General features: G+C 38.3%; 6 protein-coding genes and 1 long non-coding RNA gene across 8 annotated transcripts; 5 read left to right on the forward strand and 2 right to left on the reverse strand.

Annotated features, from left to right (window-relative positions):
• Window positions 1-7,013: 7,013 nt before the first annotated feature.
• Window positions 7,014-16,962, forward strand: LOC145772657 (uncharacterized). Its single transcript, XM_082584526.1, has 10 exons — window positions 7,014-7,152; window positions 7,451-7,573; window positions 8,220-8,311; window positions 8,805-8,877; window positions 10,586-10,771; window positions 11,117-11,208; window positions 11,639-11,720; window positions 12,393-12,602; window positions 15,654-15,751; window positions 16,114-16,962. Exons 1-10 carry the CDS (start codon window positions 7,050-7,052, stop codon window positions 16,165-16,167), a joined length of 1,113 nt encoding a protein of 370 aa, XP_082440652.1. The 5' UTR covers window positions 7,014-7,049; the 3' UTR covers window positions 16,168-16,962.
• Window positions 16,963-27,831: 10,869 nt separating this feature from the next.
• On the forward strand, window positions 27,832-28,420 carry LOC145771676 (uncharacterized). Its single transcript, XR_014289251.1, has 3 exons — window positions 27,832-27,969; window positions 28,077-28,145; window positions 28,323-28,420. It is a non-coding gene; the product is annotated as an uncharacterized LOC145771676 (long non-coding RNA).
• Window positions 28,421-28,440: 20 nt separating this feature from the next.
• On the forward strand, window positions 28,441-32,442 carry LOC145772447 (uncharacterized). Its single transcript, XM_082584325.1, has 10 exons — window positions 28,441-28,458; window positions 28,545-28,601; window positions 28,772-28,868; window positions 29,002-29,147; window positions 29,430-29,540; window positions 29,655-29,807; window positions 29,917-30,604; window positions 30,730-30,971; window positions 31,056-31,228; window positions 31,575-32,442. The coding sequence occupies exons 1-10, from the start codon at window positions 28,441-28,443 to the stop codon at window positions 32,440-32,442; spliced, it is 2,553 nt and encodes an 850-aa protein (XP_082440451.1).
• Window positions 32,443-35,706: 3,264 nt separating this feature from the next.
• Window positions 35,707-37,891, forward strand: LOC145772793 (uncharacterized). 2 transcript variants are annotated; one of them, XM_082584671.1, is made up of 3 exons: window positions 35,707-36,018; window positions 36,477-36,641; window positions 37,094-37,891. In XM_082584671.1, exons 2-3 carry the CDS (start codon window positions 36,561-36,563, stop codon window positions 37,328-37,330), a joined length of 318 nt encoding a protein of 105 aa, XP_082440797.1. In that variant the 5' UTR covers window positions 35,707-36,018; window positions 36,477-36,560; the 3' UTR covers window positions 37,331-37,891. The 2 variants fall into 2 exon arrangements, with proteins under 2 accessions (XP_082440797.1, XP_082440798.1); XM_082584672.1 differs by lacking the exon at window positions 35,707-36,018 and having other exon boundaries at window positions 36,472-36,641.
• Window positions 37,892-40,605: 2,714 nt separating this feature from the next.
• Window positions 40,606-55,331, reverse strand: LOC145772343 (prostasin-like). Its single transcript, XM_082584220.1, has 13 exons — window positions 55,261-55,331; window positions 53,149-53,207; window positions 52,685-52,792; window positions 51,582-51,698; window positions 47,573-47,731; window positions 46,223-46,338; window positions 45,867-45,952; window positions 45,436-45,538; window positions 44,864-45,026; window positions 44,411-44,569; window positions 43,304-43,480; window positions 41,709-41,846; window positions 40,606-41,398 (listed from the first exon to the last, which is right to left on the reverse strand). The coding sequence occupies exons 1-13, from the start codon at window positions 55,266-55,268 to the stop codon at window positions 41,280-41,282; spliced, it is 1,512 nt and encodes a 503-aa protein (XP_082440346.1). The 5' UTR covers window positions 55,269-55,331; the 3' UTR covers window positions 40,606-41,279.
• Window positions 55,332-62,224: 6,893 nt separating this feature from the next.
• On the reverse strand, window positions 62,225-91,013 carry LOC145772119 (bone morphogenetic protein 1-like). The gene is made up of 10 exons (XM_082583956.1): window positions 90,958-91,013; window positions 90,128-90,360; window positions 89,035-89,191; window positions 81,195-81,385; window positions 68,226-68,385; window positions 67,461-67,508; window positions 66,731-66,909; window positions 65,918-66,089; window positions 64,731-64,927; window positions 62,225-63,016 (listed from the first exon to the last, which is right to left on the reverse strand). Exons 1-10 carry the CDS (start codon window positions 91,004-91,006, stop codon window positions 62,798-62,800), a joined length of 1,605 nt encoding a protein of 534 aa, XP_082440082.1. The 5' UTR covers window positions 91,007-91,013; the 3' UTR covers window positions 62,225-62,797.
• A 26,058-nt stretch (window positions 91,014-117,071) lies between these two features.
• LOC145772448 (uncharacterized) lies at window positions 117,072-117,890 on the forward strand. The gene has a single exon (XM_082584326.1). It carries the CDS (start codon window positions 117,072-117,074, stop codon window positions 117,888-117,890), a length of 819 nt encoding a protein of 272 aa, XP_082440452.1.
• The last annotated feature ends 26,289 nt before the right edge of the window (window positions 117,891-144,179 follow it).

A 144,179-nucleotide genomic window follows, 5' to 3' on the forward strand; every position in this document is an offset into this window, starting at 1 on the left:
TGACATGGTTTGATCTTTTCAGTTAACTCTAACCCTTTTAAAATGTTTGCGGAAACTGCAATCTGCGACTTCGGCTTTTTTTAATTTTTTCTCTCATCTTTTACTAACCCTAACCCTTTTAGAATGTTTGCAAAAACTGTGATCAGCGATTTCGGCAAACTCTTAGGATCACTACTACCAGAAATTTTTAAATGTTTGCGGAAACTACGGAAAAACGGAAACTGCGATCAGCGTCTTCGGCTTTTTCCACCGATCTTTTCAGTTTGTTTGTTTGCGGACACTCCGAACAGCAACTTCGGCTTTTTTGAATTTTTTCTCTCGATCTTTTCAGGGTACGAACTGAGGGTATGAACTAGGTTGCACCCACGTTGGCCTAAGTCCCCCAAAATTAAATCTGACCCCTTAAAAATTAATAAAGCAGTTTGAAGCAATTTAATTTTTTTGAAGGTTGAAGCAATTAGCAATTTAATAACAAATAAAAAACACATAAAAAATGTTAACATTAACATTGGTAACACAAGCATTCAACAAAAAGATCAAATAAAATACCTTGGCGTTCACATAGATAACAAATTAACATGGAAATATCACATAGATAAAATGTGCGGAAAAGTAGCAAAAGGCTCATGGGCGTTGCTTAAACTCAGAAATTATGTCAACACAGACACTTTAAAAGATGTGTATCACGCTTTGATTTACTGTCATTTGCAATATTGTATTTCAAGCTGGGGAAAGGCCTGTGACAGTGCACTGGATCCATTAATAAAAGGCAGTGGCTATTTGACCGGCTCCGGTCTTTGAATCTGAAACACTATTTGACCGGTCATGACGTCATTACATAAGTACTTTTTTCTTTTTCTCTTTCAAAGCAAAAGACGTGAAGCGCCGATATAAAGTTCTAAATTCAACACGTTCTCTTCAACTCAGTCCGTAGCGCATACGTTGCGTCTCGGGTTGCCATTCTAGAGGGGATGAGTTCGATACTATCCGGACGCATTGACTTTTTTTTCATTTTTTTTTTTTTTTGTTTAAACTTTGAACCGAAGCGCATTTTTGTGATCAATTTTGAATTTGAGTAGCCTACAGCCCATTTTTTTATGTCTTCAAATTAAGAAATAAAGTTAGAGTTTTTTTAATTTGCTGGAATTTGAGAATTTCTCTTGGTAATTTTCCGATCGTGATAAGTGGTCCAATTTTCCAATCGTCCATTTTTTTTAAAAGAAAATTACATTTTTGCTCTCAAGTTAGTTATAGCCTATACAATACTTCTTTAAAAAATATAACTAACTTGAGAGCAAATATGTAGGGTCGTTCAGCAAACACGGTCACTTATGACGATCGGAAAATTACCCAGGCTGTAGGCTACTCAAAATAAAAATTGATCACAAAAATGCGCTTCGGTTCAAAGTTTAAACAAAAAAAAAAAATGAAAAAAAAGTCAATGCGTCCGGATAGTATCGAACTCATCCCCTCTAGAATGACAACCCGAGACGCAACGTATGCGCCACGGACTCAGTTGAAGAAGACGTGTTGAATTTAGAACTTTATATCGGCGCTTCACGTCTTTTGCTTTGAAAGAGAAAAAGAAAAAAGTACTTATGTAATGACGTCATGACCGGTCAAATAGTGTTTCAGATTCAAAGACCGGAGCCGGTCAAATAGCCACTGCCTTAATAAAATTACAAAAAAAGGTTATAAGAATAATTACGAAACAAAATTACTATGCTCACACTAATTTTTTATTTTTCAAAATGAACATCTTGAAACTAAAAGACATACATAACATTGAAATAAAAAAACATATGTACAAAGTTCATATGAATGAGTATCCGTCTACGTATTGTGATTTATTTACAAATGCTTCATCTATTCATCAGCATAACACAAGATATCAAACAAGCAACAATTATTTTATAAACAGATCAAACACAGAATTTGGCAAGAAGTCCATGCAGGTATTGGGACCAATGCTCTGGTCAGAGGTTCCAAGTAGGCTAAAAAACTTATCATTTCATTGTTTCAAAAAAGAGATCAAAACGTTAATTTTACAAAGCTACAGTGCATCGTAAAGTGATATGTTATGGAAACCAACTTGTCTGTTGCTTCGGTAACTTTATTATTCTCTGCTTGCTTCATGGAATTTTGTGTTTTGGCTTACGTTATCATCAATATGTTTTTTTTTTTTTTTTGTGCGTATGCTGTTGTTGAAGCGCGGGAACGTTTCAATGATTATTTTTCACTTGTAAGCTTATTTTAAATGGCAAAATCGTAATATCCGTAGGGTGGCAATTGACTAGTAGACCGTATGGTCGTCTCGTTGTCTCCCTGTCGGTATGGGAACTTGTGTAACTTTTGTACTGTGTATATTGCATATTTCAAACATGTACCTATGTTCCTGTTACTGACAAATAAAACATTGATTGATTGATTGAATTTTGGCAGTGGCTATTTGACCGGCTCCGGTCTTTGAATCTGAAACACAATTTGACCGGTCATGACGTCACTACATAAGCACTTTTTTCTTTTTCTCTTTCAAAGCAAAAGACGATACGCGCCTTAAGTTTTAAATTCAATACGTTTTTTCAACTGAATCCGTGGCGCATACGTAACGTATCGGGCTGCCATTGTAGAGGGAATGAGTTCGATTCTATCCGGAAGCGTTCTTTTTTTTTTTTTTTTTTAATTAAATTTTTGAAAGTGGAAAGTTGTCTTGAAGGGTTGGTTGAGATGATGATTTGAAACTTGACTGATTGTTGTGCGACAATGAGACTGGATTTAATTTTTAACTTCGGACTTTAGCGAAACGTAATCTTACAGCTTATTAGAAGGTGTGATTTTTTCAGAGAATTTGTGCTAAGAAATGAAAGGAATTTGTTAAAAATAAAGACTAGAAAAAACTTTTTTAATTCGTTTTGAAACTTTTTTATTCACTTGTTGATTCATTCATATCAGTTTGTATCCTTTTGTAATTAAAAAAAAAAAAAAAAAAAACGCTTCCGGATAGTATCGAACTCATTCCCTTTAAAATGGCAGCCTGAGACGTTACGTATGCGCCACGGACTCAGTTGAAGAAAACGTGTTGAATTTAAAACTTAACGCGCTTATCGTCTTTTGCTTTGAAAGAAAAAAGTGCTTATGTAGTGACGTCATGACCGGTCAAATAGTGTTTCAGATTCAAAGACCGGAGCCGGTCAAAATAGCCACTGCCTTTAATTTTTGCAGCCTTATAATGTAACCGCTGCCATTTGTACTGTGGTTTACCTAACTCAGGGGTCCCAACCGGGGAGGAATTCCTCATTAAGGGGAAATTTTGCAATTTTCATTGAGAGTTTGGTTTTAGGATTGTAAAGCTTTTTGAGCCTAGTAAGTTGGCTCGACTAGAGCTCTAGAATTAGAGCATGTTCAAATCATTTTTGAATTAACATGTTTTCACACACTAAGTAAACTTTTGCGACTTCATATCACTCAAAAGTTGAGAGTATTAATAGCAGGTAATGAAAAGACTAAACAAAGCTTCACACTGACTGTTAAATGCATTGACTCTTACATTTTGAATAAAATATTTTTCAGCAAAGTTCATCATTACCCTAATTATTCTACTACATATGAAGAGGAATAGCCAAAAAAGATCTTATCACTAAATTGAGAGTTTAGTATCTTTTCTAAGACTTAGATTATAATATTAATGTAAACGAGTTTTTAACAGACTAAATTTGTAGAGGTGAAGTTTAGATTTGATTTTGAATATTGACTAAAAAGGTCTTCAGGATAGAAAAAGGTTGGGAACCACTGACCAAACTTCTCAATCCCAGACAACTATTCAGAAGTGAAAATTGGGAGAGGGCAAACTTTTTCAAACAAGCAGTAGCCTATTTCCATTGGCATAATTTAAATATGAGTTTAGTATCTACGTTATGGGGTCTTTTTTTTATTGGATTGTCCAGGCATTTGAAAGATTTTGCTCGAAAGATGGGGAAAGGTTTACAATATTATTTAGATTTGCAATAAAGTCATCATTTCATATCTTGTCATAATGGAACATTGCTGCTTTTTAATATTATATATATGTATACAGTACACTACATGAGCTACATTCAGAGGCGTAGCCAAAAAAAATTTGTGGTGAAGCAGATAAATATTATTCAACATGTAAGTGAGTTCGGTAATGAGTTGGCAAAAGCAAACACCCAGAGATGGTTTGGCGGACGCCCAAAACCCATCAAAAAAATGTGAAAAAATTGCTGTAAAATCGCCTTTATTCTTAGCACAATTTCAGCCTACATCAGTAGCTCTGTCAAGTGATGCTGTGACAAAAGGTGAAATGTTTATTTTAAATACTATAGGGAGGCAATTGCCCCCTTGACTACGCCTCTGGATGAAACTCAATCGCTTGCGAGCGGCTTGTACAAATAGGGGACAGGGGTTTGTACAAGTGCCTACCCCTACATATTTGCATTTCATAATATTTTACCTGAGCCCTTAAATTTTCTTTTCTGATTTGAATGCATGTCAGCACTCAGCACAACATCACCTTCGAGTATCTTATGAGTCATTCCATTATAATTGAACAAATGGTGATTTCTCTTAGATTTTCTTCATTTTTACATATTTGGTACATATTTTAGAATAATATTCATATCTGTTGGAATTTTTTTTTATACCTTGTGTCGTTTTCAAGTTATCGCAATTTAAAATTTGACATTTTTGCCACTAGTGGCGCCATTGTGTGTGGGAATATTTTGGGAAAATGCTCTAAAGTCACCATTTCTTGTCCAATTACGATGAACGAAGTGTTTATTCCCATGTTCTCATGGGTGAGGAATTCAATTATGCTATTAAAATATCAAAAAAACAATTGCTTGATATGAAAATCTTCATGTTATTTTTTAAAAGTTCCTCAAACTTTAAGGCCCCCCCCACTCCCCCATGATTGCATAAGTTTTTTTCTGATTGGCTCCATTTTGTAAAGTGATTGTTTATTTACCAAGAAATGAAAAATCTTTCACTGAACTTTTCTCTAAGTGCTTTTATCACATTAACTGTTAGCATACCCATTGCAAGCTAATAATTATATTTAGGCTATTGTGAAGTTAGGGATAACAATTATGACTTCACAAAGACATAAAAATGATGTGGTTAACAGGCCTCGAAATTCACGGCGGACATGTCCGCCGTCACAGCATGTGATGTCCGCGGGAAGTACCATCTAGATCGGTCATATTTGTCCGCCGAGAAATAACACAGGAACTACGGATACAAATCGTCATTGCATAGCACAAACAATTGTTGCAAGAATATAATTTCCCGCGCATCTAGAAAATGTGAATACTGTATCTCCTAGCTTCCATTCAAGAAGGAAAACTTTCGAGTTTTACATTGCTTCAACGATTGATAACATTGAATCAGCGTAACAAAGGCGAATTCTTCGCTAAGAATCGATGGGAATACCAGTACTTCTACACTACACCAATCACACGCAACTTAGTTCAAGTCTTACGTCACAATGTCTGGCTTTGATCGAGTAATATTGATAACACGCAAGGTTGGTTACAAAATTAGATTATACGAGTAGGCTATATTACAGCAAGATGCAGCAAAATTTGTTAAGTTTTGGTATTACAGTAACAAAGAAAACGCCCAAGGAAAAGTAAATTTCGCTCACAAGACACGCAAAAATAAACCTAAAGAAAAAATCCCAATGAAACTTTGCACAGCAAAAAATAGTGACATTAGTGTAGAAGTTTTCCGACTCGTGCCCAGAGCATTGTGACGCAAGAAGCCACACGACCTCGTTCGGTGAAAGTTAGTCAGTTATGCGTCGTATTAAGCATCTACACGGCGCTTTGACTCTTCGAGCGCACATCGTTGGTCTGATGACATGACGATCAACACTAAAACTGGTGTGTCCGCCGTGAGACTTAATTTGTCCGCCGAGATAGCTGCTCAGACCGGACACGTTTGTCCGCCGTCAACAAAAACGAATTTCGAGGCCTGGGTTAACCTTAATTTAAAATAAGTAATATCACACCACATCAGAAAAATCAATTATTAAAATATAGAGCTTTTACTACACAAGTGTGGCACTGTGGCTTCTTCAGTATAATCATATTCAAATAGAATTATATTTGAATATTTTCAATCTTATTCAAATAGAATTCTATTTGAATATTTTCAATAGTTTCTATTCGAATAACCGTATGATTATACGGTACTGAAGAAGCCACACTTGTGTGGCAAAAGCTCTATATATATTTTAATAAATTGATTTTTCTGATTTGGTGTACCGTAATATTGTTTATTTTAAATTGAGGTTAACCATATCATTTTTATGTCTTTGTGAAGTCATAATGGCTCTGAAGTCATAATTGTTATTCCTAACTTCACAATAGCTTAAATATAATTATTAGCTTGCAATGGGTATGCTAACAGTTAATGTGATAAAAGCACTTAGAGAAAAGTTCAGTGAAAGATTTTTCATTTCTTGGTAAATAAACAATCACTTTACAAAATAGAGCCAATCAGAAAAAAATTTATGCAATCATGGTGAAGTGGGGGGGGCCTTAAAGTTTGAGGAACTTTTAAAAAATAACATGAAGATTTTCATATCAAGCAATTGTTTTTTTGATATTTTAATAGCATAATTGAATTCCTCACCCATGAGAACATGGGAATAAACACTTCGTTCATCGTAATTGGACAAGAAATGGTGACTTTAGAGCATTTTCCCAAAATATTCCCACGCACAATGGCGCCACTAGTGGCAAAAATGTCAAATTTTAAATTGCGATAACTTGAAAACGACACTAGGTATCAAAAAAATTCCAACAGTTATGAATATTATTCTAAAATATGTACCAAATATGTAAAAATAAAGAAAATCTAAGAGATGGTGGTGTAAAATTTCTTCAAAATTTGTTGAATTATAATGGAATGGCTCTTATTGAAGGTTGGAGTGGTTGCAATAGCCTAGCAGAAATCAACAGTTCTAATTTTTTACACAATATTATCAGGTTTTAAGTCAAAGCAATAGGTGATATCAATTTTTCAAGATGGGTTCACTGATGTTGTTAGTTACTGTCAGTGGCTTATTGGCATGCTCACAATCAGCCAGTGTGAAAATTATGAAAAAGGAAAGCGTTTCCTTTGGAAAAAGTGGGTTCAACAAGTAGCCTAAATTTGGAAGCTAAAAAGTCAACTTTTCCAATTTTATTGTATTTTTTAACTTTAGATATAAATTATGTCATTTTCCAAAATGTATAGTCACACACATTCTAAAGGATATCTTCAGCTCTTTTCACTTTTTACTTTGATGATTAAATTTACATTTAAGATCAATCTTAAATGTTGAAAACCATAATGTTTTGTTCAGTTTAAGAATGAGTAGCCTATTGTGTGCATTGAGTCGAGTGGTATCATATATACTGATTGGACAATTAATCCTTCATTTTAGGACTCAACCCCTTAAACTCAGAGTCTTGCTACAATACTCAAACGAGTGGGCAAGTGGTACCAGTTGTCTGTCCTCAACCTGATGCAACTGAATGTGCTGTTCTTAGCTTTTATGGCAATTCTCGTAAGTTCAGTTATCTATGCCGTTTAATGTTGCAAGCTAGTGATACTCAACTTTATCAGTCTTTAACAAATTTTGAGCAGCCAGAAGGTTTGTGGACTTAAATTAAATATTGAAATAGGAACTTTATAGCAACACTAACATTTTTACACATGCACATTTAGTTGTCTAACAATAAAATCGATTTTTGACTGACCAGAAATTAAAAATCTGCTTTTATTGCAAAATTTTGTGCTTGTTCATGGAGCTACTGCACTTAGTACTTTTGTGGGCTACTTGAAGTTCTTACACCAAAACAAGACTAATAGACTATTTAAGGCTGACAGAAAATGCAGTGAAGTTTATAGTGCATCTTTTGACTTGTAGAACTCTATTAAAGGCTACTGTATATATATATATAATACAATAAAACTAGGCTATGCAATTTTAAAGTTCTATCTTATAAATAATTAAACTTTAGTTCATGGTTTTCTTAGATTATTAGTTTTTTGTACCCAGCTGCGCTGTTCATGAATAAGACTTTTAATTCAGTACAAGTATGAAACAGGTCTGGATTTAATGAAACTTACAGTTTTAATGTCAATTGATGAAAATATTTTAATTTGTCATCTCATTATTACTTGATAATTAATATGACATGTTTTTGTAGAACATTTTCTTGAGTATGCATGTGCAACAGAGGGTGCCTGCAAGGACCCAGCTGATATTTGCATGCAAGTTTCCCAACAAGTACCTTTCCCAGTGAGTATTGCCTGTAGAAAACCAAAGAAGTTATTTATTATACAAGTGCATCAATTCAATTAATTCGTCTTAATCAAAATTTGTTTATTTCTATTGAATTTATAATATTTCTAATATTTATTACTATTGAGTATTGATATTTTCTATTGAATTATATTATATTTCTATCTTAGCGTCTCATCTCTCCTTAGTCAAATTATAAAATTTTCTTCTAAATGCACTTATTAAATTTTCACTGGCCTCCTCTAGTCTTACAAAATGTTCAACTAACATCACTCTTCAATTTGCCATCTTTCATATTGCGCCCAGTCAGTTCTACTCATCCATTCAACTCTGCGAGCACTCTTTCTTGCTTGCACGTCACTAATTCTGTTGAATGTAAAATGCTTTTTCTGTTAGCGACCGTCGCATTGTTCATCTTCTATTTTTGGTGCCACCACTTTGTGATTGCGCTAATTAGGCTACAAAAGTTAAAAAGTATGTTCTTGTTCAGATTAGCAATTGCACGTTGAAATGCTGCAAGGGAACTAACTGCAACAAGCCACAAATCGTCATGACAGTCGGAGGTAACTGACCAACCAATCGCAAATATTATACTGTACTTTCAAGTCTTTCCATCATTCTTTTCACTCACAGACATATACAACCAAGCAACCACACGGCATTTAACATAATCGATTAAAATTGAACATAAACTATAAGCTACAAACGTTTTCGGCCATACACACGTTAGCCCTTATCAAGTAACAAAAAATAACTGCTTATCATATCTACAAAGAAAATGAATAACTGATCTAAACACTGAATTGAAAAACGAAATTCAAAATGAAACGGCAGAACATAGGAGAAAGGCACATCACATGGCGTTTGAATTACACCAGGCAAAGACGCATCATATGACGTATCAAGAAAAGACGTTGAGTAAATAAGAAGCACCTGAGGCAAACAACTGTGTATTGAGGCGAGGATTGTATGATTTTATTAGCAAAGCCTCGTGGATTTTAGTGTCGAATTCGGTGAAACATTTACGCATAATTCTAAAGGACTCCAAGGATGGTTTGTTATTTGAACATGTTTGACAATCGAATATGTGATCTTTAATGGCACTTTGCTTGTTCAAATTAGTTAAATCTAAGTGCTCCCTCACTCTCGTGGCCATAATGCCGCGTAGACATATCGGTATGTCTACGCGGCATTTGGCCACGAGAGTGAGGGAGCACTTAGATTTAACTAATTTGAACAAGCAAAGTGCCATTAAAGATCACATATTCGATTGTCAAACATGTTCAAATAACAAACCATCCTTGGAGTCCTTTAGAATTATGCGTAAATGTTTCACCGAATTCGACACTAAAATCCACGAGGCTTTGCTAATAAAATCATACAATCCTCGCCTCAATACACAGTTGTTTGCCTCAGGTGCTTCTTATTTACTCAACGTCTTTTCTTGATACGTCATATGATGCGTCTTTGCCTGGTGTAATTTAAACGTCATGTGATGTGCCTTTCTCCTATGTTCTGCCGTTTCATTTTGCATTTCGTTTTTCAATTCAGTATTTAGATCAGTTATTCATTTTCTTTGTAGATATGATAAGCAGTTATTTTTTGTTACTTGATAAGGGCTAACGTGTGTATGGCCGAAAACGTTTGTAGCTTATAGTTTATGTTCAATTTTAATCGATTATGTTAAATGCCGTGTGGTTGCTTGGTTGTATATGTCTGTGGTTGAAGAAAGTGACCTCTTTACCAAAATTGTATTCTTTTCACTCTTTGCTAAAATTGTTTTGTTTGATATGCTCAGCCGAGGTCGGCCGAGTCAGTAGCGACAAAGAAACATCCACAATTCCTGAACTGTCTAGACTGGGTCTACATAAACTATACATACATTAATAAATATTCAGTCATGCATAGAATGGCCTAACCGACCTGCTGGAAGATGGGACTACTAGCCTGTCCGATGATCGAGCTTGAAAAAAGTTCTCAAAGTTTTGGTTAGCAAGTTGGACTGTAGAAACTGTATATACATCTACGTCTTGTTTGTGAGAAACTAATGTTAGTGTTTTTGTTAGTTCTTCAAAAGCATTTAAAGTTAAACACTTTGATCAACTTTGAAAATTAACACAAGTTGCAAGGCATCAAATCTCACAACGCTTTTGAAAATTCACCTTTAAAGTGTATGGAAAAATTGGAAATCCAAAAGATACAACGATGTCGTATTTCATCGCTTTTATTGTCATCGTGAGCGTGCATGGAGCGTGACGATTCTTTTCGCAGCGCCCAAGATCCAAATTCCCTCTGTCCATGGATTGACGATGAACAAAGCGATGGCGTCAACGAAGCAACCCATGTCATGCTACACTACGCAGCCGGACCAAACGGTGATCGCCATAAGATGTGATGACCCTTCGGCTGATCGTTGCGCCACCCTCCAGTTTGATATGGCAATCCAAAAGATAAAGCGTGAGAGATTTTCAGAGATTTCCTGCTAGCTAGTACACATTTTATTTCGGTTTTATTTTATCTTCTCTTAAACTGTTGTAATTATTCGATGAATACCAAACCTTGTTACCAAATGAGAATATTGAGAAGTATATCATGCTATTTCGCCGATTGATTTGGAATTATTCATAAGCTACTGTAAACTTCAATCTCAAATTGTATGATATGAGATGTAACTTCCAAGTCTTCTGCGGTCGTAATGGTTTTATTTTGCACACTTTTGAACTCACCTGCTTAACTATACAGTATAATCAGTTAATTATCTTTTGGTGTTGATAAAGCTTTCCTTTTGCATTTGATTACTAGTTCATGAAAAGGCCTACGCCTGTTCCAACGAGCAGTTGTGCAATACACCGAAACTCATCTGCGATGAGATTGCTAAAGAAGTACCTTATCCAGTAAGTTTATTGCAAACGTTATACAAACAAAAAGCTTGTACATTATTCTTTGCCCCATTTTTGTTTTGCTCTGTAGTCTAGGTCCATTTTCTACCTCTCCAGAACAAGATACCCCGCTGGCGCTCTCTACAAAGTTGTGCTGGACGATCATTCTTTCGTCTCGTCATCTTCCTGTCTAAATGCAGTTTTCGCGGAGATTTTTAGCGATAACCAGCTAAAGTTGAGACTCCTGTGCGAAAGGAAGTGCAAGTTCTACCCCAGACAGCAAATCAGTTACTTTTTAGAGTTTTTTTATTAAAAGTGCATGGAGAATCAGCAGAGCCCTATTTATGTCATATGCGTCTGCAGACGTTGAATCAATGTAAAAACGACTGATTTGCTGTCTGGGATCTTTCTGCCATGACTTTGACACTTCTCATTATTTGATCAGATAAGCAACTGTGTGATGAAATGCTGCTCCGACATCAATTGCAACAAGCCAACAACTCACTCGATAGGAATCGGTGGACAAAGTATGGATCACACTTATATACATACAGAAATTCAATATTTGTTCAGTGTAGTATTTTTGCTTCGTACAATCAGAGTCATGCAACCTAGGTTAATCTTGCAGCTAGCAATCTATTGCAAACAGAGAAATGAAGCAATAATAATAATGTTATTGTTTTATTTATTGTCGCCCTACAACTACAAAGGTCTTTAGATTTACGTTGTCATGACATTATTACCCGACTTATCCTCACTGCGTTATGCAAGAAAGAACACAATTGATATCATTTTTTAAAGTCTTTGGTATGACCCGACCTGGAATCGAACTCAGAAGTAAAGCGGAACACGGTAACCACTTGGTCACTGAGCTAATTTCCGAGAAGTGAAGAATTTTACTTCTTATTGTTATTATTATTATTCTTCCTGTTTTACGTCTCATTTCCTAGAATCAGGGTAGGACGGAGTCTGGCAAGGCACATCCTCAGTTTCCATTCATCACGATCTAGGGGGCTAGTGTTGGTCATCTGCCACCGCTTCCTGTCATCATTTGTGGTATCACTTCATGTCTTCCTGGGACATCCAGGCTTCTTTGTACTAGCTACTGGCACATCTCGGCATTGATCCATACTATGACCAACAACGCATATAAGGTCTTTTTGCTACTGCTATTTAATTGCAAGCACTTTCGCCGTTAGGTGGATCTCTTGCTCCTGTGGTTGGCAGCGTGATGCAGAGTCAAGGAGCGATGCAAATGGGCTACAGACGTCTCTTTTCGCCAAAAAATGCCATGTCATGTTACGTTACCGATCCCCAAACCCTCCAAGTGACGTCACAACAATGCCCCGGATTTGACAACCGATGCGGCACGGTGGTTGTCGACTTTGTCGGGCCTTCAGGGAGGCGAAGTAAGATTAATTAAACTATCATTATAACTTCACTAGAAAAAATCAATGAAATAGCGAAATTGTACAATAGTGGACATGCATTGAGAGGGTGAGTGTGCATTGAGAGGGTGGGTGTGCAATTGCATTGAGAGGTTGGTGTGCATTGAGAGGTTGAGTGCATTGAGAGAGTGGGTGTACATTGAGAGGGTGGGTGTGCATTGAGAGGTTGGTGTGCATTGAGAGGGTGGGTGTGCATTGAGAGGGTGAGTGTGCATTGAGAGGGTGGATGTGCATTGAGAGGGTGGGTGTGCATTGAGAGGGTGGGTGTGCATTGAGAGGGTGGGTGTGCATTGAGAGGGTGGGTGTGCATTGAGAGGGTGGGTGTGCATTGAGAGGGTGGGTGGCATTGAGAGGGTGAATATGAATTGGTGAAATTAGCTTTGATTGTCGTTAAAGCTACTCAAAGCGATTTTTTTAATCGAAGCAAAATTCACTTCTACATCTTCTGTATATTGAAACCGACGTTTGTAGAAATAGTTGGAACTGATCTATCTCAATATCACATTTGTCTGATACAATTTTCTTGTTGTTTTGTCGTCTCGCGCATGATGCTTGTCGTCAATCCTTTAAGAATTCTTGCAAGACATATTTTGATGTTTTACATTATAGACCTTATAGAACTAATGTTTCACTGAACTGATGGAAGTATGTCACTCTTGTCTACTGGGCATCTACTTGTAACACCAAAGCATCAGTCTATAATAAAATTTACAATCGCACAAAACGTTGCAATCACCATTCACCAGTCTGTAAAGTTCAGACTATAATTACACGGTACACTGTTCCGAAAGCTAGTCAATTACCACAGCGAACTCGCAGCATTAGGCTCAAACATTCTTAATATCTACATTGTGAAGTAAGCAACGATCATGCTGCTAAAAGCGAAACTCAATCTACTGTGTAATTGCTAATTACACTACTTAGCGCAAGATCACGCAAGCACTCAATTACAAAAAGTAAAACAAATTCATTTGGATTTCGACTCAAAAACATTCTTCGCCAGGTAGCATAATTTAAAAGAAAAAAAATTTTTTTTCGAGACGTTAAAATTTTTGTTTTGAAATTGTAACGAGTTTAGCCGCACACAAACAACTACTTGTTAACATTTGATGGCGATGCAACAACGCGTTCATGCTGCAACCGCATAGAGTTTAAACTGCAACCGTCGTAGTGTCACATGGCATTGAGATTCATTCTCATCGAAGATGGATATTCGCCACTTTTTAATTAAAGTAGCCTTCACTATCTCTACAATATGCCAAGTGAGAGCGCTGCTTGCTACAAGTCCAATGGAAAGTAACGTGAAAGTTGAAGATAACGAAATACTGAATAATGCAGTTTCTGAGTTGATATTTTTGAACCATGGGCGAACAAAATCTAACCACCACACGCCATTTAACATAATATAATAACTTGAAAATAAACTAAAAGTTACAAACGTTTTCGACCATTCTCATGTTAGCCCTTTTCAAGTAAATAACTGACTGATGTCATACATAAATTGAAATTATAAAACTGATCTACATCCACAAAATCAAAAAATGAAATAAACGCGAATGAAACGGCAAGGCAGACGAGAGGCAAAATCATATGACGCTTAATTGCACAAGGAAAAAAACACACATCACATGATACAAAATTGCGTGAAAACATTTAGCAGATAGGAGGCCATTTAGCAGATAGTGAAGCATTTACGCACAATTCTAAAAGATTCCAGGGGTGGTTTATTGTTTAAACAAGTTTGGCAATAGAGTATCAGATATTTAATGGTACTTTTTCTGTTGAGCAGTTAAATTCAAGTGCTCCCTCACTCTAGTGGCCAAATGTCGCATGGACATACCAATACATGCACAATTGTACATTGTAGCCTCCAGTTCACGTAGTGCGTCATGAATATAAGGCAAAACTTGAATATTCTTACTTTCTGTGAAAAAACATGTTTGATTTGTCTGCTCGCACAACAGTTTAAAAGATTAGCGACTGAAACCATCAAGATGCACCAGCGAAAGCTTACCAACCTGTGGAGAAGTACGAACTGAAAGACTGGAAGAAGATGTCTTCAGATTTGTCGACTTCAACCATCACATTTTTCCAAAGAAGATTGATTTGAGTAACCTAAAAAGGCTAACTTAGATGTACTCTTTAAAACAGAATGATGATATTTTAATAGATTCTGAAACTAAAGACGAAATTAAATTGATGGTGAGACGTTTCATGAGCAGCTCTAAACATATGCGCGTCCAAAAGAAATCAGGCCATTCACAAAGCACTTAATTCTCTGTCTTCAAACAAGGACATACAGACAAGGACATTAAAATCTGCAAGTTCGACAAGGGAAAAAGAACAACGATTTTCGACTCTTCCAATTATTTCTCTAAATTTGGCACTATTACAAACTAATAGCAACAAATAAAGTAAACAATATCACACCAAATCAGAAGAAGATAAATCACACCAAATCAGAAGATTAATAATAGCAACAACTTTGATATTTTTGGTTTGGCGAAAACCAACCAATACTAACTTCCTTCTGAATTTCAACGCTGCCCGACGGCGTGTTCGCCTAAAACGACACCCAGCGGCGGGGCCTGGGGGGCCTCCCCCAGAAAAGTTTGAAAAATTACTTTGAATTTGGTGCATTCTGAGAGCATTTTCAACAAGAATGTGGGTATGAATATTCCTGTAAAATGGTGCTGTCTGGTGGCATAGCAAAAGGATAAGATCATGTTTTTTCTGCATTTTTCGGAAATAAAGCTAAGTCTCTATGTTTTCTTGTTGCTAATTCCTGGCTAAGATATTTGAATGTTTGGTATTGGCGAAACTCGCTCTTTTAATTTCGTTTAGAATTAGGCAAACTTTGTTTTAGAAACATAAAGAGACTGAAAGCATCATTTTCGATATCGTGACGTCACACGCGTGCCAAACGGGGGTTGAACCCCCCCCCCCTTGGCTATGCCACTGGTCGGTACCAATGTTGCATTATACCAAGCGATGATATAATTGTGTTTGCAGTTCATGATGTTGTGTATGCGTGCTCTGTTGACGTGCTATGCCAGAATCCCACTGTCCTGTGCCAACAGATTGCCAAAAGTTTGCCATCTGGATTCAAGGTCAGTTTGAATTAGTTGGTTTCATAGACTTTCTTCACTTTAAAGAGATTACGTTGTTGTTTACACGACAAACCATAGGGCAAAATGGTTGCAACAAGCTGTCCTTCTCAGTTACAAACTTCATTAAAAATCTTTGTAATGCATTGAATGACACTTCAACACTGAAGAAACTATCGTACTGTACCTATATTGCCATCAAGCCGTCAATTTGTTTTTCTTAATTTGTTACTCGACAAATTCCAAATGCCTCCCATGGAGAAACGCTTTACCACAGGTAAGGTATAGGCCTAACAGTGTCAAAGTATTTCAAGTGTTCTTACTAGTGATATTGTTTGAAATTTGAAAATCATTATTTTCTACAGATTATCGACTGCACATTGACATGCTGCAGTGGTGACAATTGCAATCACCCATAAATCTGATCCCAGCATGCTCTTCGATTTCCAACCTTCAGTTGGTGCCAGTCTTTATATGATGACGTTTATATCAGCCCCGACCCAGCTGCAGTTGTTCTTATATCAAGCATTAAAATCTCCGCGTGTTTTTAATTGTCAGCGATTGTTATAATTTTATTTCTAATCAATTTTTTTCCAAGTAGACAAGCTTGGTGACTTAATTTTGTTGATAAGAAATCCTCATGTCATCATTGATGCTCCTATCTCATCCGAACCTATTTCGGTGAAATCGTTCATCTTGTAGTCGCACTGAAGGGGAAATATTGTCAATGAAATCCCAAATTGTCGTTTTCTATTTGTTATATTTTCAAAGCTGACAAAGGAAAGCGGGTCAAATTTCCGGCCACTGGGATCAACAGCAGTAGTTCTCTGTACGATTGGTTAGATATCCTACTTGCAAACTTGTAATGCCCATTAAATTGCAGTGCAATTTAATTAAAATAGTGCAATTTAATGGGCAGTACAAGTTTGAAAGAGTTGATTTAATACTTTAATTTTTCAGTTTGCTTAGCAGCGAATGTTGCAAACCTATTCAGCATTATACAATATCTCACAAAGTTGTTTTGGTTCGAATCGACACCACGTCCGGTTAAATTATCTTTTATTATGATTCGATTTTCGTTTCCATCTGGGCACTTACACGTAATTTTGTGCAAGCAGCGCGACTTGATGGTTTTATGCCCCCCGATAGAGCAAAGCTTGTATTCCTTTTTCTCATGCTACGGAAAAAATACAACAATCGACTGACGAAATTGATCGGTAAAGTTTGCTTCACACGTTAGCAGACTTAAGCTAAGCTGTGATTTGACAATTGTTTTGCAGGAAAGAGTTTTATAACAGTTTGTGTTCCAAGTGGCCTGGTCTCGTTTGGTTCTGAAGCTTTACTTTCGGATTGACAAAGCCTTTGATAGGTTATTCCTGGCAGTTTTGCATACTTTTAGAGGCTTTGAACCACTGACGATAGGGGAGGGGTTAATTTTAACTTTAGCCCTGATTTTAGGATACATCAGGGTATTCTGAATCTGAGACCTCTGGAATTTTTTTTAATTTCGTCCAAACCCTCCCCACCCCTACCCTGAAAATTATTTTTGCGTCAAATAGCCTCGTATTGCATTGACATCACTTTTTGTTTATGGCATTTAAAGTTCAAATATTATTTGCTACCGTACAGTACTAAAACACGTTAGTAATGTTGCAAGACAATCTCTTCCATCTTCACATTTTGTGATCGCTGCGTTGAATGACGGAATATGCCACAAATAAACCTTGAAACCATAGGCTCCAAAAATCAATGGACCAAAATTAAAAAAAAAATTCCAGAGGTCTTGGAATGTTCTGTTGTGTTTTAAGGCTAAAGTTGGATATAAAAAAGCCGATTAGCCTAATTTCCCCTCCCCCCTGTACTGACACGAGGCCGGTTACCGAGATTGACAGAGTGAAATAAGTTTCCACTTGTTGAAGTGTTTTTGTAAACTACTGTATTCCATCCATTAGGTGCCGTTGAATGGAAAGCACTTCTGAAATGCGCAAACCCCGAGAGCCGAACCAACGCCACTTGATCTGGAGTCGGGCGATTAACCACTGAGCTAACCAGGCGGATTGTTTCACATTTAACCCCCACACATCGTTTGGGCCATAGGTCTATCCTTCCACCACCCTTAATTGACAGATTGTAGGCTACCGGAAGGCTGCATTTGAGCATCTACTAATTATTGCCATCATCCATAACACCCCTTTTTCTGCATTTTGTTGACAGAGGAATAGAGGATGGTAGGCTATAATAGAATGCAAATCATTGATGGTAGGATCTGCGGTCTTTTTCAGCACCACGCTTATAGGAAAGAGGAAGACATCACACCCTATTGACAAACGTCGCAGAGAAGGGCGATTTCCCCCGCTCCCGAAATATTTTAAATAAAACTTTTACAGCATTATTTAACAAAGTTTTACTTTTGGTTTAAGCTGAAAGTACACACAGAATGCGCAATTTTACAGAATTGTATTCAAAATTTGTCTGAGCTTCTCTTGTGGGTGCTTCGTCTTCAGTGACTCATTGCCGGTGTAGCAGTCCAAGAGTTACTGCATGCCAAAAGTTACAAGAGTTGCCAAATATTTCATTTAAATTTTATTTAATTTTGTTTTAAAAAATAATTAAATTTTTAACCTCTCAAAAGGTCAGATTAATAATTATAAGTATTTTGTAATGTTAACTGAAAAGCTTGCATTAGTTTTAGAGCAATGAATTCATTACACTTAGGGAACGTTCAAATATTACGTAACGCCTTTTTTCCGAATTTTTGACCCCCCCCCCTCCCCCATGTAACGCCAACGTAACGCTTTTTTCAATCCCCCCCTCCCCCATGTAACGCTTTTTCACTACGAATTCAGCACAAAAAACTACCATTCCGTACTCAAAAGCGTTACGTAACGTTTTGCTTGAACCCCTCCCCCCCGATGTGACGCTAACGTAACGTTTTGCATAAACTCCCCCTCGAAGGCGTTACGTAATATTTGAACGTTCCCTTAATTAAAACAATTTTCGCTTTTCTATCGATTGTGAAAACGCCGGGCACCGTTGGTAACTTTTGGACTGACAGTAACTTCCAGACTGCAACGCCGCAGAAGCAGTCCAAAAGTTACTGCTATTGTAAGGGAACGTTCAAATATTACGTAACGCTTTTTTTCCGAATTTTTGACCCCCCCCCCTCCCCCATGTAACGCTTTTTCACTACGAATTCAGCACAAAAAACTACCATTTCGTACTCGAAAGCGTTACGTAACGCTTTGCTTGAACCCCCTCCCCCCCGATGTGACGCTAACGTAACGCTTTGCATAAACCCCCCTTCCCCTCGAAGGCGTTACGTAATATTTGAACGTTCCCTAAGTGGATGTGCTTTTTCGAAATTCTTTTGGGAAAACTTGTAAATGGACTGAAACTTCACTTGGTCAGTAGATTAAACCCTCTGCAAGTAGGCCTATGCGAAAGATGAATCCCAAGGATAAATATTCTCACCACGAAACCATAATTCTTGACTTTAAGTTTAGTGCCACGTGTTTTACAGTAGATGCTAGTCCAACGGAAATTCATTGGAATCTCAAAGTGTTCAACACTTTTGTAAAAGCTAAAGCCTTCCCCGCGTGTGAGACTGTGATAGCCTACTCACTGATGAAGGTTGATGGCGTTTTGACTACCGGTTGGCCTACATGTAGCCTAAGTTACTTTATATTTCTTCAAAACGGTAGTTATGAAAAACCAGACCAAAAATAGGCTCAGTGCTTCATTCACTAGAAAACTTTGGTTTTAACTTATGAAATAGGCCTACATAAAATATAGTCAAAGACTGTTCGTCAACTACAACTCAAGACCAGCGGCTAACAAGTCAGCCTTCAAATGCAAACTTTGCACGATATATTAAGGTCTGTAGCTTATTAAATGCCACCGATTTACGTATAGCCACGATTTAAACTTTGAAATGTTTGGAGCGATGATCAATTAAGTTACCGTGTTTGTTTCAACAGCGCCATATAGGGGAAGGTCTAGTTAGTTGAGCCAGAAATCGATTTTTCTGCAATAAAAATTTAACGACAAACTTTACCAAAAATCCGAATCCATCATGATAAATTTCAGTCTTATCAATCAATCAATGTTTTATTTGTCAGTAACAGGAACATAGGTAGATGTTTGAAATATGCAATTAATGTACACAATGCAAAGTTACACAAGTTCCCATACCGACTGGGAGACAACGAAACGACCATACGGTCTACAAGTCAATTGCCACCCCACGGAAATGACGATTTTGCCATTTAAACTAAGCTTACAAGAGAGAGAGAGAGAGAGAGAAACCTTTTTTTTGTCTGTTGCGACAATTGCGATAATACGAATAAAATAGCTATCTAAATACCACAACAGACAGGAAGCAGCGAAAGACTATATCAGTCATCGAGTCAGCTGCTTCCCAGTTCTTAATGTGACAAATGTCAAGCATCGGCAAATTACGTTGAAACAAGATAGGCTGATGTTGAGTAATATTAATGAAAGAAAAAAAATCATGTGCTGCTGCGATCCTCAAGTGAAGTCCTGTAGTTTTTTATTCAAATATAAACTTTATTCCGGGTGATTAAAAATAGAACACCTCCCCTACTGCGCCGAACCCACCTACCTCGGCGTAACCCTGGACAGGTCACTCACGTACCGACGACACCTGGAGTCACTGCGCAAAAAACTATCGGCGCGCGTTGCACTTTTGAGGCGGCTGGCGGGTTCCGGCTGGGGAGCTGATGCGAAAACCCTTCGCACAGCTACCTTGGCCCTCGTCCATTCTACCGCTGAGTACTGCGCACCAGTGTGGTGCCGCAGCTCTCACACCCGCCACATTGACACCGCCATCAATGACGCACTACGCACTGTGACTGGATGCCTGCGTCCCACTCCAACGGACTGCCTTCCCATCCTTGCAGGCATCCAACCTGCTGAGCTTCGCCGTAAAGGAGCCATGATTTCCCTTGCTCGTCGCGCACTGGACCCCGACCACCTCCTCCACAGTGCACTCCAGCGCCTACCTGGAGGACAGCAGCGACTGAAATCAAGACGCCCATTTGTGCCCGCCGCACAACAGCTTCTGAACAACGTTGAAGATCTTGGAATAAGTGCGGCACACTGGACGAACTACACATGGAACATGGAGTGGCAAAACAACACCTCCCGACTCCATGATTTCTTACCCGACGTCGATCCCCACCCTCCGGGAATGTCCCTCGCAAGACTTGCGTGGGTCCGGCTTAACCGCCTACGAACCGGCGTCGGTCGCTTTCGTTCAGACATGTGCAGATGGGGCCTGGCTTCCTCACCGGGATGCGAGTGTGGCGCCACAGACCAGACAGTAGATCATGTCGTCCATGACTGCCCAATCCATCAACCACCACATGGAACGCTTGGACTGAAGACCCTGGATGACGAGACTGTAGAGTGGCTGATGACATCATGCCCAAACATATAGTCCCGAAGAACAGCTCATACGACGAAGAAGATTAAAAATAGGAAAAACTTTTAAAATCAATAAACTCTTGTAGCAAGGGCGTTTAAACTTCAGTGCAACAGAGAAAAGTTCAAGCCAATAAATAGTACAAGACTATACGAGTAAAAACATTTTTAGTAACAGTATTACAATACAAAAATAATCAAAATTTAAAAAAAGGTATAGGCCTATTGTTCTGTCATAAAAGAAATGGCTGAGTGACTCTCAGTGTGACCTGTTAGGCTGCATGAAACTAGCGAACAATCCTGAAACTAGTAAATGAGAAATATTTGAGTGTAACCGAACAACACAATAGGTCAATAATGTTTTCTTCAGACGAAATTTAACAAATCAAATCCAGGCGACGTATCATTACAAAGTTTGAGCCCAAAATAACAATTTATGACAATTTTTGTCACTTTTCCACTGACATAAAGCAACAAAATTTAAAATCAATTAAAAAAAAAATCAAACACTTCGCATTCAAATAAAAACAAGAAAAAAAAACACTTTTGTCGATTTAGGCTATGTGCGATTGATCCAAACTTGTCTGGCAGCCCTGCTTAAAAAACTGACTAGGCTTGATTGCTGGCCAACGTTCGATTTTTATGTCAAAAACTAAGTGATTTATCATTAAAAACTCTTGCGCTGGTTTAATTAAATTGATTTATACTGATACAACACACACTAATACAGAAAAGTTTAAAAAACAACTGAATTTAAAACAAAAAATTTTAGGACAAACTTTGAACGGATTTGATAATGGGCAGCAAACAAGATGTTACACAATAGAATGTAAAACAATTAATCCTTATGCGGTTCTTGTGAACATGTTTGCGACTGACCCCGATTTATATCATTTTATAATTTAAATTCAGCCCGCTCAAATGATCAGTGGCGTACCGTGACCACTTTGACAGGGTGTTCAGTGACGGCAAAGCAACAGCGGGGGGTCTGGGGGGCCTCCCCCAGAAATTTTTTAAAATTAACATTGAATTTGGTGCGTTCAGAGAGCATTTTCAGCACAAATTCTGAACATGAACAGAACTGACAAAAATAATGTTGTCGGAATGGAGAAGAATACAAAATAGGTATTTATTTGACAGCGCATTGAATGAAAGACTTAATAATATCAAACATTAAGTCGCATTTCTAAAGTCACATACTTCAGTTCACTTTTTATTTCCGACCATCAAAACGAACAATATTACTTGCCATAACACAGCAGAAGTTTGAAAAAACGCGAAAGTTAAAGCGTGCTCGAGATGGAAATGATTTACTTCATGCAAGGATTAGGCACGGTCGCAACACCTTGAGAAATGTACAAGCGAATTAAAAACAAACAGGTGAAAGTTAAAACAAAAAACAATAGCAAAGCAACTCGATAATAAACAAGAAAAGAAAGTCGATTGCTATGTTGGTCGGCTGTACTTTTATCCGCGTACTACTTAGTAAAAACGAAAATGTTTAACACCTCGACTACAGAAGGAAAATTCATCTATAGCATAATTCAATTCTTCTTGTTTGTGCAATAAATTTTTGAATTACATCGTCGTAGAAAGCTTGCTTTTGCTTCAGTTCTAGCAAAAGTTGTTTCCAACGCTGATCACCTCAAACTCTAATCCAACAAGCTTCTTCTCTCGTGTTGTCGCTATATGTCAGGGCATCCGTTGGTTAGCCACTGCCTGGTGTCGTCATCGATGGAAATTAGGCCTTCCATACCATGGGGTGGTCTGTATAGCCGGCAATCCTTGTTAATGTGGGCTGCCGTCTGCATTTCGCCACACTCACAAGCAGCACTCTCTGCCAAGTCCCAGCGCAACATGTCTGCACCATAGCGTACAACACCAGTGAGCAAACAGTTACGCCTTGATGAGGCAAGTCTAGAGAGGCCATGTCCCAGCTGGTTTTTGGACGGGGATCTGAATACTTGGTGAAGTGGGGACGTGCTGCTTGACCATTGTTCACACCACGCCGCGTGGCACCACTGTTTGCTAGGGCTTCCACCAGAGGCTGCCAGAAGGTCTTGTGCAGCGCGTACAAATGGCTTTCTTGATTTTAGCCGCTGCTTTGGTGGATATCTCAGCGTGGTTGTGTGTAGCGGATGGCCAGGGTTTAGGGCTTTACGGCTCAGGAAAAGAACAGCACGTTGGCGCCGTAGTGCAGCACTGCAGCTGGCTCAATGCTTGCAAGGACAGGCAAACAGTCAGTTGGAGTTGGGCGGAGGCAACCTGTGACAGTTCGCAGGCAGTTGTTGATTGGTACATCGACAAGGTCAGTATGGGCACTTCTGCACCAAGTAGCAGCACAGTATTCAGCAGGGGCGTAGACTAAGGCTAAACCACTTGTTCTCAGCACTGAGGGGCTAGCACCCCACCTTGTACCAGCAAGACGTTTCATGAGAGCAGTGCGAGCTGTCACTTTTCCGCGTAAGTGTTCTAGGTGTTTGCGGTATGTCAGGGACCGATCAAGTCGAACTCCAAGGTATGTGGGTGTGGCTTCGAAAGGAAGTGTTCGGCCGTTATTTTTGATGTTAATTTTCCTGTTTGACTCTCTATTACATAGGTGGAAGACAGAAGTCACGGTCTTTGCTTCACTCAGCTTGAGGCGCCATTGGTGCAGATAGGAAGATAGAATGTCCATATCCTTAGTCAAGGTGTTCTGCACTGTTTCCCATTTGCGGTGAGAATAAAGAATAGCCAGGTCATCTGCGTATGCGTATTTATTAGAGGATCCAACAAGCTAAAACTTGCTATTGCCTGGGATTCCCCCAATGACGCACCAAGGTGTGCACTGTGCAGATCGGTAAGCACTTTAACGGCAAAATTTCATTAACTGTCGAGAAAACCTCAGCCAATCAGAAGCTACGTTGTCTGTGACCTGAAATCATAAAAAACGCGCGAAAACCCAAATGGAAGACATTTGCAAAATTGCATTAGTTTCATAGCTGGCGGTGTGACGACATTTGCATTATTAGCTTCATAGCAGGCAGCTTAGTGCAGGAAAACGCAAGTAGCCCACATCATGAATGATCATCCTGAAACTCAGGTAAGGTTTGTTGCAATTTGATTTAGATCTTACAGTATGAGTACTGAGTAGGCTATATATTTTTACTAAAGTAGTGGTATTTGAAGTTCAACAGTTGTCTGCTACATGGCATGTGGTTGCACTGTGTTTATTTGCCAGCGCATACAATTATTGTTGTTGTAGTGGTTCACTTCTGTGGAAGATGGCATGAAGTTCATTGAAGAGTATGCAGAGACAACAGCAACAAAACTTCTTGTTGCACAGAAACGAGCATATGGTGTGTATGTTGTTTGTTACATAACATCCTACAAAATTCATACTGAACTGTAGAGGTTTACCTTTGTTGACAGTAGAAATTTTGGGTGCAACCTAGTTCGTACCCTAAAAAGATCGAGAGAAAAAATAAAAAAGCTGAAGCCAGTGATCGCAAAGATCAAGAGAAAAATTACCACAAAGCCGAAGTTGCTGATCGGAGTTTTCTTTTTTCCGCAAACATTTTAAAATTTCCGGTAATGATCCTTAGAGTTTGCCGAAGTCGCTAATCGCAGTTTCAGCAAACATTTTAAAAGGGTTAGGGTTAGGAAAAGATCAAGAAGAAAAAATTAAAAATAGATGAAGTCGCTGATCGGAGTTTCCGCAAACATTTTAAAAGGGTTATGGTTAATCGGAGTTTTCGCAAACATTTTAAAATTTCCGGTAAGGATCCTAAGAGTTTTTGTTTGTTTGCAGAAACTGCGATCAGCAACTTCGGCTTTGTGCTATTTTTTTTTTGATTTTTTCAGGGTACGAACTAGGTTGCATCCAAAATTTTAAAGTTTATTTAGCCAGGCTATAATGTTATCATAACTTGTGTAAATGTTATCTTTTTACGGCAATTCGATGTATTGATTTTGAAGTAACGTTTTTAGAAGTACTCAATTTTTTCAAAAAGTGGTATCTTCACTTTCAAGTGGCATAAAAATGTAGGCTAAAATGTCAACGAGAAGTGCTTTTATCAGGATTTGAGTGTTGCTACTATCACCGCATTATGTATATACCACGAGTTTTTTGCAGATTGTTTTATGAAGTAGATTGTGCAGCATCCACTAGGTTCTGCTGAATGGACAGTTGTCCTTTCGATGTGTTGCTCAAGAACACATCTCAATAGTCGAATCAGCGCCGCTTGGTCTTAGTAGGGTGCTTAACCACTGAGCAAATGGGGCGGACAGATTTTTGTGGCCACTGGCCATGTCACCTTTTCATTTACATACTGGGGTATTGACTATGGTACCTCAACTAATGGTATCGTTTTCATTCCGGATGCATTAATGACAAAAAATAAATTGATATGATAATTAAAAAAGCACTACCGGGTGTATTGATAAGCAACATTTTGATGTTGCATATTGTTTAACATGCCAAACACACATGTGTGGACTTTTTGCCGAAAGGACTAATTGCCGAAAGAACTGATCTGTTTGCGAATGATATTTATGTGTTAATGATAATACATTTGTATAATTTCAGCAATTTGTCTTTTCGGCAAAATGAGTTTCGGCAAAATGTCCTGGTACCCAAACACATTACTACAATTATTGCAGAAATCTCAAACAGCATGATTTATTGGCGAAAGGATACACCATATATTAAGCTGGAATATGTCCAGTTCAAATGTCGACCAAAAGAAGCTTTACAGCAAAGTACTCAGGTATGTAGCAAAATTATGTAGTGCCTCACGCTTACATTACTTCAGGTAAAATCAACTTATCGTATGGATTTTATAACGATTCATGACAGATTGTTTAACAGGTTATGGTGACGGATCAGTGCAATGCCAAAGTTAAACTTCTGAAAATTGCTGAATTTCCCGAATATAAGGTAACTTATACTATTGTGTGATTTCACCAGTAGGCCTATCTTTAAATTCTTACATTTTTTGTATCATTGCAAAGTGTCTTCAACTTATACACTCAATGATATTGGTTTCCTACAGCTTAAATGATCATGTTAACACGAAGGAATTTTTTTTTTAAATTTTACCATCCAGTTTTTCTAGTGTGTTTTACCTTCTTTACTTTTTTAAGGTATCCACACAAACTTCCACAACCAAAAAGGACTTAAACAAACAACTCCGAGTGGCTTTAAAAACAAACAAAGCAAGTTTAAGTACGACTAGATGTTGCATCACCTTTCCTAAACTAGATGCACAGAGCCATCCCTGTCAGGTGAATGTCCATAGTAAGATTAAAAAAGAGCATAATTAAAAAGTTTAAAAAGATATTGTGTCATTACAAATGTTCTTTGTGATTTTCAGAGCTCTGCAGAAGTAGAGGAAAGTGATGACACTGAAAGTCATGGACTGGTACAGGTTTGTAATGTAGTTGCTGCAATATACTAGGGCCCAACAAGACCTTCAACAGTTCACCAACCAATATTCAACTATTTTGCTGTTTCCAACTTCACACAATTGGTAGCCTATACGTTGAACTCTTCTATAATAGTAAATGGTGGTACAGAACTTGAAAATAGCAAGTAAAAGGTAGCTCGAAGTTGCAGTTTTTTTTTACTGACTCATCAGGAGCTGTCATCAGAATAAAACAAACCTAAATGTGGTGAAATAGTCTATTTATAGTAGAAGGAAAGAAGAAAAACTGGAGCTTCAAACTATCAGCTACCTTATACTCGCTAAATCCAGATTTGTTGCATGTGTGCAGTATTTGCATTTCTTCACTGTTAGGCTATGGCATAAATGCTTTGATTGCTTATAAAAAATAAATTATTTTTTGTTGTAGTGGTTGCCTTCAGTGGAAGATGCCATGAGATCCATTGAAGAGTACGAAGCAAAAGCAGGAACAAAACTTCTTGTTGTTCAGAAACAAGCATACGGTGCCATGTTAATGTTGATTTTTAATGTCTTGTTGATATTCATACTACAATAATAAGCCTTTTCCTTGTTGACAAAGATTCTAAAAAGGTTTCTGCAAAGCACAGTGTTTTCACCAAAGTGGAGGTTAGGCATCACAAAAGAGGAAACGGTTTACTAACTGCAATAAAAAGAAAGCTATATAAAGATTTGCAAATGTGTTCTGTTTCATAAACTTTTCATCTTGTTTCTCAAAGACACGCGATTTTCAGGTGTAAAAGCTTTTCCGTTGATGCAAAGTAGCCTAGCCTACTTCACTGACCTCTTTTGTATTTTTTCCATCTAGTGTGCCAAATCCATACGCCTATGTGGTGTTATTGATTGGACCAAGTGACATGTCCAGCGGTAACCAAAGGCAGGGTTTGGGTCACAACCAATCTATGTTTTGAGATACTTTATTTTTTAACATATTCACGTAGTAGGCTTGGTGGTTTTCAGTGTTACATACAGTATCGTATATTATTTTTGTAGGCTACTATCAGAAAATGAAAATGTAGTTGATTGCAACTCTTCTTAGATCCAGAGAATAGGCCTATATTGTACACCATGTTAGTTTGATACAGGTTATTGTTTGTTTGGGTTTTCGAGGTTAGACATCACAAAAGAGGGAACGGTTTACTGAGTGCAATAAAAAGAATGCTATAAAGATATGCCCAATGTGTTTATTTTGTATGCTGTTTTAACTGTTAAACATGTTGCTATGCAGAAGTGCCAAATAGTGTCATTTATTGGCGAGAGCACACACCATACATCAAGTTGGAATATGTCCAATTCAAATGTCGACCAAAAGAGGCTGCTTCACAGCAAAGCACTCAGGTGAATGCCATAAAGTTTGTATCTCAACCTGCCATGGAATACACATTGTATCTCACACCTAGAAATGTTTTGACTAAAATCAACTTATCCTATGAATTTCATGACAGGTCATAGTGACGGATCAGTGCAATGCCACAATTAAACTTTGGAAAATTGCTGAATTTCCAGAATATAAGGTAACTTATCACATATATATTGAGTTTCGGTTTTAGCATGATCACTTATCATAATGTTCGTAGTGCCCTATTACTCTGTCCATGATTTTTCGTTTTAAGGTAATTGCAATTTTTTAAGTATTTCTATATCATTCTCGGTTTTGATGATATGCCACATTTACCTCTGTTTTTGTTAAGGTGTCTACACCAACTTCCATGACCAAATGGGACATGAGCAAACAACTGCAAATAGTATTGAAAGGAAATACAGCAAGGCTAAGCACGACTGGATGCTGTGTTACTTTTCCCAATCTAAATGAACACAACCATCCATGTCAGGTGAATGTCCACAGTGAGGTTGAAAAGGAGCGTATCGGGAGATTACTTTGTGTCATAACAAATGTTCTTTGTAACTTTTAGAACTCTGCAGAAGTTGACGGAGGCTACGATACTCCTGAACGTGATACGTTTGTTCGGGTTTGTATTTACAATGATGTATCGTGTACATAAAACTCAGTGATTCAATGTGATTGGTTTTGTATATGATTTTGTATTGTTCCTCACGTAGCTACTTTAATTGTGTATTATGTTGTGTCGGTGTGTCTACTGTAGGTTAGCATTGTCAATTCCTATTAAATATCTTCCAGCAGAACTTACCTTCATTTGATGAGGTTCAATCTTCAGTGCTGCAGTTTGAAACTTCCACATCCACCAAGTTCATCACATACAGCAAAACTACTTGTGGTAAAACTTGACATGACTGTGTAGTTTTTTAGTTTATTTTTGGCAGAAAGAAAGCAGTACAATTTACACCACTTTTTCCATATTTTATTACAACAAATTCTTTAAATGTTGTGTATGTACTATGTATTGATAGATTTTGCAAAGAGTCGTATTCATTGGGATCTTTCATCTGATACACCGTACATCAATTCCAGAAGTGTTGCATTGATGTGTCAGCATGGGAAAGACTACAACAAAGTGCGGAATGATAGAAAACGAGAGTTGGCTGTTTCCCGAGCAGTACGTTACTTTTCTGGATACTTGTGTTCAATAATTCACTTCAGATATGGCTTTGCATTAATTTAAGAGAATAAAGCACCGTAGCGTTATTTCCTTATTCCATATCATTTATTACTCACCTGTCAAGCTTTATTGTGATTCCTTTATGTATTGTGTGAGTTGTTCAACTTAGCTGTGAAAGTAATAACAATTGAGTGGAGAGTTCTTTAAATGTCGTATAAAGAAGTGAGAACTATAAGTTTCGTTGAAATGAGAACACTTATGCGACTCATGTTTTCACAGCTATCAGATCACAACATTTCCCGTAGGAACCTGTGCCCGCAAGGTTCAAAGAAGTTTAATTGCTCAGCACGCATTCATGCTAAGGAAGTTACAAAGTTTCCTGAGTTTGCAGTAAGTGACATCATACAGTAGGCTCATCGCTAATGTTGGCGATGCTTATTCTTCACATTTTGTTAGGCTTATAACAATCATTGTTTATGTTTAAAGATTTCATTTTTACTTCAGATTTCTTCATTTCCTGTCTCTGCATCACGCCGTGACATTTGTGAACGTCTCAAACATGCGTTAGCCAGTGATGCTCAAAATGTCAAAAAAGAGGTTTACTGGAATGTCAAATTTCCTAATCGCCATGACCACAGCGGCCATGTTGTCGGAGAGGTTGGTTCGCATAATTGCATAGCAATATTGGCTTTTTGGTTGCAGTGATGTCCTAACCGTGATGTAACAGGTACTTCGTGCGTTAACCATCAAACTGTGTTTGTTGCAGAATGCAGGGCCTCTTCAAAGAATCGATGGGAGGCTAATTGCAAAAATACAGGAAATGGTGGCGGACGGAATATGTAGCATCCCAGAACTTCAACGTGGCCTGAAGTCGTATGTTCAACATGTACTGTTCAAAGGTCTTGAAATGCCCCTTGAAACCAATCGGCGGTATAATCCCACCAAAAAGGATATCCAGAATCACTTCTTTGGTGCGTATACGAAGCAAAAGGTGTCCAAAATGGATCTGGAAAATTTACACGTTTTAGTTGAAGAGTGGAAGAAAACGTGCGGGCCTCATGACAATATATTGTTTCGACCCTACGTTGCAGGGGGTTCACAGTCGATTAGCACAAATTCTGATGGACTTCCTGTGATGCAATGCGCCCAGAGTTTGCTATTTGTTCACCAAATGGGTTGGCAAAGACGATTGTTGCATCGTTACGGCCAAGGCATTTGCCTCTTGGATGCAACTTACAAGACGTCCAAGTATTCCCTTCCCCTATTTTTTCTTTGCGTCAAAACGAATGTTGGTTACCAGGTTGTTGCTACGTTTATTATCCAAAATGAACAAGCTTCGGACATAGCAGAAGCACTTTCTGTCATAAAAGGGTGGTCGGAAGACTGGAGTCCTCCGTTTTTCATGACCGATAAATGTGAGGCGGAAATCAAGGCCATCGAAAGCGTTTTTTCAAGTTAGTGAATTGCATTCACATTTTCGTTACTTGTGTGCTGTCTTCATTGCTCATGCATTTGTATCGTCACTGCTAAGTTGATACTACACTTCACCACTTGGTGCCCACAACTTCTTGTTCCGCAGATTGCTCCGTTTTACTCTGTGCCTTTCATCGCGAACAAGCCTGGGAAAGGTGGATGAGGAAAAGTGACAATGGCGTTCGTGATGATAAAGCAATTGTACTATCATACTTGCGAGCACTAGCAAGAGCCGAGAGCGAACAGTCTTTCGAAGAAACATTAATCGAGTTGAAGGACAGCAATAGTTGGATCAGCAATCCGAAACTCCGGAATTATATTGAGAATGTTTGGCTTACAGAAAAGAAGGTTTGTGTGCAATATAAACTACCCTAAATGCAAATAAATCGTAGGCTAGTTCAATAAAATAATAAACTTGTTGGTGGGTTTCAGCGTTGGGTGTGGTTTTACCGTTCTGACAAGGTTAGCATCACGTTTCACACCAACAATGGAGTGGAGCGGCAGAACAGGACTCTGAAGGAATACATCAGCATGAGAAGGGATAAATCGTTATCTGCTCTTGTAACGCTTCTCCACAAGGAATTTCTCCCTGACAACAAACGTCGGTTAGTGACTTTCCAGAATAATCGTTGAATGTTGCCACTTTCTGCATGTTTGTCTGCTACTAATAACCATAAAACTAAGCAACCGCACGGCATTTAACATAATGCATTAAACTGGACATAAATTATAAAGTAAAAACGTTTTCGACCATACCCAATACACATGTTAGCCCTTTTGAAGCAACGAAAATTAACTAATTTTACACCATCCACATTGAAAATGAATAACTGGTCTACACAATGAATTGAAAAAATGAAATACATAAGAAGGAAACGGCAAAGCAGGGGAGAAAGGCACATCACATGGCTAATTAATTACTAATAATTCTGTTATCTTTGCAATGTTTAGGTACGAACAAGAAAACATGTTCTCGTCGGAATTTTATCGGAATTATAACTCTTCGATTCCTAATTACTTGAAAAATCGGCCCAAACATTTCATTCACGAATGTTTGAATCGTATCATTTCATCCCAAGACGTCACCGCAAGCTCCATTGTTCAAGATGGAGATACGTTTGTTGTGAAAAGCACTTCATCAGAATTACGTTACAGAACAACCTTTGGCAGTTGCAACTGTGCGCCAAACTGCACATGCCAAGATTTCCAACTCAATTTTCTTCCTTGCAAACATATGTTTGCCATTATTCATAATGTGGCAAATGTTCGTTGGGAATCTTTTCCAACGTGGTACACCAAATCTGTGTTGATTGTGCTCGATCCCGACGTGGTTGGTAAGCTAGCGGTGCCTTGCCCATCACATTCTCCACAAAGTGTTGTGCAACCGTCTTTCGATTTTGCCACCAATGTTGAACCCATAAACCACGACGCCCCTGGACCGAGCAATGCATCACCTACCACACCTATGACATCTATGAGGGATGTTCATGCATCTGTAGATCGATTGTGTAATGTTCTGTATCGTGTTAACGATCACACATTGATAAATGATACAGTCACTCGGATAGATGCAATGACAGCTGATGTTCTATCAATCTGCCAAGACGCTGGATTAACAATCGCAAGGGAGGATACTCGGCCTAAATCTCTGAAGGCAAAACGAAAGCGCGGATCGGATAGAAAAGTTGCGTGTGATGCACTGCCACAAAAACGTGCGAAACCAAACCCCTACACTCACCGTTATGGAGAACATGCGGATGCAATGAGGGCTGCTTATGGTGCAACAACTTTGGACGCGATGAGGAAAGCAACTACATAGAATTGACTTGTTTGCAATCAAACCAGGCGACAATGAGCGATTGGCAAACGCGATACCCCCCAATTCAGGGATAATATGCGTGTCTGTGACCGCAGGGGACCTGGAGCCGAGTTGTTTTGCACGTTGATAACACCGTGCAGTTGCAAGCACAGTTCTGTGATCTTCACACCAAGGTTTTTTTCAGTTGCTAACACGGTCACAAATCGCAGCACATATGCGTGCTTAACTTAACGTGCTAGTGTTAAATAACAGCCTAATGGAAAGTGTTGTGGACTGAATTTGTTAGTTCAAATATATTGATTTCGATGACCAAAGCCTCAAATGAATTCACAAATCTCGCAATTGTTAACGACGACATATAATTGAGGATGTTAATGCACACACAAACTAGGGAAAGTATTGCTTGAAGAGTTAATTCCTGGGACAAAATTGAAAACTGTAGGCTATGTTGAGCAGAAGCTGGTTTAGTGTGTTAAGGTGGTCAAAACTGTTAGCATGCGTCTACTTACATCCAACAAATAACGAAACTCTAAACTTCTCAGTTTGGTCGGGAAAAAAAGGGTTGCGAGGACAAATGGCAGGTCTCATCTAGGCAAGGGGAGGAGAGACACATGGATGATGATCTGGCCTAACAATAGTGGAAGTGCCATAGTGCATTGGCTATTTACAAAAAGTTAATACCGCACATGTTAAACAAAAATTGTATATTTTGGGTACCGCAGCGGCAGAAAAAGTTGAGAAAAGATTTAGACAAAGGCAGTTGGAGCTAATTGAGCTAAACTTTTAAATGTGGCAGAATGCAGACTTACACATTTCAGCTAGAAGTATGTTTGATTAAAGTAATTTCAAAAAGTTATTGGGATTCATAGTACCGAAGATGAAGAGCAGTTTTTTTGTCGTATCCAGGCTCACGCCAGGTGGTTGAAGATTTAGATCAGAGGTGACGAACCTGCGGCCCTTCAGCTAGAAGTATGTTTGATTAAAGTAATTTCAAAAAGTTATTGGGATTCATAGTACCGAAGATGAAGAGCAGTTTTTTTGTCGGATCCAGGCTCACGCCAGGTGGTTGAAGATTTAGATCAGAGGTGACGAACCTGCGGCCCGTCAAAAAGTTTTGTGAGGCCCGCAAAACTCTTTAACAATCGCTCATGCATTAAAGACATCTCAAAGCTGTTTTATGCATTCACTGGTACACCTTTCCTTTGCTATTTTCTTGCCCTAAACACTAACTTTCAAGGTATAAAGTTAGAAAAAGGAAAGCTATAAAGCAAAGTTGTTAAAACACTATTCACCAACTTCACCTTGTATTTTTGGTCGATTCCAATATGTGACGTCATAGAATTTTGACAAGCGCTAAGTTGTGTGGCCCGATAACCATGTGTAATTGACAAAGTGGCCCGCGACCGCAAAAAGGTTCGTCACCCCTGATTTAGATTAAGTGAACGGGAAGACTTATACGACCATATGCTCGTTTCTGTGCAACAAGAAGTTTTGTTGCTGTTTTCTCTGCATAGTCTTAAGTGGACTTCATGCCATCTTTCACAGAAGTGAACCACTACAACAACAATAATAATAATTGTATGCGCTGGCAAGTAAACACAGTGCAACCACACGCCATGTAGCTGACAAAACAAGTAGGCTAAATTATTGAGTTTCATGATGATCATTCATGATTTTGACGTTCTTACGTCACAGTTAACGTAGCTTCTGATTGGCTGAGGTTTTCTCGACAGTTAATGAAATTTTGCCGTTAAAGTGCTTACCGTGCAGATCAGCGAGTGCACAGCCTGGCTGACCTAAAACCATTGCTGTTTTCGCTGCCTTGTGACGTCATTTTTCTTAATTGTTTATTTTAAATAGCACTCGCAAAGCTGTCAGTGCACGGTAGCCACTTTAACAAGTAGAAATTCTGCCACTGAAATTGATTAGAATGCAACCGCCAACCAATCACAACATGTTATAAGAGGCTACCGTCCAATTGTGATCCTTCTCGCACTCATCTAGAGAGTTAATGCTTGTTTTGAACTTTATTTGGTAATTACAGAAGAAAAAGAGCAATAGAAGAGAGAGAGAGAGAGAGAGAGAAGAGAGAGAAACCTTTTATTTCGTCTGTTGCGACAATAGTACGGTACAATTATAAACAATACGAATAAGATAGTACCATAGCTATCTAAATACCACAACAGACAGGAAGCAGCGAAAGACTATATCAGTCATCGAGTCAGCTGCTTCCCAGTTCTTAATGTGACAAATGTCAAGCATCGGCAAATTACGTTGAAACAAGATAGGCTGATGTTCAGTAATATTAATGAAAGAAAAAAAAATCATGTGCTGCTGCGATCCGTAAGTGAAGTCCTGTGGTTTTATTCAAATATAAACTTTATTCCGGGTGATTAAAAATAGGAAAAACTTTTGAAATCAATAAACTCTTGTAGCAAGGGCGTTTAAACTTCAGTGCAACCAGGAAAAGTTCAAGCCAATAAATAGTTCAAGGCTACGAGTAAAAACATTTTCAGTAACAGTATTACAATACAAAAATAATCACAATTTAAAAAAAAGGTATAGCCTAGGCCTATTGTTCTGTCATAAAAGAAATGGCTGAGGTACTCTCAGTGGTACCTGTTAGGCTGCATGAAACTAGCGCAATGTGACCATATAATTTGACAAACAAATTGAATAGAATGTAAATGAGAAATAATTGAGTGTAACCGAATAACACAATAGGTCAATAATGTTTTCTTCAGACGAAGTTTAACAAAAAACAAATCCAGACGACGTATCATTACAAAGTTTGAGCCCAAAATAACAATTTATGACAATTTTTGTCACTTTTCCACTGACATAAAGCAACAAAATTTAAATTCAATTAAAAAAATCAAACACTTCGCATTCAAATAAAAGCAAAAAAAAAAGCATTTTTGTCGATTTAGGCTAAGTGCGATTGATCCAAACTTGTCTGGCAGCCCTGCTTAAAAACTGACTAGGCTTGATTGCTGGCCAACGTTCGATTTTTATGTCAAAAACTAAGTAAATTATCATTAAAACTCTTGCGCTGGTTTAATTAAATTGATTTATACCGATACAAACACACACTAATCCAGAAAAGTTTAAAAAACAACTGAATTTAAAACAAAAAATTTTAGGACAAACTTTGAACCGATTTGATAATGGGCAGCAAAAGTAGTGGGAATTAAGAATTAATTAAGCTAGCAGTGGGAATTAAGCAGCAGAAGTAGTGGGAATCGAACCCGCGTCAATGAAATGACTATTTTCTACCCCTAACCCTAACCCCTAAGCCAACCAGCTGACAAAAAATCCATGACTTAACCCCGCAGAACCCATTGTGACATATATGTAACATAACCTTTGATAGGCTATTATTTCTGAGTTTCGCCTTTTTTTTGTTCAATTCTTCCATTAATGTCCAATGTGACATCAGTGTAACATTTTCTAGCCAGTTTTGATTGGCTGGTTGCAGTCATGTTACTTCAGTGCTTTTACAAAGACAGCTACTTCCAGGCTTCCAGTTGCAGCTCTGGGGTAGTGAAAGTTAGCTATCCATCTAATGCTGTAAAGGTAAGTTTATCAGTTTTTAGTTTGATATTACTGTTCTACAACTATTAGTGTTTTGTTTGATCTAATTTTTGTTGAAATATGCGTTCTCTTAGCATTTTTTCATCAACAAATGTTTTACTGTTACACCGGTGTCACTCTGGCTTTCTTGCATTACAGTGTTAGTAGGCTAGACAAGCATGTGATAATTTAGACACAGTATTTTAGTTAGTATTTATAGTATATTTTGTACTGAAAATGAGATATAGTATTTATGCATGATGACATTGCTAACAAGTGGACTATAATAAATTTTTTTTTTGTTAAATCTAGGCCTACATGCTGTAAATTAGAACATAAGTAGTCAAAATAGGTTCTTGTTCAAAAAATGGATTGTAGGGCTAGTTTTGAGTTGTTTATTTAGGCTATACATTGGAAAATAATTGGCCAAATGAGTTGAAAAGAAACCTTTTTTCTTACAGGAACATCCTGAAAGCATTTGCAATTTCCAATAGCCAACATTATGTCTTCTCGGAATCATGTGATCATGGAGTATTATATTGGAAATGATAAATGGAGATGACAGTGAGGTTGAAGAATTTGCAGAAGATAGTGACTCCGATGACGACGGTTGTCAAGATTCTCAGGTATTGAGTTACAACTTAGTCACTTTAAAATTTAATGTACTTATTTTTAAACTTCAAGATTATTGGACACCTGGAGTTGGACTTAGATTAGGGGTCGGCAACTATCGGGCCATGCATCACTAATGCCAAATTACTACAAAACTTGCAAACTTTTTTGATCAACCGGGCTAGTGCTAAAATATGAATTTTATTTTAAAAAATCAGTAAATGTTTGCTGTAAAAAATACTCAAACACCTCACATAATTAAATAGCAGCGTTATTGATAGAATCCATTCAAGGTGTTGTTGCTTGTGTATGTTGGCCTGTGTTTCATTGCTTTGTGTACATGCTCAGACAGTAAAATCCATCATTTTTACATAGATTCAATGTTTGCAGACATTCCATCAATGTAATAATGATAGATTTTACAGGTATCTTACTGAAAAACAAGTTATTTTTGAAACTATTGCAGACTGTTGGGTTGGTAAAGATCAAAGTGACTCTAGTGATGATGATTGATGATCAACCTCTGTCCCACTTGATTCCACAAACAGCCAGCAGCTCATCCTACAGATCAAGTGCATCCTATCAGTGGAGAAAGAAAGATTTCGTTCCACCCAATACTACTTCTACTGGCACTACAATCCAAACTCCTGATGATGAACTGTTTATCTCCATTTGTATATTTTCAGCAATTTATAACTTCTAACCTTCCATGCACAAATGTCAGAAAAAAGAACATTTCGCACTAGCCCACAAAAGTTGATAAGAGAGGACAGTGTAGATTATGTGAAAAAAAACAAAAACAATATAAACACTTTATGCCCTAAATGTAATGTAAGATTGTGTTTTGTAGAAGAAATTCTTTTGTTGATTTTCATGCCTGAAATGTGTGCAGGCATTGCTAAATTTACAAGATTGTTCAATCAGTTTCACTGTTCAAAATTGAGATGTGTGTAAAATCGTATATTCGTTTTTCTTTTTTTGCTAAATTGTATTTTATTGCCCAATATTACGTAAATCTCCCAGACAACAAAATCTGTCATTTTTGCATTGGTTCCATGTCTGCAGACGTTGAATCAATGTAAAAATGGCTGATTTGTTAGCTGGGGTCACAAAGTCAAAATGTACTGTAAATACCCGTTGTGACATATATGTCACAAGGTAAAAATCCCCCTAAAAATAATCAAATGTGTTTTTTTGTACTAATTGTTTGATGTACAAGATGTAATCAGCTAAATAACTGAAAATAAATTTTTTTCAGCTTGTTTATGTTGGTCTGGGTTCTGCGGGGTTTGCTTTCTATCATCTTCTTTTCGCCATTTTTTACGTCACTTAAACCGTAGCTTGTGATTGGTTAGCGGTTTCATCCTAATCAATTTCAGTGGCAGAATTTCGACTTGTTAAAGTGGCTACCTCAGTGCACACCCAGCTTAAAGGTAATGACCGAAAAAAATTAAAGGCAATGACCTCAAACGTTGGAGTATTAAAATTAGAAGGGGAAGAGTTTTGCAATTGAAAAAAAAGCAATCAGCATGCAGCAAGATGTTAGAATATCATGAAAGTAAAGAACATCGACAACCGATGGAAATTTTCTTTTTTTCTGGATTTCTTGGGGTGTGCAGTGCACACCTTGAACACCCTGAATATACGCCACTGCAAATGATACCCTAAATTTCACGGTTGAGCCACCCGTTGTTCACGGTTAATCCACCATTATTTCACTTCCAAAAGATATCCCAAAAGAGAGCTCAATCTGCATCAAACACAATAAACTCTTCTCTTGAACATCTTGCAAATAAACAATCAAAAAGTGTTTAAGCTGTGTATTGTGTCTAGTGTCTTAAAATGAAAGAACAGTGAACACTGAACGAACAGAAATTTATATTTCTGAAAACACTGAGAATCATTGAATAGGAAACTTTGCACGAAGGTGCTTTTACCTTTCTGAAACGATTTCGCAAGGTTTGTGAAGAAAACGAACATTAGCAACCAGTGGCGTTGCTATCGAGAAAAATATAAGGGGGGAGTGCTAAAAAAATTACCCTCACACTGGCGCATTACAGAAAAAACTACTCTTATGGAAGTTTAAGGGGGGCAGTGGACCGTCTCCGGCTAAGACACCAGTTCTACCCATCAATTACAGTACGGTACAACAAAATTAGGGCAGTACGTAAGGACCATCGGCTCAAAACTACATTCCTTATGATAAAGGCATGGCTCAACTGTGAACATTGCAAGTAGCTCAACTGTTAACATCGCCGCCATTTTCAAAATGCATGAAAAATTGCCAAGAACCAACTGGCTAATCAAGCAACGAGAACTACTAAAACAAAGAGTAAGTTACCCTCACCTATCCCAGTATTTCCATTAAGACAACGATGAAACATCGTAGGAAAAAATAACGCATTTCTTATTTTTCTCAAAATTACTTTTACTATACCATTTTACATTTAACTGCTTCACAATGTTTCTGCTTGTAGAAAATCCCTAAAACTACATGTGCTGATGGACTTCAAGTTTTTCCATATTTTCGTTATGAAACGGTTGACTAATCATGCACGACGTTGCAATAAAACCGGATAGATCAACCGTTACCCGGCTCAACTAACCAAACCTTCCCCTAGCCTACAACGAGTCAATAAAACACTCATAACACTACATTGTGAATCGTAGGTTGCATCATAGCACAATCAGGATGACAGCAAAAGACTATAGGCTAAGTGGTCATCTAGTCAATCACCTCCCCATGCAAATTTATTTGCCAACGCACGTAAGGCACGGACACAACTTCAAATGGTATCATACAAACAAATCAGGTTAAAATGATAGCCTACGTAAATTGTTAGGTTACAAATTCAAATTTCATTCCAAAACAGCAACAATTTCTGGTACAAAGCTCATCTTTTAACTTTCATCTTATTTTCGCTTCATTCCCAATTACGTTTCTGCTGTAAATCATGTTGTTAAGATGCAATGGTGGATAAGTCTTCAAGTTCAACATGTTTCCAATGTTGAAATCAGCGTCAAATCTGAAAACCCTGTTTTAGTGACTTCTGGACTGGCAGTAACTTTCAGACCGCGTATACGCGGACCAGAAGTTACGGTAACTTTCAGACCGCAGTAACTCCTGGACCGTTACAGGCCTCAATCATATGAAAAAATACTTTTTTCACCCCAAAAAAATTTTGTGCTGATTACCCCCTGTACGGAGATGGATAATACGTTACCCACCAATGCCTGTCTCGGTATGGCCGAGTATTTCGTCTGCGTGCAATTACCCGCAAAGATGTTTCTGCTTGTCAGCTTCACTAGGCCTATCTCAAAGTTGAGTGCCCGAAAAACAGAATATGATATATTTGCATAGAAGTTTATCTGTTGCGTGTAAGAACAGAAAGATTGAAATTTACCCAAGTTTTGTTAGTAGCTCTTTATCACCTCTTGCTGTCACCTTTCAGGCGCTTAGGTTTTTAATCTTGAAGATATCAAACTGCTTTGAGGAGTAATGAGCGCGGGGAAGAGTTAAAGCTGTAATACCAACTTTCATTTACAAAACTTTATATCAGTTTGTAAAACTTGGTTACTTTTCTGCCAAATGCCGAAAATTCAAATTGCTAACTGTTGCAAACGAACTGTTAGTTTGGTTGGTTTTGAATCTTTATCCTCGAACTGGTAAAGCCTTGATAGGTTATTCTTGGTAGTTTATTATAGCATACTTGTAAAGGCTTTTGACGCAAGGCCGGTTACCGAGATTGGCAGAGTGAAGTTTTCCGATTGTTGAAATGTTGTTGCCGGGAAGATATTTTATTCTCTCGGTACCGCTGAATGGAGTGCAGTCCGAAATGCGTTGCTTAAGTGCACACCCTGAGAAGCCGAACCAGCGTCGCTTGATCTTGAGTCGAGCATATAATCACCGAGTTAACGGAGCTGGTTCAATGTTTAAATCCGATACATTGTGAGTGTGACGTAGCTTTTTGGAGTTGATTGTCTGTTTTATTTCTAATGTTTATTTGATCGTGATGTGAACCATTTACTGTAGAGTCGAATACAAAATACAAATAAAAAATAAATGAATAAATGGCATGTGTCACGATACACAAGTAGCCTACCAGCTTTGCCATATTTAGCACTTCAATAAATGGTGAATATTTTCAAAGTTGGAATAAAAGCATAAAAAATGTTTTGGTAGTAGGCTAAAGTACGTGTTTGAGCAGTCCTTTCTTCCTTCCGACCTACCTACCACAACTGAAAACTCTATGAAACAAACAACTATAAAAAATATCACACTATTAACAAAGTAATAAAAAAGACAATAAATACAAGATAAAAATGTAAGTTTTTATGTAACGCAATGTAGCACAACAGTTATGCGTTGCTGTCATCGCTTTTGCACAGTAGACGCTTTTAGAGCAGCCGTGTAAAATATCCAGCTAAAACATTGTTCTCCAAAATCAATTTCTCCTCATTGAAGCTATGATATAGTGGGCGTGAACTTTCACTCGTATTTGCAAGGTGGAGCAAGCGTTGCGTCAACTGTGAATCACGAATACGTTGATTTTGTTAGTCTCAATTGCATCTGCAGAAGTGTTTATTGAACCGCGATAGAAGGTTTTTTTTAGAGCCAAAATGAAAAACTGGTCTCTCTTGCGGAACTGTCCTCAGCAAGCGTTGCATGTCTTCTTGCAGTTGGCTTCCAGAAACGGCTTAAAAATTGGATTGTGGCAGTGGTCTGAATAAAGTTTGCAAATGGAAATATTGTCGTAACAATTCGTAATTTCTGAAAAAAAATCGTTTATTCAGATTTTGTAATATCTTTTGCAAGCTACTTTTCTTGTCTGCTGCTTTCCTCAAGAGATCGTCAAGCACCAATGTAGGCCTAAATGTTGCAAATGGAGTTTGGTGAATTGAGGTGCTGAGGTGGGCTCATCATCGCAAGTAGATAATTTATCAACCCCAAAAACCAGGCCAAAATGACAATTGGTCGATTGCCGATTTTTTTCGTGTATCATAATATTTAACCATAATAGCAACGGGCCAGTTTTTACTATATGGTTATGCAAGGTGTGCATCGATAACACAAAACTCGCCTTTGTTTTGTAGCTGACAACACGCAAGCGCACATTTTGACTCCATGTAGTAGGGAAAGGCAGCACAGTCATCCAGCTTGCTGTAACAGTCGTAGTCTATGTTATGTTTACCACGGCATGGGTTGTACAATTTTCTGCCTGCAAACAGATTAGTTTTTATACCTTCTCTAAAACTTCATATCTTTTTCTAATGTTTATCACTTGATCAAGCTGTGTGAACAATTTTACGCGCATGCAATGTTTGCTCCTTTACAGGATATATCGGTATCGGGGGTAAAAGCAAAACTGAAATGTAATAGTAGGCCTAATGTGTTTTATTTTTATAGCATCGTATTCATCGCGGGTGTGCGTTGCTTCCAGCAATTTACAAAGCAAATGGAGTCGTCATAGTGTTGTCTATTCCATCCACTGAAGAAGCTGCAACCATTAAACTAAACGATGAAACTCTTTTTGTTTCTATTTTGTTTTCTTTCTTTGTTTTTATTTTTAGAGCTCATAAAGTCGCAAAGTTTTTATGCTAAAGGTCAAACACATGTCACGTTATTAGAAACGGCACCAAATGGATGGACGATCGCATTTCCTAGCCTAAGCAAAGCACTCGTTTGTCAAACGCGTTTGTAAAGTCCTTCTCAAACCATTTAACTCGCCATGCGAGACAATGTCACAATACTAATCTAAGACGCAAGAAGACCTTTTTGAGCAAGATTGACCTAAGTGCAGTATCGTACCCCGGTGACGTTGATCGATGTCAAGAATACGTGAGCACACCAATTTGCAAGGGAAATCAATCCAGATATGAGATTAAAAGTGACAACGATGGTAAATTACCAGATTTAATGTTGCTCTGGATAACTTTGCTGACCTCGCATTGTGTTAAATTGTTTAACGCAAACCTCAGATACAAACTGCTACAAGACCGAAAATTGCTGGAAAAACCCAAGTTAAGGATCAGGAGATAATAATTTTGTTTAACTTTATACACTCCTGACATTTGCACTGAATTCCTTGCCGTAGTTTACTCGCGGAAGGCAACAATATTGTAGGTTAGAATTATTAACAATGTCAACAACAATTTAACTTCATGCGATGTAAAAATGATGCAAAACAGACGCCTTAAAATGAAACATCAAACATTTCTGAAGTTTGTTTCTTTTCATTTGAAGATTTTCCAAGAAAATTAGCGGCGACATATGCACTAGACCGAGAGATGTCACCAGCAGTGACAGCACAGTACATTGTTACTTCACATTAACTGCCAAAACTACAACAAGCATCATTGTTAAGTTGCAGCGTCAACAAACATGCCATTGTTACCCCAGACCATTATCTCACGACTTGCTGCAAAGCCGAGGCTGGTTGTGGCGACAACTAAATTGCCTGGAAAAAACCGCACCCTATTAAAGATAAATAACCACAATGAAAGTTACAAAAAATGTTGACTCTCTGCTTAACCCCTAAAAAAAACTTGTAAAAATGCACATCAATGCATCGCCAAAAGATTGAGAAAACAAACAAACTCTGAACATTCGATCCTCATCACAAACAAGGTTTACCACAAACGTTGATCACGTTCTTGTGGTATTATTGTGACTTACATAATCCGGTTGCGTTCTCTCCGATGGTTTCCCTGATCCAGCTTTCATAGTTGACCACGTTGCTATAGACACCGTAGTAGCCAGGCAACCCGCAGCCCTTGCCGAATGACGTCACACCGGAAAGGTACCACTCGCACGAATCATTCCGTTGGCATGCCAACGGCCCTCCCGAATCACCTTGAAAATAGAGCATAAAACTTTGCTCTCAAAACTTCCCAAACCCGAAAAAACGTCTTTATCAAACTTCTTCCTTGAAAAATGGATTTGTCCTCCTCGTAAGTTCAGTGGTTACGCGCCCTGCTCAAGGTCACGCGACGCAAGTTCGACTCTCGGGGTGTGTGCTTGAGCAATGCATTTCAGGACTGCTCTCCATTCAACGGCACTTAGTGAATGAAATAATTTCCCGGCAACAACACTTCAACAATCGGAAAACTTCACTCTGCCAATTTCGGTAACAGGCCCTGCGCCAAGAGCCTCTACAAGTATGGGAAACTACCAGGAATAACCAATCAAGGCTTTGTCAGTTTGAGGATAAAGATTCAAAACCAACCAACCAAAAATCTTACGACGTGAATCTTTGTTAATATATTTCTTGCCTGTTTGCTTAAAGTAAATATCTTGAATTAATTTGGTTATGTAGCTTGGCTTTATATTTTTATGGTGCAAAAATAAGAATGCTCCACCAAAGATATAATACTCTGTCTGTTCTTCAAATAATTTAAATGAGAGTCAAGGTATGAAAAAGTGAACGATTCCTTTCTATATTGGCTCCGATTGTCAACGAAAATTGGCAACCCAAATAATTCTTTAGTAAACTGAAGGGCGGTTGATCTTTTCAGGCATCAAATTGCAGACTGCAGCAAAGGCTTAGTTGCTAATCACTGGTCACTTTTATCATAGATTTATCATCATCATTAAGTTCCTTCCTCTCGTCAAGGGTTGGAGTCAAAAAAGCACCAAGTTTCTCTGTTGTGAAGTGTCATATCATGTACTCGTTGTTGCATCTTCGGTTGCCAAAACCACCACTCATAAACGCAAAGCCTTTTTTAGTACAAAATAAAGCTCAAATTAGTTGTAATTCTAAAATTTTTATTTTTACATCCTCACCGACGCATGCATCTTTCCTTCCCCCGGAATATCCAGCGCAGATCATTTGCGTCTCGTTTATGTGGTAGATGCCTTTGTACGATTTCATGCATTCTTTGTTGCTGACAATGGGAACATCAACTTCTCGCAAGAAGTCCGAAGAACGTATCCCGCTAACCTCTGATGAAGCAATTGAACTTTGGCAAAGTGATCGCAGGGAAATATATTTAAATGCATTTTCGTAGAAATTAGAGATGGTTAAGATTTGTGTGTTCCGCCACAGTAAGGACAAACTGTTTTTACAGTTTAGTTTTAGCCTACATACCGAATGCATTCCAACTACCAAAAGCTGCATTTTGCACCGTTTTTACGTCTTGCGATGTCAAGGTGATGTAAAAGCGGCAACATTTTTGCTGAGATATGATCGTGATGTGCATGAAATCTATGAACGTCGCTACACAAAAAAAGAAATACCTGTTCGTCCAAATCCGGTAACCCAACACTTTTCTCCTAACTGGGGTTCTTCTCCGCAAGGCAAACAGATTGGCATTATGAGCTCATTGAACTCGACAGGGCGGGAAAGACGAATGAGAGCGATATCATTGTTATAGAGATTGTAGGAACGTGGTGTATAAACCTAACACACAAAATATTTTCATTTAATAGACGAAATGAAGAATGAAATTGTGCTTCATTTGAGAGTGCTGGCTGCTTTTCATGATGATCTTGAACTGCTAACTTTGCAGGTTCTCCTGACTGTCAGTGTTGTTATTTCAGTTTGCAGCAATATATTTTACAATACAAATATATCATGCTTTGGTTTATTGATATTCCGTCACATTACAACAATTTAGTAATGATCCGGTTTTGCACTCGTCATCGTCGTCGTGTGAGCCTCTGGGGCCGAGGGTCTATCCATTTACCACCCCAGATTTACAATGTTCTCGGACTACACTGGACTGGTTTTGCACTCAAGGCCTCTTTAATTATCTTGCTAATTTTGTGTAAAAGTAATTCCCAATATCCATAAAAACTAAGAGTATTACCTCCGCTATTCGACGCTGTTCGTGCGTGGATCGCGCCAACCTACTGACGTGAGCTCCATTGACCAGCCCGAGATAAACGAGCATGCTGCGGTGGCTGTACTTTCTGCAAACATACAACTTTCTGTCATCTAAATGTAAAAAATAACTTGGAAACAATTTTGACAGGTCATCAGTAAGGAGAGAGTGAGAGAGTAAGTGAATTTTCTTACCAATCAGATTCTATAGTAGTACACAATGAGCTTACATCACAATAGCATACGATTCACAAATATAGCGAAACGCTTGAGTACAAACCAGTTGTTGAACAACGGCTTAACTCTCAGCATCTATGGGATAGTTTATGGGCAGCAACACTTTGACTGTAAACAAAAACTTCAAACTTTCAACGCCAGAACTTGTACAATGGGCTATAAGCAAAATATTTTACTCACGCAAAGCAGTGAGCTGCCCCGACCAGCCATTCGTTAGCGATAAGCGATGCACCGCAATGGTGGAATCCGCGAAGTAAAATTTGTGCCTGAAGAAAGGGCAAAAGTATTACAATTTAAAAAATAAGAAAAAACGATGAAGGCAATTTAAAAGATTTCTTTTTATAATTGTTCTGTCTGCAGACGTAAAATCAACAAAAATAAAATTATTTTCTACCAACCACTGCGAAAAAATACCTTTTTATCCTCTGTTTTATAACAAATTTATAATTTATATTTTATAACAATTATTATGCTATATGTACAGTATGTAGTAAATGTTTGAATTTATAATTATGTAGCCTACATTTATGCCGCACCTGCCATGGCCAGGATGACATGGCTGCCGCTCTTCCGCCGAACACTCTACTTCTCGGACTTCTTTCACTTGACTCCATAAGTCGCTCTTGAATGGTTGCAGTCAAGCCGCACGAACCTGCAACGTTGTTATACTGTATATGGGATATTGTGGCAGGGTTTGGATCAACATTTTATCACACATAGGTCTCAGTCTCATTGTAGTATTACAAGACAAAACTAGCTTTGTTTTCAATTTAAAATAAGAAAAACATTTTGGTTGTTCAGGCTTTATGGCTGAGTTCAGTTGATTCTAATTTTCAAACTCCAAAGAAAATCCGCTCCGATACGATAGCTCAATTGGTTAGCGCGTCACTTCTGGAACGAAGAAGCTTCAAGATCAAGGTGCGCTGGTTCGACTCTCGGGGTGTGCGCTTGAGCAACGCACGTTAAGGACTGCTCTCCATTCAGCGGCATTTAATGGATGGAATAGTTCCCTGGCAACAAGACTTCAACAATCGGAAACTTCACTCTGTCAATCTCGGTGACCGGGCCTGCGTCAGTGATTCAAAGCCTCTACAAGTATGCGAAACTGCCAGGATTAAGCTCTGCAAGAAGCTTTCCCAGTCCGAGGATAAAGATTCAATCAATCAATCAATCAATCTGCAGAAAGACCGGCTGTTTGATATATAAATGTACAAGGGGTTTTTAACTTAGGCCTATACAATCCGAGTTTTGCGTCTGTTTACGATAGGTGCACTTTTTGGGTAGTATTGTTTCAACAAGATATCTTTCAGCTGTCTGTGGCGTTTTTCATTTTTGTTTCTGCTCATAGCCTTTCTATAGCTAATACTTCTTTTATCATAAAACAAAAACATTTCTTTAAATTTGGATTGCTGTAAAATAAATGATGCCACAGCTGTAATAATTTATAATGGTCAAACCGTGACTTAGATTTTTATCATCAGTTCAACCCAAAGCTGGACTCTTATCATCTTCAGCGTGGCTGAAATTCTCCTTTAAGCACCGTCAGTTTAAAATGACTATAAGAGGATGTGAGTTGGAGTGTTTTACACTTTTATTTGACACAAAAATTATCCATTGCTGTCATAGCGCAATAACTTGAACAAAAAAGTTCAATATTTTACATTCGCTGCTTGCTTTCAAATAAACATGAATTTTAAACTTGGCTGTGATATTTGTGTTTTATAATAATTAAAAGTGTTCACAGATTTTGGTTTGTTTATTGTTTGAACAGTTCATGCACACTGAGTTTAACCTTATCAGTGAGACACAAAGATAATTCAATTAACAAACGCTGTCTTTTTGCATCGCTTCAACGGTACAAAACTTTAGAATGATGAATGACTCACTATTTGTCACTTGGCAGCATTTCCCACTTCTGTAATAGTTCAAAAACCCGGCTTTGTCACATTGGTGGGTCTGACAGGAGTATGACCCGACAGTATTGATGCAGTAGGTCGCTGAGTTTGAAAAGCAAGGGTTGGGACCTTGCGTACACTCATCGATATCTGAAATAACAATGATTTGTCAGTAATAGTTTTGAAAAATAAATGAATGATGAAGAACTCTGTCCAATTTTAACGCATGCAAATTGCGCAGATTTTTGGATAAAATGCAAAAACCGTTTTTCGAAGCTGTAGGACAGGGGTGTCCAACCTTTTTGGCCAAAGGGCCACTTAGAGTGGTTCAAAAAAATACAATTTTCTCAGAATCTTCCTCCACAAGGCTTAAAATGTGCCATTTCCCCATAGAAGTGCCCTTGCAAAAAATTAGACTGATTGGAAGTCGTTTAAAGGTCAATCAGATTTTCACTTTTTTACCACATTCTGCCTATGTCAAACCCTATAGCACACAGGCCGATATTGTGTACAAGAATTATAGAGGGGGAAATGCCCGCTATCATCTTGAAAACCACAGAAGAGAATGAGCTAGACTTCTAAATGATGCAGAATTAAACTTCGTGTGTATGTAAACAGATTTATTAACTTAACACCCAACAAAGCAAAAATCTTATTTCCATACTAAACTATCGGCAATTCGGCATCTACCATTATTATTGAAAAACACTCGAAACCGGCATTAGTCTCATCAGTCATCACTTCAATCATTTTCATGAGACTCAGAAACAGTACCAGTACCCAGGGCCTCCAAGAGCCTTGCCGGGCCCCGGTGCAGATGTTGCTGCCGGGCCCCCCAGCGCGACATGTCGCGTGATATCTCACCAATCACAAGCAAAATTTGCGGTGCGCGTTCTTACAAAGGATAAATTAGGTTAAAGTATTAACACTCTATTATTTCACAAACAATGCACTACATATTGTAAATATAAGTTTAAATTCACAGATACACACTAGTTATACACAAAGATAAAATGCTGTAAAATGCTAAAACACTACATAGTGTAAATATAGCCTCAACAGCCTTGTCAGATATGGAATTCTGCCCTAATTTGAGGAAAAGTTTATAGTTGTTGAAAACAAAAACTTGTATTTTGGATATTTTTTTTAGTCCTGGGCAAAGATTGAAACCCTAACCTTTCCTAAGCTAACTCTAACCCTTCCTAACTCTGGCAACACCTGATTGTAACCATGGCAAACAAGTGGGTAAAACCAGCCATTTCGAAGATAAAAATTGCAATACTATCCGACATGGCTGACATAGCATTGCATATGTGTGCTTACAGCTTTACATTAACATACAATACCATTTCTGACCTTGAAATCTGCAGAGAATATAGGGCAGCAAACTTAGGATGAATGCATTGATATTGTTCATGACATTAAGAAATATCAACTTCAAAATATTAAAAAAAATTTATTCAAAATTGACCTTAACACGCAAATTTAAACATTTTATTGGCCGCCTGAACGCAAAAAAAATGAAAATATTGTTGTTCTAAAAAAGGACATACCCATGAGGGGGCCCATTCAAAATACAAAACTAATATTCTCATAAAAAAACAATATTTTATGCAAAATGGACCTGAGCACGCAAATTTAAACATTTTGTCGGCCCCCCCTTAACTCACAAAATTGAAAATTCTGTGATTTTAAAGGGCATAGCCTAGGCTACCCATAAGGGGGCCCCATTCAACATACGGAACTAATATAAAAACAATATTTTATGCAAAATCGTTGAAATCAGTCTTTTTATCGCGTGAGGTTAGATATTTTGTCGGGCCCCCTTAAACTCACCGGGCCCCGGTGCAATGCACCGGTTGTCCCCCTCTCTTGTGGGCCCTGCCAGTACCTACTGCAGTTAGTAAGCATCTACAGGAAAAGGTTTCCGGTGCCAACCAAAGCAACCCTTAATCTCAACAAAGCCTGAAATGAGACTGTGACGAAAACAGTGGCCGAATGTCATATCTGATTTAACACCACAGTCCTTGATGCTAACATTGTATTTTAATTCATTTATCGTGATATGGATGTCTCTTTGTGATAAAAGGAAAATTGTATTATGTTTAAACTTATTTAACCTATCAAAATAATTGAAGTGATGACTGATGAGACTACTGCTGGTTTCGAGTGTTTTTCAATAAAAATGGTAGATGCCGAATTGCCGATAGTTTAGTATGAAAATAAGATTTTTGCTTTGTTGGGTGTTAAGTTAATAAATCTGTTTACATACACACGAAGTTTAATTATGCATCATATAGAAGTCTAGCTCATTCTCTTCTGTGGTTTTCAAAACAATAGGGGGCATTCCCTCTCTGTAAGTCTTGCACACAATATCGGCCTGTGTGCGATAGGGTTTGGCATAGGGAGAATGTGGTAAAAAAGTAAAAATCTGATTGACCTCTAAACGACTTCCAATCAGTCTAATTTTTTGCAAGGGCACTTCTATGGGAAAATGGCACATTTTAAGCCTTGTGGAGGAAGATTCCGAGAAAATTGTGTTTTTTTGAACCACTCTAGGCCACATGCAGTTTACGAATGATCGCGCGGCCACTTAAGTATTTACTGCTAATTTGTAATAACAATGACTGTCTTATAATTTCTAATTAAAGCCCTCACACCAAAATTCTAATCTTAGAAATGTCTATTATTTTTATTTTACAGTTATAAGAACAATAGACAAACCAAGATATAGTAAAGTCAACAAAGTTTTTACTACACGTCGACATTTCCATGTGAAGTTTGGCACTGTTTTTCTCTAACAAGTTAGGCCAAATGCGGTGAAATGAACGATTTAGCAATGCAAAGCGAGTTTTCCATATGGCTGTCTGAAATTAGTGATCACTCAGGGGATTTAACATGGTTCATCTGCTAAAAAACTTACTCGAACAAGTATGTGCTGCCGAATTATGATGTCACGAAAACTGCCAATCTGTGGATTCTCTGATATTTTTCTTAAGAGACAATTTTTTGTAAAATTCTAGAAATAGAAAGTTTTGAACTTCTCCATTAAAACAAGAAATATTACTGATTGACTGACTCTTGAACCAAAAGAACGATTGTGTGGAAAAAGGTATACGTAACAGTGTGGAAAATGTGATGCGTAACAATGTGCATCGTGATGCAATAAAATTAACTTGAACAGTTGCGCACCTCTGCACTAGGGACTATAGAATAATAGACAAAGAAAGCAAACAATAAATGCCAATTTCTCGAAATGTAAGTTCGCCATAAATTAGGTAGGGTAGGCGATTGAATTGATTATACTGTATATGTCATTTCGAAAAATATCACGCGGGCCACTCAGAACCTTCTCGCGGACCACATGTGGCCCGCGGGCCACGGATTGGACACCTCTGCTGTAGGAGAACGTGAATCTATTGTTATTGGCGTTTCCCATCGATTAAAGTCGCCTCGATATAAACGTACCTGGGAGAAATGCAATGTGGCTAAAGCTGACTAGTTTACATACAACTTCCTTTCACCAGTTTTGCAGCAAAACACCACGCGCAAAGCTCGCAATTAGATTGGATGTGTTGCTATTTTTAGTAGATAGAGTTTGTTTGTTGTATTTCATGCTACATTCAAAAGATATGGTTGATCCTATAAAACGTGCAATTATGTACAAAATAAACATACACAAATTTATTGGGACAGTTTTGTAAAAAAAGGTGTTTTTTTACGTTGGCATATTTTTAAAGTTGATGTAATGACCATGAGGGATTTTTGAAAAACCTCCAACTCGAGATCACATGTTTGTTTGGCAGGTATAAAAAATAATTTCCTGTTTTAGGAGTTGTTCAATCCTAGGGCAAACCTAAAGATAGTGAGTCAAAAGCATCGAAAAGTGTGTGCAAGTTGTATTCTTGGTTTATTTATAAAATGAATTTATTGTTGCCAATCTCCTCATAATTTATCAGTTATATAAGCATCTGACCAATAAAAATTGTTTAGTACAAACCTTCACAGGAATGATTGTCCTGGGCCAGCCGAAATCCTGGCAAGCAACTGCAGATTTTTTCCCCACTGGACCAGCTGCACAAGTGACTGCATCCACCGTTCAAGGGATTGCAAGGGTCTGGAAACAATTTAAATTAGCTATTTTAGTCACCCGGAAAACTATAAATATCTAAGAGCACCGTGGATATGACCTTGAAAGTTGTCAAAATAACAACAACCCAAAAAGATAACGGTTTTAAACGGAATAGACGTTTTGCGTTTATGTCATTATCCAGACGAATTTAACGTGATGTATTGGTCTGATGGAAGCGACACCCTGCTGATGCAAGTATGTGGTTTATCAATTTTGGCAACAGACCACCTGTCGCTTAGCACATAAAAGTTTGAAGTAGTCAACCGATTCTGAGTTAGTTCACTAATCGTCTATGAAACTCAAATTACATCTTATAAGTTCAGTTTAACTTTCAATTGATGCAACGCATCATGAGTCATAACCAGGTCCTGTTGCTTATCAAGTATACAATCGTTCGTCATTTTTGCGTAATAACACATCAAAGTGAGATAATTACACATCATGCACACTTATTGCTTGTTCTTGTCATTCTCGTTCATGTTGCCACCAGTTTGTGACATCATAATAAAAACAAATTAAAAATACGAAACATCAGAAAGAAATTTTGCGTTTACAATGCAGTATTGTGACGCTTTGTCAACACTGCAATTGTGATGCTGTACAGTGTACAGTACAACTGACTCCAATAGAATAGAGATTTTATGGTTACACGAATTGCGGTCGTATGAATGACGTAATTTAAGTTGTATTGATAAGATTGTTTGAAAAGATGTTCTTTTCAGAAGCGACATCAAAAATAAACTGTCGACACGAAAAGCTAATTTGAACTATTTTGGCACTAACATTTCGTAAACCAAAATAGAAAGTTGTCGTGTTTCAAGTTTGCAACGAAAGCAGGTTGCTTTTCTTTCCAAACGAAGCGAAACTGCACCAAGATAAAGAATTGCCGGAAAAATGTCACATTTTGAAATAATATTTTATTTTCAAACATTCTTAGTCGTGAACACCATACACAGCTCACATCCTCTCACCAGGCGAACATGTGTCGCAAGTGGCTTGGCACTTTTCTCTGATAATGGTGTTATTGCAAAGCAATCGGTAACTTGAACAGGCGAGGAGCTGGTCTTGGCACTGCTGGGCTGGAAATAAAGAAATTTATTGAGAAGGAGAGATCTTCTTGGCGTCAGCACTACCTGCCTGCTCAATGCTCACTAATAACACAGCGAGATTCATCAAATAAAACCGGTGCACTAAAGGTTACACACTTTATCTTCACCTTTAAACACCTAAGCTCCGTTGTGTAGGTTTGTTTAAATTTGACACGATGACGCAACAACATGGAAATGATTTACCAATAGAAACAATTTCATTGCACTTGAGGTCAGATTCCAGCCTGCAAATCAGTCACTTTTTACATCGATTTAATATCTGCAGACGTTGACTCAATGTAAAAACGACCAATTTTGCTGATTGTGATGCAACAGCACTATCTTACCAAAGCTCTGTGATGCCATAAGCATGAGTGTTTCGAAGACAATTGATATCCCGATAAGTCTGAAACAAATTGTCGTAGGTTAGAGACTGTTGTTAGTTACCGCAATGGAGATGCCATTCGTGTGTAGTCACCGAAAATGAAACTCGAAATGAAGAAATGGATTGAAAAAGTGAACTTTTTGAATTTTTTTTTGGTGGTTATTGGATATTTTTTCTGTCATAAAATATTTCATGAAATAAACATAAAACGAACGTGACATTGTTTTTAAGATTTAAGATGAATCAAGATTTTTAAATCGATCTGCTTCAAAGAGGATGATAAACGAAAAGACAAAAGTACAATAAAAACAACGAAATATAATGCTGTGATATTGGGCGATGAGCATATTATATTATAATATTATTACTCTAGCCAAGCTTTATGTACTTTAACTTTTACATTGATACAACGTATACTTGAATAAGATTGATCTAAAAACTTTCAGCAATGAACATAAGTTTTGTTTTGATCACTAAAATGATATGATGATAAATTTCCTCGCAATTTGTGGGTAATTTGATAGACTAGTTCAGGTGTTCAAGATATTTATAGACAAATTGCTTGACTCGCTTGGGAAGAATTCCAATGATCTCACAGAAGTCTTATAATTTGTTTGATTTTGTTGCCTCTGATTTTGCAACATAACTTTTGGTTTACACAATATTTTGCTTTATTTGAATTCGAAGACTTTTGTTTTCTCACGCATCATTTTTTCCTGAATTGAATTGGTTGAATTTTTAGCGTCATCAAGTGATAGAAATTTTTAGGCTTCAATAATTAACTGGCTTGCATGTTTTTGATCGCTTGAGTCAACCAAAAGATTAAAATTTTGATGCTTTTCTTCTTAAATAAGAAGTGATCATTAACGAGAGTTTAGTCCATGGTGAAACTTTAGCCTACATTTGCGAACTTGTTCATAATTAGCCTTTAATTAAACCGGGATTAAAGAAAAAAAACAAAAAAACAAGCAAGTTCTACACCAGCTTTACATGTGGAGAATGCACTCAGTAAGAATGCCAAAACTGTAAAATAAGTTTAATTCTAAACATCACTTGGGGCTTTTTCAAAAGTTTTAATGTGTTTAGAGATAAAATTATTTATCGCAAAAGCATCATTAACGCGAACAAGAACAAAACAAAAGGCGTAACCTTGTTCGATCTTATCGACTAACATAACAAAGGAGAAGCGATCGATTGTTGACATAAACTTATCACAATCAGCAGACAGGGCACGTTCTTTTTCGCCGCTTAAAGTTTTTAGCAAAATTTTAACTTCAAATGTCAATGGGACATATGTGATGACGTTTTTTCTTGCTTTGCAAATTGATGTTTTTAATTCATAAATCAGAAATCAATTTTACCATCTTCGCATTCAGATTTCTTCTTCATGCCGTAATCAAGATTAAAAACTTTTAAACTTTACTTGGCCTAGAGCCCTAGATGGTGAAAATACTGGCAAACCATAATCCATTTTCGATACTACCGCATCAATGACATACATTGTGCTAGTTTTGTAACAAATAACTTTATAACTTTATCGCTGTACTATTTATTATGAGAAGTTTATGCTACCTAGTTGACTCACAAACACGCTGTGTAGCACACAGTAATACAGTATTAGGGGGCCTGCTACTTTTTATCTTTTCGTACAAGTGCGGACAACTTTAAATTCATTTATCTCCAACAGTATTCCAATATGGCAAGAATTACAGAGGTGTTTTATACGAAAAGTATCTTGCTTTTTTTAAAAGCTTTTTTGTATTTTTTTTGCATTGTTTCTTTTCATCTTTTTGTATTGGCGATAGAAAACCTCCAACGGAAGAGTTGCATCAGAATACTCCGTGGGTTGTGATTATTATTTGCTGGGTGACTTAGTAAGCTCCCCAACAAGATCCATAATGATTACGTCTTACTTCTTGTTTCTAATTTTTATATTGATAACAAAGTAAATTCCTTCAATAAACTGGATTGAAAAACAAAATAACTTAACGTGCAATAGCACATCGCAGTATAAAGAGCGTTACAAATATAACGCAACACAGACTACAAACCAATATAAAAATTGAATTTTTACCTTGACATTTTCGATATGTTTGAATTTTTATTTCTTGCTAAAATAGAACTACATAAAATTTCTATCAACAAATATAAACCTGCAAGTAATTTAGTTTACAGTGAATAAAATTGTTTCTTGAAAGCCACAGTTTATATGTCAAAGCTGCTCTTATGTAATTATTTGAAAAGCTCTCAAAATACTTTTGTGTTCGACTTTTTTTATGAGCTTTGACTAGCGTTTTTTGATCTGGAAATTTCTTTGCAAACAACATAATTAACCTTGTTCGTTTAGTTTTCATCAGACTGAAAAATGGCATAAAACCGTTTCAAAAATGCTAAATTTAGTATGTACAGTATTCTTCACAACGAAGGAGCTTGTACTTTTTTTCAATTTTCCTCCTTTTTCACTGGCGCCTGAACTTGTCTCGCAAGAAAGACAGGATTTATGTTGATAAAATTATGTGAGAAAATTTGTTTCCAAAAGCGAAGGAAAGCGAATGATGTGACAAAATCACATACACATATCCTGCACTGATCTTTGTTTTACGTTTTGACTTATCTTGTGCTACAATCATCTTTCACTTTCAATGCAGATTGATGACACCAGAAACTGTAACTCTACATAACATTTGCTTACATCACTTGAGTAGCAAATCGACTTTTTTGTTCTCTCTCAACCCCAACAGATAACAGTTGATTTTTTTTTTACTTCTTGCACTGACAATTGTATCAAAAAGAAAAATATTACTTGTCGCAAATCATAGGGTTTGGAAAAAGCTAGAAGCGATTAAACGTAAAAGTTTAAATATGCACTCTCTTGTGGTTGGTTGCAGTCGCAGACGTGCATATTCTTGCAGACTATTCGTTTGGCTATTTGGTTTTCAATCTTCCTCTTTTTAACCGTTCTTTCTAGATCGAGGTGTTGTAAGGCAAGTGGTCAGTATTTCCAGTTCATGGAAGCGGACTACACGACCAGAAAATTTTAATTTAGCCTGTAGTTCTTGTTTAATTTCGCCGTCGCCATTTCAGATTTTCCTTTTTCAACTCTGAGGCCACTTGCTGACAATTTGTCATGTCACGATTTTCTCAATTATCACTCTACATAGCACTATACATTATGAAGCGAGCAGCCTTTCTAAATTGGTTTGTTGAAATACCCTGTTTCACTCTACTGTAAAACGTCACATAGAGTGAGCAACTTGATCACTTGTTTTTTAAGCTAAACTTAAATCTCTTGTGAACAGATTTATCGGAATTTTGTTTTTACCATTGCTGTTTTGCCTTTAATTTTATTTTGTATGTTACTATTTTTTCGGCGTATTTCGATGGATTCGACAAAGTTTTCAACTTGCGTCGCCACCGCTTTTGCTCGTCTTCCATTGTGATGTTACACTTCATCTTCGAAACTTATAAAGTCACGAAAATTCGAAAGAAAAAAGTCGATCGAAAGCTTCACTCCTTCTTTCCAGAATCTTAGTCTTTTGATATTTTGTTAACCAAGACATTATGAATATTGTATACGCCAAACTACCGGTGAACAAAGTGATGCAACTTGTCTTGTGAACCTACAGCACTTGACATTTGAATGTAAAACAATGCAATACACGTTTGCTGCGTACAGTAAATAACAACACAATAAGGCTCAGATTAAAATTAAAGAAATAGGAGCTGATGTCTTTTAATCTTTGTTCTGGATCCTCGATGTTATTGAGGATGATAAATTATACAAGGATTCTTCATTTAGGATGCAACCAAACAATTAAACGAAATGAGTCAGGTTCGGAAAGTTGAAGTTTTCGAACCTGACTGATTTTGTTTACTCATTAGGCTTAGATTATATTGCAAGGTGGCAGCTCACACCTTTGACAGTCCGCACTCCGCAGGACTGTGGGTGATAGCTTGCTTGTCTGTGATAGCTTGCTGTGATAGCTGAAATGACAGCTTCCTTAATAAATTTATTTTTACCTTAATCTGATCTATTGTTATAAGTTTTCCAATACAAATGTATAAATTATAAAAGTTTTGAAGCAAACTAAAAATTAATGTATTGTCACCGTTTCAACGAAACAGGTCTGCAATGCAGTTCTTTAATCATCGTCTCAATCCGTTTTGAAAAAACTCGCCTATACTAAACAATTTATAAATGGCCAGTTTAAAAAGATTATGCAAAGTTTATTAATTGACACTTTAAATGAATTGTCCAATTTAGTCTAATTTTGGATTTTTCTAAAACCATTATTTCTAGCGATTTCCAACATTATTTAAGCATTGCTGCGTACGTTTTGATAAACAAAAAGGAAAGATGTTTTCATTTAAAAGCTTCAGAACATCTAAATAAAAAAGCAATATCAATCTATTGTACCATGTTATAGTCCCGCAAACATTTTTACTTAGGCTATTAATAATAAGCTAGCAATCCGTACGGCGTACGGCCATCATAGACCCTATACGCTTGTAGGGAGTCGGCCTAATCATGCGATGTTAAATCTATGTAGTCTATTTTTTAATTGTAGGCCTATACATTTAATTGTATACCGTAGTCTTATGAGTGGGAATTTGGCATGGCTAGTGACCGTTTTGGTCTTGCATTACATAGCCTTTATTGTCAGAACTTTTGTTACTGATCATAAGTTTTGATTGTGATTGTATGGTTAATATTACTTAACTTTTATTTGAATAAGCTAAAGATTTCTATTTGAATAAGCTGAAGATGCTATTACTATAGCGAAATCGATTCTTAACTTAATAAATTACACTAAGAGGTTAGATTGTTGTGCAAATGCCAGCATTTGATGAATGCAAATTAGCAGTACTTAACTTTTCTGTACTTTCTAAAAGATTATGAGAGATTCTCAAACTTTTACTGCTTTATATAGTGACGTGCGCAAAAATTTTATGTAAAGATTTTGAAAAATATATTTGCGTAAGGCTGCGTTACCCTGTAACTACAGCAAACTAGTTTTTTCCAAATCAGAAGCGTAGCGTGTGCAAACAATTCATGTAATATTTGAAAACCAATCATTTATCAACTATTTTATCTTACTGTAATATTGAGCTGCAATTTATACTCACTGCGCTGTTGCAAACGCTTCATTTTATTTGGAAACAAATGTCTCCAGCATAGTTTTTGTACCATGTAGGCTACGTTTCTTTATTCTTGAATATCTGTGTTTCGATTTTGATATTTCTGTATTCGTTGTAAGGTCCAGTTGACTCCTCACTGCTTCAACAACTGGCACATTTTTAATTGTTTTAGGTATGTGGAGACGACTTGAACTATAAATCTATATCATACTTACGCATTACATTTTGGGGTTTTGTCACTTTCTATTTTGTTGGTTTTGTTCCCGAACTCTATTACATCATGATTACTGATGTATTCTCACAAAGAAAAGTCAATTAAATTAAATAATTAAATCAGTCATCTTTTCACTTTTTTGTTCGATGGCAGCTTATTTTCAGGTCACACCACTACAAAAGCACCTCTTTACTAACATTAATTATAGACAAAACAATACGTCGAGATAAAAAAAAAAAACAAACGATCTTCTATGTAAAAATCCATAATAAACTATAAAACATGACAAAAAGAAACGTTTTATACTCAATGAGCACGACTTCAACCCACAAAACCTTCCACCATAGAGTAGGTTAATGACTCTACTGCATATGAACGACAGTGTATTTTTAATACATTTTAACATAAAATCCATTTGCAATTAAAAACAGTTTTAGCCTACTATTCGCTGCCCAGATAAGGCATTGTCAGTTAGAACTGCAAACTTTAGCCTGTATCATTCATAGTTGGTTTTGCTTTTAGTGCTCGACTATCGTCGTTACGGTTCCGTTTTAATATGTGCAACAGTGCAAGTCATATAGCTTATTTGTGTTTATTGCAATAGCCAAGGCAATAATAATCATTTTATTTGAATAAAACATATTCTAATATATTAAAATAATTTAGTGGGACATGTTTGTTGTTTTGAATGGTTAAAATCATCTTCAGTCAAAAAATTTTGATCGACATTTCTCAAAAGGGGGTAAAGCTATTCTTTCATATAGCTAGGACATTGATTGACATGCTTGAACTGTTGAAAGGTCTCAAGTGTATTTAGTTGTGGTGTTGAAGTAACCAAAATTGTTATCGATTGCATCTTTATACAAAGTAGTCAGACTCTCTTAGATTGAAATATAGTTCATGTGATCCACTGCCAGGGGTGCCGGAGCGGTTTTTGACGGGGGGACAGGATTATAAAAAAAAGGGCACTTTTGTTACTGAAAAGCCATTTTTGTGAGTTTTGCGATAAGGTATAGCGATAATGCTCATCTATCAGCTCATTATCGAGTAGTGATACAATAAGTGTATACAAAGAACAAATGGCACGAAAGGGCATCATGCTATGTTCTAATAATGTAACCTACTGTGATACAGACTTTTGTGTCGTGAATATTATTTTGAGGCAATAATGAAAGTTTAAAAAATTAGGCTAAAAGCGAATAGAAGAAATTGTTAAATTTCAAAATGTGCAGTAGCTTATATAACCTTAAAAGGGCACCATTGCTCCTCTGCCCTCATCCACAGAAAAATAGAGGGCAGGAGCATCCACCCCTTTGTCTCCCCGCTTCCGGCACCCCTGTCCACTGCATGAATTTAATACTTTTGTTGTGGAGATTTTTACAATTTTATCACGTTAAACATTTTTCTCTATGCCTTGTAGTGATTGTTCTTTTTGTCAGGTTAATACAGTCTGTTATATATATAATCATACTGTTTAATGTACGTAAATTGCAAAACACCAAAAAAATGATTACCATTTGTCCATGGACTGCAATACCCGGTGACTGCAATACAGTGCAATAATGTGGATATTATGTTCGTGTGACACGAACATGACGTGCATGTAGGTACGTCCACAAGACACTTGATTACAAGATCAACGGAACACCTGAATCTAACAGACATCAACAAACACAGTGCAATCCAAGACCACACTTTTGACTGCAGTATTTGTTGCAACATCAAATTTACATTGGATTCATTCAAAATAATTCGAAACTGTCAATCAGAGTTTAAAACGAAAATTCACGAAGCCTCCAAATAAAGCAGCACAACCCTAAGCTCAACAAGCAATTATTCGCTGGAGGAGCATCTTTCTTGTTAAATTTGTACTAAATTACGTTCGTTTTATGTTGTTTCGTGATTTTCCTTAATTGCCTGAATGTGGATATGTTTTAAAAACTGGCTTCAACGTCACGGGCTGAACATACAAAACTGCAATGCAAAAATACAATTAGGTCGTATAAATTTGCAACCGAGTCTTGTTGGGTTTGAGATTGTAAGAGTTGCTTATTACTAGTCTGTCACAAATAATATGTTTAATTGCATTGACGTAGATGATGCACCGTCAATGAATCGTTTGTCTTCGAATTTATTGTGCACAGACCAAGCTTCAGTATGCTGTCTTCGGTAACTCTGGTCAGTAGCGTTGACAGAGTAGTGCAGGGAGAACTTTTGAAACTGGACCAGAGATGATTTTAGGGGCCCAAAATTTATCCAGAGGGCCCAGGAACAACAAAATACCACAACTTCTTTTGGACATAATGCATTTTTTTAGATATGTTTGTGTTTACGGCCCGCAGAACTCATTGATACCGGGCCCAAACTATCTTTGTAACGACCCTGACTCTGGAGCTTTGTTTTTTTTTCAGGCTGAAAATAAATATTTGCTTCATCAATTGATCTTTTTTTTGTTGGATGTTGCCTGAAACTCTAAAATTAAATTGATTTCAGAGTCAATGCCAGGACACTTACAAACAAGTCACACCGTAGTATTCTTGGTTAAACGTTATCCACCGAATGTGGTGCCGCAAAAAGTAAGATTTTACGCTCCAAAATATTATGACTCGCAGTTTGCTTATCAACGACAATTTTGCATACAGCTGAGAGAGAAAGAAAAAGAGAGAGAGCGAGAGTCCTTCTCTTTTGTGCTTCGGCGTGTACTAATGCAGGAATTTTATTGTCTGATGCATGTGAACAAACACACCTGTGAACTTTGTTTGGTTGAGTATGATGTTATTTAAAAAAGAATCTTTTTTTCTTAAACTGTTTTTATCGACTTTTATTACTCCCATCTTCGTCAACAAATAAGAACGCTTGTGAATATTAAATGCAAATTGCTTTCCTTTAATCCTGCATTAATTTCATAATGGGGTTGGGTGATTGTCGAAACAGCAAAAACCACAGCAACTTTAGATCTTATCGCAATTCCTTACAAAGGAGAAGCGATTGATTGTTGGCATATTACATCCTTATCAAAATCAAATAACGAACGCATGTTTTCCCTCTAAGCCCGTCATGCTTTGACTTACTTTATAGACAACAAATCTAAACAGAAACTAATTGATATGTCTGTCGGGTTTACCGAGTCTATGCTAATGGTTCAATTTTTCACCTCTGCTGGTAGAATTGCCATAGAAAAAGTTTTTTTGTTTTGAGGAAAATACTTTCACGATTGTTTCGTATTATATCCATTTACTAGATTTAGAAAACATTTTCGAGACCAAATATAATTTTGTTGAGATTAATTGCTTCAACGGTTAGGTTTTTGTCACTTTGACTCCATTACATCGTGATTTCGTGTAACTTCGTCCGTCCCAATAGCTCAGTTGGTTGGCGCGTGACTTTTGGAACGAAGAAACTTCAAGATCAAGCGGCGCTGGTTCGACTCTCGGGGTATGCGCTTGAGCAACGCACTTTAAGGACTGCTCTCCATTCAGCGGCATCTAATGGATGGAATAATTCTCAGGCAACAAGACTTCAACAATCGGAAACTTCACTCTGTCAATCTCGGTGACCGGGCCTGCGTCAGTGATTCAAAGCCTCTACAAGTATGTGAAACTGCCAGGATTAAGCTTTTCAAGAAGCTTTCCCAGTCCGAGGATAAAGATTCAAGCAATCAACTTGGTTTGGTCAAAGTTAAAAATTTCAAGTTTAAATTTTATTGAAAAATTTATAACACAAGAAGCACCCATACACCATAATGAGTACAAACGTGCTTTATTAAGTACAAGCAACACTGTTCAAGCAAATTGGAAATTCAAAAACAGAATATCCAACCGGGCGAGAACAGTCCTACAACCACAAAATTTGATTAAAAACAAAAGCTTGATTCAATTGAAATATATTGACCGGATCATTTCGTTCTTTTGGTGATTGTAAGTCGAACTACCACAAAACTTTTCATGAAAAAGATCATGGTCACACTGTAACTTATAACATCTTGTAGCGTTTTAAAACATAGTCAACTTATGAGTTCTCACTACACTTACATTAATTGTCAATCAAGTCAGGTATATCTAAACAAAGCATGCGTCACATAATCATCGTTTCATTATAGGAAATAAGATTTAAAAACTAAGAAGCTTATAATAAAAGCATTTACGGCTTAACGCAGACAGAAAAATGTTTGCACTGTTAAAAACTTGTTTGCCACAAAACCTTTCTAAGTAAAGAAATTATAGCTAGTGAAGAGTTTGACACCTAGAAGTGGCCACATTTATCGGGGACCTTTTTCTTTTCCGTTTGTGAGATCTATTTCTGGAAGAGTTGGTGTGTATTCCGTATATGATGCTCTGAACCCTCCATGAGAGAAGGATCCATCCGAAATGAACCGAATAGTGAGGAAGGATCCGGTACTAGTGACGAAGAACTGGTTAAACCTTTTCCCATGGAGAGTGATTATGTGGGGACTTAAAGGGGACATTCCGTTGAAAACCTGAAGAAAATGTCTCAAGCATTATTTGTTTTTCTTTTTGAAAATGAATTGTTATTTTTGGTCAAGTTTTTTTATTCACATACTGTAGATTACAGAATACATCAATTGTGCTTGAATAATAAGAGAAACATATTATCATATATTATAGTGAAGAACAAAACTAACACTGGGATAACTAAACTAATTTACAAACCAATCAAAACAAAAAGCAAACTTTTCAGATTGTACTACATGCAAGATGATTGTAAACAGATCCTTTCCTATAAAACATTCTCTTATAAAGTGACACACTAAGAACTGTACAAAAAACAATATTACTATGATGTGTTCACTGCTAACAAAAATGACTCTGCAAATTTGTGGAAAGTGATTAATCTAACAACATACAAAACATCTTCTTCATGAAATAATTTACCTCAACATATAATCATTAATGACGCCAGTTATGAAACTGATTCTATGAATCTCACAAATCTCATTAAAATCATTTCACTGAAATAGGAACTAAAATGGCAACTAAAATATCATCAGTACGTCCATGCAATCATGTAAAACGTCAGCTAAAATCACTTGCTTTTGAAGATATTATTGAAAGTGAAATCTCTGATTGCATCAATGGCATGAACACAAAAACAGTTTCTGGATTGGATGATATTTGCACTAAAACTGTTAAACTAGCTAAATGTATCATTGTATCATTCCTGACCTGGTCAAATTACACAACGAATGCATTGCTCAAGAAGTATATCCAAACTGTCTAAAAATATTACAAATCACTCCAGTACCAAAACACACTCAACCAAAAGTTTTAACTTATTTTCGACCAATTTCTTTACTGTCAACATTTTCTAAAACCTTTGAAAAAGTTCTATATCAAAGAAGTAATTAACTATTCTACAAGCATCACATTTTATCTACCTGTCAGCATGGTTTTAAAAGTAATGATACCACTTCACTAGCGACAACAAGAATATATTATGAATTGTGATCTGCCATAAATCAAAAGGAACTTACATGCTCAATTTTTCTAAACTTAAGCATAGTCTTTGATGCTGTGGATCATAAAATTTTGCTAAGTAAACTCTGCAATTATTGCCTTCAAGGTAAAGCATCGAACCTTTTAAATTCTAACTTATCTAACAGACAACAATGTAGCCTACTAAATGTAGTTACGACACGTCCATGCACAGTTACCTGTTACGTCGATATGCTACAGTTACTATAGCTCGCTTGCATGTAGGCTACTAACCACTACATTACGACTGTAACTTTATTCAACGTTTCTTTATTTTCTCTTGTATTTTTCAGTATAATATCCATTGTTAACTTTTTTTTGTAGAATACTGGCGGGGTGGAAGCTGACTTAGTGATATTGTAAGGTCCTTCGCTTCCTTCCTATCTTATTTTACCATGTAATGTAGGCTACCTATGTATTGTCGTGATATCTTGAGAAAAAATAAACCAGTTATTGTTGTTGTTATCAAAAAATCCATAACCAGGGGCAAGTCCAGCCAGTAGCCTTAGGAGGGAAGGCGGTTTCATCAAACAGCAATGATGTATAGGTCTACATTAATCGGACCTTGCAATTACACGTGAATAAAGTTACTTTTCTGTCTTTTATGGGTGAGGAGACGATCGCTCCAATCTCCCCCTGGATCCGCCACTTTTCATAACCAGTTATTTAATCTGAACTGGATTTAAATAAATTACCAACCTGCATATGGTCAAAATCTTTTTCCGATATCATTCCAAGCACGTGCAAACGAACTTGAGTTTCCAAATTCGATGTTTGTATGACCCAGGTACAATTCGTGTTTTCGTCATATGCCGCGGGCCAGTTAGGTGTGGAGATGTATTGCAAAGTGTCATCTGCAAAGTAATCTCCTCCACATCTTGATTCGATTTCGTCTCCTAAAGACAATAAGGTACTGTTACCTAACATGAACAACTAAAGATAGTAAAAACAGAGCATACGTTTTATAAAACCTGGATGGACCAAATACTGTAATTTTTTCTAACTGAAAGCATGCTCATGTCAGTATTTTGCCATGTTTTTGTTATAGGGCTACAACAGGTGGCAACTTATACTCACACCACCAGCATGCTTTTTGTTAAAGAATGCTGTTTAATTCTTTTAATTTGTATAAGTTGTTTTGAACGCAAACAATTTTTTACGGCTAAGACAACTTAAAGTTGTGTCATCAAGTGATTGCATCAAGGAAACACGGTACTGTCTGCTTTGTAAAGCGCTGAGGAGCAACGCATTCTGCGATGGATACAGCGCTATATAAAAACTAACATTATTATTATTATTAATGGTGATGTAAAGCAATCAGGTGTAAAGTAATGTAATTGTCTTTTTCTGCAATTTTTCAAGATTAGTTGAGAACTTGAGAGCTTCACTGGTGAAAAATAATTCAAAACCTTTTACATAAATTCTAAGTTATAACACTAATCAAAAAACATAACCTTTAAAATAGAACAGGTTCTATCGAATACCAGTGATTTGTGCAGCACAGAAAAAAACAAAAAAACAAGTTGTATCTGCTGGTATTTATCAATAATATATTTCGCCTCCAGGTGACAGTAGAGATTTATTAAAAATACTACTACAAGATGAGCCAACATCATCAACTAAACGAAGGATCACATTGGGATAAAGAAGCATAGATTGCTAGTTCAAATATCTCCTGTGCCATTTATTTCATGAGCAAGGAATTCAACTTCACAGCTTTAAAAGTAAAGAGAAAATAAACTATTACAACAATACAAGCAATTACAAACAATTTATCTGAAAAGAAACCAAATATGTTGTACTAAAACCAAACTTAACTTACATTATATCATATTATTTGAAAGTCAATTTTTGAAGCCTCTTAAAACGTTGTTTTGTGCAATTACCTCCTGGCCTGTAAACTTCGTAATATCCAGAGAATCCTCGGGCGTTCTGTGTCGAATCGGTGTCGAACTCCACTCTCATGACGTTACTTGATGAGACAAAGCTTTCGAATGTTCGTGGGTATCCACTGAGAACTCCAAGTTTAGGAGAATTTGGCTGACTGCCGTCCCTGAGCTGAATTTGTAATAAGAAGCGGTTTTGAAATCGTTTGTTTCTTATGAGCTTCAATGGTGTGTAAAAATCTTTACTGAGACCTTTCTTCATGATGGAAAATAGCATTTCGTTTCTTTCCATCGTTGTGTTAAGACAAAATGTTTATTTTATGAAACCAAAGTCTATCAATTTTTTTCCTATGTGCATTTGGTGTCATCGATGTTCTGATTTCATGCATCAATCGTCAAAATCTTTTGTTGAACAAGCACTTGCAAGCAGCTAGTTAGTCAATTTTTGCTGCAGATTTTCTTTTTGATTGGTTTCGCATGTTTTCTCGACATACACGCCTCATGTAATTTGTTTGTTGTAAGAACACAGCTCTAAGTTGTAACAGTTATTTCTCATTTTTGCGTCTAGTGATGATTGGTGCAGTTCAATTTAAAAAAAAACATTGTTTTGTATTTGCTTATAAAAATATAAATTACATTGTCACTTTAATTGCATATATACTTTTCTTGATGGGAGTTTTATAAAAAGCGAAAGCGTCCCATATAAGTTTTTGTATGTAAAATCATGTGCTTCTTGCTCCTTTTACTTGTTTTTAGTAATAACAAAGTCAACTTTCTATGAAAGTCAATAAGCAATACGAAAGAAATTCTTACTTTTAGCCAGTCACAACATTGCTCTGTGTGAATGAAGTTAAACCATACTCTGACTCGTTCCCCCACTGGTGCGGTGATAACCCAGGTGCACATGAGATCCCCAGCATGAGCCGATGGAAAACCAGGAGATTGAAAGAACCCATGCCCCTCAGTTGGAGCTTCCAACTCTTCACCGCATTCTAAAAATGTACGGTACTTGGATTTATAACTCTTTGAAGCAGCATAGCCCTATCTTAGTTAAATGCCCGCAACACTAACTAGACAACTATACAAATTTTGTAAACAAAATCCGAAATTATACCGGCAGGGTAGATATGAATGTGTAGCCTTCGAATACTTACACATATCCACGTTGCTCTCAATAAAACGTGTATGTTAAATGTTTCTTTTTTTAAGAAGAAATGATTCTTTTCTATTGTAGCCTTTTACTTGTCATTACTTGCTGAAGTTTTTATTGAGTTATTTTCCTCAACTCGACTTCCATGTGCTTATCAGTATAATTTGCAATGCAACAAGTTACCATGAGCACAATCGATGGTTTGCTAATAATAACACCAGACCTTGAACCAGCCTCAATGTTACTAATCACAATGCATTTTACTTTGAAACCATCGCCACTCCCAACCGACTTTTTAAACTGATGGTGCAGCCAACTGCATTTCATGCCTTCAAAACAAAACATCTTTTGATAACAGAAAAAGGAAACTTTCTTTGTGGATAAAAGTCGTACCTCGAATTGGTGGTGGTAATTGAATGACCTTCACATTGTCTTTGGACACTGAAATATGTAGATACTTGGTTAAACAAAAATATTAGTGGATGTCAAATAAAACAAGTGTAATTTTATTTAAGTCAGTTATATATCGGCTTTGTCTGCCATCAGAGCCTTTGGACCAACCTCGTCTAAAGAACAAATTGTCGTTCATCGAAGCAAGCGAGCATACATCTTTTGGAAAATTAGTAAATGGTATTGTTTGAAAATGTAGCACCGTCCCAAGAGCGAAAAAGATCCACGGCCATTAGATTAGAGAGCAAACTTTCACCCAAATCACTACTTTTTCATCACTTCAACAGTGCCAGACAACTTCTACTTCACAATGTTTAGAACAAGTTTCAAATAAGAAAGTAGAATAAAATATTTCAGCAAATTTCGTACGGCACTACACTAGTGTTGTGAAATTAGGATGCCTAAAGTATAAGAAAGAAATCTCTTTATTTTGCCGCAGAAAAAATCAAAATCCAGAAATCCGATAAACTGCCAGCCATTAATCAGGGCGGCTTTAAATTACAATCCACTCCTGTGCTTTTCTAACGTTTCAAAAACTGTTATAGGGTCAATGCATATTAGTTAACTGCGTACAAATAAAATGTAGAAACACTTGTACATACAGTATGTATTACGTAGCCTAACAGGTAGGCCAAATTATTTTTTATCATGACTTTGCATGCTGCGAAACTTATTTGGTTGTTTAATCTTGAAAAATAACATCCTGACCTTGCCTGTAGCTTAACCGAAACCCTGGACCGGAGAAAGAAGAATCTGATCGAAACCTCAAGTGCAAGACACTTCCTGTAGATAGTATTATGGGTAGCCCAACAACGAGACCCCTCAGTTCCGCTAATACAGGAGACGTACTGTTATCACCATCACGGATCTGAAAGTAAGTGATGTTTTTATTGAAATGTTTGTACAAACTCACATTCCACACTAGGGAGGGCCGTCAATGCACTTTTTTTGTCAAATCCCTTAGCAACTCGGCTCAGATAGGAGGCTGAGGTCACAAACAAATAATCTGAAAACCTTTTTTAGATCAGGCCGCGGGAAAACGCCGCACAAAAAAGTCAATATTACCCCAATAAAATAAAAAAACATTTTTTTGAAAAAAAAAAAAATTTAGATAATTAAAAAATAGAAAATACACCAAATGACGAAAACAGTCAAAAACAATCACAGAGCGTAATCTTTCTTTGACTCAAAACGTGAACGCTGTGAGCGAGCAGCAGTGTTCGCGTCAGAAAGTTCATGTCTGCTGTCATGGCCGATGCCTTCAATCATAGTCCGGTTGCCAAATCCAATTTTTTGGCTGAACCTGGAAATTTTATGCAAAGTTTTTTTTTTTATTGATTTTGGTAGCCTAGGGTCTACTCTTTCAGAATCTGCCGGGTGCACTCCGCGCATCCTTGAGCGTTTTGAGAAATTCAAGATGGCGTCCAAAATGGCCGCCGTTTCAGATAACTCCCTATAACTCAGTTAGTATTTGACCTAGGATGATAAGTTTGGTGTCTAACCATATGTTTTGAGGGGCAAGGAATACATTGAAACTATTTATTTGACTGGTTGGGGATTGCATCATGTAGAAATGCAATAATGCCGCCAATAGGGTTGCCATATTACAAAATTCCAACAAAAACAAACAAATTCACTTGTATTTGGTCTAGAATGGTAATTTTGATGTCTATCCATATGTTTCGTTGACAAGGAATCCATTTAAGGAATTAAAACAGTTGCATATGAATTACATTACAGGAAAACCCAAAATGGCTGCTGATATATTTGCCGAATACTTAGGTCTAGTGTAAATTTCTTAATCTCGAACTCCCACTATGCTACGTAATCACTTTGCTTTCTGACTGATCAGCGCGAGCTTACGTCTCAGCAGGCTTGTAAGAAAGATCGATAAAGCGTTCTCTCTGAAGAGTTTCATAGACTGCATCGGGACTCTGATGGAAAACAGTGGACTGGAGGAAGTTCTGAGTGATGTGTTTGGAGGAGTCGCAAAAGTGTTGACTGGAAAGAAATTTCCGCAGAACGTTCGAGCATTGAGAATGCTGGCTGAGGAAGTTCTTCGAGGAGTACTTGATTGCAATACACTTGAGTCGGAGGAGGATTTCGTGGAAGTCTTGGAGAACATAGCCAAAAGGAGTAAGACTGCCAAACTGTGGGTGGACATGTTGATCAAACCAGTGTTCCTTATCATGAGGTTTGTCCGAGCTGAGCGGGAGGCTGATTGGCTGTTGCATCTTGATGCTGCAAACAAATGCTTCCCTATTTCTTTGCCGCTGACCATGTGCATTATGCAAGGTATAGGATGTGCTACCTAAGGGCAATGGAAGCCCTCCCAGAAAAGGTACTAGCCCGGTTCATGAAAGAGGAACATGTGATGAGCCACCAGCGCGGACTATGGAATGGCCTGTGGAGTGATATGTTTAAAGAAACTACTTTCATGAGATATGGCCATGCCCCAAATGTAGGAATTGTAGATTATAGGGATGCGAAACTTCATCAGCTTTTGGCTTATCCGCAACACTAGAAGGGTTACGTTTTTTTGTAATTTACAAAATATTTTACTTTTTATGGGTTATATAAGAAGAGTGAAGTTGGTTTTAAAGTAATTTAAGGTTTTTAGTTGAAAGCAAGCCAGCAGTAAAGCGTAAAAAAAATGTCAAATTGGCAATTGACCCTTCTAATGTTGAAGGAACAACGGAGTTGCGCGTCCCGTAATGTACCGTCCCTACCCAAATGGCATCATAGGAATAACTTTGAAGCCGGATACGCTCAAGATCTGGGCATTGTGTCTTCATACATGTAGTACTCGTCGTCGTGTGAGCCTCTGGGGCTGAGGGTCTATCATTTTACCACCCCAGATTCACGATGTTCCAGGACTACACTGGAAGGCTACTAGAGAGCAGCCAGTCTTTGGTTTCATCATCCATGACACGCAGACCTTCCACTCCGTTAGGTGACTTGAAGATGGAACAGTCATTGATGGTGTGGTCTGCGGTCTGTTCCTCGGTACCACATTCACAGGAGGAGGAAGAGGCCATTCCCCCATTAGTGTATGGTTGAGCGGAAAAGCCCGACGCCCGTACGGAGGTGGTTGAGGCGCACCCATGCCTGTGTGGGTAATGTCAGGCCGATGGGGCGTGTGTCGGCGTCGGGGATGAAAGAATAGAGTCTGGTGGCACTTGACTTCCATTCAGAACTCCATTTATGGTCCGCCCAGCTGCAGAGATACATATACAGTAGTACTGTGGAAACTGCTCCTTGGGCGAATTGCTTGGAGATTCTGGAGACCAAGAAAGTGGACATAAGGAAGAAAAGAAGGCACGGATAGAGAATGACAAGAAGGACCGAGAAGCCATAAGGACGAAGCTTCAAATATGTATGGATCCACTTGATCCCGCGAAACATCCAGAGGATCTAGTAAACATTGCAATTGGTAAACATGGAATGTGCAGTGAATGTGCAGGAAGCTGTGCAGAAAGGATTCAAATAGATGTGCGAATTTGGAGAGAATTTACCTGATGGCTCACATGAAACAATTTACAAGACCGTGACTACCATGGTGGCTACAAAGAAACATGTGAATGTGGGAGGTAGTAAAGTGAACAACATGAATATCATCCACTTCAGGGTCATAGGCTAACAGGCAAGTGGGCTTGATGTTGACATGAAAGATGTCCTATCCTACGAAGTGGCTCCAGTACCAAAGTCTATGTTTGATCCCACAGGAGAAATGAGAGCAGCAACACCAAAGTCATCCTTAAAGCGACAGCTTTAGGTTAAGGTATCTGCTCGAACAATAGCAAGTGACACTTCAGTAGTTGTGATTGATGGTTCAGCCCTACTCTGGGTGATTGCTTGGCCTGCAGAGGGCACCACTACAGACTACGCAAACAACTTGAAACACGCCATTGCTAAAGACTAAAATTTGGGGACGTTCACCTAGTGTTTGATCGGTTCTACAATTGCAGTACTAAGAGTGTCTCTCGAGCCACTGGAGTTAGCCGAGTCCACCAGATGCAGTTGAACACCAAGTTACCACCTCAAAAAACTGTATTGACGGAATGACGGTGACCGAAAACAAGAAGCAGTTGATAAACCTGATTGTCAAACTTCTGATTAAAGACGAGTCATTCCATGAATACACCCAAAGTCACAAGTTGATAGTGATTGTTGAGGACGTTGCCCCATTTTAGATCAGCCGTGGTGGTGTAGTGATCAGGAAAGAGAACCTTTCAACTAGTCATGAGGAAGCGGACAATATCATTGTCCAACAGGTGATGCTGTCTGCTCGAAATAATGAAGACAGTGATATAGGCTAACTGTGATATCCGATGACACTGACGTTTTCATTCTCTTGCTTCATTATTATCATGCTGGAAGCATGAAAAATCGTATCACCATGGAATCACCAATTAAGGAATGAACAGTCATTGGCATTGGAAAAACTGTAGAGAAGCATGTGTCTTTTGAGAATGAACTCCTGCCAGCCCATGCTCTTACTGGGTGTGATACCGTAGCATGCTGCTATGAGGTTAGCAAAGGTACTGCATTGAAGGTTCTGAAAGATGGTCACTCACTGTCACTTTACGGGGTCAATGATTCTCCCATAGAATCAGTGGTTGCGCAGGCAACCACATTCATGCCAGCCTGTTACGGTCAATATACTACGAGTAAATCAATGTCCGAAACACGCTGGAGGGTATGGGCATCCCAAACGGGTCGGGCCTCCGCGGTACCACCAAAACTTTGTTCCCTTCGTCCTACAAGTGAGGACTTTAAGAGAATGTAAGAAGGGCCCATCACCAAACCATTGTGTAGCGTTCACTGGAGAACAGCAATCGGCCTAAACTTGATGCAGAAATGTACGGATGGGTGAAAAACTCGAAAGTTAAAACGCTACAACCGGTCCTCCTTCCCGCAAATGTTGAACTCGCCCCAGAAACTGTCTTGCGCATGATCAGATGTGGATGCAAGAGTGACAACCCCTGCAGAACGCTTTCTTGCAGCTGCACAAGGGATAGTTTAAAATGCATAAAATTCTGTGTGTGATATGCTGCAGGTTGCAGCCAGACTCTTACTTACCATTTTAATTCAATTGGACAACGTCACAGATTTATGGATTAGGTGCTTAATGACGAGATGATAACCACAACTGACTGTCCTGTGACCGCGAGAGAGGCTTGTAGCCTACATTACTAATGGTAACATTTGTGATAACTAATGGTGACGTTTGTGAGTGATGTTATATGTTAGATGGTATTTCACAAGCAAAGTCGCAGAAATAATGATTTTCTGTAAGTATTCAACAAATATATCTGCAGCCATTTTGGATTTTCCTGTGATGTAATTCATATGCAACTGTTTTAATGCCTTAAATGGATTCCTTGTCAACGAAACATATGGATAGACAGCAAAATTATTATTCTGGACCAAATACAAGTGAATTTGTTTGTTTTTGTTGGAATTTTGTATTATGGCAACCCTATTGGCGGCATTATTGCATTTCTACATGATGCAATCCCCAACCAGTCAAATAAATAGTTTCAATGTATTCCTTGTCCCTCAAAACATATGGTTAGACACCAAAATTATCATCCTAGGTCAAATACTAACTGAGTTATAGGGAGTTATCTGAAACGGCGGCCATTTTGGACGCCATCTTGAATTTCTCAAAACGCTCAAGGGTGCACGGAGTGCACCCGGCAGATTCTCAAAGAGTAGACCCTAGGCTACCAAAATCAATAAAAAAAAAACTTTGCATAAAATTTCCAGGTTCAGTCATACTTCTGCCGGACTATCATCGCTTACTTCGGTGACGAGTTTGATTGCGCGCTCAACTGCTTGTGTGTAGCACGGAAAACTGTCAATCGATGTAGGAACAGTGGCGTAGCCAAGGGGAGGGGGTTTGGGGGTCACAACCCCCCCCTTTGGCACGCGTGTGACGTCACGACATTGAGAATGATGCTTTCAGTCTAAAAAAAATTGCCTAGTTTTATACAAAACTGCATTAAAAGAGCGAGTTTTGCCAATGCCAAACATTCAAACATCTCAGCCAGGAATTAGCAACAAGAAAACATATAGAGACTTAGCTTTATTTCCGAAAAATGCCCAAGAAAACATGACCTTATCCTTTTGCTATGCCACTGGACAGCACCATTTTACAGGAACATTCATACCCACATTTTTGTTGAAAATGCTCTCAGAATGCACCAAATTCAAAGTCATTTTTCAAAAATTTTTGGGGGAGGTTCCCCAGACCCCCCGCCGCTGGGTCGTCAAAACCCCCCCTTTCAAAATTCCTGGCTACGCTACTGTGTAGGAACATCGGTCTCGATGAAAAGCTCTGTGAGCTGTTGGATGCTGAAATCGCGTATATTGGTGCTTCAGTGAGTTTTCGCTCGTTCAACCGGAGCAACGAGTTTGTTGTCAAATTGTGTATTTAAAGCTTAGTTTAGGAATTTTGAAACGGCATATCCCACCCGTGTACTCGTCCCTTGCTTTCTGGATCCGATGAACTGCGAGCTTACGCATTGGTTTAGAATCCTTATGCAGAAGGGTCAACACTACATTCTCCGAATGCGCAGCGAAGGCGTTCGATTATATAGGCAACTGTCGACGACTTTTTTTAAATTTGCTTGTCAGATAATGAGTCAGCTTAACCAACCGAAGGAAGGACCGAGCAGCGAAGTGATCTTTTTGTTTTGCTTGGTAGTAAACTAGATGGGAGCGTAAACTTTAACGATGTACGTCGTCATTTCTATCAGCGCCTCTGTTGGTTCTGGCTCCGAGATATAAAGTCGGCATATCCTTAAAGCAAGGGTAAGCCATCGTGCATGACCCTGTTTTGCTGGATCACGGAATCAAATGCTTTATGGAGGCAGACTTCCCTCGACGACCAACACATCGAGCAGATACTTTTGATCGCCGCTAATTTCCACCATCTCGTCGACTTCTGTCATTGGACTTTATTTTCTCGAACTCGACGACTGCAAATTCTTCGATTTTGCACATCATTAGCGACGACACGGCCGAAAAATGCTTTGAAGGTTTGCTGTCCTGATGATTTCCCGTCAGCTCGCCGAAGCAGGAGTTCGTTGAGGTGAAACTGGCAAATCGATCATTGTACCGTCCTCCCGATGTATTGCTCAATGTAATGGCTCCTGTGTTCTTACCTGCAGTGTTGTTTTTAAGGTGTTTTGGGGGACCGAAACGTCTCCCAAATTTCTCCAGTGGTTTCCCAAAATTTGGACTTGCAACTACAGTAGAAAAGTAATGGTTGTTCCTCGCTATGTCTTAAGCAAATATAACTAATTTTTGGTATTTAAATGAAACACTTGCGGTTTCTTAAAACTACTTAGCGGTCACCTAAACCAAACCTTCAAAAAAACCCACTTACCTGTATTGACGAGAGTTCTGTCGCAGCCAACGACCTGAATGCCTTTCACGTCAGTTCCCTTGGCTTCAAGAGCAGCCAAAATGTTGTTCTCAGTTGAACGCCCGTGAATGGAAACGTGGTCGATGTGTTCAGATCCTGGGTATTTCAGCATCACGTAGCGGGCTTCGATTGATTTTTGACGATAACCAGTTATGCCATTCATAGGTTTTGTCCTTTCTGTCGTCAAAGTAAAGGCCTTCAACTATTTTGCCGAGCAAACTGGAAGCGAAGTGACTCGTCTCTAAACGGAGCCGTTTTCGTGAACGAACGAGCTTGATTTTGTCGTCTACCATCGTCGGATTTAAATCATTTTTTGTGTCCAGTAATGTTGCGGTTGTGAGAGCAGCTTCTGCCCAACTCGGAATTTCATACCTTTCCACCTCACGCGCAACTGTACGAAGATCAAAAGTACATCGCTCCTGCTCTTCTTCGAGTTCTTCTCTGCCGATCGTGCACTCTGAAGGGAAGCGCCTTCTGGGAGTTTCTTCTCTATTGTAGTCATCCGAGTCGTGACTCGTGAGTAATTCTTCGCGTTCTTCCACTCGTTTTCCTCTCGAAAGCAGTTGCTCTTTCCGCTCGTCCCTCTTCTTTTCAGATTTCGCCGCCTCCCAATCGACGTTTCTAATGAAACCAATGCATGCTCCACGTTGATCCTTAACAAAATCAACCTCGCATGAGTGCAGCAATTTGTCGTCAACGACGTCGAAAAGAGTGTGGAGGCAAAGACTAGCCTTCAATGAAGTTTTCCATTCAGCCTTTTTTCTCGCTGTGAGAATTTTTTCTTCATCTTAATCATGTCCCATTCCTTCAGAATATGCTTGATCACTCCCTCATGCGTAATGATCGCCACTGTGGCGAAATCGTAGACACTTGTTTAGTCGCCATGCCTGCTTCCGCCAATTCGTGCAGCTCCATTTCCTTCTTGTAATCTCCGGTGTCCTTATTCTTCATGATTTTCTTTTTTCACAAGGGCGCAGTTGCGGAAAATGTCACTACTGGTGGGGGATAATATCTATGAAATGGGGTTTTTTACTGATTAGTTGGACCGTATTGTGCACAGGCCGGGGATTTAGGGGGAAGATTGTGCAGTTGCCCCAATCCGCCTTTTTGAAGGACCTCCCAACGTGGAAAAATGTGATTTTGTGTTATTATCATTATTTTCTCTCAGCCTTTGAAGTTTCAGCAAAATGTCTCCTTTTTCTGTCAAGGTTAATTTTTAGTCACAAGGTGGCGACTGAGCTTGGCGTAAAGGCATTAGCAACGGTGTGGGTGACTTTCAAGTCAACTTGTAAAGTTTTTCGCGCCCTCAGCGCAAAAAACTTTTTTGCACGGAGCCCCCCGATCTAAGAGTACCCCGATCCCTCATCAGTTAAACTCGCCCCTGGTTGTGCACTGTCTTCCTGGCGTTCAATTAAAAAATGGTTTTCGATTTCGCCATTTACTCGACGAACCTCCTAAGAAACTCGAGTTGCCAAGCGATCTGTTTCCGACGGTCCTCCCTATTCCACACCATCCTTTCAAAAGATGAACGTAGTCATGGTGTACGTGGTTATAGGTGAATTGTTCGTAAACAATTGTTCGTAAAGCAATTGTTCGTAAACAATTCTTCGTAAAGCAATTCTTCGTATACATCAATTCTTCGTATAGGTGAATTGTTCGTAAACAGGTGATAGGTGAATTGTTCGTGAAAAATTTTTCGCAACAGCAAGGTTTGTCTTGCAATTTCCGACGAAGGTGCGTAATGCAAATTTTCCTGAATAACCAAGTTACAACGACACAAAGAAATAAGCACAATGAAAAAGCGCATTTTTTGTTATTTATTGGAATACAACAATTGTCTGTGTTTAGCAATTCTTTGCTTACACTAGCAATAATACTTTGAGTAACTTTGTACAAATTGTCCACGAGCCAAGTTTAGTATGAAGTATTGTGTGCAGTTCCACGCAAGTAATCACAAATTTCATCATCTTGAAAGTCTTGACGCCAAGTTCGGACGCCTCTAGTTAGTCTTTCTGCACTGTCCTTGTACTTCTTCTTTGGAAGGGGTCCTGCCTGGCCACTGACATACTGTTCAATGCGAACCCCATTTAGGTTTTGCTCTCGCTTGATTGCAGATATGAACTTCCAAATATCTGGATGATTTGCAGATACCTGAAACATGAACCCTCTGTGCCATCCTTCAATGCTATTATTAGTTTTGGGAAGGCCACTGAGGACGCCATCATTGCAGTTCCACATTTGAATTGCAAACATTGGAGGACAGCGCCCTTGACGACGATCTGGGCGCCCAACTCAAGTGTCTTCAAAGTAGTTAATTACTGGCTGAGCAACATCTGGTAATACATTCCCTTCAATGAGAATGTCAAAGGCCCGGCTGACTTCATCAATAGGCACAAAGGCCAGAGACGACAACATGCGCAGCCTCAGAGCAAACTCTGCACTTGTCTTGTACTGCTCCTTCAGGCCACTTGATTGCGTCTTTCTCCAAATGCACTGGGACAAATGGAAGAAACAGCCACGGTGAGTTGAAAGTGGGTACTCTCTGATTACTGCATTAATCATGGCCATCTTAAAGTCAGTCATGATTGTCTCTGGAACAACAACAGCAGGTAACAACTACTTGACCTTTTGCAGTAGATAAATGTATATCCCTCTCCTTTTGTCCCCCAGCAGTGCATACCCCAGAGGCACTGAAGTGTTTTCCTTCAGTTCGTGTATTGTGTAAAGCTGTTCAAACAGTGAAGGCACTGTCTTGAAGGTGCCGTCAGCATACCAGTGCTTTGAACGGGCAAGGAGCTGCAGATTTCTTTCTGTGGCAAAGAGGACCATACGGTTATCTGCAGGCCCAGAATCATAGGCCAAGAATGTTACACCAGCAAACGTTTGCTTGTACTCTACTGGAAGCACAACGTCACGGAGAGAATGTGGGATTGCCGGGCCTGCATTTTCCTTCAATCGCACTTGGGTGACTGCCTTTTTCATGCTCTGCACACTTGGCAGTTTTGCTGCCGTGACTTGACTGAGTCCAATTGTTTTTGCTGAGACGAGGTAACTTGGGGCATCACGACTGTCTTTTGCTGCACAACGAATATTTTCCATAACCCTTGCTACTTCGACATGACTAGCATCTCCAGCATGATTGTGCTCACCTCTGGATTGTACAATGGCTGCCATAGCAGTTGTTACTCGTGCAGGACATTTCTTATTAAAATGCTCACATTTCCAATAAATAGTTTCTTGCCCTTGTGCGTTAAGTGCACTATAATCTTTGTAATAAAGCTGGCCACTATACAAAAGTTTTGGCTTTCCTTTTTCGCTGCTCACAAACTGTAATGCCATTCTGAATCAGGGACTCTACACTCTGTCAGCTCATCTACACTCTACAGGTACAGCACGTCTTTAAGCACAATTAGCACATCTCTAGCATATACTAATTGATTGTTCGTAAACAATTGTAACTGTTTTTTTTTTAAAACTGTAGCCTAACTTTTATGAGCATTTGTTTACAAACAATTAGTATTACGGTCAATTGCATGCCTGAAGAATTGCTTTACGAAGAATTGATTTTACGAACAATTGCTTACGAACAATTGTTTTACGAAAAACTGTTTATGAAAAAGACACCGGTGTACGTGGTGTACGAAGAGTTGGTGAAGTATTGAAACACTTTGCATTTTTCTGCCTGTCATTCCTATTGCTTCGAGCAAGCAATCTCAAAAGAGCATATAGCTCAGATGAAGCTACACATGGCTACTCAAATCAGTACATTGATTTATAGGCTATAGGGGAGAGTGGGGTAAGATGAGCACCTTTTTGCTCATGTCGCTTTTGCAAAAAAAAAAAGCAGTTCACTTTGAATTTTTTTAAAAAGGTGAAATTTAAACACTGGTGAATTAGCTACATTTTAGGTTGAGTTTGATCATCTTGTGATTTGTATATATTTTTTTATATATTAATACAATACTTAGGCTACTATATATTATGTGTGTTGCTCAACTTACCCCAACAATAATTTTATGGAGTAAATTGAGCAATGACCTGGGGTAAATTGAGCAATTCCATTACGTTGAAGCATTCCACTGTCAGTATGTTTTATAATTGCAAGGCATTTTGTTTTCAAACGTAACATTGTTTTTTTATTCTTTTATCAAATAAAGCTAAAAAAAAACACAAATTCAACAGTTTAAACAGTAAGCTAAGGTTATTTTTTGGATAAGTTGAGAAAATGCTCCAAGATAGCTTACTTTACCTAGCATTGCACATTTTACCTCATTCCGATTTTGCGACAAAATTAAAAGTATTTAGAAAACTAGAATTCTAGCTGATCTAAACTTTTTATTGAATATCTTCAGTTTTTGTACCTACCAAAAAAAAAACAGATATAATTTACATAGTGTAACAATAAAATTATTCAGTGTTTTGCAACAACAACAAAAAGTTAAAATTTTCGTCATAAACAATATAATAGTCTGCAATTGTAAAATGCGATTCTCAACATAACAAATACATTAACTGAAGTGACACTATGGGAGATATACTCAGGACAGAAAAAAATAAATTCCGCCGATTTGTTTATCTGAAACAGGGGTTGCTCATCTTACCCAATTGTACACTTTACCCCCGTCTCGCCTACGACTAGCGATTAGCTATGTTTAACCGGTGCTTTGGTGTCCATGAGTCAAACATTGAATTGATCAATGCGAAAATGAATATTGCTTAACTTCACAAAGAAGAGCACAGAAACATTGAGATGTTTTGCTGTAAAACGTTGAACAGTATTTCCGCATATTGTTGGGTTTGAGCCGCAGTAGGGCCAGGCTTCATCAATATGAATGACATCTTGTTGTTTATATCAACCATTCAAGAATTATTATAGGACACACAATTGAGTGAAGGTAGGTAAATTATTGCATTAACAATATGCAATGACGTTCGGTGGCTTAAACCGTTGGGAAAGCAACTTGGAAATATGCTGCAGCAAGGTAGTAGGCACGAAGGGCGTAACCGTCGGGCAAAGCCCTAAGGTGTGTTGCCGAAGGCAACACTTTCAGCGGAGGGTCTGGGGGGCCTCCCCCAGAAATTTTTGAAAAACACTTCCAGTTTGGTACGCTCTGAGATCATTTCCAAAACAAATCAAAAATAAAAATCTGTCAAATTGTGTTTCGCCTATGTCGTGATCATACATCCATTTAATGTTTAGAAGTCATGAACAATCTTAATTTTAACGTTGCAGGACCAAAATCCAGTGTTAGACATGGAATAACAGTTGTCTAAATATTTAATTCGTCATGAATGTTCATTCTCAGATATTCAGTTAGGCCTACACTACAAAAACTAACACTTAGGCCTAAACATTACAACCGCAAGCAGTTTGTACAAAAAGCTAGATAAGTTTGCCTCCTGCGTATAGAAGCTTAACGAACTAAATATTGCATCCGCACCTGAACGTTCATTGGCGAAGTAACGTTATATCAACGCTGTAAAAAGGGCAAAGGCATGACTACGAAAGCTAGTAGGCTAAAGTACATGGCGAGGAGACATCAAAAAACAGTAACAATTATTTCGGCATTATGATGCTGTGCTCTGTACCGTGACGAGAGACCATTCTGACGAGTTAGTCTAGCCGCTCTAGCGAATGTTCGCATTGACGTCACTGGGAAAGCAAAACTAACCATACCATAACCATAACACATCTGATTGGCTAAGCAGCTGGTGACGTTTTGCAAAACGAGTGAGGATTGGATAAAACGAAGGCATTTTTGACATTTTTGAATCTGGGAAAGCAACTTTGATACTTGCTTACCTGGAGCCTCGGTGATTGTTTCTGACAGAAGCGTTTGCGTTAATTGGCATTTATAGGCAAGGCATGCGGTTTGGTGAGGACTTAGACTACTCACAAGCGTTACGAGTAATTCTAGTCACGAATACAGTAATTTTCAAGTTAAAATGGACGTGATAAAAATAATAAGAAGTTAAACCTAGAATTCAGTCATTATATTTTGCATAGTTTTCGCTCAGGTAAGCACTGCTTTCCTTGCTTTCCCTCACCGATCGTCACTGACAATATGTACTGCATAGCCTATATTAACACTTCAAAGAAATGCAAAATATAAAAAAGAGGATGCACGACCTGATGCGTAGCTTAAACAATGAAAAAATAGGTTTTGATTTGATACTACCAAGCAGACACAATGTAGCCTACATCACGCACCAGAATAAAAGTAAACAATAGTCCTCCTTACCAACAGATTGTCAGACGAAAATTGGGTGAGGAAATTTTGTATTGTTAAAAGTACGTGATGATTCTCTGATGCCGTAATTAACCAAACCAAAAACGTGCTGTTCGGGTAAAAACTAGGGAAGTTTGGAGATGTTATGATCTTTGGAAGAATCTTGGCCTCTAAAACTTGGGAATTGATGTTTTCCAACACAGCTGCAATACAAAAATGATTGTTTTCCATATGTGTCTACGATTTTGCATTGTCCACCAACCTTGCGAACTGGTTTAGTAGAACCAGGGATTCAAAAAATAGCTGGACGACCAATTTGGTTGCGATATCTGACAAGTGGAGGTAAAAAGTGCTGCCAAATATTTTTTAAATTTTTAGATGATATGTCTGTTACGGACCATTTTCACCAAATCAAACGTCATATAAAAACCGTTATGGTCTACTTAACCTAGCTGGCATCTTACGTCATGGAAATTGCTAGAAAATGTCCAAATATTGCACCATCGTTCGTAAGACCTGATGAAACATTGCATCATCGCCTTTGAACACCTGTTTGAATTGCGTGGCAATGTCTTTCATTATTGCGTCACAGTTACTGTTTACGTGAGTTTGAGATATCGCAAATTATTCTAGTCATTCGTAAAGTGGTTGCTTGAAAGTTAGTCGTAAATTTAACTGTTTCGCTTAGTGCTGCTAGCTGGACAAAGATTTCCGTCTTTTATCCAAGTAATCTGTATTGTAGTGACAAGTTTTAGTGGCGTACCGTGTTGCGTCCCAATTTCGACAGCCGTGGGCTATTTTTACAGAAATACAATTCTTGAATAGACGTTTCCAGAAGAGTGTTTTAAATGTTGAAGCCGGTAATTATTTTTCAGGTAATATGTTTTTATGAGTAGGAGAGGTTAAATTTTCAAAAACTTATTATAGTTTAATAAGTGAATAATAAATTTGCTTTAGATTAGCTTTAAAATAGTTCTTTACGGGCAAGTTTTAGGCAACCACTACTTTAAAAAAGTTAAAGTAATACTTTTTCTAAAACTTTAAAAACTATCTGGTAACACTTTTGGCTCCACTTGTCAGATATCGCAGCCGAGTTGTCGATCACCTACGTCCTACTTCTACAAATCCCTGAGTAAAGTTGTGTTACGACAATACTACTTCAACCCAGTGAGAGTTCAATTTGATGCTAAAGTGGACTCTAAATATTTTGGCTAAAATCTGATACACTTCACGATTTTAATTAAAAATAAACAATTAAACACAGGCTACGTGATAGCTACATGCAGATTATATTTATCGGCAGTTATTGGCTGAATCGTGAAAGTGTGTGACCGTCGACCGACCTTGCATTGGCAAGACATTTGATATAACACGTTTCACAGTAAACACAAAGTTTGACCTCCTCGCTTTTCCCTTCACTTAGTGCAAATTTTTCAACACCAGGCCGAAGCTTGAATATGCAAAAATATTCATTTGTTGATATTTATAAACTAGCTTTGATGCACGTAGGCAAGACGCAGAAACTTTACATGTAACTTAACTTTAGTCATTAAATAATTTCTCTATGGTGTAAGAGAAATGGGTAAGATACCCACTTGAAGTGTTTTTTTAAGGTTGAGGGACCGAAACGGTCCCCCAAATTTCTCCAGCGGTTTCCCAAAATTTGGACTTGCAACTACAGTAGAAAAGTAATGGTTGTTTCTCGCTTTGTCTTAAGCAAATATGGCTATTTTTTGGTATTTAAATGAAACACTTGCGGTCTCTTAAAACTACTTAGCGGTCACCCAAACCTTAAAAAAAAAACTGCTCACTTATATTCTTGATACCGTGTGTGTGCTGATTTTATAGGTTAGGCTATTCAGGCATTGCTTCAACTTCAGAATGTACCATTCATTGGTTTTTACTAAACTTTTGACCATACTTTTGATAGAAATGTCACATTTTCAATCACGATTAGGCCAAGTTTCAGGCGTTTATCTTTCGCGTAAGTTTATTGGAACGACAGTTCATCTAAAAACAAGAGTTTAGTGGGTTAGAGGTGTGAATTTGAAATATAAGAGATTGACGATTGTGATTTTAGGGATTTTGGGATTACACGATTTGGATTTTTGAGATCTTCAATATTTTTTTCAAATCTTGAGATTTAGAATTTGGGATTTTTGAGATTTGGGATTTTTGAGGAACTTTGGAGATATTAATTTTGGAAAATTTGGGTACCTATATACTTGGAAAAAATTAAATTTTGGGGATTGTAGAATTTGGAAGGATTATCATAATGAAAAAAGTTCTAGAAAAAAGCTTTTAAACCTCCAAAATATCCATTAATCCCTATGTCATTCAATAAAATGGTAGTCGACAAAGTTGCTTTTCGTTTCGATGGAGCTTTTGGCGAGCTGCCGTTCAACCAACTGTTGCTGTACCGTCTTCTACAATCTATTGGTTTCACTTTTGATTTCGGTCTTTATGACTTATGCTGTAGGCTACAAATGAGTAGACCTAAGTTATAACTTACTCAAACCGAAGTCGTTGTGTGTTTGACTTAAATTAACTTTATATTGAACGACCTTGACATTTTTGCCTTAAAAATTCGAACACGTCATTACGAAGCCTTTAAGCAAAATCCTGATTGCACTAATCAAGCAGATAAGATCTGCCAAGCCCAGTGTGACAAGCAGCGATCAGTCGGTGATAAAGCCTACGGCATAGAATACTTGATTGTTCAATTTTTTATCTATACTCTTAAATATTACAAATACAAATCTCATCTTCGTTTTTAACCGTAGCCCATCACATAGGGTGATGGTTTGAAAGTTTGGAAATTTTGTAAAAACAACTGGAATTACTGTAATAAACCAATCAGAAGTAAAAGTACAATAAGTTTGGAAAAAGTTCTTCTTTCCCGTACGGATATGTTTGAAAAGCGTCTATTGTTTTATTTCGACTTAGATATTGCACTGTACGAGTGTACGTTACAATATAATTAATGATTGAATCTTAGAAACAATCAAGCTTTGAATGGTTGGAGATTTTTCCCACACATAAAGATAATGAAATATTTTGTAGCCTATAATCAGTGGTGTATTCGAGGGTATACGGCGGTATACGCATTATAACTCTCGGCTTTTTCGACCAACTATATAGTATACCCTCTGGATTTCCCAAAATAAACAATTTTGTACCTCTCGTCCAATTTTGATGTTGATAATTCATGTTATGGTAGAATAACGATTAGTATGCTGCAAATTGTGTATTGTATATCATTTTCGCAAATCTGACAGTATACCCTGTGCTTTTTTTTACGAATACAGCAGTGCCTATAAAGTTGATGACGTGAGCAAATGCCCATCTAGATCTAACTGTAACGAAGAAACAAAAACACATCGAGATTAATTTTGTGTTTATTGCAACTTTGCTGATATCAAAATTTTTGTGAAGTGATGCATCTATTTGCTACAATTATGTTTCGAGCAGGCATAACTAGACACAAACCACTGAAGACTTATTCTTGAGGTTAAACGTAGACCAATCGCATTAAAAATGGTTGTATCATTGAGTGACTGGTAAAAATGCCTCGGGAAGAAATACTATTGCATATAAATCGCACGAAGTTTCTCATATTTGTTTTTTTGGTGACTGATGAAAAGTTACGGCTTTTAGTGTTTGACCTAAAAGAAACTTTCCATATAAATATCTTACATTATAAAAGGTTACGGTTTGATTTCAAATTAGAACACGTATAAGTCTTAGTCAGGGCAGTATTAACCGCTCCCAGTACTCCTCGGCCGGAAGGGGCTCACAATTGTTCAGGGGCCCAATCTTTCAGTTTTGCAATGCTTTTTTGAATCTTTAAAGCAGTTCTCTTCAACCGGTGTGTACGGTGCACCTTAGGGCGCACAAAAATATGCTCGGGGTGCACCACTGTCCCGTTAGCTCAGTAGTTACGCGCCCTGCTCACATCACGCGGCGCCGGTTCGACTCTCGGGGTGTGCGCTTGAATAACACAACTCAGGAATACTCTCCATTCCGCGGCACCTAGTGAATGAAATAATTCCCCGGCAACAACACTTCAACAATCGGAAAACTTCACTCTGCCAATCTCGATAACCGGCCCTATGTCAAGAGCCTCAACAAGTATGCGAAACTACCAGGAATAACCAGTCAAGGCTTTGTCAGTCCGAGGATAAAAATTCAAAACCAACCAAACCAAACCAACCAGTGAAAAAGGGTGCACAAGGGTTCATCACAAACTTGTTACACCAACAGAAGGTTTTACAAAAGCTTTTTGTTGGCAAAAACAACCTGTTAATCAACCAATGACAAGTATTTAACCTGTAACAGATTGAAATTATTACCGTATTCCATTCAGCCACATTGAAATTGAAAGCAGTCGCAGATTTGATACATGGCTGCAAAGAAATAATTGATAAAGTTTCAAAACATTTTCTGTCTGACGGATAGTACAGTTTATCGCCGATGTCCTAGTATAACAACACACTTGGCGGATCAGTTGATAAAAAAGTAAAAAGAAGCCCCTTCATTCGCCACCCAGTTAGATGAAACAACTGATGTAGCTTTTATTGAGAAGCTCAACTCATTGTGTTTTGTAGATTTGCTCTTATTGCACGTAAAAAAATTACAGAGCATTACTTATTTTGCAAACTATTTGGAGAGAATGCAACCGCCAATTCTATTTCTGAGATATGGATGGTAATATGAAAGAGAAAGCACTCAGTTGCGAAAAATGTAAATCAGTTATCACTAGGGCTATTTTTATATGACCTTAAAAAATCAATAATATGACTTTATTTTTTGGAAAATATGACTTTATATGACTTTATGTGAAAATCGTTTATTTTTACATGCGAACAACGTCACTCACGGAACTAAAGAGTAAAACATACGCAACATAACAGTAATACACATCCATTTTTATTTTAAACCACTGTTGTAGTACAGTTTCATGTAGTGTGGAATGTTAGAGTCTTTGAAGTTACGATTTGGACGTAAAAATGACTTTAGTAGGTTTTACAATCGCTTTGACTTTCGCTGCATTTGATTCTTTCACTTTTGGCATGCTGAACCAGATATTTTCTCTATGTCTAAGTCTCTGTATATATTTAACTGTTATATTCTTCAGTTTGCTACTAGTTGTACTGTATTTGTACATAAATAATGCACAGAAGTAGAACAGATTGTGTTGCAACACAATGCAATGTGTGACCTCTTAAAATATAGGTCTGTGACTGTAAGGGTTATGTAGGCCAATCCTACAGTTTGCCTTCGTTCAATCAGAAATTGCCTTGCTTTCTTAGTGCTTAATTGCTTCACCGCTTAAATTGGTACTTTTTATTTAAAGTGTACAACGGTATGACTTTATAACTCAAAAATATGACTATATAACTTAAAAAGCTGATTTATGACCTAACCAGGAAAATATGACTTTATATGACTTCATAACTTTCTTAATATACCTCATAGGAATGCGGTTTTTGCGTTAAAATTCATTTCACGACTTACTGATGCATAGAAAAAAATATGACTTTAATGACTTTAAATGGCCCTAGTTATCACTGATGGTGCAGCTGCAATGCAGAATCTATCAACGATATCGAAAAATAAAGAACTTTCTCCTAAATATGTTTCTTTTCATTGCATTGTAATGAAGCTCTTTTCGCAAAGAAAATGAAAAGAGGAGGTAATTATGAAAATGCTACTACTTCTACAAAACTACTCCAGGAAGTTGTTGATATTGTTAACCATATTCGAAGCCGTACAAAAAGAGCAGGCATTCACTAAGTTGTGTGAACAAATAGATGAGTCATTCCTAGGTTGTTTTTGCATACGGAAGTACAGTGGCCTCAGAGGCAAAGTCCTTAACCGTATCTTTCTGCTGAGAGAAGAATTGAGAGTTTTTTAAAAGAAGAGTATATGGCCAAAGCGCTTGCAAATTTTATGACAATTTTTGGTTGGCACAAGTAGTGTAGCCTATATGGCTTTCTTTTTCAAACAATTCAACAAACTTAATTTGATTTTGCAGAAGAAAAAAAAGAACTACCTTTTTGAAAGTACTAAAGTCTATGTCCAAAATCAATACTATAAAGAGGAAGCTATCACGAAATTAATTTTTAAAAGCAATTGCTTCCACTTATTGATGCCCATCTTAGCTTATTTCAAAACAGTTTTGAAGAATATTTCAAGGCTAAATAGAACGCCACACGTAGCCTATGATAGACTTACTACAGAACCCAGGGGCGCCGGAACGATTTTTGACTGGGGGGGCAAGATTACAAAAAAAGGGCACTTTTGTTTACAAAAGAGCCAATTTTTTTTTCAAGTTTTAAGATAAGATATATCGATAATACTAATCTATCAGCTCACTATGTATTAAGTAGTGATAGCCTACAAGTGTCCGGTATACAAAGAAGGGCATCATGCTATGTTATAATGATGTAACCTACTGTCAAGCCTTAAAGCAGCCTGCGGCCATGGCCGCTAAGTAGTGCTTGAATGACCGCCGGTGCTACCTCCTCAATCGGCCAAGTTTGGCCGCCGGTCTCTTCTAGCCAATTATTTAATTTCGCAATAGAATGGTCGTAGATTAACTGTCGAAAAGTATCAAAGAGTGACGCAAAATTAGGTCAGCGCGTTATAATCGCCACTGTTGCATTGTATATTTGTTATTGATGGAATATATTCATCTGCGATCACCAGCGCTGTCAGTCTTGTTTGTAATTCCCGACAATTATTTTAACAAAGTCTTAATCCGAAGTGCTAATTTACATCCCCTGGCAATATTGTCGTTTTTATGTCGATTAGATGTTATCGGACGTTGAATCGTAGTTAAAAAGGAGAACTAGGTTAGTTGACATCCGAAGGGAAAACATTTTTTGATCATATTTTGCAAAAATCATGCTTCGTTTAGTAATGTCCTTCACATCATTGAAATACTTATTTTATTACCTTGGCGTCATCGCCAACACATGTCGAACGTTGTTTTTCGTTGCTAAACAGAATTCTAGGGGAGTGGCGAACTTCTTTAAAATCTTGCCACATTGAAATCAAGCCACATTGGGGACACTCGTGCGAGTGTCGTTAGATGGTCCGCAGTACTGGATTACAATCCCGATAAAGCAGTTATTGCGTAGTGCAACGATTCTATTGTAGGACGTCGCCCAGGCCCAGACTTCAACAACGCTAAGTGATCATTTTAGCATTGTTGCAAGTTTAATTCTATTTACTTGTGATATCGTTATTTTTATTTTGGCCTCAAAGCACGCAGGTTTAGCTGCCAAGAAGGAGCTCCCGGTAGGGCACCGACAGCTGCCGAAAAAAAAAACGAGTTTAAAGGCCTGTACTGTGTTGCAAATTTTTTTGCCGTAAATATTATTTTGAGGCAAAAATGAAAGATTATAATTAGGCTAAAAGCGAATAGCAGAAATTGTTATATTGCAAAATGTGCAGTAGCTTACATGATTTTAAAATGGCACTATTGCCCCCCCCTGCCCCTCCATCTGCACAAAAATTGAGGGCAGGGGGGGCATCCGCCCCCCCTGCCCCCCCGCTTCCGGCGCCCCTGACAGAACCCGAAGAGTTAATTGATCACTAGTCAAAGCATTATTTAAAAAGACACTATAAGCTGATTTCTGGCTACACCAGTTATATTCGAGAAGTTTTTTGGTTGAGATTTACTCGAATTTTATCAACAATCTTACTTTGAAGCCAAACTTACTACTTTTGAGAGTTTTTTGAAAGATATACTGACATGTAGAACGACAGACATGATGTTGGAATAAAATTACAGCACGAAAGGTTGTGACCTTGTAGAACTTGGCTATATGATTGATGCGCTCACCTTCTTTGTAACGGAAGAGGAATCCCTCGTCTGTGATCCCTTCATCACTGACAAAAGTGATATAAAAGGACCCAAAGGTGGATACGTACGAGCGTCCCGTATGGTTTCCACGGAAGTTAGCAACAATAGCAGACGCGGAAGAATCTCCATCTCGGATCTGAAAGACATAACTTACTGAAGACTGAAACACACGTTTGGAAAAAGACGATTAAACATTTTAAAGTCATTTAAAATTCAACGTTGTAATCATGTAGGCTAGTCATCTTTTTCATTCCAAACACTTTTTCAGATCTCCTTGCTCTGTCTTAAATTTTACAAGAGTTTTCTACAAGTCAGCAGTTGTGAACTGAGCAAGCGACAACTCAACAAGTGACAATTGAGCTGACAACATTTCAACAAGTATAGCTAAAGTTGGCAAATAATGAAACTGAGCAAAGAACAACTGAGCAAGCCGAAACGTGATTTGTCACAAATCAGCAAATTCAGTTTAACAAGCCTTGACCAAGCAAGTCCGGTGTGAGCAGTCTCATTTGCTGACTTGACAATAGCTGAAATGTAGGCTACTTGCTGAGTTGAAGCACTTACTGAGTTGTCGCATGCCGAGTGGTCTGCTGCCGACTGTTTTACAGTAGGCTATCTTATGATATCTCAGCATTGGAAATGAATCTCGTACAGAAAAGGAGCTTGGCACTAGAGCTTTCCTTCCTTTATAAATATTTCTTGTTGCCTGTCATGTTGAAAATGTCCTTATAAAAATTAAAGAGAACCGATGGCAATTTACCTGTCTATCTCCTTCAAATCCTACTTCACAAATGTAAAAACAAACGACCTGTTTTAGTCTGATAAAAGAGGTCGTTTGTATCTACATTTGTGAAATTGCCTAAACAACGATCATGCTGCTAAAAGCGAAACTCAACCTATGATATCCTCCGAGTAGCCTACAGGAGTGACAATGAAACGATATAGTTTAGGCTTTAAATTTTAGCAGGATTATTACAACATTTAAAATTAATGTTTAATGTGGAGATAATAGCGTATCAATAATATTTTATAAAGAAAATTATTTTTTTGGTACTAACATTTACATTCTTACCACAACAAAGTCACAACAAGCTTCTGTGATGACTTGTCCGACAAATTCAACTTCAACCTGTGCCCCCGGTGTGCTTGCAAGGATTGTCCATGTGCAGGCGAGATTATTCGGGTAATTACCTGGGTAGTTTATCGTGGCCACATTTTGAATTTGATCAGTGGCTGCAAGAATTTGTTCACAATTTAGAGACACCGGTCCTCGTGGTGCACGTTCGCCTTGTCCATAGACCACCCCTTTGAAACAAACAAAAATCATCAAAAAATAATTTTCATCTGTTCAGCCTCGAACGCCATAGGCCTAATAAAAGTTTCTCCACGAAATCCTTACTGACAGGCTAATGTACGATGTCTGGATAAGTAGGTTAACTGTGCAGAGTGAGCTTTTAGAGAGGCTAGAGTGAGCTAAACAGTTTCAAACACTTCGTGTTTGACTCAAAATTGTTTGGCCACCAAGTCAAGTTTTTCAGCAATTGACGCTGTTTAAAGTCTTTAGATTTTTATGCAAAGAAAAGTTGTAATAAAATTTTTCTGATCAAGAGAACAGATAAGTTTTCGTCTGTGGCTGATGCTACTTGGGCATGATGCTGAAATCAATTTTTTCTTGAAACGTTGCACCACTGACTTGTGATAAGTATTCTTCAAACAGAAAGAATTTGATAAAGCTATCGGTACAGCTTGCGTTTTGATTTTGTTTGAAAAAACGGGATTTTTTGTTCTCTTCCCGCTATGTGTGCACTTAGACAATCTTAAAAGAATAATTATTTTGATATTGTTGCATCATTCAACTTGCATGATATTTATCAAAATCGCATCAGCGACATCAAAACTTACCTGAAAGCAAAAACCCTGTAAGTAGCGTAACAAGCCACGTCCTCATCATTATCTTGAAAAATAAAATCAAGTTCCCTCGACACCGAGGTTACGCTTTTATATGCCTTCGGTACGTCAACTCTTTTGCCCTGAGGTAAGCTCAAATCTTAAATATGTTCATCTTGTTATATTTAGCTGCGGGGTCGGGTATTATTGCTCCAGTTCGGATTCTTATTTAACATGCCAAAACAACACCTTAAGCTATAGGCTAACCATGTTTCTTTTCTGCTGCCGATTTACCTCGTTTCACGATGTTTTTGGGTTTTTCCGATGCGAAATCAAATTTCTTTGCAAACAGAAAACCACACTCAATTTCGCAACAATGTACTCATAGTTAAGCGGCGATTATGACTCGTAACTAACATGTTAAATCAAATGAGCATCAAGAGTAAGTCTAATTATAATACATACAAAGTACAACAATCTAAAACTGACATGCTACCTGACAGTAATCGATGTCAAGACAAAAAACAAGTATTACATTTGAAGCAATTAAAAAAGAATACAATATTATCTTCACAACAACAGCTTCTTTTGTTATTCAGCAAATATAGCAGAGTGCACATGTGATACTTTACATTCGAAAAAAAATTTGCGTTTGCCTTCGTAGTCAAAAAGGTTGAGAAAGTTTTGCCTCCATTATTTTGCGTTAACAAATCAAGAAATTTGCGTAATTAAAATGGCGCAAGTCGATGTAGAATCAATGTAAAAAATAGTATCGAAATTTCGGAAAGTTTGAAATCATGGCCAAGCATTGATGTACTCGCTGGAGGAAAAATCCAAAGGTTGGTTTCAGTTGCGCAAGTCTGTCAGACTTTCGCAGGTCTCAAACGAAAGGAGTTATTACGTTATTACGTTAATGACGCATGACACACTGATTATGTAATTGGAAATTTGAATATCGTCTTATGGCGATAGTTCAATAGAAAACAGAAGCTTTATGAACAAAGCACAAATGCTTATCAGTTGTCGTTGTTTCATGATTATAAAAAAAATGTTTAGAATTGTTCGTTTTGCCATAAAAACAGTAGATCGTATTTTCTTCTTTAAGTCCTATCGTTAATATCGGTAATAAGGAATCCCGTTGTGAAACTATGAAGCTATAATCTTAAAGTGAATCTATCTAACTGTAGAATTGAATGTTTGTTTATTCGATCTTCAATATCTTGTTTTTGTACCAACAAATCCATCAACATTCCTGGTTTGCATTGCAGCTGCAAGAAACGAAAAAACAGACTAATTTTGAGTATGCTACCGTAAGCTACATTAGTTCAGATTAACTTAGAAAATTATTTCCAAAGATAAATAAGTCAAGTGTCTTGTTAGAAATGTTTAATGTACTAAAATACATTCTCTAAATAAACAAAACCAAGTCGTTTCTTGTACTCTTGGGTATTATTCTGGCTTATGTAAATATTGCACACTAGAAAAATATGTCAATTAAATAAAAGCAACCTCTTCAAAAATTGCAAATCACTGTTTTTTTCACATAGAACTCTTGTGGTATCAGCTCTGTTTGAATTAAAAATTTGGCATGACATATCTACAAATTTGTCATTTATTTTACAATACCAAGGATAAAAGGGTGTAGCTTAGTTGCGTTGTTTTCCAAACAATTATTAACTTACATATGAATATTTAGAGTCTCCTACAAGTCAGCAGTTGTAAACTGAGCAAACGACAATTAAGCTAGCAATATTTCAGCAAGTAGCTGAAGTTGGTAAATGACGTAATCTTATTTATAGGGTGGTCCACAAAAATGTGACACATTTCGTTTGTTCATAATTTCTACAAATCTGAAGATTTTTCAAAATCCTTTCAGCTGGAGATGGGTCATAGCTATAAGTTTTTGCCCTCAAAAGCACTTTTAAAAAAACGAACCGGTTTCTGAGTTATTTCAATATTTGATAATATGTTCGATCCATGCTCCTCGCTGCTGAATCATCGCTGTCACTCTCACATTGAAATTGTCCATTACTCTCCCTAACATGTCACTTGGAATTCTTCTAATTTCTCTTCTAATGTTTTCCTTCAGTCTGTCAATGGTATCAGGATTGTCCTGGTAGACTCTATCCTTCAGATATCCCCAGAGGAAGTAGTCAGGAGGGTTAAGATCAGGTGAATATGGCGGCCAGGGGTTGTTGGTCCTCCTTGAAATCAATCGATCCCCAGGAAAGTACTGATGCAGATACTCAAGGGTACGATTGGAACAATGCGGTGGGGCACCGTCTTGCTGGAATACAGCTGTATTCAAGTCGGTCCCCCTTCTCCTCCTTACTGCTGGAATGAATTGTCGTCTGAGCAATTTGATGTAACGTTCAGTGTTAACAGTCACCTGGCATCTCTCGTCGTCCTCAAAAAAGTAGGGACCAAAAATGCCATTACGTCCTATTGCACACCAAACTGTGACTTTTGTTACACTCAAGGGTGCTTGCACATGCGCACGAGGCTGTGCTTCTGCCCAAAATCTCATATTTTGTTTGTTTACATGGCCACTCAAATGGAAGTGGGCCTTGTCGCTAAAGAGAAGCACATCCAAAAGACCGGGATTGTTCTCAATCCGTTCACTGATTTGCTGACCAAATTCAAATCGTTCATCCTTGTTGGCTTGAATTTGAGTCTGAAGAAGCTGAATTTTGTATGGGAAAAGTTGCAAGTCAGCATGAATAATTCTGTTTACAGAAGATCTTGAAATCCCCACTTCCTGAGAAAGTCTTCTGGTGGATTTCCGTGGAGACTTCTCCACACGAGTTCGAACATCGTGAACTTTTTCGGGGGTTGTTGCGGTGGAAGGTGGACCACTATGGTTCTTATTGTTGTTAGTCACACTGCCAGTGTCTCTAAACTTCTCCAACAAGCGTTTGATAATATTCCGAGACGGTGTTTTCCTTCTAGGATAGTCATGACGAAAATGTTTGGTCAAGATTACAGATTTTGTCGAAAGGTAATGTTCAATGATTTTTGTCCGCTCAGCCACTGAAAATTGATATCCCGGCTCCATACTGCTACACATAAAACTTATAGCTGTACTATATAGCTGTAGTATAATAGCTATACTATAAAACTTATAGCTGTATAACTCTATAACTAACCTGAAAATCAAGAGATAGAATTAATTTTTATGGAAATGACAGATAAACAAAATATGTCACATTTTTGTGGACCATCCTAACACGTATTTTTACAATGTAACATCTATCATAATAAGTAGTCTGTTTTTTTTTTAAGGAGATTGACTGTTCTTGTCCACAGCATTTTACCTTTCAACTCTTAATCAGTAGGTTTGGTGGGTGTGCAAATTAAAAATTATCAATTTCCAAACACTGTTTTAGCGATGCATATTTTGCCATCTTTTCTTTTTGTTGGTGACAAATTCGTGTGTTTACTTTATCGTTATTTTCATTTGCGCGCCAGCAATTCAAAATAAAATTGAATTGAAATTGTATTTTAAATAATTTGAACAATATTCTTTATTGATTTTATGCTTTTCACTCATTTTTGTTTTTCCAGATACTGAGCAGTGAGCAAGCCGCCATTTTAACAGCAAAAGCTTGATCAATATATAATACAAGTTGCAGAATCTGAATCTTGAAACTGTAAATTGATCCTTTACATAACTTATAATTCGCCGTAACATCAATTAAACCCACTCAAAAAGTTGCTATGAAATTTTGAGTGTTTGATAATCTAATTCTAGAGTTATCTTATTATATTGTTTCGATACATTTTTAAAAATGGAAAAAAAAAGTGCCAAGTCATACCTTTTGTTTTTCATTGCTGGTATGAACCTAGTTGTTAGTTTTGATTAAAACCTTCCAAATTGAAGTTCAACTTTAAAGATTTGAGGTCACTGATACTGTGACTTTTTACTGTTTATTTTTGTTTTCTTGAGAGAAAACAAGTGATGATTTACACAGTTACTGTACGGTATATAAAAAAAATCGTCATCGCCTGCATGGGTCAGAGTTCCTCATGTACGACGGTCAAAAGAACGTCGACGTCTACAGCAGCTCTATAACACAAGACTGCGCTTCGACAAGATGCTCAATGGCATACCAAAACAATGGAGAGATAGCATCTGACTAAATGACTACATCCTAATCCTAACACAGGCCAACAATTTTTTATTAAGACACGGCCTATGAGAGTGGTTTTAGGGTATTTCAAGATCTGTGATTCAAAGTTAATTTTCTTTCAGTTATGGGTATACTGAAAGACTGAAAGTAATCCCATGCACATTAGGCTGGCGCAAAATCTCGAAAAAAAAATTTTTTTCTTTTAAATTTTTCGTCAGTTTGTAATATTGTTCTTTTAGCTAAATGTATCTCCTATACCAAATTTCACAAAAAAATATTAACGTTTGACCCTGGTTCACCTGGTTTGAATTTTTTCAAAATATCGAATTTTCGCTTATCCCTGAAACTGCTCACTCGCCATCTTTTAATGCACTCTAGCATCTTAATGGACACAATAAGAGGCAGTAACACAAACTTGTAGCAAGCAAAGTGGTTTAATTAGCAGCTCCATGAACACTGACACGTGTATTACTCTCAAAATGTCGAATTCTACCACATTTCAGACATGATTTTCTTTGTACACCGTTCACTGTAGTAAATATCTACTGCTTTCAGTTTCTTGAATCATTTGACGATGTTTATCGATTTTCACAGGCCAAAAAAATTTTTTTTATATAAAGGCAGGACATGCGAGAGTCATTTTAAAGTATTTCGAGGCCCCTGATTCTGAATATGCACTAAGTTTTATCGAATTGGCTCTAGTTTTTGAGTTAGCCAAGATTCCAGCTACCACTTTTGATAACTAAATCGATAACTACAGTAGGTGGTAGAAATGGTTTTGAGAAAAAAGCATGACCTTGCTCTAAAACATTACTGAAGGTATTGAGGTTACTCTCAGTCATGGCCGTTTTCCTATTGTTTCAAGCAAATCACCACTTGAAACAAGAGAGGGCAAACAAAAAACAGAAATAGCAACGTCCACGCAATGACTGCCTTGCACACTCCATGTAAACATGATGTTCCAACTTCCTTCGAACATGCTCACCCTACAGAAGTATCAATTTTCATGGTGATTCCACGGCTCTCTTTATGCCATGTCACTCTGAACTTCTTAGCCTTGAGCCCAGAAACGGGTTTGAGTGCAATGTTTGCATACTTTAGGAGGAACCCAGGACTTATCTTGATCACCCAGCTTCATGTCAAGCAGGGGCGGATCTACCGGGTGGGCCTAATTGGTACAGGCCCACCCAGATTGACAGTGGGCCCACCCAAAATCAGATTCATGAAAAAAAATATTAATGTTTAACACTAGAACAACCAAAATTGCTCAAACTGACAGAAGAACTGATGGTAAAACATGAGATAACTAACTGGAACATGGTTGCTTCTCGTGAACGCAAGCTGCCTTCGAAATTTCACAAGTCTGTTGTCACCACAACGCTGGGAAAAACGTAGACTGTCAAGAGCAATGAGGATTTAATGGCGCTGTGGAACTGTATTCTTAACAGGCTAAACTGCCGCTTTATGGACGACACGTATGAATTAATGAGAGCAGCGGCCTCTTTCGCACCTGGATCTGCTATTAACATTTTAAATGGTCCTTGTGCAGTGTGCACTGTATGGCATTGAGATCGCAAATCAATCAATCAATCGTTTATTTATCAAAAAAAAAAAACACAAAAGTGACATAAAACAATAATAGCCTACATACAATGTTTAGGTTTTGTTATTGATAGGGAGACAACGAAACGACCATACGGTCAATTAGTCAGTTGCCACCCTAGAAAGACTAATTTGAGTTATGAAACTAATCAACAATTTAACCAAATCGGTTACAATCAAAAAAGAAAACACAAAATATACTAATACTTCGACTAGTAGCTTACAATTAATTGTCAGCTTCATAAAATTGTATGCGAGATTTTCCGACAAATAGTAGCCTAATCATGAAAATCAGTGGACACTGGACAGGGACACCATGACAATAGACATTGTTGAATGTAAAAGCTTAGGCCAAATGAAGACCCACTTATCAAGTATCATAACTTTGCAAAGCTGATGCTTTGCTATGTTTCTTGAAATCATAAAAAGATAACTTTTTGAGATTGCTTGGCTTGGAGTTGGATTTTTGAGATAACTTTTTGAGATTGCAGATGCTGAACATGCTGTATTCATTCAACACATCAGACGGAAAACGGATCGGAAAAGCTTTCCTACATTAATGGAAGTGCTGGCAGCTGCCCTGCTGACATTTTCCCGAACATGAACAGTGTTTTAAGGACCATCATAACACTGCCTTCCATGTCCTGCAGCATTGAGAGACTTTTCTCTGCAACAAACAGGATTTAAACGCGCTTGAGATCATCCATGCTCCAACTCATTGACAGTTCGGATAATAATGACATAATCAACTTTTTTAACTCGAAACCCAGGAGACTCCACCTTGTGTAGAAGCTCCGGTAACACTAAATTGTTGTATGCTGGCCCGCCGTGGTATTATTGGTGAAGGCCCACCAAGATATTTCCTAGGCCCACCCATAAATTACGTTCTGAATCCGCCACTGTGTCAAAGTAATAATAATAATAATGCTTGTTTTTATATAGCGTTGTGTCTATCGCAGAATGCGTTGCCTCATGCAGTAAAATATATCTGGGTTGTTTGTACAGCATCCTACCTGTCAAAGGCGTATTTTATTAGTCTATATGCCATTTATTTAGCCTATAGACCAGAAAAAAACTTCTTGCAGCAAAGACTTGGCCTTAGCAAAGGCTTAGAATAAAATTTCATTTGTACAGTGTCCATTTCAGTAGGCCTACCTTTTCAATATAAAGCTGCATTCATAAACACATGACTTTCGGGATATTTTTCTTGTGATGTAGGCCTACTGATTCACAACTGTTTTCATTGAATATTTATGTCCCTTATTATTTATGTCCCTAACCCTTACGTTAAACACAGTTCATTTCAACCTTTGCTTGCGTTTTGAACTTTCGTGCAATATGAACCAATTGAACTAGACAAGTGCAATTATGACATCATAATGATAAACAGGGCTGAAAATAAGTAATTTGCTAATTCAAATCTTTTGAATAACGATTTCAAAAATATTTTCATTGTCGAATATCTCGAAAACTAGAGCCAGTTCGAAAAAACTAAGTGCATTTTCGGAATCAGGGGCCCTGAAATACTCTAAAATGACTCTCATCTTTTGTGCCAAAATTTTTTGTTGGTCTATATGTTATAGATTCCCTGACTGCAAAAAGGCTGTAAAATCAACTAAAATGACACTAAAAGCATGCACTATTAATGACTCTCAGACTTGGAGTAGGGTGAAGATGTTCCACGAGGAAGTTAACAGAGGAAGTGACGTCAAAATCACGTGGCAAAATTTTGAGAAATCCCCTCTTCAGATACTGCTAAACCACTTCGAAATTCACTAATTTTTCAGAAAAATTCAGAACTTCTCCTTGGGTGAACCAGGGTCAAAGGTCAAAACCCAACAAAAATTTTTGGTTTGCAAATATCAGTGAGCAAAATGGAACATTATTCCAAACTGACAAAAATTTTAAAGAACATTAGGGAAAATGAGCCACCCTAATGCACATGTGACCTGATCTACGGTGGATTTTCCGTGCTAGAACCCAGCAGCTTGTTTCTTTAGAAGGAACGGGTCGATGATTGGGTTGACGCGCGCATAGATCAAAATGTCGAGGATTTTCAAAGGAACACAGAGGAGAGATATCGGACGATAACTCTTCGGGTCCTCTGGTGACTTGTGAGGTTTGGGGATTGCAACTACTAAACCTCTTCTCCAGATTTTTGGGATTTTGAGGTGGTGCAAGCAGGAAAAAGGGAATTTACGTAACCAGGACGAGGGCAGGGCCAGCATGAAGCACAGGTTCAAGTCATATCTTATCCGGCTCTGGAGACTTGTTTAGTTTCACAAGGCGGAGGGCGGTGGGGAACACTTCTGGAGTGAAATCTCCAGAAATTGTTTCTTCTTATGGTGTTTCCACTCGCCACAGGGCAAATACTTCCTTAGCGACAAGGTGGGATGCTTTGCGGTTCTTTGTCTTATAGACCCCGTTCTGCACTAGCTGGGAAGCGATGGCATTTGCAGAAACAGAACACTGGCGACGGGAGTTTGCTGAGCGCCCAGTGAGGTTGTTGATGATGCTCTGTGCTTTGCGGCTTGAATGTGAGAAGTCGATGGTTTGAACGGCTTCGTTTCATCGGTCAAGCTTCTTTGTGTACAGCCGCTCAAGTAACCTCGTGAACGCGGTGTTAGAAGCATTACCCGGTGAGGCGTTTAGGTAGGAGCGATAGAGAGCCTCACACTCAGAGTCCCAGCAGGGTATGTGGCTGGTTCGACGGCCACGGGGTATTGTGGCCTTTGCCGCAGTTATTATGGCATTGCAAAATCCTTGTATGTTTCGTCTACCATAGGCGTAGCCAGGGAGCGAAAGGGGCCATTCCCCCTCCTCCAAATTTTCAAAGTTTGGATTCCAAAGTTGAGCCTTTTGTTGAAAAAAAAAAATTGTAGAAAATTATATCGTTTTTCAAGACATCTGGCTATTAACACCCCCAGAACTTGTTTTAAACACACAGAAAAATACCAATAAGTTTTGTAATAACCAATGAACGAAGTATTTTAAAGTCACATTCCAGCTTTTTGCCGATTGTGTCATTTCACTCGTGTCATAGTCGGCGTGCCATGCGTGAAGAGCCTGATTACTTCTCTACAGAGCGTTCTCGACCATGACCGCAATCGCCTGAACGTTTCACTAAACAATGAACATATACAAAGAAGCATGTGAAGTACTCGGAGTACAAGAGCTGACAATGCCCAGAATAGTGGAGGTACAACTTTACCGTGCTAACGTCTGTGCTGAATCGGCTTTCCAGTATTTCGAACGTTCGGTATATATCCCATACATCGACGGATTGAATAACTCTCTTCGGGAACGATTCAGTGACAACCCTTCATTTTTTTGCGTTGCTATCCATCCTTCTACCAAACAAACCAACCAAGATAGATAGGATTGAGTATTTGTATTCTTTGGATATCCTTGACAGCGAAGTAATTCTCTGGAGATCTTCGTTGACTTCTCAAGTCAACCAGGAAAGTTTACAAGAACTTCTTCTTAGTGCTAAAGATTATTCAAGCGTGCACAGTGCAATCCAAGACACCCTGACCTTTTGCCAGCAACAACAGTTAAGGCTAAAAGTTTTTTCTCATGCATGAAGAAGGTCAAGACCGTAGACAGCCGCAAACAGTATTTCTGACCTTGGTTTTATCGTAAAACACGGTAGTGGTCATTTTACTTTGTTGCGCATGACTACGCGCATGCGCAAAAGCGTGACATCACTACAAACAGTTTGTGTGAAATTGGTTATATTTTTAAGCCGCCGTAAATTGACCAAAACCTATTTGAAAAAAAGAAAGTTGCATTTAGCTTGTTTTGTAATCATAACTGATTTTACTGATAAAACGTCTTTAGCTTCAATATCTGCAAAAAGTTACTTTGTATTTTCAAATTAAGCTCCAATTGTGAGATTCTCGGCTCAATCCCTTTTCAACTTCCTGTATATTTTATCTGCTAGTTTCAATTCAATCTCGGAGATCGACTTGCTCTTGGGGTTTAAGCAAAAATTTCAAACAAGTTATACGAGTAATTTTAGAATATATTGTTGTATCCTAAATCAGGGCTTAACTTGAAATTAAAACTAATTCCCTCACCTGTCAAAAGATTGCCAGTCAAACGTACTGTAGATGTATCCATTCCCTGATCCATTCTTATATCAATATTATCCTAGTCGCCAGAATTAGTTGAAGATATACCGTAGTAACTTTTCAGGTTTTATGTTATGAATAGGGCCATTTTTATTTTGACCTAAAAAAATGTTTTTTTGACTTTATTTTTATCAAATTTTGACTTTATTTTGACCTAAAGAAATTGTTTATTTGTAGAGGGCACAGTTGTTCCTTGAATTGATACCAGTTACTCAAACATAATATTTTGTCGATTTAAGACCCAAACGTAATATTTTGTTGAAAAGTTAAGGTGTTTTATGGGTTACAAAAAGTGCGTCGTGTTTTTAGCGATAGGAAAATCTCCACAAATCTGTCTAACTTCTGCTGAAGACGAATTAGCTTGCTTAGGCATTTTAGTATTACAGAATATCAGTAGGCTGTTCCTAAATCCAAACTGTTGATCTTCGAAAAGACCACGTTGGCAAAGAGGGGTATTATATAAAAATTATTCAAATACGTAACAATGAATGAACAATGGACAATTTGCGATAAAAGTTATTGCAGATCCGTGGGCATTGTGACATATTTCCTGCTTTTATGGGTTAATATGGTTTAATTGTGTCGCAGTTCCTGATTTACAATGCTTTCACGAAGATTTTAACAAAAATTACACCAAAAAAACACAAAAAGTTTGTCAAAAGCAATAATTTGACAAATGTTGACTTTATTGAAAATTTTGACTTTATTGTCAATTTTGACTTTATTTTGACCAATAAACTTCTTAGAAACAGTCCTCTAGGTGCTGAAACAACTTTATTCTTTGATTCGTGGATAGACGAGATCCTTAAATTTTTTTAACTTTATTTACTTTTGCGGGCCCTAGTTATGAATGATCAACCGCGTCTGAGGGTCAGTGTGTTTTTGTTGCTCTTTTCTACTATACCAATTAAAAAAATCCATCAACCTGTTCTCCAAATGTCTTGTTTGATATGGGGTAAAGTTTACGCTTGCGCATGTTCTCCAGTGAGCACTACGAAGTAGATCGAATATTTCACAGCAACAAGGGGAAAACTTCACTTTTTCAATCTGGGTGACAAGGTTTGTGTCGGTGGCTCAAAATCCTCTAAAAGTAGGCCTACGCAAATCTGCTAAAATAAAGCTCCTAAAAATACTTCTGCAATACGACGATACAAATTCTCACAATCAACTGTTAATTATAATTGACAATACTACAAGACGATTGTTTTGCGTAAAAGAACCACTAATCGCGCAATGTCACACAGAACACAGAAGTGCAATTTTGAATCACGCATAGAGAAATCAAATCATTCTAGAAGTTATAAATGAAACAAAAACATCACTGTTACCTTGTAGTTACAAATTGACAGCTTTAATCCAGTGGTTTCTAACCTTTTTAGGCCTACGGCACCCTTCAGAAGAGAAAAATATTTTGTGGCACTCCGTGGCAGACAAACGACCTTTCAGTTTGAACGCAGCAGGTTGCTGGAACAAACCTTGACAGCCTCATTTCAAAGATTTAAAAAATGTTATTTATAGCTCTCCCGTGATTTTGGTAGACCTAATATGCGCCATTTTGTCGAAAATGACTTTTTTGCATTTTTCTACGTTTAAAGACTTCATGCATCTCCTGACAAAAATTTGTGCCCTAATGTAAGCTAGTACGGTTTTCGAGATAATTGGTGGGTAAAACCTAACATATTCTAATCTGTGCAAGAATAATTTTCTGAAACCTAGCATACTCATCTACTCCAATCACGTAACAGGATATCGTCACGTGACAGCCATAATTTCAGAAGCAATTGCAGCAGGCTATTTCACAACATCTTACATCTCTTAAGTTGAATGAAGCGGATTTAAAAGCGTTTGATAAAGTAGATTGGGCGAAAATGTTGTCAAGCACTAAGTAAGCTTAATTATGTAGGCTAGCCTAAAAATGTCCATCCGAACACACTAGCTTTTCTTTTCATTAAATGCCTTATCATTTACGTCTCGCCGATCAGTTTGATTTTTCTTAGCCTACTGGTGTAGGCTACGGATGGCTTAGTTGACTTTACGGTACGCTAAATAACTTAGCTTGCATATGACTATTAAGATTTTAAAGCAGAGATCCGGGAATACGCTACTCAGTGTGTTTGGTCATTTTTAATCAACCGTCCCAGATGCTGTGCAGCCAATGAGCCAATGTAGTACGGTAGCCTTAAATCAGGGGTGACGAACCTTTTTGCGGTCGCGGGCCACTTTGTCAATTACACATGAGTTATCGGGCCACACAACTTAGAGCTTGTCAAAATTCTATGACGTCATATATTGGAATCGACCAAAAATACAAGGTAAAGTTGGTGAATAGTGTTAACAACTTTGCCTTATAGCTTTTCTTTTTGCTAACTTTAAACCTTGAAAGTTAGTGTTTAGGGCAAGAAAATAGCAAAGGAAAAGTGTACCAGTGAATGCATAAAACAGCTTTGAGATGTCTTTTGTCTTTAATGCATGAGCGATTGTCAAATCGTTTTGCGGGCCTCACAAAACTCTTTGACGGGCCGCATGCGGCCCGCAGGTTCGTCACTGTTACATTTTCAACAGGTCCTTGAAAGGCCTGCCTTTCGTTTTACTGCATTACTCCCGTTAATTTGTGTATTCGCCACCTAGCGTCGTTTCCCCTTCATTGTTATGTTATCGCTGATTTGCAAATGGCAACACTCACCACGAGATTGTCTATGGAAGTTTCGAGACGTTTTCGTTTTTGCTGCTAGTTTACCAGCTAGCCGAACTTGTTAGCTACTGTAGTCTGTGACTGAAAATTGATTGAGTGATGTTTATGCTTTGTTAGCTGCTTCTCTGTTATGTATTTCTACAGGACTTAAGTTTGACAACTGCTATGGTAGCCTAATATTTACGTGTAGGTTGAATTCCATATTTGCAGCTTGCTATCTCTCAAAGTTCAACTTACTGAGTCAATCACTATAGAATCCTTCGCGTACAAGTGCATCATTTGGCCTTACTAATCCGGTTATACTACCGTGAGTCATTGGCCAACCTGTGGAACTTGTGTAGCCTACCGTACAGTGGATTGAGAACTGTTAGTCAACAAATTTGAAAAACCATATAAACTTCATTGCTGCGAAGCAGTCATTGGAAACCGAGTGATTTCTTCAAGTTGGCGTGCTTTAACAGTTGCTCAGTCCTGCCGGGTGGATTAGGAAAATCGTGACGTCACCGGCGCAATTAACTACCGCACCTGTTGTGTTCGCGTCGCACACAACATCGTTTTTCAAATTTGACATCAAAGCTTCACCATCTTTGAACTGAAGCTGATTTCGTCAATTCTACCGAACTGCTGATCTTCACCAACCTGACGATCAAATTTGCGTTTACTTATCAAGTTCCCATCAGTGTTACGTGACATCTCTCATTTGCTGAAATTAGCTTATGCTGTTACGAAGCGGATTTGCATACACAGTTATGGATTCCAAAGCCGAAGCTATTCAACAAGCAGCTGATACTTTGAGAGACAGCTACAAGCGTGGTGAACAGCTGATGAGCAAACGTGAAAACCTCACAGAAGTACAGACTATCCTGTTAGAAATTGACAAAAATTATGCATCTTTAATGGCGCTTTGTGTCGATGTCCCTGACAATGAACAAATTCCAGGAGCTCTTTCAACCAAACGGGATTACATTCAAGGTAAAGAAGAATTTGCTGATAGAGCCAAACAGTGGTTCACGGAATGCGAGAGGTCAGACTCTAAAACTCCTCCACTACGCTCACATCACTCGTCCTTGCGAACTCATTCTCACCGCTCCAAATCCGGAAGCATTCGGTCATCGAGTAGGCTACAATGTATAGTTTGCGTCAACGTGAAGCACATGCGAAATTGGAACTAGCTCGTTTGACAAAAGAACAGAATGATGCCAGGCGACGAGAGGAAGAAGAACTAGTTCGCATGGAACAGGATAAATCTCGCCTGTTCGCTCAGTTGGAACAGGATAAAGCTCGGTTGGAGCAGGATAAAGCTCGCTTTGAACGTGAGAGAGCCGAAGCTGAAGACCTGCGTCAAATTAAAGCTGCTGAAACTGAAGCTGCACTCTGGCGAGATGATTCTTCTTCGGTTATCAATATTGGATCAATGACACCCGTACGATTGCCACAGCAAACCTTTACTCATAAAGACACACACCTGGAACCTCTGCGTCACGGTGATGAGCGGCACAAACAAGAACCAACTGCAACATCTGCAAGAATGCCAGACCAAAAGGTAAATTACCCTTGTTATTATACAGGGTGACTCAAAAAAAACGGGCCCCGCGTACACTCAGTGTTGGGCGCGATAACTCATTTTTCAGTTAAGCGATAACGATAATCAATAAACGAAAAATGCCTAAAGCGATAACGATAAACGATAAATCAAAAAAAAGTTAAGCGATAACGATAAACGATAAATTATCGCCGATAATGTCCGATAACGATAAATTTTTTTTTTTGATTAGTGCTGCCCCATCCCATGCAGCACGAAGTGTTTTCATCAACATGACGAAAAATCGAACATAATATACTGTAAAGGGACAAAACTTTTTATAAGTTATGCATGAATAGAATCGCAACAGCGGCAGTAGTTATCGAATCTTCAACCTCTTGATCCAGAATCAAACCACTGAGGTAACCGCCGTGCTTATAATTATACCTTCAGATACCAGTTGGATGCTTTTATTAATTGAGTTACACTGCCGCTTACGTGCAGTAGGCAAAAAAATTAGATCAAATAAAAATACCATAAAAAATTCCAAACTTTGTATTTTGCTTTCTGCAGGGCTGTTTACAGCGGTACCCGGTCATTTGGTCGACAGGACGTTTGGTCGACAGACATTTGGTCGACAGGACGTTTGGTCGACAGGACGTTAGGTCGACAGAACGATTTATTTTAGGGTTAGGGTTATTTAACTAACCATAACCCTAATCTAACCCTGACTCTAACCCTAACCCTAACCCAAAAATGAATCGTTCTGTCGACCTAACGTCCTGTCGACCAAACATCCTGTCGACCAAACGTCCTGTCGACCAAATGTCTGTCGACCAAACGACCGTGCACCGTAATAGTAACGGAAAATGTAAAGTTAAAAAATCACAGCTAGGCTAAGTGGTCTTGGTCTTTGGAGGCGTCCCGTTTTGAAGTTACAAAAATATGGTAAGCCTACCTTTGGATAGAGATTTGATCCAGGCTGGAAAACTCTGACGCTGTTCGTATTTGATTAACTCAATTTCTGCCTCATCAAGTTCTGGCACACTGACTGGTCCTTTCAGTGTAATCTGGGTTTCTTTCTTCATGCGCATCAGTAAGTATGATTTGAATCTCAGGAACCAGGCTACTGATAATTTCAGTCGGCGCAGAGATGAGAAGTAGGAGATTAACCTGTTGGTTCCTTGGCTTTCAGTTGTAGAAATGGTAAAGGTTTCGATGTTTCTCTTTGGTTTGTAAGCAGCAAAGATATCTTCAGATTGTGGTTTCTGAGCAGTTTGATTGTGCCATTCTTCTGGAGGTTTTCTCAGAAAATCTGAACCATTGAGCCACATCCCAGAATTCATCAAGGCTTTGGCCGTCATGCCCCTTGAAGCTTGTTCAGCTGTTGAAGAAAACGTTTCTCCTTCATCAGTGATTATTAAATCGGACAAGTCTTCTACATCGGTGGGCCACTTCATGCCCCGGACAAGAAAATTTGAAATGTCGGATTCAGCATCGAAATTGCCTACGCCTGTCTCCTTTGGTCGAGTACCTCTAAGCAACCAGCCTAAGGGTGTCCTGACTGCATCAGGTCCTTGCTTCGGGTTAGGTGCAAAGCGGCTTTCAATGCATCGGTGGGCGACAGCATGGTCATTTCCGATCAACAGTGTAACTGTACCGTAGTCCAGTTGCTTCAAGTCAATGCCTTGGAGGTGCTTGTGCGTTTGCAGATACTCCGGAGAAGGCGCTGGAGTTGGCTTGGTAGGTATCTTGTCAACGACGATCACATCTGTCAGTTCTTGCACTTCGCTGCCAACTACTGGTAGAACTTTCAACGATACAGTTGAAGAATTAAAGGAATATGGTCCACTGGAGAGCAGTGTTTGCACTTGGAAGTCACCACATGGCTCAGGTGTCAGTTCAAGCATCTCTACAAGTTTTCGTTCACAAAAGGTGCGGTTTGAACCAGAATCTAGGAGAGCATAAGTATGTATTACCTTTCCTTCTCCTGTCACACGTACGGGAACGATGTCCAAGTAAGTTGCCGAGTTGCTTGTTCTGGAATGGAAGGTTTCCACAACTTCATTTGTGTTCCTTTCTAATGGTCTTCTTCCGGGATCATCTGGCTGGCTATCATTTCTTTTAGCAATGGGGTTAGGGTGTCGTCTCTGGACGTGTTCTCCAGTTGTGACCAGATACCGATGTAAGAGAGAATGATAGAATGATGTGATGAGCTTCCGCATTCAGTGCATAAACCTCGGCTTCTGCAGTCGGCACGTATGTGATCTGGCCCAAGACAGTTTAAGCACAGTTTGTTCTTCCATACAAATTGCTCCCGTTCAGTGACGGATTTGGCTTTGAACTCTTTGCAGTGTTGCAAATAATGTGTATTATCGCACAGGATACATTGTATGAGTCGCTTGTTGCCAATTCGGAGCTGTCCGGATCTTTCAGTAGGTTTTGTCACTACGTTAAACAGTGAAGCCTTTTGTTTCCCTTTGGTGTCAGGCTTGTTAAGTTTGTCGACATTTGGTGAAAAGAGTTTCACGTCATAGATTGAATTGGCAATCCTAGATTCGTTCGTTATAAAGTCAGCAAAGTGTTGGAATCCAGCCACTTTTCCAGTGTCATCATTGATTTTCAGAGCTTCAATTACCCACTTTTCCTTCAGAGACACTGGCAGCTTATTCGCAAGGCAGGTGATAAACTGCACGGTATCCAAGTTCGAAGCTTCGCTGTTAGAGTTCAATGATGAGCAACATCTTTTTAACAGGACGGACAACTTCTCCAATTGTTCGGGTTCGTGGTGAGAAATTCTGGTAACAGCTCTCAAGCGTTCCTCGCAAGCATGCGCAATAACGTGCGGTTGGCCATACCTCCGTTTCAATTCTTCCCACGCTTCGTCATAGCAATAATCGCTATACAATAATACAATTATTGTGACCTTTGCTGCTATCGGCAAGGTGCCTTATTTGTTCACAGACTGCATCACAGCAGTGCTGCATGAGGTAAGACATCTTCCTGTCGGGTGTCAACCAATCAGAAATATGGGACTTAAAACGGTGCCAGAAAGCCCAGAAATCGAGCGGGTCACCAAAGAATTTCTTAACATCTGGTTTAGGTAGAAGTCGTTCTGAAAGATCAGGTTGTCGGCTAGTACAGGGTGACCCAAAAAAACGGGCCCCAACTATAATTAGGCCCCGTTTCTTAGTGTTTTGTCCGAATGAAATGAAACTTTGGTTATAACTAGTTTATTATGTTCAAAACATCACATCAAAACACTAGGGTCTTTGGCCTTTTTTTCTCCGTTTTACAGCATGTGTTTTAGATGGCCTCCATTTACCTCCGTGCATTTTTTGAGGCGCAGCACGAAGTTGTCCATGACGTTCTTACAGACTGACTTGGGAATGGCTCTCATGTCCTCCCTGATGGCTTCCTTGAGTTCCGTGATGGTTCTGGGTTTCCCTGCGTACACTCTGTCCTTAAGATAGCCCGAAAGGAAAAAATCTGGGGGGCTTAGGTCCGGGCTAAGGGGTGCCCACTCAAAATCAGTCTTGAGACTGATCACTCGGCCTCCGAAGTTCTCTTTCAGCCAATCTCGGGACAGGTTTGAGGTGTGAGAACTTGCCCCGTCTTGCTGGAACCACAACTTGCTGAGAGGCGACGGGTAGAGGGTCTGGAGCTCACTCTTGAAGGTTTTGAGGACCTCCACATACCGCTCCTTGGTGACTGTCACTGCTGCGCCAGATTCTTCGATGATGATGCCTCTGGCCAAGATTGCAGCCCACACTGTGCACTTAGGAGAGTGCAGGGGGGAGGACCCCCAGAAGATATTTGTCTTGGAGTTCGCCTTTACGTCAAGATGGAAGTGGGCTTCATCTGAGGTCCAAAGGAGGTTAAGGAAACCTGGTGACTCTCGATCTTCTCGAGCATCTTGACTGCCATAGCGCTCCTCTGCTTCTTGTCTGAGACTGTAAGGGTCTGCATCGTCTGTATTCTGTATGGGTGGCAAGCCCTGATATCGTTCACCAGCACTCTCCTGCAATTCTCACGGGACATACCGAGAGACTGACTTCGTTTACGCACAGAGCGTTTCGGACTCTGCTGGAGAGACTTCCTCACACTTTCGACCAGCTCGGCTGTCCGCTTCTTGGGACGTCCCGAGTGGCCTGGACGGTTCTCACTGGCAGCGTTGAGGTTCTCCACGGTCCCATACTTCTCGAAGTGGTTCACCCAGTTCTGAATTCTACGTTTGGATGGAGCCTTTTCACATTCGAACTGATGCATGAAACTGTGCTGGGTTTTCTTAAACGAGCTTGTTTTGTAGTAACATTTAACACAGTGTATTTTTTGTCCAAGCTCCCACTGGGGTCTTGGTGTACTTACGGTTGTTGATTCTGCCATGTCGTATAAAATAAGGGCAGTCGGTGAAGAAATAAAGGAGATATGACATAAAGTGTACGCAGTAGGGTGGGCCGTCAATGCACTTTTTTTGTCAAATCACTTAGCAACTCGGCTCAGATAGGAGGCTTAGGTCACAAACAATTAATCTAAAATTTTTTTTTAGATCGGGCGGCGGGAAGACGCCGCACAAAAAAATCAATATCACCTAAATACAATAAAAAACGTTTTTTTTTCCAAAAAAAAAAAAAAAGTGCGGTAATTAAAAAAGTAAAAAATACACAAAACGACGTAAACACAGTCAAAAACAATCACAGAACGTAATCTTTCTTTGACTCAAAACGTGAACGCTGTGAGCGAGCAGCAGTTCGCGTCAGAATGAGTTCATGTCTGCGGTCATGGCCGATGACTTCATCGCTCACTTCGGTGACGAGTTTGATTGCGCGCTCAACTGCTTGTGTGCAGCACGGAAAACTGTCAATCGATGTAGGAAAATCGGTCTCGACGAAAAGCTCTGTGAGCTGTTGGATGCTGAAATCGCGTAAAATTGGTGGCTCAGTGAGCTTCTGCTCGCTCCACCGGAGCAACGAGTTTGTTGTCAAGTCTGTGTACTCAAAGTTTATTTTGGGAATTTCGAAACGACGTATCCCACCCGTGTAATCGTCCCTTGCTTTCTGGATCCGATGAACTGCGAGCTTACGCATTGGCTTAGACTCGTCATGCAGAAGAGCCAACACTACATTCTCCGGATGCGCAGCGAAGGCGTTTGTCTGTAGGCAACTGTCGACGACTTTTTTTAATTGGCCTATCAGATAGCGAGTCAGCTTAACCAACCGAAGGAAAGACCGAGCAGCGAAGTGAATCTTATTGTTTCGCTTGATAGTAAACCACATGGGAGCGTAAACTTTAACGATGTACTTCGTCATTTCTATCAGCGCCTCTGTTGGTTCTGGCTCCGAGATATAAAGTCGGCATATCCTTGAAGCGAGAGTAAGCCATCGTGCATGACCCTGTTTTCCTGGATCACGGAATCGAATGCTTTCTGGAGGCAGACTTCCCTCGATGACCAACACGATATCGAGCAGATACTTTTGATCGCCGCTAATATCCATCACCTCATCGACTTCTGTCAGGTTGGATTTTATCTTCTCGAACTCGACGACTGCAAATTCTCCCATTTTGTACTTATCATTAGCGACGACACGGCCGATAAATCCTTTGAAGGTTTGCGGTCCTGATGATTTCCCGTCCAACTCGCCGAAGAGATGCCGAAGCGGGAGTTCGTTGAGGTGAAACTGGCAAATCGACCATTGTACCACACTCCCGATATGTTGCTCAATGCTGGTGATGGCTCCTGTGTGCTTACCTGTATTGACGGCAGTTCCGTCGCAGCCAACGACCTGAATGCCTTTCACGTCAATTCCCTTGACTTCAAGAGCAGCCAACATCGTTTTGGCAATGTTGTTTCCAGTTGAACGCCCTTGAATGGAAACGTGGTCGATATATTCACCTCCTGGGTATTTCAGCATCACGTAGTGGTCTTCGATTGATTTTTGACGATAGCCAGTTATGCCATTCAATGTAAGGGCTTTATCCTTTCTGCCGTCAAAGTAAAGGCCTTCAACTATTGTGCCGAGCGAAATTGAAGCAAAGTGATTCATCTCTAAACGAAGCCGTTTTCGTGCACGAACGAGCTTGTTTTTATCCACTACCATCATCCGATTGAAATCATCTTTTGTGTCCAGTAATGTTGCGGTGGCGAGGGCAGCTGCTGCTCTACTCGAAATTCCATACCTTTCCGCCTCACGCGCAACTGTACGAAGATCGAAAGTACATCGCTCCTGCTCTTCTTCGATTTCTTTTCTGCCGATCGAGCACTCTGAAGGGAAGCGCCTTCTAGGAGTTTCTTCTGTATTGTCGTCATCCGAGTCTTGAGTACATTCTTCGCGTTCTTCCCGCTCTTTTTCTCGCTTCTCTCTCAAAAGCAATTGCTCCTTCCGCTCGTCCCTCTTCTTCTCAGATTTTTCCGCCTTCCAATCGACGTTTCCAATGAAACCAATGCGTGCTCCGCGTTGGTCTTTAACAAAATCAACCTCGCGTGAATGCAGCGATTTGTCGTCAACGACGTCGAAAAGAGTGTCGAGGCAAAGACTGGTCTTCATTGAAGCTTTCCATTCAGCCGTCTTTCTCGCCGTAGGGATTTTATTCTTCATCTTAACCATGGCCCATTGCTTCAGAATCTTCTTGATCACTCCCTCACGCGTAATGATCGCCACTGTGGCGAAATTGTAGATGCTTGTTATCTTAGTCGCCACTGCTTCCGCCATTTCGCGCAGCCCCATTTCCTTCTTGCAATCTCCGGTGTCCTTCTTCTTCATGATTTTGTATTGTTCTTTCACTTGGGCGCAATATCGGAGAACGTCACCACTGGTGGGAAGAACCAGTTCATTCATTTCTTTGGCAAAGCCGAACACCGGATCAGCAGATCGAGTATATGCGGCCATGTTATAACTATTGCAGACCAATTAACTGCAATTAATTGGTAAACTGCCACCGGTAGCCTACTGATTACTTGTATTCAATCAATCAATGTAAAATTCGACGTAGGCTACCGCCACCACTACGAATTACTGTACTGAATACCTGTAATAAATTGCGAATTTTGTTTTAAATTTCCCTCCACTATTGTGAATAAACTTTTCACTGAAACAGAACCCAATTATACTTGCTTCAGTCAGTAGGCCAATACCCTACCTGTTTGCCTTCTCTGAGCACTAATATATACCTGATACCTGAGTACTGTGAGTAGTCCATATTACCTTGCCTTCACTTTTATATCTACCTTACCTGCAATGCTCATACCATGCCTTCACCTTTTATATAGGCTACCAAGTAGCCTACTTACTTGCATACCCTGCCATCACCTTTTATGTAGGCTACCAAGTACTTAGGCTACCGTACTTGTATACGCCTTCATCATCTTAGGCTATCGTACTTGTATACGCCTTCATCATCACCAAGTAGCCTACTTACTTGCATACCAAACCTTCACCTTTTATATAGGCTACCAAGAAGCCTACTTACTTGTATACCCTGCCATCACCTTTTATATAGGCTACTTGTATACCCTGCCTTCACCATTTATATAGGCTACCAAGTAGCCTACTTGCATGTTTAACTGTATGATGATTGATGAATCAACCATGTTTGATGGGTGTGCGGCACACAAACTCTGAATATACGCCACTGCAATATCTAGGGTTGCCATCGACATGAACCCCAAAATAAGGACAACAGAAAAATTAAATTTTCATACAAAGTAAAACAAACGTTTTTGAACAAACCTCAGCATTTATACGAGCCATTATATATCACATGCCATATTGTTTGCCAGAAACAATGTGTTCCAGCAACTCATTGTTCGTAAAAAAATACTTTGTGCATCTCAAGACAACTCAGGTCTAGGTTTACTTTTACTGTAGTAGGGATTTGGCTGTCATTCCACTAAGTTTATTCACTAATTGTTGAAAATAAGACAAAATAAGGACTCAAGTCAAAAAGAAGGACATTTCCTAGCAATAAGGACAGTAATATTTTCTAAGATAGAGTTCTTCAAAATAAGGACAAATCTTAGAAATAAGGACGTTATGGCAACCCTGTCAATATCCCTGGAATGGGGTGATTTACCGATTAGGTCCCAGTTGTGCGCCGTCTTCCTGGCGTTCAATTAAAAAATGGTTTTCGATTTCGCCATTTACTCGACAAACCTCCTAAGAAACTCGAGTTGCTAAGCGATCTGTTTCCGACGGCCCACCCTAGTACGCAGTGATGGGCATTATCGGCGATAATTTATCGGCGATAATTATCGACGATAAACTTTTATCGCTTATCGTTATCGCTCAATTATTTTTTCAGTTATCGTTTATCGTTATCGCCAAAGGCAATATTTGATTATCGCCGATAATTAATCGCCGATAAATTATATTTCGGATCAACGCACAAGTGGAAACACCATGAAAAGTAATCTTTTTACCAGCCACCTAGTTAATGAAACTAAAATTAAAACCAGTTCTTCTTCAGTGCCTGAAGTGTGTATGCACAGGTCGTTGTCAGCGGAGGGGGCACGCCCTCCTGCAGCGACGGCCCTGACAACACAATAATTTTTAGAGTTGCAAATTGCAATGCAATGAAATGCATGCAACAAGTCTCTTGTTGTTTTGCTGCAATCGGCAATGGCGAGTGAACTTTACAATTAAAATGTAAGCGCACAGGCGGTACAGATTCCTTTGAAGCGAAGCGACAGAAATTGGCAAGTGGTTTGTGAAAGTGGCCGCTTTTACATTGGAAACATGGTCTTTCGCGCCACCTCACGATCAACTATTTTATTTTTGTGTTTTCTTTTTTCGTTGGAAGTGTTAGTTTTTAGTAATTGTCGTAAAAAATAAAATCTCTCTCGTCAAAACATGAAACTTACTGTTTTAAGTGCATTAAATTTTTAGATGAGTAGATTAACTAAAATTGCAAGAACTTGCCTTGAGACGTGCGGTTACGTCACAAACTCAGTTTAAAAGACAAAATTCACACACAATAAAAACACAAGATCGGTTATAGACTGTAAGATCGATTTTTTTCTAGCTTGGCGATATAACTTTAATCCAAAAACAATAACCAAATGCGTAAGTGCCAGTTAACTTAAAAAGTTAACCCATTTGTGCCGAAAGTGAAAGTAGGCTACTTAAAAAAAAATTCGGAAAATTTAAATATTGCATAATTATGACCTAAAAAACATATCACAATTATTTTTTTCCTAATTGTGTTTGTACTTTTTGAAAAAAAAGCCGTCCTATATATAAGACGCTAGGCAAATCCGTTATCAAATTTCACAAGCTTGATGGATTTCACAGTGTATGCACATTTTTACTACCAATAACGCTTAAGATTACTGATAAATTTTCAAGCATTTGGCGTTTTTTGGAATTTTTTTAATTATTGCTGACTTTGCTGTAAAGGTGCACGGTCGTTTGGTCGACAGACATTTGGTCGACAGGACGTTTGGTCGACAGGATGTTTGGTCGACAGGACGTTAGGTCGACAGAACGATTCATTTTTGGGTTAGGGTTAGGGTTAGAGTCAGGGTTAGATTAGGGTTATGGTTAGTTAAATAACCCTAACCCTAAAATAAATCGTTCTGTCGACCTAACGTCCTGTCGACCAAACGTCCTGTCGACCAAATGTCTGTCGACCAAACGTCCTGTCGACCAAATGACCGGGTACCACTATTACATAGGCCTACATTTAAAGCCATCCCGGCTGTCTTCATTGACCGTATTGTCATGGAGAGTTCATGCGCATATTCTCTGTCTAAATTTCGGTTTCAGTTCGAAAAATAGAAAGGAATTGACGTTAACGATACAAAATAATTCGAATTTAGATTTTTTCTGTAAAGCAAATTAAAAGGAAGAAAGAATAATAAAATAGCCTGCGGTTTTCAAGTCGATAAGTAACTCCCAATTGCACTGAATTTACCCAACACTGCATACAGTAGCGTAGCCAGGAATTTTGAAAGGGGGGGTCTGGGGGTTTTGGTTTTTTTGTCTGGGGGTTTTAAAAACCTGGGTGTGGGGGTTTTGAAAACCCAGCGGCGGGGGGTCTGGGGGACCTCCCCCAGAAAATTTTGAAAAATCACTTTGAATTTGGTGCATTCTGAGAGCATTTTCAACAAAAATGTGGTTACGAATATTCCTGTAAAATCTTCTTCACCTTCTTCAAAAAGACATTGTTCAATTTTACATTTTCGTAAAAGTCAGAGCAGGATCAATCAGTATTAATTTTACATGTGATAACGGCTTTCAAGTTCTGCTCCAGCATCCTGCTTCTGCTCTCAGACCACATGCTCTTCATGATGAAAAAAAAATCTTTCAACGGTTGCGGATGTTCCGGGTCGGTTCCGGGTAAACAAAATATGAACTCTACCAGCTTTTGAAAGTTTGCAACGCGTATGCATGTATTTTCAAATTCTTTGAACATCTCGACCCATTTTTGTTCCAAAGACGCATTTTGTCAGCTCTCTTTCTTACAACGTTCAGACATGTGCCGTTTCACTAGTACTTATTCGTCGAAAAGAGAGTCGCTGTTGATCACCTGCTTCCCAAACATCATGTTGATCTTTTCTGCAGACTCACACACCCGCCCCCAGGATATTTCTTTGTTTAGGTCGATCCAAATATGAGGAAGCACATCTTTATAATTACCATCATAAAGATCCAGATACGATAAGCATTTATCATAAAAGTCTCTTGCTTTTTTGTAAAACAAGTTTACGTTTACTTCGCCTGCTTCTTCTAGCTTGCCTAAGAGCGTCAATGCTGCAGATGGGATGAAGTTGTTTTATTTCTTTTCAAGTTTAGCTTTAGCTCTGACAGAACATGTGCCACATCTACGGCACTAGCGTTTTCCTTTTCTAACTTTAGAATAGTCTCGTTGAAGTATTTCAACTGCCCATGAACAAATTTCGAAGCATTTTTTGATGCGAGTAGGACAACCTTCTTGGGAGTTGAAGTAACTTTTCAATCCCTCAAACATTTCAAGTATTCTTTGCAAAGCTGGTAGCAAAGAGAGAAATCTTGTATTGCCATGTTGCAAGATACGCTGATACTCAATATCTACAAAGTCGCAAAAAATTTTCAGCTCAGTAACTCGCACGGTGTAGCCTAAATGTGAAAAAATTTATAGATTTTCACAAGACTTTCGACATATAGGCTACAGGGAGAGTATCCACAGTATGTTGGAGGCAGTTGTGAACAATATGAGCTGTACATCCGATCCTTGTCAGATCTCTTTCGATCTTTTCTTTCACTTTGAAGGAAACATTATTTTTCCCTTTTACCTTTGCATTATTTTGCCCATTATTTGCCCAAAATCACGCATTCACCTTCAGCAAGTAGGCTACCGGTACGCTACACAGCAACAACAGTAACGAGAACATGCTAATTGGTAATGTTCGTGTATTATGCTGGCTGAACGCCAAAGCGGGACGTTTGGCTGACCGGTCGGGACGCCGGGACAAGACGTTAAAAAGCGGGACTGTCCCGCCGAAAACGGGACGTATGGTAAGCCTATCCAAAGGAGCATCCAAACATGCTCAAATCCAAGAGGATCCCACTCGAAAAACTCAGCCCTGTCCTAATGAAAGATGTTCTTCGTGTTGGCGGAAGAATCGACAGAGCCGACTTACCATTCGAAACGCGACATCCTGCTATCATAGCTCCAGAGCGCCACTTAACGGACTTGATAATTGAACATTGTCATACAAACGAATCGAAGCACATGGGTGAAAGCCATACACTGAACAATATTAACCGAAAATACTGGATAGTTAATGCCAAAGTTGCGGTTAAAAGGGTACTTTCAAGATGCCTGCCTTGCCGGCGAAGGACCGCAAAACCTACACAACAGCTCATGGCAGAACTGCCAGAAGCAAGGTTACAAATGTCACAGCCACCATTCTCACAGACTGGCGTTGACTTTTTTGGGCCGCTAAATGTCCGAAACAGACGAAGTGACAGAGATACGGCTGCCTTTTCACATGTCTCACAACTAGAGCCATTCACTTGGAAGTGGCACCAGACCTGACAACTGGCGCATTCATAAATGCCTTGCGGCGTTTCATGGCTCGCAGAGGCCCCATCAAGAAAATCTTCTCTGACAATGGAACCAACTTTGTGGGGGGTTGTGAAAGAATCTTGAAGCAAGCCATCGATGAGTGGAATCAGAACCAGATCCACCAGAGCCTTCGACAACAAGGAATAGAATGGTCATTCAACCCTCCAACAGCCAGCCACATGGGCGGAGCTTGGGAAAGAATGATTCGCACAGTACGGCAAATTCTTATGAACATCTTACCAAAACAACCACTCGATGATGACACGTTGCACACATTACTTCTTGAAGTAGAAGACATCGTCAATTCAAGACCACTCACCGATGTGAAACTGGAAGTTGATGGCGACTTACCCCTTACACCAAACCACTTGTTGAAGTTGAATTCTTCAGCGAATTTACCGCCAATGTTAAGCTGCGACAGAGATGGCTACCGACCAAGTGATCGATACCGCCATGTGCAGTTTCTGGCAGACACCTTTTGGAAGCAGTGGGTTAAGGAATACCCACGATCTGTGATGTCAAGAGCAAAATGGCTTCACAGAAAGGAGAATATCCGAAGAGGAGATATCGTCCTTTTGATTGATGACTCTGCTCCCAGACAACGATGGCCACTAGGCAGAGTAATTGAAACATTTCCTGATCGTCACGGCGTTGTTCGTTCCGTAGAAGTGAAGACTGCAACCGGATCTCTGAAGAGACCAATATCCAAACTTTGTGTAATTGTCCAAAGGAAAGAAGATGATCCAGATGACGATGAGACACCAATAGACACCGTTGAGATTCTGTTGGAAGATCAGAGCGATGAGGAAGAGACTAAAGACTGAACTGTTACATGACAATAGACAGTTGAAAAACTTTTATTCAAGAAAAGAATGACCCAGTTTGGCCCTTCTTTGGACCGCAGGTTCGTCACTGTTACATTTTCAACAGGTCCTTGAAAGGCCTGCCTTTCGTTTTACTGCATTACTCCCGTTAATTTGTGTATTCGCCACCTAGCGTCGTTTCCTCTTCATTGTTATGTTATCGCTGATTTGCAAACGGCAACACTCACCACGAGATTGTCTATGGAAGTTTCGAGACGTTTTCGTTTTTGCTGCTAGTTTGCCAGCTAGCCGAATTTGTTAGCTACTGTAGTCTGTGACTGAAAATTGATTGAGTGATGTTTATGCTTTGTTAGCTGCTTCTCTGTTATGTATTTCTACAGGACTTAAGTTTGACAACTGCTATGGTAGCCTAATATTTACGTGTAGGATGAATTCCATATTTGCAGCTTGCTATCTCTCAAAGTTCAACTTACTGAGTCAATCACTATAGAATCCTTTGCGTACAAGTGCATCATTTGGCCTTACTAATCCGGTTATACTACCGTGCGTCGTTGGCCAACCTGTGGAACTTGTGTACCGTACAGTGGATTGAGAACTGTTAGTCAACAAATTTGAAAAACCGTGTAAACTTCATTGCTGCAAAGCAGTCATTGGAAACCGAGTGATTTCTTCAAGTTGGCGTGCTTTAACAGTTGCTCAGTCCTGCCGGGTGGATTAGGAAAATCGTGACGTCACCGGCGCAATTAACTACCGCACCTGTTGTGTTCGCGTCGCACACAACAGTCACCTCTGCCTTAAATGAAGGCATGGTTATTAAGTAGGCTACCAGCAACTAATGTTGAGTCAGCGATAGCCTTTAACCTAGCAGGCTAATGTGATATCAGCAAAGTCATCTAGAGATTACAGTGATGAAATGATACACAGTTCTGGGAGAAATCCAGAGGCTTACCGGTACTTCAGGTTTGCTTTAGGCTTACAAAGCCAACATAGTGTGGTCAAAGTCAACATTTAGCTTATATGAGGCTTTATCATACAAAAACATAACATTAAATAAGCCAATAAGGCGGTTAAAGTCAACATCGAGAGTATATATTAGGTTTTTTCATACAAACCTAATATTATTTTTATAACTAGTTATCTGGCAAAACCAAATATAAGCCATATTTTAATAACCAAACAAAAACATGGCTCAAATTTCATTCTTAAAAATTTTGTTTGGTTGTCCGCTCCAGCCTTCCAAAAGTCAACTTCGAGTGTTTTACTTTGTTAATTTTACAGCTATAAACACAAAAAGTCGTTTATCTCGAAAACTTGAAAATGGCGGATATTAGGTTGTGACAAACCACGGGAAAGCTTCTCTGCTTGACTTTCAGTTTTACAGTAATGCAGTGTGGAGAAAAGTAGGCCAGTTTGTTTTTTGAGCGTGCTCTTAGAAAGGCAGTTGATAGGCTAGTAACACCTTCAGAAAGTAGCATAAGCTTGATAATAGCAAAGCAACATTTCAATTTTAGCCTATTTGGAAATTGAATGACGCTTTGAAACAACATTTTGATAAAAGCAAAGTTTACTTATTTCGGGGTCATTGTGAAACTTAATAGGCCTATAGCCTACTGCTCTTTGCTTGGCAGACAAAACGGGCAAAAATCTCTCTCTGCACAGTACTCACCTACTGAACTGCAATCGACAATCGGCAGAACTTGCACAGACATTGACATCACAAAACCACAACAATATAAGGGTGCCACACTACCAGGGCCGAATTTAGCTGATGGGGGGCCCGGGGCACTTTTATATCGGTGGGCCCCGTGCAAAAAAAACCACCTCTACCTCTACAGTAGTGGTCACAGCAGTAAACCATAATTTCTTCGTGGGAAAATTGTAACATAAAGTTCCCGGATCTGTTCGTCTGTATGTAATGACCGAAAAGAAACACTCTTCTGAAACGTCTATTCGAGAATTGTATTTCTGTAAAATTAGCCAACTGGCTGTCGAAAATGGAACGCAACACGATACAAGACGGAATTTTTGTCCAGCTGGCAAGCACTAAGCAAACAGTTAAATATGCGACCAACTTTCAAGCAACCATTTTACGAATGACTAGAATACATTGCAATATCTCAAATGCATGTAAGCAGCTACTGTGACGTAATAGTGAAACATTGTGAAGCAATTCTCAACAGGTGTGATACAAGTCTTACGAACGATGGTGCAATCTTGGCTCATTTTTTAGGAAAAATTCCATGACGTAATACGCTTAGATTCAGTAGACCTGAACGGTTTTATATGACGTTTGATTTGGTGAACCATTGTCGGGAACATAGCAGCCCCTAGTTATGACAGTCTGACATGGCATAACTAAAAAAGAATTGACGACAATTGTAAGCCAATGAATAAAAACACACGATACACAAATTGTTTGAATCACTCACGTTTAAGTTAATACGCAAATACAAAGGGCATGCAAAAAATGAACAGCAATAAGAATAATACGCGACGATACATGAAATTGGTACCATAGGTACACGCTGAAATGACGCTATATACAATGGTTGCGATAATAACCGACTGTTCTGGGATCAGACAAGGGTCGACCATCGCAGCAAAACCAGGCTCAAACCCTAACATTTAGGTGTTCTTTACGGGGGCGAGGCACGAAATATCCCTCAACACGTAGTCTACTTTCACTTTCCCCGTACTCTCATCATAGTTGTAGACGACAACTTTAGCTCAGGCTTCCCTTTCCTAATTTGTGGAACTACCTCATGCACCCTCCTAAGTTGATACTTCCCACGTTTACCAATGTCTTGGAGAAAACCCACCACTACAAGTTGACCAGGCTCCAAATTCTCGGCCATTTTTAGCCATTTTTTCCGGCCCTGAAGACCTGGCAAGTAAAAATCGATCCATTTACTCCAAAACTGCTGAGAAAGTGACAAATTGAACCGATAATCTCTTCTTAGTTGGTCACGATCATGTGGTTTCCCAACAGCACAGTATAAGTCTAAGTATGGGGTCAAAAGTGAGGCAGGGGTGATAACAGTAAAATCCCTAGGGTCATCACTCAAAGGTACCAAAAGGCGTTCGTTCACGATCCGAACGGCACTGCCTGTGTACGTAAGCAGTTCAATAAAATTGGGCTTGCGTATTGAAGTGTCCAAAATGTGAAAAAAGTACTTAGTCATATCGGTCACGAAACCAAATCTACCAAGCCGAAATCTAGCCAAGACATCTACCAGAGGGTTTAACAAGTCAAGACACGAAAACATTACACAAGTTCCTCGAAATTCAGACTTGCCATCGTAAACAATACGCTTTTTTAATTGTAACGTCACAAAGTATGGTAAATACCATTCAAATCCCTGTACATGTCCTGCTTTACCAGCACGCTCAATATAACCATTAGATTTAAGATCTTTCATGGTGTCGGTAAGAAAGTCACGAAGTTCAGGTTGTTTTAAAGCCTTCTTCCTTAAAGCAGCAGCTCTATCTGACGCCAACACAAGATTGTTAGGTAAATAAATATCTTCCTTCAACGGTACAAGTATCTCAAATCGACCATCTTTCAACTCAATATTCGGTTCAACAAGTTCTCTGGCCAAAATATCATTGCGAGACAATTCACAGGTTTCATTTTGCATGGTCAAATCCTGAATGACTTTGTTCAGGTCTGCTATTTCCATATCACGAGACTCAATTTTACGCTGAAAGCCAGAGATGATATCCGACTCTGAAGACGTCTGCACGCTGCACACATTAGCAACGCTTTCATCTAAGGGTGACTTACCACCACAAGCCAACCAACCGAGAGGAGTGAGTAAAGCATGTGGTTCACTACGATTCTCACCAACACGCTCTTCTTTTGCCCACATCAAATAAGCGTTGTCGTTGCCAATCAGTACATTTAATTCTACAGTACTACAATCATTCAAATGAAACATATTCACGTCATGAAAATGACGAAAACCACTTAAATCCTGCTTATGCGGTAAAGTTTTAACATCGTCAGCCCAAGCTGGGTTAACCACCGAGATTATATCACAAAACAGTTAATCTGTCTCTAACGACTGGATGTTGAGTTTAACAAGGTTAGCACAAGTAGGTTTCTGACCAGCCAGAGTATCCATTTTAAACGGCGCTTTATCATACGGTTTAACGCCAAGTTCGCAAACCAAATCACTCGAAACAAAAGTCAACTGCGAACCAGGATCATGTTGACAATACACCAACTTCGATTTGCCAGTCATTGGATTCAAAACACGAGCAGCAGTAACGCGGTTAAAAGCTGCTTTAACATTTCCAATCTTAACATTACGCACAGGAATTCTGGCACCAGCATCATCTTTGCTGATCGAATCCAGAAAATCACGTGACGTCACATAAACATCATGCAGAAGAAAAAAGTGTTTCCTATCGTTGTTAGGCCCACATTGACCACAGTTGTTTGCATGATTACAGTCCCTAACCATATGCTGGCGCAAACAATTCAAGCATTTGCCAGCTTTCACAATAACATCTCTCTGATCTTTTGGTGTCAAGCGCAAAAATTCTTTACAATTAGACAAAAATGATGTTCAACTTGACCACGTGACGAACATTAAAGACACGCCGGTTGGTCTTTACGTCTGGCCTCACCAATGCGCGGTGCGCCAACAGCAGTCGAGTACTGCAAACTCCGTGACATTACATTATCATGGGGTTTTACCGACGTCTGCCTAACCGGACATGAAGGCAATTTTCCTTTGCCAAACTTTTTAAAATGCTGCGACTCACCAGAATCGCCCATTAGCATAATAGCAAAATCAGTCGACTTGCGCGTTTCCTCCCGTACTACAAAATCGAATAAACTCTGAAAAGTAGGCTCATCAGTGCTACCATACTGATCACCTAAAAAGTCAAGATAGCGTTGTTTAGCGTCAAACGGGAGTCGCTTAGCCAAATCCAAAACAAAACGTCCTTCCAATTTATCTCACTGACCATAAGCTTGCGCGTAAAGCAGACACTGCGACAATTCATCTTTAAACTCTTTCAAATCACTAGAAGACATCGAAGTTAATTTGCTACCATAGCGGTACTTCCTAATTTCTGGTTCGGCCAAAAGACCTCCACGAACTCCAAAACGCTGGGACAAGTGAGCTAACGACATTTCTATCCTGTCTTCCTCTGACAAGCCAGGGATGTCCGAAACCAAATTAGCAATCATTTGCGCAGCTGTCCTAACACCAGCTGCTTGGAACAAAGTCAAACGAGTTCCTTTAAAGGGCGAAGCTGCCATTAAGGCCGTAACACGATTTTTAAAGAAGACAAATGGCATATTGTTACCATCGTAACCAATCAAGCCCGCCTTATCGAAAAACGTCCTACTATTTTGGTATTCAAAAAAGCAATCCTGCTGTTGAGAACTCGATTTAGCGGGAGAAGACAAGCTATATCCCTTAAGGGGCTGAGGGGGCTCAGTCACATGCACAGCCCGATCACGATCCTCACAAACGTTAAAATCAGGAGACGCGATACGCCTCTCACAATCACGCAAATTACGTGTAGCTGGGCGATCAAAAACTAGCGGCGCAGACAACTGTGAAGGGCAAAGCATTACTGCTAATGGCGGCACCGTGACCTGTACGCTCTGGGGGAAGAGTTCGGTTATAATTCGCAGGCCTTGGCTTTAGATCCTTCGGAATATCCTTAGCTGCGGCCCCGAGACCTCCTGAAACAGCTTGAAAAGATGTGGATTGTACTGGACCACTTACGGATTGAACAGGTGTCTGGAAAAGGTTATCTAAATTTAACCTAGATTGATGTTCACTTCTGGAATGCCTAGAAGATCTTTTGTTAGAGCTACGCCGGGGGCCCGGCTCTGATCGATATTCAGCTAAAGCTACTTCCCTACGTTGTTCATCCCTCAACTGGGGATCTTTAAGTGCGAACTCAGCAGCTCTCGCTTGGCCTCAGCTCGTATGGCCTCAGCTCTCGCGGCGGCCTCAGCAGCTCTCACTTCGGCCTCAGCTCTCGCGGCGGCCTCAGCAGCTTTTGCTCTGGCCTCAGCTCGTATGGCCTCAGCTCTCGCGGCAGCCTCAGCAGCTCTTGCTTCGGCCTCGGCTTGGATCTGGAGCTCCTCTCGTCTTAGCTGTAGGTTAATTTGTGCCACTATCCGAGACGAACTCCTAGACATCCTAGTGCTTACATTTGAGGCGCTATCCTCAGGGTGTATGTCAGCATCCAACATATCTGAGAACTCACTTTCTTTTTGTTCGAAGTTATTTTTTAACGAGTTAAATTCGACATCTACCCTATCACGAAGTTCTGTCAAAATTGCAGAGTTGAAAATTTTACTCAAAAGAGCATGGAAATGCCGTAATTCCTCTTCTAAAGTAGATATGTTAGATCGAAAAATTAACAGTTCCTGCTTATCACTCAAAGAACCTAGGGCTACAGAAAGTTCCCCAATTTGAGTTAAAATATCCCTTCTAAGATGCCGGGCCTCTCGGCCTGACTTAGCCTCATCGTTACTGGGTCTCTCCCCAGAATGGCCTGCCCGACCGCAAAAAACATCATCAGGCTTAAACTCATTCGAGTCGACGGCTGTCGAGTCCTTGTCGCCACCGAGTGTAGACATATTAAATGTTGGGGCTAAATTTAACAATTAAAAAATTAAGTTACACAAACACACAAAATTATTACAGTAGTTATAAAAAACTTAACTGCAAAGACCGTAAAAATACAAAAGGAATTTAAATGAATAATACCGTAGTTGTAGGGGTATATATATGAAGTCCTAAAGTTCCACAAAACTTGCTTGGATTCGTCCACTTGAATCTTCAAGCACAGATCGATTGTCTTTAATCTTTTTTCTTGCTAGTGAATGTCAATGTTGTTTTTTCTTCAGAACCAACAAAGAAACGCCTTTAATTTTTAACTTGAAGTTCTTCAGTACCAACTGAGAAGAAAAGTCTTTAATTGTCTTGTGCTTTAATTTCTTCTGCACCAACTGAGAAGAAAGTGGCTTTAATCTTTTGCTTCTGTAGACTACCAACCAACAACAATTCGTCTTTATTATTGTGCTTCTGTAGACTACCAACCAGCAGCAAATCGTCTTTATTATTTCTGTGCTTTACGTGCTTCTTGGCCTACCAACTAACAAGCCACGTCTTTATTATTTCTGTGCTTTAAGTGCTTCTTGGCCTACCAACTAACAAGCCACGTCTTTATTATTTATGGTCACAGCAGTAAACCATAATTTCTTCGTGGGAAAATTGTAACATAAAGTTCCCGGATCCATTCGTCTGTATGTAATGACCGAAAAAAAACACTCTTCTGAAACGTCTATTCGAGAATTGTATTTCTGTAAAATTAGCCAACTGGCTGTCGAAAATGGAGCGCAACACGATACACCACTAAAAACTTGTCACTACAATCCAAACTACTCAAATAAAGACGGAATTTTCGTCCAGCTGGCAAGCACTAAGCAAACAGTTAAATATGCGACCAACTTTCAAGCAACCATTTTATGAATAAATAGACTACATTGCAATATCTCAAACGCACGTAAGCAGCTACTGTGACGTAATAGTGAAACCTTGTGAAGCAATTCTCAACAGGTGTGATACAAGTCTTACGAACGATGGTGCAATCTTGACTCATTTTTTAGGCAAAATTCCATGACGTAATACGCTAAGATTCAGTAGACCTGAACGGTTTTATATGACGTTTGATTTGGTGAACCATTGTCGGGAACAAGTAGCAATAATCTAGCACTGCACAACATTTTGCAGAAACTTCAAAGGCTAAAAGAAAGAAAAAATAACACAAAATTACATTTTTCCACGTCGAGGGCCCTTCAAAAGTTGGGGGGCCCTGGGAACCTGCACCCTTTGCTCCCTCTGAATCCGGGCCTGCACACTACAAGGATTTGTGACCACGAAATATCTTAGGCTATGACAAAAAGTTGTACTTTCAATGATTTAAGAAAAACAATCGTGCATGAAATTTTTTCCAGCAGCAATGATTTTATAGCTAACCATTTGAAGACAGATTTAAAACGAATATAAAAAATAGCTCGTGACAACCCAGAGTATTGTAAATGGCATCCCAGTGTAAGCACCCGGTTGGGAACCACTGGCTTAATTCTTAACCAACTGTGAAAGAAACTGCATTCTCAATTTCTGAAAAGTCTCGAGGACATAACAGGCTATTCAACAAACCCACTGCATTTATAAAGTATAGTTATAGACCTACTTTTTCTGTACATTTCTACAACATGTTTTGTTATAGTATAAAGTAATGTATATAATACGACATGTTGCTGAGCATAGAAAAAAGCTTACTACGCTGTAACAAAAACGAATATAGGCTTACCAACAAAATAGAAAAAGACTGAACAATTGTTACTTTATTGCTTACCTAGCCTATTTTAATTTAACTTTTTTACTATTTTTTTAATTTTGCTGCTTAATAATACCGTTATTTCTCTAGAATGGATAAAATAATAGATTTCATATACACTTCAAATGAAAAAAATCCGCCCTACCCGGTAGGCTATGTTATTTATTTTAATGTCGTCTTTTAAAATTTGAAAAATTTCTAATATTATAGGCTATAAAATGACTTGCAATATGCAAAGTCAACAACTTTACGTTGCTGACTTTGCATAGCGACACTACAGTGGCCTATAGCACTGGAGTTTAAACATTTGATAACTTGTAAAGCGGCCTTTGATAGGTTCATCACTATCGAAAATACTGAAGAACGATACAATATAAAGTCGAAGATATTTTTCAGACATGAACTACGAAAAATCTGTTTCATTACATGGAAATCTATAACCATAGAAAACTTCATTTCATGTTTTGCTCTCAGGTGCTTAAATATAGAATGTCAGTTATTTTAACGTATAGACCAGACTGAGGAATCAGGCGAAAAACATAGGACTCCAACATCGGCTTCAGTGTTGCCAGATTTTTGAGGGTTGCCAAATATTTTTAATTTTTAGCCTTGTTAATTTTTTCAAATTCAACTTCACTTAAATTTTGATCGAAATTTAAACAAAGAAATTCACAAGTAAATTACAATAACAAACACTTCCATTTTCTGATAAAAATTTAGAGCGTAATATGGAGAACAAGAAACAATATTTTGAAAAAAGGTTGCAAACAGAAACTTTCTTTTTCATTGTTTTGTATCAAGCCGGAGTCCGTCTATTTTCAAGAAATCCGACCGCGGGTTAGGATTAGGTTTAAATTCCTCTAACTTTATGACTCAACAGCCCTAGTAAATACTATGTTTATGAGGAGTATTAATTAAAGCAAAATCAAAACAAGACTACATGTAAAACATCAGGAGAATGCAATATAAACACTGGGTAAAAAAAGCGAACAACTTATTGCCTTGATTCACTGAATACCCTGCTGAGCACTTTGGGTTAACGTACTCGGTGCTCATCCAACTTCTCAAATATGCCGAGAATTCGTTAACGAGTGGGATAGGAGCGTTCATGCAAGGTTGATCAAATGGAGGATCAATAAAATACATTGATGCAAAGGCGCTGAGTGTAATGTAATTACTTTCGTCTACGGTTGTCGTCAAGCCAACGTTATCTTGAATAATATAGCGTAGCCCCAGGCTGGTTTACATGTTCTAGAGTTGCCAGGGTAACAAACAGCTTTCCAAAACTTTCTTGGAATTCTAACTAAATTGTTATTCTGACAAAGACAAACTTATGAATAACAATTTAGTTAGAATTCCAAGAAAGTTTTGGAAAGCTGTTTGTTACCCTGGCTGTTTGTTACAGCTGTTTGTTACACTGACAAAGACAAACTTATGTGTTAGCAGTTCCGGTGATAATATAAACGTATTCATCGGGAATCCGTTTCTCGAGAAGATCCATTGCCAATTGTTCATTTTGGTTCCAAGATATCTGATTGAACTGTCCGTATTGTGGCGCAACATTGGTCAATGTAAATGTTGCTATTTGTTTTTCTCGATCTTGGCTGTTGATTCCACTTGGTGTCAAATGTCCTCTATCGAGATTCATTCCATTTGTAATCTGCATTAATGGCTTGGTTGATGTTGCATTTCACAAAAGTTTCATCATCGACATATTTTACATCAGAAGCAACTGATTGTGTTGGTAAAGTTGAAGCACATAAGCTGAAAGCAACTTTATTCCAATAATGACTATTTGTCGGTCGAGAATGTTGTGTGACGTGAGGTGTATACTTTACTTTGTCGGCAGTATACACTGGTATGCGATTGGTGACATCATAAAGAGTTGCAAAAAATAGTCCAAACACACCAGTCGCGTTACTTTGAGTTTGAGATAGTCTTACTAAATTATCACTACTTTTTGTCTTAGTTCGAGGCCATGGACTTCTGCTATTGAAAAACTCTGGGCAATTGAGCGGCGTCCAAGATGTTGGTTCGTCGTTAGTCATGGTTAATGTGGATAAACTGATCCGAAGCAATATCACACTAATCTTAATGATTGTCAACATGTTTGACTCTGAAGAGATGAAAAAAAAATACTTGCACACAGATTTTTGCAACATATTATAAACTTTTGCTTAGAGCCATGATAGTTGAATGTGGAGCTATACCGAAATAAGCTTGATTGATTGATAGTTCGATCCTATGGTTCGATCGAAGTTCTTACAGGATCCTTAATCCCTCATCAGCTAGTTTTGAGGTTCATTATATTTTGTAACCTTTCGCAATTACCTTCAACTGTATAGAAACACTGATTTTAATTTAATCTGTAATTTTAGCTCTATATGTTCGATGGTTGTCGGTTCACCTCCAGGTCACTTCAAAGACTTAACAAATCCTGCATTCTTTCATCTTGGTTGCGGTAAATTTCGCTTTCGTGATTGTCAAACAGTTTTAGCTCAAAGTTTGATAGTAATTTATTTGTCGATGTAGTAAACCTTAAAATTATTTTTGATGTGAGTTCACTCAAGCCATTTTCATAACTCTGCAAAAATAAAATAAATTTAAGTTTGCATTTTTTTATTTGTAGAAATAACTTTCATGTTGTTTTAATTACTAAACAATCACATGATAACAACACGAACCGGAAAAGGAATAAATGAACTTCTGCAAAAAATGTTTGCAACACCGAGGACAAATTTACAACTACACATAGTAGGCTATTCCTGTAAGACAATCATGAAACGACACTAAAAAAAAAAACATAGCACAAACTTTGCAAGATTTTATCTTCACAAAATAAGAACAAACCAACAAAACTCTAAGAAAAAATGTTAGATTATTTTTTAATCAATATTAGTTTTTTAAATTTGCAGAACAAAAGTTTTATTTTATGAGCTTAGTTTTAAAGAACACAAAGTTTGTAATTTATTAAAACTATTTATTTTTTAATTTGTAAAGTTATGAAGCAAAAATAAAAGAAACGTGAAGTTTGCAATTTGTTGAAACTACTTTTCATTTGTAAAGTCATAAAACAAAGTCATAATATTTGTAACAATGATGTTTTTAGTTTACAATTTTTTATGAGTTTCTGTTTGTAAAACTTTTATTTAAAATATTAGTTTGCTATTTTGTGAAAGAAAGAGTTTGTAAGTTTTGATTTTGTGACTTTGTAGATTAAAAAGTTTTACTTCATGGGTTTTAACTTTCAAGAAAAACAAATTTAAATTTTATGATTTTCAGTTAGTAAAACTTTATTTTATTTTTTTTACTTTAATTGTAGTTTTATTAAACAAACAAAACTTTATATATTCCAATTTATATATTTTTTTGTAGAAAAATAAATTATGAGTTTTAATTTGAAAACTTTTATTTTATCAAGTTTAGTTTGCAACGATTTTACTTTATAAAAATCAGTTTGCATTTTTGTAAAAGAACAGATTATGAGTTAATTAGCAGCTTTGTGCGAAAAAGTTTTACTTTATGACTTTAATTTGTAATTGGGTAGAGCAATTTCAACATGAGTTTCTGTTTGTAAACCTTGTATCAACAACAGCATCAATCAATCAATTTTACAAGTACTGCTCTATCCACGTTTTTTTTTCACAATGGCCCATCCGAGGAGATGACCAATTTCGTTTGTACTTGGCTGAATTAATCGTTAATTTGCATCATCTGAACAACAGAACAAATTTCGTTGAAAGGAATGGATTGACCGAGGAGTTAAGTTGTTGGTCTTCAGAAACAATGGTCTAACGTTCACGTGGGTTCTAATCCAACGGTACTACGACAGTTTATCGAACGACAGATTATCGAACGACAGTTTATCGAACGACAGTTTATCGAAACGACAGTTTATCGAACGACAATTAATCGAACGACAGTTTATTGAAACGACAGTTTATCGAACTACAATTTATCGAACGACAGTTAATCGAAAACCTAACCTCTAACCTAAACCTAACCCCTAACCACTAACCCCTAACCACTAACCCCTAACCACTAACCCCTAACCACTAACCCCTAACCTTTACCCCCTAACTCCTAACCCTAACCCCTAACCCCTAATCCTAACCCTAATCTTAACTCTAACCCTAACCCCTAACTCTAACCCCTAATCCTAACCCTAACCCCTAACCCCTAACCCCTAGCCCCTAACTCCTAACCCCTATATCTCCTAACCCCTAACCTTTAACCCCTAGCTCCTAACCCCTAACCATTAACCCCTAACCCTTAACCCCTAACCCCTGAGTATTCCATTGCATATGTGCTTCGTCGTTCGATAAACTGTCGTTTCGATAAACAGTCGTTCGATGAACTGTCGTTTCGATAAACAGTCGTTTCGATGAACTGTCGTTTCGATGAATTGTCGTTCGATGAACTGTCTTTCGATAAACTGTCGTTCGATGAACTGTCGTTCGATAAATTGTCTTTCGATAAATTGTAGCGTCACGTAATCCAACATCTAGTATTGATCTCTTTTTCCTTTATATCACGTAAAACTTTATAGTGTTGAAAGCTCGAGATAAATGCTTAGGTAAAAAATAGTTTAAAGGAAATGTTTGTCAAAGAACGACGTTCGTCAGCAATACTCACCGGCGATAATTTCCATAATTTATGTACCACTAGACTAGACCTTTCAACCACAAAGATTGATGGTTATAACAGCACTATCCTCATGGACTTTCGTAAAATTTTATGTTTTCTCAAAATTAGCTAGTCTTTTATTTTTGAAGAATATTGTGTCCGTGGTATATGGCTTACAAAATCATTTGAAACAGAACATAGTTCTCATAAAATTTAGATAAAATTGGAGCATGTCATTAATTGCAGAACATAGGATATTTTATGAAAGAAGGTAAGAACTTTGCTCATGTTAACTTTCAATAAGGACAATCCTCCCACTTCTTAGAGGTTTTCATTCAATCTTCTATATATTAAATGATATGTTACGCATGCAAAGAAAAGTTAAAGAAAAAAACTAACATGTTAGAATTCCAAGTGTTATGGAAGTCGTTACGAAACCAACAAAATTATTCGAAAGTAAAGTTGTCACATTAACCTCTAACCTAAGCTCATAACCTCTAACCCTTAACCCTAACCCCTAACCCCTAACCCTTAACCCCTAACCCTAACCCTTAACCCCTAGCCCTAACCCTTAACCCTAACCCTTAACCCTAACCCTAACCCCTAGCCCTTAACCCTTAAACCCTAACCCCTAGCCACTAACCCTTAACCCCTGAGTATTCCATTGCATATGTGCTTCGTCGGTCGATGAAATGTCGTTTCGATGAATTGTCGTTAGATAAACTGTCTTTCGATAAACTGTCGTTCGACAAATAAATTGTCGCGTCACGGGTAGGCTAGGTGCTATTAAAACAGCCTACTCAGTTGCGATTTAAGCATGACATGTTGATTAAAATAATGCAGTTTGCAACTGAAGTCAAAGTCATGTAAGCTACCATAGCAAATTGTTTAACAGTTTTGCCTTGAGATCCCTTTTGGCCATACCCTTTTCAATTTTGTTTGTTGGAAAACATGGAAATAAATCAAAAACTACCTAACAGCTCACCCTGAATTTTATTTACGTTACTGATGATATTTTTCGATATGGAGACCTCATGTGAAGCTTTTCATGAGTTGCTGAACTCTCAACATGTAAACATTTCGACTGAAGAAGCATAAGAAACCATGCTATTGGTGTTGTAGATGTTAGAATTTACCCCTGGATTTGATAACTTACTTAGTTTGGTGCAAAGCAACTTACAATAATTTGCTTTTAAATCTTACTGCAATATGTCTTTCGAAATAAAAACCTGGTTTGATCATGTACAATTGTACATATTATCTCGTGTTAAAACGATTTGCTGTAATAAAGTTCTTTTTAATTGAAACGGAGAAATTAGAAAATCGGTTTTATAATAATAGTTATTCAGAATTATAGCTTACTTTGAGAAAATATTTATCTATCACCGCTTTATCTCCATGAATTCTAACAAACAAGAAAAAACAGAAAGTGATCTAAAAATGAAACAGTGTTTGTCCATTTCGTTTGTTGGGAAGAAATCTGAAACGTTTTCCTATAAAATCTGACTCATGTAAATTTGTAATTGCATTCATTGTACAGTATGACTGCGCTAAAATAATTTATATTCGTTTTTCACCTGTCTTTCTGATTTTTAAATTATTATTTAATTGTTTATGCCAGTATTTGATCTCTGCGTATTTCACGTTGTTTGGTCAGTTAGCTATTCATTTATTCATTTTATTTTTCGTCATTAATTCGTCCGGGACAAGAAAAAAAAAATACTAGACTACCAATTACAATGGTCGATATATGCACACCAGCACGTCAATAAACGGAAAAAGGTGGAAAAACCTTGCAAGGTTTACAACGTGCCTGAATGGTGAATCATATAGTAGGCTATATGCAGGGTTGCCATCAACATCGACCCAAAAATAAGGACAACCAAAAAATCAGATTAACATTTAAAAAACGTTTTTGGACATACTTTGTATTTATACGAGCCGTGTCATATCATATTCCATACTTTTTGCCAGAAACAATCTACTCCAGCAACTCCTTGTTATTAGAAATTGCTTCATGGATCTCACGGCAGCTCAGGTATAGGTTTATCTTTACTTATAGCTAGGATTTGACTCTCATTTCACTAAGTTTGTTCTTTTCCTTGATCCACTGCGTCGAAACAAGAGAGAACACTCTTTCCACAAACGCAATGCTGACCGGAAGCGAAAAAATAATGCTAACCAGCATGTAGAGCAGCGGAAAAGAGTTGTTTCCTGTAAAGATCTTCATCCACTTGCCCTCAGGTTCATCCTTGCTGAACACATCATCTGGATTTTTCTTGACCAGAGGGTTAACAACCGAGACCTCATCGAACTGCTTATCTTTCATTGCCATTAGTGGATCAACTTGCTTCGGCAACCCCTTGACTTCCTCGTACTCGATTGCTTGATCTTTCAGTAGGGTCCAGTTGATGTGCGTTGGATGCTTCTCAAAGCGATACCACTTGTAATGGTGTAGAACTTCTGAAAGCTCGCTTTGAGAACCTTAGCATGCTCTTCATCGACTGTTCTTAGTAGTTCGTCTGTTGTTGCTTCGAAAAACTCTGAACACTGGCGTTGCAATATTTTGATCTTGCAAGATTCAATTATCTCTGCCAGTTCTGAAAACAATGCAGTTGACTTTGCAGGAGTAACAACGGTTTATTGAAGAGCAAGAGAGCGCTGAGGAGGAATGATACGATGATCAGTGACTCTTCTGATTTAAAGAAATCCTCCAATATTCTTGGTAAATGTTTCAGCGAAAGAAAATGCACTTTGAGTGGTTCCCAGAGATCGATCATTCGCTCGAGTACAGCATCAAGTGTGGTCTATGGAGTAGGCGTGTGTGTTGGTAGAGTTGAGTAGTTGCTAGCAAACTACTCACAAAAATACTTGAGCCTCAACGTTCTACCAGTTTGGCTTTTATAGTGGCTACCAATCTTCAGTACGATTGTTTCTATGTCAAGTGTGAGGTGCTCTGACCCCTTCTCTGCTGCATTATGCAAAATATGAGAAGGGCAGCCGACTGGGATCAGATGCAATGTTTGCTCTTTGAGACGAAAGAAGACGTTGTTTTTTTCCACTATGCTGTGATCCTCCAAAATTGACTGGTGCATTATCAGCACAAAAAGATGACAGCTGTTTCATGTCTAGGCCATTCTCTTCAATAGAGAAGAGAATAAAGTTCGTGATCTGTGCCGAGGTCTAGCCTGGCATCGATCGCAGGTCAAGAAGACGCACCCACACTCCAACTTTGGCGTTGAAGAATTCTGATAGCTAGAGGAAACTAATTAAACTATTTTTAGAATATTATGCAACACCGGATACCAGAGGAAAACGATCGAAGTTCTGTAATTGGTGAAAATAAGACAAAATAAGGACGCAAGTCGAAAATAAGGACATTTCTTAGAAATAAGGACATTTAAGTTTTCTAAGACCTGACCCTTCAAAATAAGGACAAATCTTAGAAATAAGGACGGTATGGCAACTCTGGCTATATGTCTGCAGTTAGCACGGCCACAAAACCCAAAAAACAAACAACAGAAAATAAAGCAAAAACAGAGAGAAGCGCACATGTAGTAATAAACAACAACCTAATGAAAGGTGTTGTGGATTGAATTTGTCAGTTCCAATATTGATTTGGATGAGCAGTCGTTATAATAATAAGATGGAGAAAGAAAACCGGAGATAAAAAAATCCTCAGGCAAAAGCCCGTTTCGATGTGGCCCAAAAGAGCAAAGTGTTGAGCTCTTTCTATAGTCAGACTGCACATCACACAGTTGTCTATAAAGATTGATGTTCGAGATCAAGTTTAAGTTATTGATTCTTGTCCTGGTTGGTGGTGGAATGGATGAGCTGGTATAGATTAGATCAGTGATGAGCAACCTTTTTGTGACTGTGGACCATAAAATCTTTTTAGAAATCTCTGTGGACCATAGCCTTCTTTGTATATCAGATTTATAATTGTGGCTTAAGTTTAGAAAAACAACATATTTATAAGTAATAAAAGTAATTTGCGTTCTTCTGGTGACTATTTACTAGGTTACCTCCTGATGTTAAAGATGATAACTAGCTTTTGTATTTCCGACAGCCTACTGGTTTTAGGCATTCACTGCATTCAGTTTAACCTCTAGGTGTCTTGTTGCGTGTTTTAATTCTGATTCTTGCTGCTTACTTTATTCATTTTATCAGTACGTTTTTGTGTTGTGCCATCGTTGCTGAACAGGTTGTGTTAACCTGTTTTAGCCACCTTGATAAAGTCAGTCGTGCTGACTGACGAAACGTCGGAAATACAAAAGCTAGTTATCATCTTTAACATCAGGAGGTAACCTAGTAAATAGTCACCAGAAGAACGCAAATTACTTTTATTATAAAATGCCTGGTGAACAGTCTCTCTCTGTTTTTAATATTTATAAGTAATAAATTTAACCAAATATGTATAAGTAACAATTGACCAAATATCATAAAATTTTACGTCAGTGACTGCCTTGTTCTTGATGTTTGTCACACATTAGATCATAATTACAAGTAAAAGTTTGATTCAATCTTAATCTTACTGTACCACGCTTATTAATATCAAGTCGGTTTCTTTTTTTACAAAAAATGTCATTAATAACAGAAAATCCAGCCTTAACTAGCCATGTTGTGTGAAAGGATATGGTGAAAGATTTACAATTTCGTAAATCTGTGGATTGGAGTTCATTATTTCAGTATAACCAAAGACACCTTCCCTTTTTATTTTTGTAATAAGCTGAACATTTTCTTTCATGTCTAACAGCTCTTCACATATTTTCGGATCAATATTTTCATTTGGTTCAAAGTTTGAAAGATCAAGGACCCATTCCGGGATGCATATTTACAAAAGGTTCCCTATTTTGTGCCTATCTCGAAAACTGACCAATCAGAAGCCGTATCGCTTTCTTACGTCATTGCGTCATTTACGTTTTCTTTCTTTGGTCTTCTGCTAGTTGTCTTAATGTCTGGTACAGGAGCAGGCTGGTAGGTTAAAGTTCGCAAGTTAGTCAGTTAATTGAAATGAATGAAAGCGCGCATAAAATAATTCTCAATGGAAAATGAGTTAGTGTAATTTTCTTGGCACTCGATGTAGCAGTTATAGCAAGTTAGTCAGTTAACTGTAGCCTAGGTAGCCTACTGGTGCAAGTGAAATTGAGCCTGACAAATTGGCAATGTTAATTTTATTTTTTTTTGGTAGCCTAACCTAGGCAATTGCTGGCATCATGGCTTCTCAGGTAGCCTACCACCTGTGCAATTGGTAAAGCGGTTAGAACGTTGCAAACTTGAGAAAGCCTGTGCAATTAATATCTTTCTCCAAGCTGGCTCATAAAACCACAGATAGTCTAGGCTGGTTGCCAGGGTCAGCAAAGTTGCCAAAGTTTAAAAATGAATAGCTGTTTCGAATATTGAAATTAAGAGAGCGAGGAGGTTCTGCTATCAACATTTTCTATTTCTACGCATAAATTCGTTGTCCTTGAAAGATTTCTGATTTCATCAGAATTGTAAGGCATGCAGTGCATGTATGGAGAATACGCCACTGAATTAAGCAATGTTTTATTAAAATTGCACACATTTTGCCCCCTAAAGTGGTTCTGTACGGTTATAGCTGTAGGCCTAGGCTATAATAGGAAGTAAATCAATATTGGCTAACTAAAAGGCTAGCTTGTTAGTAGTCCAGAAAATTATTTATAAACAAAGTATCTACATACATATGTTAAATTTTAGTAGCAATCCAAGGTTTTAATCGGATCTTTCATTTAGGTTTTATTGTGATTAATTCAGTGCTTTAATAATCTATATTTGTGAAATGGGGTTTGTGTGTTGTGTAACAAGCTGTAAAATTGGGTACAAGTCTTGCAAGACTGCAGTAAAAGTACCAATGTTTTAATTTCCGAAAGATGAAGAAATGAAAAAAAGATGCTGCCTGTTTCATAAATTTAATTGCAAATGTGTGGAAAATCATGTCTGTTACAACACCTACAAAAGGTAAGAATAAGATCAAAAGAATGGCTTTAGTTTGATTGTTAAATTTAATTAATTAGATTGAAATTGTGTAGAGGGACAACAGTACTTAACTACTTATTACGGCCCAGCAAATAAGTTTTGCTCATTTATTCACCGTCTTCTGACTTTAATTCGAGGCAAAAAAGGTTTGTTTTGGCGAGGATAGTAGGTCTAAATTGTATGTTGTGTACCAATGGGTGTACACTACTCAGAAATTGCTAATGTGCACTGTATTTTTTCAGCTTGTCGAGAAAGAGATGAGATGTGTTCTCCAATTGAAGCTGATGGAATCAAACAACAACCGAGTTTGACCTTCTTGGGAAAAGCTAGAGATCTATTTATACTTTGGAAAAAAAGAAACCTTTCTGGGCTCACTTCACAGACATTTACTGCATGCATTCAGACCATGGGTGCGGTTCCAGAGTTCGCGCAACATTGATAACCAACCATCATTTCACCTATGTTATTTGTTATACCTCACAGCCAATGGAGTTGCTACTCTCATATACACCTTAACAGTTTTTTCAAGCGTGCTTGGTATTGTACTGTAATGTTTATTGTATGCTTACTTCACATTTATTTACAACCAATCGTATGAAGTGAGTATTGGTGAAGTTGCTGTTGTATTCTTATTGAATAAGATCAAATTTTCATTGATTAGCAATACCTTATTGTGGCAGGGTAGATTGTTTATCAGTGTGTTGTGATTTGACTACATAATCTCCTGGTCATTCCGTACTATTTTTGATGGCCATATCTCGAAGAAGTATTTGCTTATTTTTTATTTCTTTTTTTTTAACATGTGATATATTTTATTAAATACAGGTCGTCTTTACGAAGCAGACATAAAATGCTGACTTTTAGTAAGTAATCACCCTATCTACGAAGGGATAGGCCTATAGCTGTTTGCATGATTAACTGTCTTAGTCATTGATTAAGTATATTAACGTCTACTTGTGTTTATCACGAAACATAGTGTAATCTAAATGGCGATATAAAGTAGATATTTACACTATAGAATATTTGACTTGGGTAAATTTGATCAAAGTGTTGGAAGCATTAATTACGTTGTTCAAATTGCTTGTATCATCAATCTTATCATTTACTTGCTTCCTTGATTGTCACTATTGCATGGTATTGTGCTCTGTCATGTTACACCATCTGATGTATCTTCTTAAAGAAGTAAATTGTAGTAAATGAATTTTATGCATAACGTTTATGTTTTCATCTTACCAATAAAGTATCCTTAAAGATGACAATCATATTCCAATCATATGCAGGACATATTTAAGCAGGATGAAGAGCAGCTGTTTACATTTGAATCATGCCAGGTGGTAAGATTATTGGTAGCCTATCAACGAGCTCCTGCAGAGCGTGCTCTTTGTGACCATAGATCAATATAACCTGTTTAAAGGTATGGACACTGATCCTCTAGACAAGTTCCATGCAGCGCACTTCTCTGCAGTGGCGTAGCAGCCACTTGGCGGTTCTGGCTCTGCGCCAGGGGCGGCAAAATGAGGCTGCACACAGCACGAGAAATGAAGTAATGCAAAAATAAATAAAAAGTAAAACAAGAAAATGATTTACAAAGAGACAGCTAGTAGGCTACACCTTAAAAAATTTAAGGATATAACAACAGCTAAAAAGCTCGAGTTGCTTCTTGCGTGATGTTGGATAGCTGTAGCCTGTACTTCGTCTGTTGTTCAATTTTTAGTAACATTTATTACGTCATAAATCTAGAGGAGTTTCTCAAAGCTCAAAATGATAAAACCGTACTTACTGTACGTTCTACCATGAATGATGATCGGCTATCAGCTCTATCGATTCTTTCCATAGAAAGAGATTACGTTCAAAAACTTGATTTTGAAGATATTATCGCTGATTTTGCTTCGGCGAAAGCTCAAAAAATTCAATTTTGAGGCGGCTATTGATCTATTATTTGCCTAATACATTTGTTGTCCATTTTTTGTCGTTGAGTCTTCCACATTTTTCTTTTATTTCATTAGAAAAACAAAGATATCCTTACTTAACGCCAACGGTTTGATTTCTAATATGCTTTGTATTTTGCATTTGGGTTGCAAACGCAGAAAGTTATGAATCAAAATTTGTAAATTATAAAGTCAAAATTTCAAGATTTCAACTTCAGTGAAATGTTTGCAACATATATAGGAATGAGATCATTTGAGATGTAGGGGTGAAATGCTTTCTTTTTGTCCGATAGTCCAAATCTAAAATTGCAGATAAAATGTATTGTAAGAATTGGATAATCATCACGGTTCATTACTGCACATTGTATATTCAGTGATTATTTGATATATACAAAAATATTACGAGATATAGCCTGCCACAGTACTAGCCTAGCGATTAGCCTGCCAGACAGCAGAGCAGACACGAACAGCGAGCAAACTAAAATTGCCAGATGTTTTTAAAATTTATAGCCCAACTGCTACTGAAAAGTAGCCCAGTCGTCGAAAATGATGAAACAAGTCCAGAATATAGTCAAAGCTTTTTTTGTGAATATAAAACAAAACAAGAAAAAACGCCACTGCTAACATTTTTCCGCGACTTTGAAATAAAACTAGCCTAACTCCAGGGGAAAACCGCAGAACTGGCAATCCTGGAGAAAACCTACGAACTCGACGCAATCACGCAAAGAAACTTTGCAAATGAGTTGACGTAAGAAAGCGATACGGCTTCTGATTGGTCAGTTTTCGAGATAGGCACAAAATAGGGAACCTTTTGTAAATATGCTTCCGGGATATCTTTTTCCAGAATGTAACCACTTTAACCACTCGGCAGCAGTGGCCGAGTGGTTAGCGCGTTGGGCTCGCAGTCGAGAGCCTGCATGTTCGACTCCAGCCACCCGCACTTGCTGTTGTTTCTCTGGGCAAGAAACTTTACGATAATTGCCTCTACCCAGTGATCGATTTCGAGTAATGGGTAGTACCAAATTTACGTCATAAGTAGAGTAGACAACCGGAAACAGACATTGCAGTCGGCTGCAGCGTGGGTCAGGTGTACGTCGGAAGGCGTACACCGATGCATAGCGCTCAAGTCCGCTTTCCCGCAATGCAGGATAAAGATATTAAAAAAAATTAAAAAAAAATGTCTTTTAACCGTCTCTGACAGTCTTCATGGAGACCTTCTAAATGGTAGTAACAAGCGTTTATACAATTTTCTGAAGGATTACTGATTTCTAAATTCTTGAATAAGATGTGTTTTTCTTTTGAAATATGGAAATAACTTTACCGAAAGTGTGTGTGTCTTGAATTATTTTATCCGTGGACCACTGAAAATTCTCTGTGGACCACTTGTGGTTCACCTGGACCACGTTGCTTTTCACTGGATTAGATGATGATGTCCTGATGGTGTTGATGAAGCACTCATCTCCTTTTGTGACGGTGTCGTGTTGGTTGTGAAGTGTTACGACTGGATTTCAACTGAAATCTTCAGAAGAATGCAAAACAGCCTTTCTGCGTGGTCTTTCTTTTGTGTATCCGTTTTGATTAAATGTTGTTTTAGTTTGTGGACAAAAAGTGACTCTACATCAATCTTTCTAATTGAAGAAGGGAATTCGTTCCAATGTTTTGCATAAGATGGAAATTCGTTTCAATGTTCACTAAAGCTTCTTTGTGTTTAGCCGCTCAAGTAGTCTGGTGGCTGCGGTGTTAGAAGCAGTACCCGGTGTGGCGTTTATGTGTGAGCGATAAAGAGCCTCACTCTCAGAGTCCCAGCATGGTATGTAGCTCGTTCGACGGCCACGGGGTATTGTGGCCTTTGCCGTAGTTACTATGGCATTGCAAAAGTCCTGATATGCATCGTTTACGTTGCATGTTTCAGGTGATGGTAACTTTGCAGTAGACTCATTGGCTGTATTGATTCCAATCGACTTTTTTTTGAAGTTCCATCGCTTCACCGGTGAACTCGGGACAGGAGTCTTAGGTCGATTCCAAGTCGGGCAAACCAAAGACTTTAAAAACGGTACGGATTGTATTCTTTCATACATAATAATGTGAGAACAAGTCCGGTAGTAATGTGGTAATATCGTAAACCTGATACAAAAATTAAAAATGAACCCTGTCGCTAAACGACCTTAGTTTTGTAGAGCGACAATAAATAAAATCATAACATTATTATTACCGCATGCTTGCTCAAAGATTTTCACAATCAAAAGTAAGGAGGAGGGGGGTAATCGGATTTTTTCAAATTCAAATTTACTCCTGATTTTAGGATACAACAGTGGCCTATATTCTAAGACCCTTGGTAAAAAAATTAAAAGTTCAGTCCAAAACACCTCCCTACCCTGAAAAGTACATCTTACTTAAAAGTGCCTTGTAGCCTATTTTATGACCGTCAATTTTTGTTTATGGCCTTTAAAGTTCAAGTATTGTTTACTGCTGTACTAAAATACTTTAAAAATGTTGCAAGACAACGGCAAACAGTGTTTCTGATCTTGGTTTCATCCTCAAACCGGGTAGTTATTTTACTTTGTGCGCATATCTACGTGCATGCGCAAAAGCGTGACATAACTACAAGCAGATTGTGTGAAACTGGTTATATTTATAATCATTTGCTATCTCCGCTTGCAGCAGATTGCGCATCAACATGGGTTACTTGACAGGGTTCCATATGATTTTATTTAAGCCGCCATAAATTGACCAAAACTTATCTCCAAAAACTACCTTTAAAAAAGGTCGCATTTAGTTTGTTTTGTAATGATAACTGATTTTACTGACAAAACATCTTTGGCTTCTATATTTGCAAAAAGTTACTTTGTATTTTCGATTTAAGCACCCATTCTGAGATTCTCGATTCAGCCCTTTTCAACTTGCTGTCTATTTTATCTGCTGGTTTCTGTTTAATCTCGGAGATCGACTTTCCCTTGGGGTTTGGACAAAAATTTCAAAAAAATTATAGGCTACCAGACGTCTTAGATTATACTGTTGTATCCTAAAATCAGGGCTTAAGTTGAAACATGGCCACCTGGAGATACGGCCTGATTTGTCACATTTTGCATATTTTGATTACAGCTACTGCTAGTGTTTGACTGACATTTTCTGAGATTTTTTTTTACTTTTTGCTGTCTCCTGATCGTATAAAAGCTTTTTGTTGCCTTGGAGAAGCAATAGCAAATGAGAAAATGCAAGTTGAAAAACGCTGAATCAGACTGTTATTGAAAAATTAACAGTCTGACTAAAATCTTCGAAACCAATTTTTCTATGTTTTTCAACATGAAAGATGTTAAAACCTGTTGTGTCATCTGGGGAAAAAAGTAAAGAAAGCGTAAAAATATAATTTTTTGAAAAATTTATTTAAACATTCGCACAAAGTTAGCAAAATCGGAAAATTTCTGCAAAATGTGAAAATCAGGCCGCATGTTTAGGTGGCCATGGTTGAAGTTAAAACTGATTCTCCTCCTGTCCAAAGATTGCCAGTCAATCGTAGATCTAACCATTCTTATATGAATATTGTCCTAGTCGCCAGAATTAGTTAAATTTTTAGTTGAGGATATGGTAACTTCAGGTGTTATATTATAATCAACCGCGTCCCAGGGTCAGTGATTTTTGTTGACCCTTTCCACTTTAGCAATTAAAAGAAAATCATCAACCTGTTCTTGAAATGTCTTGTTGTAGGCCTATATGGGGTAAAGTTTACGCTTGCGCAGCGCATGCTCTCCAGTAGCACTGCCTATAGTAGATAACCAATTTTGTTTGTCTGTGGTTGAAAAAAATAACCTCTTTACCAAAGTTGTACTAGCCTACCTAGTAGATCGAATATTTCACAGCAACAAGCGGAAAATTTATTTTTTCAACCTGAGCGACCAGGTTTATGTCGGTGGTTGAAAGTCCTCTACAAGTAGGCCTACGCAAAACTGCTATAATTAAGCTTCCAAAAATGCTTTTGCAGTTCGAGGAAAAATATTCTCACAACCAACAATCAGTTATAATTGACAATACGAAAAGACGATTTCTTTGCGTAAAGGAACAACAAATCCCGCAATGTCACATAGAACTGCAATTTTGAATCACGCAGTAGAAAAATCATTCTAAAAGTGATAAATGAAATAAAAGCATTACCGTTAGCTCAGTTACAGGTTGACAGCTTAACCCAGTGGTTCTCAACCTTTTTAGGCCTACGGCACCTTCAAAAGAGAACAACTATTTTGTGGCACCTCGTGGCAGACAACCAATCTTTCACCGTGAACTTAGCAGATTATTGGAACAAACCTTGACCGTTTCATTCCTAAGGTTTAAAAAATGATATTTAGGCTATAATTTCTCCGTTTGACTTTAAGCTCTAAGGTAATACAACAGTGTCGAGAAAAGTAGGCCAGTTTGCTTCTTGCAAGTGCTCTTGAGAAAAGCAATTGATAATAACACCTCCAGAAATCAACATAAGCTTAAATTAATAATAGTGTGGTTACATTTCAATTTTAGCCTATTTGGAAATTGAATAACGCTTTGAAACGACATTTTGATAAAAGCAAAGTAAAGTTTACTTAGTTTGCGGTCAGTGTGAAACTTAATAGGCCTATAGGCTACCCTACTGCTCTTTCCTTGGAGGACAAAATGGGTAATCCCTGCTCAGCATTCACCTACTGAACTACGATCGATAATCAGCGCAACTTGTACAGACATTGACACCACAAAGCCACAACAATATAAGGATGCCACACTACAAGGATTTGTGACCACGAAATATCATATAGGCTACGACAAAAAATTGCCCTCACAATAATTTAACAAAAACAATCGTGCATGAAAAAAAATTTCAGCAACAATGATCCTAGCTAATCATTTGAAAACAGATTCAAAACGAATATAAGGAATAGCTTATATGGTATACCTTAGTGTATTGTAAATGGCACCACAGTGTAGGCACCCGGTTGGATACCACTGGCTTAATCCTGGCTTAATTCAACTGAATTTAATCCAATTATGAGAAAGAAAGTGTGTTCTCAATTTCTGAAAAGTTTCGAGGACATAACAGGTTGTTCAACAAACACATTGCGTTTGAAGAGGACAGATGCATAACGATCAAACTCTGGTGATTTTTAGCTTTTTCCATCTCCCGTTGTGTTAACATCGAAAGTTTTATGTAGCATCTTTTTTTTTGCGGAAAAGCGATCAATATCTCTCAAAATAAGACTTTAAAATAACAGGGTTCAGCCACAAAACGATCAATCTCAAACTTAAAGTTCAGTTTACTCGAAAAGTTGGTTTTGGTAGTTTAATCGTTTTGCACCTGGACTTTTCGTTTATAAAGTAGCTATAGTCCTACTTCTTC

The sequence above is a fragment of the Aplidium turbinatum genome, chromosome 6 (assembly GCF_918807975.1).
Source record: "Aplidium turbinatum chromosome 6, kaAplTurb1.1, whole genome shotgun sequence".
Lineage (NCBI taxonomy): Eukaryota > Metazoa > Chordata > Ascidiacea > Aplousobranchia > Polyclinidae > Aplidium > Aplidium turbinatum.

What these genes read in the sequence shown, in the direction of transcription:
- LOC145772657 (XM_082584526.1), top strand. Translation starts at nt 7,050, where the DNA reads ATGGGTTCACTGATGTTGTTAGTTACTGTCAGTGGCTTATTGGCATGC. An exon ending in AATCGTCATGACAGTCGGAG is followed by an intron (nt 8,878 to 10,585) that starts GTAACTGACCAA and finishes TTCTTTTCGCAG; the next exon opens with CGCCCAAGATCCAAATTCCC. An exon ending in CGGGCCTTCAGGGAGGCGAA is followed by an intron (nt 12,603 to 15,653) that starts GTAAGATTAATT and finishes TTGTGTTTGCAG; the next exon opens with TTCATGATGTTGTGTATGCG.
- LOC145772793 (XM_082584671.1), top strand. Translation starts at nt 36,561, where the DNA reads ATGATAAATGGAGATGACAGTGAGGTTGAAGAATTTGCAGAAGATAGT. An exon ending in ACGGTTGTCAAGATTCTCAG is followed by an intron (nt 36,642 to 37,093) that starts GTATTGAGTTAC and finishes AAACTATTGCAG; the next exon opens with ACTGTTGGGTTGGTAAAGAT.
- LOC145772343 (XM_082584220.1), bottom strand. An exon ending in TGTCATCCTGGCCATGGCAG is followed by an intron (nt 45,953 to 46,222) that starts GTGCGGCATAAA and finishes CCCTTTCTTCAG; the next exon opens with GCACAAATTTTACTTCGCGG. An exon ending in TACCGGATTTGGACGAACAG is followed by an intron (nt 44,570 to 44,863) that starts GTATTTCTTTTT and finishes TTGCTTCATCAG; the next exon opens with AGGTTAGCGGGATACGTTCT.
- LOC145772448 (XM_082584326.1), top strand. Translation starts at nt 117,072, where the DNA reads ATGGCTCGCAGAGGCCCCATCAAGAAAATCTTCTCTGACAATGGAACC.
- LOC145772119 (XM_082583956.1), bottom strand. Translation starts at nt 91,006, where the DNA reads ATGATGAGGACGTGGCTTGTTACGCTACTTACAGGGTTTTTGCTTTCA. An exon ending in TTTCGTCTGACAATCTGTTG is followed by an intron (nt 68,386 to 81,194) that starts GTAAGGAGGACT and finishes ACTTACTTTCAG; the next exon opens with ATCCGTGATGGTGATAACAG. An exon ending in CGAAGTTTACAGGCCAGGAG is followed by an intron (nt 64,928 to 65,917) that starts GTAATTGCACAA and finishes TATTGTCTTTAG; the next exon opens with GAGACGAAATCGAATCAAGA.
- LOC145772447 (XM_082584325.1), top strand. An exon ending in GCGGCCATGTTGTCGGAGAG is followed by an intron (nt 29,808 to 29,916) that starts GTTGGTTCGCAT and finishes TGTTTGTTGCAG; the next exon opens with AATGCAGGGCCTCTTCAAAG. An exon ending in CTCCCTGACAACAAACGTCG is followed by an intron (nt 31,229 to 31,574) that starts GTTAGTGACTTT and finishes TGCAATGTTTAG; the next exon opens with GTACGAACAAGAAAACATGT.